We start from the raw sequence: 143,081 nt of genomic DNA on the forward strand, positions 1-143,081 counted from the left end.
CATCCGTTTGTATCAGTTGGAGAGATGCTGCTCAGCAGTTTTCGAGACGTCGGCCGCAACACCTCATACCATGGTTACTCTTCTCATCCCATGAAGATACACAAAATGAAGAAGTTAGTTTTTTCAGTCTCACTGAAAATATGATTCACAAGGTAAGAATACCTCAGATTTCCAATATGAAATTGTGTCGCGGTTCTACAGAAGGATGGTTGTTCATGTTTTCTGATACATTGGATGGCCATTGTTTACTCTTAAATCCATTCACAAAATCCAGAATTCAACTTCCACCTTTCATTCTTGAACCCCCAAAATCTGTTCTTAAGGTGATCTTGTCTTCCAATCCTAAAACCAGTAAAGATTGGATGGTTGTTGCTTACATAGCATCAAAGGAGCTATTCTTTTACAAATCAGGAGACAGTTCATGGTCAACTGGACCACCAAAGAGCAGAACTAGTACTGCTTTTTCATTTGATGATGGAGATATCATATTATCTGGTGGTGGAGAAGTTTATACACTTGGTCTGTTAAAGACAGTTAGGATTTTTGATATGAATACTCAAAAACATATCTTTATGGGTGGAGGTGTATCACCACAATATGACCTTTATCATAATGACGACGACGAAATCGATCGTGGTGATGGTTATATATGCTACCTAGTTGAATCAAATGGAGAACTGTTCTTGGTTGCAAGGTTCTTGAAGAATTTGGGGAAGAATTCTTCAAGAACCTTCAAATTTCTGTTATATAAGTTGATAGAGAATGACAATGAAAAGCTAAGGAGGGACTATGTGTGGGTCAGACAATCAAGTTTGGGAGATGATCGAGCACTGTTTCTTAGCACAATTGGTTCCAAATTAGTCTCAACTATTGAGAGTCCTGGAGTACAAAGTAATTCTATTTACTTCATAAATGATTTATATCCTCAAACTGGTATGCCTTGTGATTTAGGTATTTACCATGTTGAGAATGACCATATTGTACCTTTTATTCCTTTTGACTCCTATTCTTTCAAGTTCCCTTCGGTTTGGGTCACACCCTCAATTTGAGAACTTGAAGTTAAAGTTTCAGTATTATGTTTTTGTTCTCTTTTAATAAAAGTTAACTTGTTGAGTTGCATGCAGGTTTGTTTGTTTGTTTGTATTTTTTTTCTCCTTCTTGTAAGGGTAATTCTGTCAGGTCACAGTGTAGTTTTAACGTTGTTAGTCATGAACTGATGGTCAGATTCCCTCTCACACGTCCTAATCTCAAGAGTAATCGAGAAGTAGATGAAATGGAGGAAGAAGAAAAAAGAAACGTTTAAATTGGAAGGTTACAAAAGAAGATGGGAAGGTGGGGTTTTGGAATGAGATGCAGAAAATCAAATAGAAAAAAAAAAAAAAAAGAATGGAAAAGGAAGTGGGTCGATGGGTTCAAAGGTGTGAAAAGAAACGAAAGAAAAGGGGTAGGAAGAGATGAAGAGATGAAGATGATGCAGCAACAATAGGCTGGATTCCTCTCCGGCTCTGAGAAATCCACTACTCCTTTGTCTCAGAGTCTATTTTCCTTCTCTCCTCCTCTCTCTCCCTTTCTCACTCTCATTCTCTTTGGAATCCTCCTTTTTCTCTGAGTCTTTTTGCTCTCTGTTTCCTTTTTTTCCCTTAGTCTTGTTGCTCTCTGTTTTTTCACTCTGATTTTTTTCTTTTCCCTCTGAGCCCACCTTATTCTGTTTTCCCTTTTTGCCTTTTAATCCCCTCCCCTCTTTTCTATCTCTCTTTTCGTTTTGCCCTTTTCTCTCTTTTCGATTTTGAATTCTCTCTCCTGGTTTTTGGAATGACGGCTGCCCCCCCCCCCCCCCTCCCCCCCCCCCCTCCCCCTCAATGACTCATCCACTCTTGTTTAATCCCCCCATCCACTTTAGGGTTTAGGTTTTTTTTTCTATTTTGCCCTCTCGGTTTAATCCCCCCATCCACTTTAGGGTTTAGGTGTTTTTTCTATTTTGCCCTCTCAAATAATATCTCATTATTTTTTAGGGTATTAGGTAATTTACCCTTTTGCCCTTTTTTCATTTTAGGTCTAGGCTTCTTTTGTTAAAATTATCTTTCCCATTTTAACCTTGGATGGAATCTTCTTTTAAATTTTTTTTCCTGTTTTACCTTCCCATCTTTTAGGTTTAGGAAAAAAAGAAAAATTTTCTTTTATATTTTCCTTTTTTTGCCCCTGCTAGGTTAAACCCTCAAAGATGTTTGGGCTTGACCCAGTAGACTTTCATGGGCTGAGACCTGGGCAGTCTATTTTATATTATTATTATTATTACTATTTATTTATTTTTTTTTTTGGTGTCCGAGACAGGGATTGTCGGTACTCCGTGTATCGTCATCGCCAGGGAGGGTGACAAAAATCAGGTGTCTACAAAGAGCCTTCAATTTCTCAACAAACAAGCAACACTAACCGTAATGGCACAGCTTGGCAATGGTATGTTAAATGTTGTGGCGTTACAAGGACTCTTTACGAGTAATGCCCCAATGGATATGGCTATTATAGCTCATTTGGCATCTAGTCTGGAATCATGAATTTTCGTTTTTATTTCAAGGGAGGAAAACAGTTGTACTGACTCCCTTGTCAGGAGGGTCCAGTTCTTGATATGTGAAACTGTTTGGCACACTTCCTTTCCATGGTTTAATGAAGCTTGTAATTCAGAATCCATGTGTACTACATATTCTAATCAATAAAGCTTTGTTTACAAAAATAAATAAATAAATAAATAAATAAAAGCTTTGACTGAGATGTAGACCCAAAAATGGATCCATATGTTTTGTGCATCTTTTAATCTTACAAGTTTTTGCAAGCAAATAGTCTTTTGACTTATCACATATAGATGTTATTATTCATAGAGAAGAGTGCAATACATCAAGTGCAATGGAGTATATATAATCAAGGACTCTAAATAGGATGTTCTATATTTTCCTTGTTAAATCATTAGACATGACAGACAACATCTCACCACAGGCTCTTACTTGGTAATTTGGATGTCAATATGATCTTAAATTTATCCGGCAACAATAATACTAAATCGAAGGACTTCTTCTTGAAGATGAAGTAGAAGTAGTAGTCATACAAAGTTCCTATAGAAGGTCTTGTGCACAAGGTTTAAAGTATTGGTATCGAGTATCGTATCGGTTAGGTGATTTTAAGAGATGTATCATATCATATCGGAGATACGTATCGAACACTACAATTACGCATAGAAATGATCAAGATACACATGGAAATATACTTTTGGAACAAAAAACAATATAAATAAGCAATATATAACAAGTGTCATGCATAAACATTAAAATGGAGAATAATATATAACTAAACAAATGCATTAAATTGAGATTATTATAAAAGATTAGGTTTCTTACATGTTGTAATCATCTATAGCCATGAAGAGTATTGGATGATGCAAAGGATGATGTTATAGCACTCCTTGATTCTTTTTTGAATCCAAAAGTGTGAAAAACCAAGATTAAATGCAAGATTTTAGACTCTTGGTTGAGAGTTTTCCTTCATTTTTTCGTTAGAATAGGAGCTGTATCGAATCTGTGAATGAAAATAGATTTCTTTTTTCAAAAAAAAAAAAAAAACGCTGTTTGAATAAAAAATGAAAATGACTTTTTTATGGAATGTATCGATACATGTATTGATACGTATTAAACCACCCACGAAACCCTTTACTTGGATGTATCGATGGTATCGATATGTATCAGTCGTATCATATTGTATCGGCTGATACATTTCGATACAATCTGAGACAGTTCATTTAAAAAAAAAAAGAAGAGACGTATCGGTATGTATCGTATCGGCCAATACAATACGATACACACTGATACTTTAAACCTATGCATTCCTTTTTTTCATCTTCCATCAGACACAATCTTCGTAGAGAGGGTGAATTATAAATTTTGGATCCCTAAGGCCCAAATTTTTATGTGGGTTTATTCCAATGTTTTGAAAAACAACTTTCACTTTGGTATGGTCCAGGGAGTAGCCAGTACATGTATTGATACGTATTAAACCACCCACGAAACCCTTTACTTGGATGTATCGATGGTATCGATATGTATCAGTCGTATCATATTGTATCGGCTGATACATTTCGATACAATCTGAGATAGTTCATTTAAAAAAAAAAAAGAAGAGACGTATCGGTATGTATCGTATCGGCCAATACAATACGATACACACTGATACTTTAAACCTGTGCATTCCTTTTTTTCATCTTCCATCAGACACAATCTTCGTAGAGAGGGTGAGTTATAAATTTTGGATCCCTAAGGCCCAAATTTTTATGTGGGTTTATGCCAATGTTTTGAAAAACAATTTTCACTTTGGTATGGTCCAGGGAGCAGCCAGGCATCTTGGACGCCAACATGAGTATCTGAAGAAGATATCGGCTAACCAGGTATGCACAATCTGCATGATCTCGATGATCACACTTTCCAATCTCAGCACCTTCTTTTCCTCGAGTTACCAATGTGGAACTTTCCTATTCTAGAGTCTACCACCACTGGAGTTTCAAAATCACTTTTGTACCCTTAAGTACTAAATCTGTTAGTTTTGGAAGGAAATGACAATTTTGCGCTTTCTTATTTCTTCATTAGCAGCGTTCAAGAGGATGGGAACCCGAGTGCAGAGAAGAAGAAAATAAATATCAACGGAGAGATACATTGATCTTGGTTTCTTATTTCATTTTTCCCTAATACATGCCATGAACAGTTTGTGAATCTTGTAAACACCGTGTTCAATACCGAGGTTTCTTTTGTACTTGAAAGGAAAAAGTAGAAGAGAAATTATGAAGACACAATAGAACATAGAAGGACAAAACATGGGCTTCAATGAGACAACCGATAGATCAAAGAACCCAAATTAGGGGTGAAACAGGGTTGGGTTGGGCCAGGTTTTTTAAAACCCTAGCCCAACCTCGAGTCCTCTTAGCAACCCAAGCCCAACCCGACCCTAGGTTGGGCTGAGAAATCTCAGCCCAGGCCCAACCTTGCCGGGTTGAGCCCAACCTAGCCCAGCATTGATTGACCTTGATCGGGCCGGGTTGGGCCTAGTTGGCCCTGATTGACCCTTTTGCTAGTGCCTGGTTGTCCTTGACTTGCCCTGCCTTTTTGCCATTTACGACGTCCTATGCATTTAAAAATGAGACACATGTGATTGTGACATTGTGTATTGGTTTGTTTCATACTCAATTGACTATTAGACTTTCATTTGAGTTAAAAAACTTAGCCCAAAAATTATAAATATTTTAGTTTAATAGATAATTAGCCTTTTTACGTAAACCAATAGATAATTAGATACTAACAAAAATTGTAAAATGTAAACAATAAATTGTAAAGCATCACCCAACACAAGGCTAGGCCGAGCATAAGTGCAACGTAACTAGACTCAATCACTCAAAACGAGAATAACGTCTCTCTCTAAACAAAGTAATCATTTATGAAGATTTTCTCATTTATTATCTACCATAATTCCATATTTAAAATTCTAAATAAGGTAAATATATATTAATTAACCCGAAAATGACAGTAAAACAAAACTCTACAAACTGCTGGGGATTGAGCTCCTCTCCAGGGAGCCCAGTATGCCCAGAGAGCATCCAGCCGTTGGGCTGTGCTGTACACATATGTGTGCGGCACAGCCCAACCCTTGGATGCCCCCTGGGCACTGAGCTCCCTGGAGAGGAGCTGGATCCAACAGCTGGAATAAACAATCTCATGTGGTGCATTTGTTTTTTGTTGTTCAAAAGGTTTTACGAATTCCCATTTCATTTCCAAATTGAGAAACAATCTACGAAGGACGAGATTGATGGTCATGAATTTTACATGGAAATGCTCCTAAAGCTCTAAATCCAATGGTCCAAAATCTTTCCATTTAAACTGGTTCACTTCTCTCTTGAAAAAAAAAAACGTTGAAAGGCTTCTATATGAATATATATAAGAGAAGATCCCAGGTTCCAGAGACAACCAAAAACAATCTCATTTTTATTCAGACACTCAAGAGGAGAAGAAAGAATGAGATGTATAGACGACCATGGTCGACTCTTCCAGACTATATAATTGAAATGATCTATAATCGTCTAGATTTCATAGAGAAATTCACATTTGCATCCGTTTGTATCAGTTGGAGAGATGCTGCTCAGCAGTTTTCGAGACGTAGGCCGCAACACCTCATACCATGGTTACTCTTCTCATCCGATGAAGACACACAAAATGAAGAAGTTAGTTTTTTCAGTCTCACTGAAAATATGATTCACAAGGTAAGAATACCTCAGATTTCCAATATGAAATTGTGTCGCGGTTCTACAGAAGGATGGTTGTTCATGTTTTCTGATACATTGGATGGCCATTGTTTACTCTTAAATCCATTCACAAAATCCAGAATTCAACTTCCACCTTTCATTCTTGAACCCTCAAAATCTGTTCTTAAGGTGATCTTGTCTTCCAATCCTAAAACCAGTAAAGATTGGATGGTTGTTGCTTACATAGCATCAAAGGAGCTATTCTTTTACAAATCTGGAGACAGTTCATGGTCCACTGGACCACCAAAGAGCAGAACTAGTACTGCTTTTTCATTTGATGATGGAGATATCATATTATCTGGTGGTGGAGAAGTTTATACACTTGGTCTGTTAAAGACAGTTAGGATTTTTGATATGAATACTCAAAAACATATCTTTGTGGGTGGAGGTGTATCACCACAATATGACCTTTATCATAATGACGAAGATGAAATCGATCGTGGTGATGGTTATATAAGCTACCTAGTTGAATCAAATGGAGAACTGTTCTTGGTTGCAAGGTTCTTGAAGAATTTGGGGAAGAATTCTTCAAGAACCTTCAAATTTCTGTTATACAAGTTGAAAGAGAATGACAATGAAAAGCTAAGGAGGGATTATGTGTGGGTCAGACAATCAAGTTTGGGAGATGATCGAGCACTGTTTCTTAGCACAATTGGTTCCAAATTAGTCTCAACTAATGAGAGCCCTGGAGTACAAAGTAATTCTATTTACTTCATAAATGATTTACATCCTCAAACTGGTAAGTCTTGTGATATAGGTATTTACCATGTTGAGGATGACCATATTGTAACTTTTATTCCTTTTGACTCCTATTCTTTCAAGTTCCCTTCGGTTTGGGTCACACCCTCAATTTGAGAACTTGAAGTTAAAGTTTCAGTATTATGTTTTTGTTCTCTCTTAATAAAATTTAACTTGTTGGGTTGCATGCAGGTTTGTTTTTTTTTCCTTCTTGTAAGGGTAATTCTGTCAGTTAATAGCATATTTTTAACGTTGTTAGTCATGAACTGATTTTTTTTGGGTAAAATTAGTCATGAACTGATGGAATGGGTGTATTTGTTAACGTTTGTAAACCTCAGGGGGGTACGTAGAATTATCCGAATTTGGGGGGTAAAATTATACTTTTGTTAAACCTCAGGGATGGTATGTGTAAATTACTCCAAAAAAAAAATAGAGCGAAGACAAATCATCGATAGATGTTTGATTTTTTTTTTTAAGTGTGGCCAGTAGTATTGGAAATGTATATGATTAATCAGAGCAAGACCATTGTTAAAATGAGCTGCATGTGACTTCATGAATGCTCTTTAAACACGCAAGTGTTAGAGAAATGGTAGGCTCTTTCGTAATAAAATAAGAACAAGGCTAGTTATTGTCAAGGAGATCAAAGCTGATGTGGTTGATAGATGTTGCTCAATCTTCTTCAAAGGCAAGAAATGTCCTTGGAATTTCAAATTGATGGAAAAAAGGGGGGGGGTCTCTATGCTTCTCTTGGATACTATGAGTTTGGAGTGTTAGTGTTGTTTTTATGAGCTGGGTAGTGGGTGGTTTTTTTTTTTTTTTTTTTTTTGGGAGGGGGGGGGGGGAGTGGGTGGGGTGCGCTTTCCAGTTGTTTCTGGAGTTCGTCCTCCCTTCCCTTTCATCTATATTTTGTTGGCTATATTCTATACCCTTTATATGTTCTAATAGAAGTCTACTTGAATAAGGAATGAGGCTGTGGTGGGCCCCACTGGATAGAGCCCATCTAACCTTAAAACCCTAGTATTCCTATAAATGCTAGCTGGATGCAGCAACCTGCATTATTCCAAACTTGATATACAGGGTGTAGTGCTTTAAGCAACCTTGTGCTTAAACCTAAAACCCTAACATATTTTATCTTTTTTTGTTCCTCTCAATGGGGGATCTTGCCTATTCAAAAAAACAAAAAATGCAAGCATTAGTAGAACAGTTCTCTTGTTTTTTTTAGTTAATAAAAACTTTATTAGAGAGAGGAAAAACAAGGGAGAAGGAATATACAACAAACACAAACGCTAGGTTCACAAGCTACATCTTAATGAACAAATCTCACAAGATGAGCAATCAAGCCAAAAAAAAAAAAAAAAAAAAATTCATGTGAGAAGAATTCTAGATTTAGTTTTACAGAATTTCTTTTCGTGCTAATTTTAATAGTCCCCCTATGTCTCATTATCTTAATCAGACTAATTTATCATTTCTATGTCCTTTCCTTTGGGTTCCCTCTCTACATTTATGTTATCATTGCAAAATAGCTAGCTTTAAAATCCTTTAACTGCAAAAGTATAAGCTTTTGAAAAGTATTGAGTGATCTTAGCTGCATTAAATGACCGAAACTCTATTCAAATAGTTACACATTTAAATGCTCAAGGAACAGCTAGCGGTTACACCACCATATTCTCTGCTACAATGGTTAATGCTCATTAATCTTCACAGTTGACCAGTGGTTACATGCCTTCAGTTTCATCAGTTTCAGAATCTCCTAGTGGAAATAAATTACCACAATTTCATCAATCCCTACAAGTAAGGAGTGGATACACTTCCGTTACAGGTGACAATCAATTTCCTAGTGGCAATGAGCTTCTTCAATTGGTTATAAATCATAAGAGCCTTCAATTTCTCAACAAGCAAGTAACACTAACCGTAATGGCACAACTTGCCAATGGTATGTTAAATGTTGTGGCGTTACAAGGACTCTTTATGAGTAATGCCCCAACGGATATGGCTGTCACAGCTCATTTGGCATCTAGTCTGGAATCATGAATTTTCATTTTTATTTCAAGGGAGGAAAACAGCTGTACTGACTCCCTTGTCAGGAGGGTCCAGTTCTTGATATGTGGAACTGTTTGGCACACTTCCTTTCCATGGTTTCATGAAGCTTGGAATTCATAATCCATGTGTACTACACATAGGGGTGTAAATGAATAGCCAAAATCCGTTTCCGTATCCGTGTTCGTGTCTGTTTACTATCCGAATCCGTCCGAAAGCTAAACAGATGCGGATATGGATAGGCTGTAGCTATCCGAAAAGCTATATTTACATGTAAACGGATAAAATATCAGATCCGTATTCGTTTAGCACTATCCGAATCTGTCCAATATCTAATCGGATGCGGATGCGGATATAGCACTATCCGAGCCGAATCCGATCCGTTTACAGCCCTAACTACACATTCTAATCAGTAAAGCTTGTTTACAAATAAATAAATAAAATAAAAGCTTTGATTGAGATGTAGACCCAAACATGGATCCATCCACATGTTTTGTCCATTCTCTTTTAATCTTACAAGTCTTTGCAAGCAAATAGTCTTTTGACTTATCACATATAGATGATATTATTCATAGAGAAGAGTGCAATACATCAAGTGCAATGGAGTATATATAATCAAGGACTCTATATAGGATGTTCTATATTTTCCTTGTTAAGTCATTAGACATGACAGACAACATCTCACCACAGGCTCTTACTTGGTGATTTGGATGTTAATATGATCTTAAATTTATCCGGCAACAATAATACTAAATCGAAAGACTTCTTCTTGAAGATGAAGTAGAAGTAGTAGTCATACAAAGTTCCTATAGAAGGTCTTGTGCACAAGGTTTAGAGTATTGGTATCTGTCATGTGATTTTAAGAGACGCATTGTATCATATCGGAGATACGTATCGAACACTATAAATACGCATAGAAATTGTCAAGATACACATGAAAATACACTTTTGAACAAAAAAATAATATAAATAAACAATATATAACAAGTGTCATGCATAAACACTAAAATGGAGAATAATGAATAACTAAACAAATGGATTAACTTGAGATTGTTATAAAAGATTAGGTTTCTTACATGTTGTAATCATCTATAGCCATGAAGGGTATTGGATGATGCAAAGGATGATGTTGTAGCACTCCTTGATTCTTTTTCGAGTCCAAAAGTGTGAAAAACCAAGATTAAATGCAAGATTTTAGATTCTTGGTAGAGAGTTTTCCTTCATTTTTTCGTTGGAATAGGAGTTGTATCGAGTTTGAGAGTGAAAATAGATTTAAAAAAAAAAAAAAACTTTTTGAAAAAAAAATTGAAAATGACTTTTTTTTTTTATGGAATGTATTGATACGTATAAACCACCCACAAAACCCTTCACTTGGACGTATTGATGGTATCGATGTATCGGTCGTATCATATTGTATCGGCCCGTATCGACCGATACATTTCGATAAAATCCGTGATAGTTCATTAAAAAAAAAAAAAGAGACGTATTGGCCTATACGATGCGACACACACCGATACTTTACACCATGCTTGTGCATTCCTTTTTTTCGTCTTCCATCAGACACAATCTTAGTAGAGAGGGTGAGTTATAAATTTTGGATCCCTAAGGCCCAAATTTTTATGTGAGTTTATGCCAATGTTTTGAAAAACAATTTTCACTTTGGTATGGTCCATTGAGCAGCCAGGCATATTGGACGCCAACATGAGTATCTGAAGAAGATATCGGCTAGCCAAGTGTGCACGATCTTGCATGATCTCGATGATCACACTTTCCAATCTCAGCACCTTCCTATCCTCGAGTTACCAATGTGGAACTTTCCTATTTTGGAGTCTACCACCACTGGAGTTTCAAAATTACTTTTGTACTCTTAAGTACTAAATCTGTTAGTTTTGGAAGGAAATGACAATTTTTCCCTTTCTTATTTCTTCATTAGCAGCGTTCAAGAGGATGGGAACTAGAGTGCAGAGAAGAAAATAAATATCAACGGAGAGATACATTGATCTTGGTTTCTTATTTCATTTTCCCCTAATACATGCCATGAACAGTATGTGAATCTTGTAAACACCTTGTTCAATACCGAGGTTTCATTTGTACTTGAAAGGAAAAAGTAGAAGAGAAATTATGAAGACACAACAGAACATAGAAGGACAAAACGTGGGTGTCCACGAGACAACCGATAAATCAAAGAACCCAAATTAGGGGTGAAACAAGGTTGGGTTGGGCCAGATTTTTTAAACCCCTAGCCCAACCTTGAGTCCTCTTAGCTCAACCCAAGCCCAACCCGGCCCTAGGTCGGGTTGAGATATCTCAGCCCAGCCCTAACCTTCCCGGGCTAAGTCCAACCTAGCCCGACACTGATTGACCTTGATCGGGCCGGGTTGGGCCTAGTTGGCTCTAGTTGGCCCTGATTGACCCTGATTTTTGCTAGTGCCTGGTTTTCCTTGACTTGCCCTGCTTTTTTGCCATTTACGTTGTCCTATATATGCATTAAAAAATGAGACACATGTGATTGGGTATTGGTTTGTTTCATTGGTAGACTTTTCTTTGGTTAATAAACTTAGCCCAATATTAAAATTGTAAATATTTTAGTTCGATAGATAATAAGCCTTTTTTCGTAAACCAATAGATAATAGATACTAAACAAAAATTGTAAAATGTAAACAATAAATTGTAAAGTATAACCCAACACAAGGCTGGGCAGAGCTGGGCTTAGCCCGAGGCCTCAACCCTGGCCCAGCCCGACGACCATGACCCAGGGCTTGAAAATTTCAACCCTAACTTGCCCATAGGGTTGAAAAATCCAGCCTAGGCCCTGTTCAGGCTCAGGGCCGGCCAAGGCAGGCTGGGGCCGACAGGGCCAAACTTACACCCCTAACCCAAATCTCATCTAGACTCACAAAAATCTCAAAGAATACATAGTTTTGAGGAAATCGAAGTCCAAAAGCAAAGCCAAACTAACAGAATTGGAATCCTTTGAAACAAAGTAGAGCTTCTTTTTTTATCATCTCTTCCCAGTTCCCACAATAAGCCAATAATCATACATTTAACAGATACTGTAAAAAATCATCAGTATGACTGCAAAGTGCAAATAGCTAGAAAATCAATCGTATTGACCCCTTCTGGTTGCAGTTGCCATCCTTGTTCACTAACTAGGGTACCGTACAGTAGTTGTTGTCTTTCTTTGGGTTTCTCTGGTTTAATGGAGAAGATGAGTTTACAGCACCTAAAATCGACCATGTGTCAAAGCAACGGTGATGAGAATTTCAAAGGTTTTTCAGGGATGAGCTTTCTCTCTCTCTCTCTCTCCATCATCGTCTCCTCTTCCACCCTATTTTGGCATTTAGGGTTCTCCTATATAGTGAGGGAGCGTAAGAGTTCGGGAATTTCTTTCCCTTTTGAGACGATGGTGTTTCAAATGTAAAAACACCTTCATTAAAGGTATTATGGGCGTTTATTTAATATTTGGGCCTCACTTAACTGTTCTCAGCTAACGGCATGGGTATGTTTGTAAGAATCTTTCAAAATATAGTGGAAGTTTATGAAATAGATGAAACTCAGGGGTGGTAGACGTATTTTTTCCTATTATATATTATTCAAATTCACACATATATTATATGACTCTACAACGTTCTTTTTCCCAAATAAATTTTTTTTTTGGTGAATAAACAATGAATTACCAAAGCCCGAGAGGGGCGAGGAGAAGAGAAAAAAGGGGGGGGGGATATACAAAGGGAGGAGAGGGGGATGGGGAAGCGAACCAGCTAACGGGTTCTCAAAATAGTGGTATCTAAACCCCAGGACACAACAATATGCATGTTCCTTGGGGAATTTGGAAGGGCTTTCATAGGCAATACACCAAGTTTGGAGGAGACGTCAAAAAAGATGGCTTTCCAAATCAAGTCGAACGAATGAGAATTGAAGATCCTTCTCCCAAGGTTCTTTTCCATCCAAATGTGATACAGGGCCGCACCAAACACAAGCTTGCCAATAGTGTCGCATAAAGTTTGCCTAGAAAAAGTCATGTCCAGCCAAAGCCACTCTCTAGCAAAGGGGAGGGGTCTCCTTCTGCGAAGCCATATAAAAGAACGGGCTTAATTAAACCTTGAAAGCAAAATGAAACTCTACAAATTAAAATGAACTAATATTTCAAATGACCACAATACTTGATAAATTAAACCAAACTAGTGGTAATGTTTTTGTTCTTCACACAAATTTCCTTTCCTTTTTCACGTCGTATTGTCTAGGTTGAAAAGGGTCTACTAGTTTCCATTCATTTCCCCCAGCTGAGAAACAATCTATGAAGGACTAGTACAGGTACAAACAAGGCTTGCAATTTGGTGTCTTGTCTTTAAATGGAAATGTTCTCAAAGCTCTTAATCCAATTGTTCAAAATCTCATGCTTCCTACCACACTATATCCTAGAATCTTTTTCTAACCATGCTTAGAGAGAGTAAGATCAGCAGGTCATGGAGTGAGCCTAGACGGGATGGCAACCACATCGAAGGTGCCTGGTGGTTAAGAGGGGGCCGGTTAGCCTGCTCTTGATACCATGTTGAGATTACAGATTTGGATTCATTAATATTCACTTCATCATATTACAATGTATGTAAACATATATAGAGGGATGATTGGAGAACCTAAAGAATGGCAATTTGGATCCTCTACTGCCGAGCTGCCCGGCAGGACCATGCTGCCCAGACACGGTGAGGTGTGCAATGACAACCTTACCCCTGCCTGAACACCTTGTCCGAGTAGGAGTAAAGCGGTCATTGCACGCCTCACCGTGACTGGGCAGCATGCTCCTGCCGGACAGCTCGGCAGTAGAGGATCAAAGAATGGAAACTCAATCTTTACAAAAGGAAACTAAAGATTGCTTGAGGCCAGCCATATCACATATGCAAAATGTGATATGCCGCCAGCCAAGACCAACTCACAAGATATTAATTACCACCTGAAAGTTTAATGAAACGCTACAAATTGGAATGAATAGGATTTCAAATGACTTTGACCCAAAAAAAACAAAAACAAAAAAAAGATTTCAAATATTGAGAACACCTGATAAGCCAAAGAAAGGTACAAACGAGGCTTGTCACATGGAAATGCTCCCAAAACTCTTAATCCAATGGTTCAAAACTATACCCTAAAATCTTTCCATTTTTTACTTACATAAAAAAGAAGGGGAGGGGAGGTGATAGAGACGAGTAAATTAAATCTCATTTTTAACAGTCAAGAAGGGAAAAAAATGGAGACTAAATCTGCTGCAAGCCTTCCTGATGGTGATGCTGAAACAAAGAAGAACGAGAACGAAATGTATAGACCATGGTCTAATCTTCCAGACCTTCTGATTCATATGATCTATGATCGGCTAGATCTCAAAGAGAAAATCAGATTTGCATCTGTCTGTGTTAATTGGGGAAGTGCTGCTCCAAAATTCCCAATAGGTAGTCCTCAGAAGCTCATTCCATGGTTACTGTTCCCTCATGATTCACTTACTGAAACAGTTAGTTTTTTTAACTTACCAGAAAATATGATTTATCATGTAAGAATACCTAAAGTGAATATGCATCTGTGTAGAGGTTCTTCAGAAGGATGGTTGTTTTTGTTTGCTGATGTAAGAGATGATCAATGTTTCCTATTAAATCCATTCACCAAAAACCTAATTCGACTTCCGCCTCTTGGAACAAAACCGCGACGATCTGTTCTTAAGATGATCTTGTCTTCTAATCCTGATACCAGTGAAGATTGGAAGGTTATTGTTCAGTTAACATCAAGTGGGCTACTCTTTTGCGAATCCGGAGACATGTCATGGTCTATTGGGTTGCCACAGAATAGAAGTGATTTTGATTATGAGAACATCATATTTTGTGATGGGAAAGTTTATGGGTATGGCCTCTCAACTCCTTCACTTTGGGTTTTTGATTTGAAAACTCAACAACAAACCTTCAAGTCTTGCAGAAAACCAAATCATCTTTCTCATAACCTAATCTCTTACCTTGTTGAATCAAATGGAGAAATCTTTTTGGTTGCAAGGTTCTTGAAGAATTGTGATCAATCTGAAGAAGCTGCCAATTACCATTATAGAACCTTTAAATTTGAGCTATACAAGTTGATGAAAGAGAATGATGGGTATGGGTATGAGAATGGGCGGGTCAGGCAATATGAGTATGGATGGGTCAGGCAATCAAATTTGGGAGCTGATCAAGCATTGTTTCTTAGCAAAACTGGTTCCAAATTTGTCTCAACTATTGAGAACCCAAGAGTACACAGTAATTCTATCTACTTTACAAATGATTTACATCCTCGAACAGCTAAGGTTTGTGACACTGGTGTCTGCCATGTTGAGGATGGACAGATAGAACCATTTCTTCCATTCAACTCGATTTCTGTCAAGTTTCCTTCAGCTTGGGTAATTCCCTCAGTTTGAGAACCTGAGGTTAGAGTTTCACTGTATATGCTTTTTTGCTCTCTTTTAATAAAAATTATAAGACTTATTTATATGATGGATCTTCTTAGTATTTGCATGCTAATATGTTTCATGTGTTTTATGATAGCTAGTGTGTGATGTAGAAGAGACATCGGATGAGTTCTTGAGCGAGTTGGACCAGTAGAAGTCCACCCGGATTGGTCGGAGGTATAAAGCGATATGGGGTGAATTATATACCAAATCGAAGATTTCGGAGGTACTAAGCGATAGTTGGTCATTTTCGTGCTTTTCGAAGGTTAAACTGTCCGCCGAAGTTTTGAAATTTGAAATTTGAAATTTTGTTTTCTTCATCTGTAAGCAAGCTAGCCTCCCTCCATAAGTGCTTCGAATTTTCATTTGTAACCAGTTTACATCTTGAATAGAAGAAGTTTCCGATTTTTCCTCTATTTGTGGATTCAAGGTTTGTTGGCGTTAGAACGAGTCTAACCCCCCATTTCCTACTTCATCAGTGTGTCGTCTCTTGCTTTTTTATTTATTTATTTATTTTTTGGAGGAGGGGGGTTGAATAACAATTATATTCAACAATGCGCAAGGAAAAGAGGTCCCTTACAAGAAAAGCCGGGGAAAGCTGAAAAAAATAAGAAGAAAAGAAAGAAACTATTAAGCCAAAAACCAACCACCCTTAACTGGGAGAAGCAACGGACTCAATGAGCCGAGTAGGTAAAACCCCCAAAAGCAACAAGGAACCTATTGTGGGGAATATCAATACAAGATATTTGGTAAGCTTGCACCTTACCCCTAACCTCAAATGAAATGGAACCTATTGTGAGGAGTCATCTCTTGCTATTTACTTAGCCTTTTGGCTTAAGGATACTTCTATTTACATGGAGTATAGAAGGGCTTCAGAATTTCTAAGCCTTTTGGCTTAAGGATACTTCTATTTACATGGAGTATAGAAGGGCTTCAGCATTTCTTCATGTAATCTTCCATCACCTATTTTTGAGTACTCCTTTACTGTTCAGATTTGTTAGGACATGATTAGTTTGTGCTCCTCTTTTCAATCCTTGAATGGCAACATAATGGAAGTAGCTCCTTGGGTAGCTAAAACTTTTGGGGGATGTGGTAACATTAGTGATGTTGGGAAGCTAGTGTTTTGCCCACTGTGTATCACATTTGGAGGGAGCGCAATAATAGATTGCTGCGGAATAATACAAGATTGAGGACGGCCATTGTTAGTGGCATCAAATTCAAATCTGAAATTTCACCCAAGTGCAGCTCCATCATGTACAAAGGGAATCTTTCATCACTCAACACCATGCTTAAGGCTAATCTATATTGCGTCCCCTTGGTCCAACAGTCAGAATGGACATATCATCTATCCACGAGGTAGAATAGATGCATTGTGACATTTAGAAAAATAACAAACCTTTGTGACAATAATAATTGACCTTATTTGAACATTGTAAAATCCTTATCAAGTATCAACCATCCTTAATCAGACCCACAACACCGAGAGCCATAGAGTGCTTCACTAGGCAATTCTAACCTGAAAAGTTTATCATAGGAGAGACTGAAAAATCCTTTATTATTATTATTATTTATTTTTATTTATTTATATAAATAGGTTGAAAAATCCATTATGATGATATGAAAGCATCAGCCATGGGAGTTGTTTTTGAGGTGGTAGCTAATGATGTAGCAATAATTGTCGTTGTATATCTTTCTTGACAGCAATGACAATCGATTGCCAAGACCTGCAGACTGCACTAAAGCGATGGAAAGGTCCAGAGGTGCGACAGTCTTTTTGCGTCAGGCTGTGTGTGGGCTCAGGTACACGCCCACACACAGCACCGGTTAACGTTCTTTGTCCCATAAAAAATAAAAAAAAAGGTACAAGGTTCTATTGTTTTCAAGAAGATTTAATTCCTGGATGTTAATATTGATATGCCACATTTATTAGAAAGTGAGAATTTGGTTTCTTCACATACCTGTTGGTCCTTCCATTAATAAATCGAGTGGGAATGAAATCTAACAATTAAAGTCATCCAAATAATAAATTCACCTAAAAAAAGCATTCAAAAATCTAACAATATTCATTGATTCATTGCTTGTATACATTGAAGCCGTCTTGCAAGAAATTATCAATATAGGGACTAAGAAAGGGAAAGGGAGAAGTGAAAGAGAGACAACCAGCATTTTCATGCTTTTTGTTCTAACATTACAAACTAAAACATAATTGTTTGAAATATACTAAAACCTAAGCTCCTGTCCACCTCAGTTGCTGCAATTTTTGTCACAGAAAAAGCTATCTTATGCTCTTACTTAGTAATCACATTTTGCTGGAATTCGATTTTGCAGCCATTCTTCTCTACATCTGTTTCACTTGGTTCTCTCTGAATTCTCCGTTTTCTATAGATGCAGTACAGCACAAGTTGGAAAAAACCAAGGGGACAACCCAAGAGATTTGGAATCTGCATTTATACATTTTTTTAAGCTTTTTCTTATAAAACTTAGAAGCTCAATAGCTTATTAGAAGAAAATCATGGCTTACCGCAATGAAAGGGTCATGGCCCAATAGTCCATATGGCCCCCAGAATGAACTGTTGAGAAATGAGAATAAGGACAAGTAGAATGGCATGAATTCCACACTCTTTGTCTGTATCACTTTCTTCTGCAAATATTAGTTGCAGTTTTGGGTTATTGTCTAGACATAACAAATACTATTGACGTAATCCCACATTGACGTAACCAATTGGTTTTAAGATGGAAGCTGAGTAGGTACGTTAAGCCTCAGTCGGTGATGGGTCTTGTTCCACCAACGAAGAAAGAGCCCACAAGAAGGCTTGCACGGAAGGGGGAGTATTGAGGTAATATATCCCACATCGGCTATTGGTGATTCGATTATCAAATCAAGTTACTGAAGAACATAAAAAGTGAGATGAAATGAACAGCGAGAGTACCAACCACAACTACCAATGGAGAACTATACATCCCTACAGCGACAACAAGCCCGATACATCCGACGAATAACTTCCGGTGATGGTGATTATGCAATGCAAATGTCGAGACTAATGCCGTAATAGAGATCACCACAATCACAGCCACCACCATCAAAATAACCTTTCTCTGCAATTTAAATATGATTATTAACATTCTGTTTAATTTTGATACTAGAGGTACATATTTGTTTAAGTGAGAGAGTTAAGAGTAGCTTGCCTTAGTCCTTGATGAAGCAAACAAAATATAAATGAGAACAAAGGAGGACTCAAAAAGTACCCCTGTACCACAAATAGTGACTACCGTGATATTTTCCCACTTATTGCTTACAACAGGTAACCCATACCAGCAATACAGTAGAGCTGTCAATTGAGTAACAACATAAGGAACACAGGAAAATTCCTCAGTGCTTCTCTTCCTTATAACCCTTTTAAAAGTTAATCTGTATGAGAAGAGAACAGCAAAAGAAGACAACACAAATTAATATATATACATATAAGTTACTGGATCAAATGGATCAATTAAGTGAAGAAGCTAGATAGTTACATTGGTACTATATAAAGAAGCACAGAAGTGACATTCCCTGCAAGACACAGAATACACATTTTTCATGCATTAGTTCAGTCTTTTTTTCACAGATTTAAGAAAATAACAAACAAAAAGGTACCTGCTATTCCGAATGTCAATCGTAGTTTATCTTCCATTTTTTCATTCTCATATTCTCATGGCACCTTGAAGGGGTATAAATAGGAAAAGGATCTTATGCAGCCGTGGCGGGAGCTGCACCTGTGCAGCACCGCTAAACGACAGCAAAAACAGGGGTAAGGTGATCATTTCACAAGTGGGTCTCACCTGGGCCCACATGTGAAATGACCACCTCCTCCTGTATTTGGGGTGGTTTTTCGAGCTGCACAGTGCAGCTCCCGCCACAGCTGCATAAGATCCAAGTCTGTATAAATAGGGCATGAGAGAGAGAGAGAGAGAGAGCATGCAAGCTGCTACCACAAGACAGAAGAGAATCCAATATTTATGTTCTTTGCTGAGGTGATGTCAAAGTAGTTCAACAAAGCATGCCCTAACAGTGATTAAGATTCTTTTATAAAGATTAAAAGTATCCCATTTTTTTTTTTTTTTTCTCTTTTCTGGGGAAAATCGGTTGTCTGCCCTTATAAAAAATAAGGTAAATTATACGTCACCTCCTGGTTTTTAAACGAAACTTAGATCACCCCTTGGTTTTTGAAAACACTCAAATCACCCCCTGGTTTAGACCCCAATATGACAAATTAGTCCCTATTGTTAGTTTTATGCTGTTAAGTGATGGTGTCAACCAGTTAAATAAATTTAAACTACCCTTGACCAATGTTGGAGATGAAGGAAGGGTAGTATTGTAAATTTAATTCTAATGTTTTAGTATAAGGGTAAATTAGTCCTTTCACCCCAATAACTAACAACAGACTAACACCGTTACTGTAGAGGGGGTGATTTGAGTTTTTTCAAAAACCAGGGGGTGATCTGTGATTCGATTGAAAACCAAGGGGTGACGTGTAATTTACCCTAAAAAATATATCCAGGTTTAACCAGGCATTGCTGGTCGTTTGCCATTTTTTACTGTTTTATTTGCAAGTAAACAACAAAAACCATTTAAAACACCCCCCCAAAATAAAAAGGAATGGTGTTTTAAACGCATTTTTGCTATCAATAATTCCAATTATTATATAAATAGTTGGAATAAATTGATGACATAAAAAGGAAATAGAACAAAAAAAATATTATATGAATAGAGGGACAAATTAAATCATATAACCCATCCCTAGTGTCTGCATTTTCCTCCTTGTGCATTATTCTACAATGTGGCCAATTTATGTGTGCTTTGTAAGTCGGAATATGTACCCACTTGTCATAAAATTTGGGGTCATATTTGATGGACTATCTAGTAGACATTAGGATCATATAATGAGTCCACAAAGAAATTATTCCTCAAGAAAAGTGGTTTTAAGATTTTATATTTATAGAATAATGTAAATGCTTGAAATGAGAGGTTAAGGGATTGAAAGTTGAGATATGACCAATCTAGACCCCCTAGCTCTATCTGACAGAATAACTCAATGTCAATGTGGTAGAAAAACTATGGCATGTGGATAGATTCTATGTAAATAAGCCATGGAGTGATCTTTTCTCTTTATATCGGTGGGCGTAGGCCTCGCTCAAACATAGTGGGGGGTGAAATGACCACCTCACCCCTTATAAAGGCAGAAATCTCATCCTTGAGATGCCAGCATGCATATTCTCATTGGCTCTCGCGCATGCATGGCCCCTGTGCTCCCCACAAAGTATGCTCCAATTTATATAGAAAAAGAAAAATGTGAACAACTTACCCACTAGCTAGGGTGTTTCTATTTATTAAAGAAGGGGTGTGTGGGTTTAGTCCCACATCGAGTGTGTGAGTGTGGTGTGTGTTGTGTATATCCGCCATTCCACGGTCCTAAAAGTCGGTTAACCTTTTGAGATTGGTGTGTGGTTTGTGTGATTACACTTTCATCAAAAAAAATTTGTTTCCTCAATTCATTGATTCTCCAATGGGAATACATATAACATTTATTTATTTATTTTGGTAAAACACTGATTTATTCAAAGGAAGAGCGATTACAAGCCAAGGCCTCATCTCGACACAGTTGAGAGAGCCAAGGAGTGGAGTTAGGCCAACAAGTCCTACACCGAATGGACTAGCCTTTCTCATCTATAACAATTATAATAGATGAGAGAGCTGACCAGAATATAAAGAGAGAAAGTTTATAATACAAAGTTTCCACGTAGGAAGGATTCCAGAAATCTGAGAGAGAGAGAGAGTGTGTATTGTCCATTACACCTCCTCAAGGTGGAGAATTGGAAACCCAAATTTTCAACTTGTCCTTTAGAAACTGAAAGCGGGCCGTTCCAAGTGCTTTAGTAAATGTGTCAGCCAACTAGTCCTTAGTTGAAATAAATTGAACATAAAACTGTTTCTTGACCACACGATCACGAACAAAGTGTAAATCAATGAATTGAAGAAACAAATTATACTTTAATACTATACCATTATCATAATGAAGATATGATATAGAACATAAAGAAGAACAGATAACCGAAACTAATAGAGTTGAATTTGCTTATTTCATTACGTTTGACTGGTGGATGTAAAGGCCAAATTTGAATAATAATGTTTTTTTTCCTTGAAAACAAACAGAAGTGACCAATGTAAAGGAAAGCTTTGGCCTTCAAGATCTCAAAATGCAGAAGTGGATTCTTCTTTTTTCTGTCTTAAATTTAATGGGTTCTCATTCGATTATTAGAAAGTTGGGTATCCACTTGCAGCATTCTTCTTCTGTTGGCTATCGTTCATCTTTTTGGGTATCCACTTGCAACATTCTTCTCTTGGCTATTGTTTCATCTTCTCTCGCTTCCATCAATCAATAAAAGTTTTTTATTTTATTTTTTATTCTGTATAGAGTAATTTAAGAATGAAAAGATCAACTAATTAATATCTAAGGTATCATATCGTCCTTGTATGCAAAGCATTTGCCTAATTGTGAGAAGCACTAACTTTTGTTTAAGATATCAGATTCCAACTTAAAGATTTTACTTCATTAACGTTTTGGGATTGGTGTGTACGTGGTTTGTGTGATTCAATTCGGCTTTCCTCCAGCCGTGGCTCGGGAGCTGGAGGATCCAGCCCAACCAAAAGAGGGGTGTTTGGGTCATTTCACAGGTGGGCCAACCTGTGAAATGACCCAAACACCCCTCTTTTGGCTAGGCTGGATCCTCTAGATCCCACCAAGGCTAGAGAGCCAGCACAAAAGTTAACCAAGATTATGGACCGAGTTTCCCTCCACCCACGGTGAATGGGATTCCATTCACCAAGGGATGGGAGAGGTGGGAATGGATATCGGGAAGGTATTTTGGAACATACTAAAACCGTAGGAGGGTTTGTGAACCCTAGGATGATGGGTGAACCATCCTTATGGGTGGAGGAAACCTATCCTTAAGATTATTATGTTTGGGAAAAAGATTGCAACACTTTCCTTATACAGATTTCATGGTGGGACTCACACTAACATTTGTCTCTCCTATTCTGATCATGTGGGTCCCATATAAATGATACCATTTTACAATTCCTCATTGATTGTAGTATGCAAATTCCTTCTTACGCTACCCTTGTAGGAAATCCTCTTCCTGTTTGCTTTTAGGTAAAATTTGCGGTGCGAGTAAAGTGATAAGAAAAAAATCAAAACTTTCTAATTAGGGTTAAGTTACTTACGACTATGGCCATCCTAATAGACTTGTCAGGACAACCCAAATTTCAATCACATGGCAAATCACATGGGTTTCAAATTTTATGGACAAGTAAACCTCAAGGTTCCTGGCCTAAGTGACAAGTTTCATCCCAGAAAAGGTTTACGAAGTGGCAAAATAAAGCAATTAAAATCTATGGATGACAAGAGGGTGCATGTGCATACACAGACACGACTGAAAAATATAAAGATGCATGTCAATACATAGAAGGGTACTTGATTCAGGTCTTGAAATTTGATATGTGGCTAATCCAATCCTATATTTATCTGTAAGACTATCAATATCCATATCGTCCTACCATGTGGCTAAAAATTGATGAGCTCCCTGATAAGCATTTTAGGTTGATGAACTTTTTCTTTCTAATAGTTTTCAACAATGCAAGGGTTTTAAGGATTGAGATTGAATCGGCTGGATCACTTGCTCCAGCCAATACTAGTTGGTTCCAACCAATACATATCATAATTGATCAGCGATCAAGCTGGGTGGTCCTTGACTAAGTCCTTCGGATAGCATTGAGAGTGTATCGTGCAAAAGAAGGGAATATTATCGACTATTTGTAAATAGGGGCAGAGAAGTACAGCCATTGATGCAGTTCTTTTTTTTTTCCCCCCCGGTAGTAGTTATACAGTTACTTCACCCCGCATGGTGAAGGAAAACTTTCCCTATAAATGTTTTATTCACATGTTCCACCATTCCTATAGGCATACCATCAAATGCAAGTACACAATTGTCTTTAGTTCAGACCTGGGTTTTAGTAATCTGTATCGATCTCTGATGATACTGATCCGGATCGGTCTAGATCGATTAGGTTTACCAAAGTTTTCTTCAAAAGATTAGATTTTTATTTTTACATTTTAACCCATGTCTGTACCAATCGGTCAAGAATCAGTTTCGATCTCCACTAATCGATACGAATCGACCGATCTTCGATACCAATTCCTCAAACCATGCTTCAGAATGTTCATCTACACCAATCACCTAACGGATACAGCTCAAAACTAAGACTCTTTCCAACTTTCCAGAGGCTATACTGAAATTTGTTTCTTTGTAGGGACAAGAAGAAAGGATAAGAAGAAACTAAATAAGTATAGTTCTGTCAATGGGTCATGTTGATTCGAATGGAGATGATAGGATAGTAGTGTAAAATATGCAAATTCACCATAAGATTAAGGGTAAATTACAGATCACCCCTTCGTTTTGAAACGAAACTCAGATCACCCTTGATTTTTGAAAAAACTCAAATCACTCCTAATCAGACCCCAATATGACAAATTAATCCATAATGTTAGTTTGATGCTGTTAAGTAATGATGTCACCCAGTTAAACAAATTTAAATCCCTAAACTACTTTTTAGCAGTGTTGTTTTACGATTTTACCCTTGCAACTAAAAACCCCAAATTCAGCCACTTCCTTCCTCAAACCTGCAACTTAATCTCAAGCTTTGTCTTTGAACCAGAAGCTCCGCCAGTTCGATGGCTTGTTCAATGGCTCCTTAGGATTCTTAGGCTTTAGTCCCTGCAAATATGGTGTTTAGGGTTAGGGTTTCTTATGTGAAAAAGGGTTTCGACAATCGAAGGTTGTGCTGAATGGGTTTATCTCTGATTCATTGATTCTTTTAATTTTGATGGGATTTTCATTTGGGTCCTGCCATCGTGCTTGATTATATATATGTTCTGGGTCTTGCACTGAGAAAGCAAGGCCCATTTCCGGCCGGCCTGCAACTTCCTCAACGTCAACGAACTCGCTGCTTTGTGGGAGTAGAAGCTCGGCCGCACTCTCCCTCGAGAGACCGTCACTGAAGACAACCTCCTCGCCGCCGCCGCAGGTGGTTTTTTCTTCCTTCTTCCAAACATCACCTGCTAGATTTCCAATTTCTTACTTTTTATTTTTATTTTTATTTTTTTTGTTTTAATTTGGAACAGAGAATATCATCCTGCGCAGCGTGATGGCGGCTCTCACCCACGACATATTCATCAAGGGATGTCAGATCAATTTCTCTATTGATGGAATCAAGGACCTCGAAACCAATTCTCTCGAGCACGACGGAGACGGCGATAACAAAATTGCCGAAGGCGACGGCGACGACAAGCTCTTCCCCATGAGTCTCTTCTCCGGGCCCACCATTTCCGGCCAGACCCCACAGTCCCCTACCTGAAACACAAACGCTCCAAGACCTCCATTAGAGAGGTGGGTATCATGGGGCGCCGATCTGCTTTTTGGTTTTCCACTATTGCTTTTGGGGAGCTTGGACTGAGAGAGTATGTGATTACTGATAAGAGTTACTGGTAGTTGTGATCTAAGTTTTATTTGATAGTTTGAAGGGATAGGTCTGTATGAGTACATGCCTTAAAAGGGTTTGAATATGAGGTTTTGCCATCCCTTTCCGCTCCATGGCCGATTGCTTCGATGACTTCGACGGTGAGATTGGCAGGAGAATCGCTTCGTAGACCACCGTCGTCGATCTTGTCAGGTTCGCTTGCAGAGCTCTGGTAGAGAACGGAGATGATGGGTTTGGTAGGTAGGGTTTCGGCGGATATAAGGACCTTCAAACGCTTGGCGGGTTGGAAGAACTCCGTTAGGGCTTTGCAAGAAGCCATTTCCAAGTTCAGAGAATGAGAGAGGGAGAAGGAAAGGGGTGGATGGGGTATTTTAGGTCGAAGACGAGGAAGGGTAGTATTGCAAGTTTTTTTTTTTTATAGTTTAGTATTGCAAGTTAATTCTAGTATTGCAAGTTAATTCTAATGTTTTAATACAAGGGTAAAACAGTCTTTTCACATCAATAACTAATAGCAGACTAACATCATTACTCCAGAGGAAGACATTTGAATTTTTTCAAAAACCAAGGGGTGATCTGAGTTTCGATTGAAAATCAAAGGGTGATCTGTAATTTACCTTAAGATTAAAGAGCCATATTTAACAATGACTACTGTTGAAATGGTTATCTAAATTTCGCATTCGAAATAAGGGCCTCTGTTTTTAGGGAAGCTTATTTGGTAGGGGGCATATGAAATTAGGGAAGCTTATTTGGTAGGGGGCATATGAAATCTTGTCAGGCAGAGGAAACTTTATATTATTTGAGTAAGCTTGTGAAGTAATGTCCAAGATGACCACTGATGATAACAAATACATGGTAAGTTCAAAGCCAAAACTCAAAAGCAGCAGTGATGCATCTGGAAATATTCAGACAAGCTCATCTAGTGCACATTAGGTACTGAAGGTGCTAAATCTATCATTTATGCTTCACAATTTCTTTCATTCTTTCACTTAGATTTAATCCAAAAACAGCAGGACAAAATACAAGGGGAAAAATAAAGACTATGATAAGGAAAACAGAAGAAAAGGGGGGAAAGGGGGTAGGAAGATGGAGATCTGCTTAATCAGTTTCTAGCTACATGTGAACTTCAAACTCAAAATAGATAACTGGGACATAGAATGTCACAATTTTTTGAAGAATATGTGATTCCATCAAAGTGCAATCAGGATAAACTGCCACAACTTTGTTTTAAAATGCAATTCTATATACATCAACGATAAGGAGCTGCTCCAAGAAGCGGCTCCATACTAGCCAAATGATGCTTAAGGAACTTGTACACTGATTCTGTTGTCACAGCTGCTATTCGAACAACAAAGCCTATCCCCTGCATAGACGAATAAACACTCACCAGCACAAAAAGTTATAGAACATGTTTTTAAGTAATTTTCATGTACTTGGTTACTTGGTTTGACCTGAAGATAAGCTATACTAATTACTATTGTGATGGATTGGAATATATTTTCAAAACCATGAAAAGGATCAAGCAACTTCAAAAGAATTGAATTAGAAGTGATGTAGAAGATGAAAATCTAATCCATAGTTCTCTAGAGTGCCGATTACTGTACTTTTTTTCAACCCTTCTCCTAGTAATCAAAAACAAAATTCTACCTTCCATATAGTAGTCAGAATAGAATGAACATCTGGATTAAAAATAACTACTTATACAAAAGATAGTTCATCGAATCAATCATAGTTAATATACTTGGCTAGAGTGGAAGACGGAAAGAGATTATCCAACAAGGCAAAGGGCAGAAAGGCTTCAAACGAATTTAAACAGAAGTTGTATGTGATGAGAGCAGTATCTGATGTCATTTTAATTGCATTGCACCTAGATTTTCAAATGTTGGAAGTTGATATGATTCTATGATTAAGTACAAGGTCTACATATTAACATTCGTCATCCCTTGGAAGCAGAACTTTTTGGGATTGCACAAGGGTTTAATTTTGCTGAGGAGATGGGGCAGAAGGTGAAAGAAGTTTGGTGCTCCAATGATGCGTTGCCTGGACTTCTTCCAACTCCAACTCAATCTTCATGGCCTTGGGAACTTCTAACCAGTTTTTTGCAGATGTTTGACGAATCTAGAGAGATCCTATATTAAAGGTGTCAAAACCAAACCGAAACCTAACCGAACCAAATAAATTTGGTTTGGATTCGGTTCTAATATATGAGCATTTAATTCGGTTCGGTTTGGTTTCAGTTTCACTTAAAAAACCATCGGTTTGAACCGAATACCACACTTAAATCCAAAACCCTATAACTTACCACACTTAAATCCAAAACCCTATAACTTTTTTTATGGTGTTGCCTTTCTTTTTACAACTAAAATTTTGATGTGTTTCTCTTACTTTATTGATGGGTAAGCTAAAAGATAAGATTTGAAAGTGGAGAACTCACTAGAGATTCTTATTTATTTATTAATATTTCTGGTTCCTTTAAGGTTTTGTGAGCATTTTATTTATACAAATGGAGTTTCTTGAGAACACAGCAAGGCAACAACAATTGGCAGCCTAGCAGAATGGAACTGTATTGGAGAGTCGAATTGGGGAACCGAATTAGACCCGTATTGAAAAATCGAATTAGAACCGTAACCGAACCGAACCGAACCGAGCAAGTTCGGATTCGGTTTCCACTTCTAGAACCAAGTCGGTTCGGTTTTGATTCACACCATCAAGACATGAAACCGAACCGAATGACCAAACCGATTGACACCCTTATCCTATATAAACCTCTCCAAAATGAACTGATGCAATCAATGCTATTTTTTTGGGCCGAAAAGGCCATGATAACTAAAACCCCAATTATGTATAAACTATGTAAAAATTTGCCATCTTAATATATCTTTCTTTTTTTCACCAAAAAAAAAAGTACAAGGTCTACAAAAGAAGAGTTTAGCTTGGATTGGCAGATTGTTCAAAAGAATTTATAAACTTCAAGACAGAATCACACTATGTTTCTCACATGATTACAGGGAATAAAATTCGGCAGCTTATGTCATTGCTGAGCTATCCTGTTAAGCATCGAATTTTTTTTTTTTTTTTTTCTTTTTTCATATCTTTAACTTCATGTCTACATGCATTCTTGAAGACAAGTTAGGTTTAGGTTCTCTTGGATTCAAATGCTCTTGTACTATTTGTTTTTTTAGAGATTATTAGTGAGCTGTGTGATCACCTATTTCAGGTTAGGGGTAAAGCTGGAAGTCCCACCCCAACCCCCAAGTGTGAAGTATCTGCTTACTAATTTTCTTGATGGATTAGTAAATTTTTTAGGGCTACCTAGGGTCATGTGGTTCCGGAGTTAAAGAAAAACATTAACTATGATAATAATGAATTAGTAATAAGCCTTGAGAAAGAGAGTCTGAAGAGGGGGAAAAAAGGCTACCTTTGGACCAAAGGTACTGCAAGAAGCAATAAATGCTGGTTTTGATGGAGCCATATCAGAATTCACTTTCATATAGTGCCGTGAGGTAGAGGAAGGGACTGTAAAGCTCTCAGACATCATTCTCTTCACGTCATCTTGTATTTCATTTTGAATAGGCTTCACCTTGGGACTAAATCAACAGAAACATGGGAATACATTTACCTACCTTCTTCATTCATTTCATCATCTTAATGTGAAAAACAAAAAAGAAAGAAAAGAGGAAAATCATTGTGGATTAAGCTAGTTTCACATACGAGAATATTTGGTGGAGAAAGCTTACTATGCGCAGTGAAATACCTACCCCAAGAATATGATCATTGCAACAACTTGGTAATCCTGCATTCGTTCAGCGATGCTGGTAATACTTCCTGCCTCTAGCAATACCTGTTTCATGAGATGATCTCTTTTAAGAACTTCAAAATATGAAACTTCAATTTAAAAACCTGGAAGAACGAGGCTGTTAAACAGGAAAAGATGCTCCAAAAAACTACTGTTAATAGATACTAATATTTCTCTTAGCAAAGACAACACCAGATTGTTGCCATGTGTGTGCTCATGATAGAGAGAGAGAGAGAGAGAGTCATATGTAGACCCCAATAGCTATGCTAAGAGTCTCATAATCATGTTATAAAAGTGAGGTCATGGACTCAACTCTGGTTTAAACTTCAGTGGGTTGAAAATGGAAGGGCGGATAACAGAAAGCTATAAAATGCACCCAAAAAAAAGTGAAGGAATGGCATTTTTTGTTGTACTTCTGCTTCAAAGTCTAAATCATAATGGTTTCTGTCAAAAGCAAAAAGTGAGGGACAATAATCCTGCAAGTAGTTTCTCAAGTTTCGGTTTAATAATAAAAAGTCCTCCAAGGATATGAACGTTAAGCTATCGTTATCTCCAGGATGAATATGTGATTTCTATTTTCTACTGATAATTATTGGCAGCAGTGGAAACAACTAAGAGATGTATGACTTGGTTTACAGGCACAAGGTGTAGGAAAAACCAGGGTCATGAAAGAAAATCAGTTAACATTTAACATGTGTTGTTTCTCCAACTTAATAAAATACTGCATAAATTTATATTTCTAATACTTGTTTTAAGCTGGACTGAAGCGTGCAAGTTAGAGATCATATCCGTTCTTACGGAGGATTTCAGATCATAGCATGGCTTTGAAAAATGCATCAATAACATCTTGATGGAACTATTTGTATACACTATTATATTTGGTTCTACAATATACAGGCTAGAACTTCATCTGAAGCTCTAGAGTTGGCAAAGATAAACATGAGACTGTTTGCACAGCCCAGGCATACGGAGTATTTTTCTTTCATCGGTAATAGCTCAGTGGAAGTTCTTGACATTCTCAAGTTGGTAGGTACCAATAATGTATGGGGGAAAGAAAACACAGCTGTGGTTGTATGCTTCTACTTGCTGCTTTATTTGGAAGGAAAGGAACCAAATACAAAATGTTAGTAGTGGTGACAGAGAGTATGAATCACTCAAGATCCGTAACCAGAATGGCTTATGTGATACCAGAAATTTATTGTCAAACATCAGTTCCAATGGTCATTCTCAAAGGGGGGTGGACCAGTTTCATATTATTACTAATCATAAACTCTAAAGTCGATGAAATAAAACATCGTGAAATACCACCAACAGACCATGGAAGTTGTCTGTAAATGGTCAGATTCTTATAAGTAATAACGTCAGCTAACAAACAGTTGGGCGACCATTTTTTGTGGTGGTGCCAACTGAGAATGAGAAAGTTGCCAAACCATGGATGGAGTTACACATGATAAAATAAGAAACGTTCTTGCAGCAAGGAGATCCTTCGCAGGACCAGGTGCCATGAACAGAATGGAATATATTTCTATAAGGGGTTGTGGAATAAGTGAAGCACATGCAAAGGTTACAAGTGATCGCGTTTTCAGGCGCAAAAAGAATCATGGATCTTCTACAGAGTCAAGACATTTAAGAGTGTCTCTATTCTGATAGATGAAATGAAACTCACAGAAGGTTTTATGAATGTAAATTGAGTATATTTCCAGAAGAATAAATGTAGAAGTAAACTCCTTGGCAGCTTGAAGCTTGGGATGTATAGAACTAGTAAGATCTGGTTTTAAGGAATGTCCCAGTTGATTAAGTAGTGTTTGTCAATAAGCTTGGAGTAATTGAGCCAAATCCAAGTCTGTGGTCCTTGAAGTTTGCATGAAACTGTTTGAATTTTGATTAAACTATTAAAGTTATACTCGATCCAAAAAAGAAAAAATAAAACAAGAAAGAAACATATGAACTTAAATGTTGACATGATTAATGAGAATTTGAGAAATATTTAGGCAAATCCCTATAAGTACAATTGAGGGCATTACCGAATCCAGAAATAAAGGCTCATCTTTTTCCAAGAAGATTTGATTGGTGCTCTTGTAGAGTCCAAAATCCCATTTTTCACCTCTTTCATGACGCCCACTGGTAATCCAATCAACAATGACCAAGCTAGAATCTGAAGCTACTCTGAAGACTTGCTTCTGGGAGTACCTTGCTGTAGAAAAGCATGTTACAGGGTCGGGAATGACTGCCAAAAGAGCATCGCTTCCAATTCTCACCTACTGCATGGCATAAATTTGCCACTGTTACTAGAGCCATTTATCGCAGAGACAATACTAAAAACATTCCCGATCACACATAAATCTACCAGCAATGCACTAATGTGGCCTTGCCTATACCACTGATAACAAATTAAATTACAGGGGTTGTAATATGATTGTAATATTAGAACTTTAAACAGACAGATTGAATACTATACAATTGGTTTCAGGAATTGTTTTACCTCCAAAAATTGTTCGCAGCACTTTGATCCCACTGATTTGTACACCTGGTATGATCAAAGTAAAAGCTAATAACTGAAACCAAAATAAAATCAAAAAACAAGAAATCTAGAAAAATGAAACTAGAAAACCAACTTAGCAGTCAATAATACAGGAAATAGGGAACAGAGAAGCTTAAGAATGAACCTTTGTGGAAGCCTGAGTTGTTAAAGCTGCAGTACAACCGTCTCCAATGGTCAATGTACATGAAATAGAATCTCCCTACACCCAGTAAAAAAAAAAAGACAAATTTAATACAAAAATACAACCATTGGGAAGTGCCTCATACACATCATATCATATCATGTACAAGGAATTACAGAGATCGATAAATTAGAGAGAAAGAGAGACATACAGAGACTATGCCCCCACCATAAGTAAGGCTGTAAACCCAAACAGCATCAGTTTTTGAGCAACCCGCCTGGAATTCATCAAACCAGAGGAGTATGAGATGGGTTCAGAATCTTCTTTCGATTAGCTGAGTATACAATCAGAAAATTTGGGGAAGATCCAATTGCTGCAAATCAAAAGCAACATCAAAGAGGTGGAAATCGATCTAACCTTGCTGGGTACGATGAATTTGAGTGGATACTTTGAGAAGCATCGTGTGACTGTTGATTTGCCTCTGACTTTCTCCACTACCAGAATACCCGTCTCCATGCCTACACAAGGCACGAACTCGTTCCCTCCCCTCTCTTTGCAAAGCGAGAGCTTGAATCTCCAATACACGAAACGAAACTGGTCTGAGAGTGATCTCCTGAGTCGTAAGTATCAAAACTTCACTAAAAATTGCCCAAAAATAAATAAATAAAAAACTCAACCACTCAAGGTTATCTACATGTTGGGCTTCCGTTTATTAGCCCAAGCCCAGGCCCAGAATTAGGCTCAGCCCAACAACAAACAGCAAACAACAATAACAACTGACACAGGCTTATCCCAACTTAATGGGATCGATTACATGGATCCAAACAAACATAATAAAAAAACATAGATATATTCAAAAAAATGGAAGAAAAGATTGGAGAAGAGGGATGGAGAAAGAGATGAGAAAAACCAAAGAAAATGACAAAGGAAAGATTGCAAATAAATAGACAGATGAAAGCTTGTAAGAGGTATGAGGCACAGCCCATACAATTGAAGCCATTTTCTCGCCAAAAGGAGAACCGATACCACTTCTCACCTGTTTCTAGGTTTTGTTCTTTGCACAGCGAATCTCTGAGTCTGTGATGAAGGCTTGAAGAGTGAAGTCTGAAGTCATGTCTCGAGTTGTGGCAAAAAACTAAAGGAGAAAAGAATAAAAAATCCTCTCACAAAAGGAGAATTTGAGAAGCCATTGAAGGCGCTTCTCTCTATTTTGTTTACAACTTCGTTTAGTGGATTCAAGGCCTTCGAAGAGCAGGGCTTTTGAGTTTCAACGGCTGCCCATTCTGGGTTTTCTTCTCTTAAGCAGCTAAACCCAATTGTTGGGGGGAGAAGTATTTGTTTCCCCTAATTTCTTCGGTCCGCAGATCATTGTTGACTGAGGAAACTATTCTAATTTGCCCTAGACTATGATAGATTCTACCAGTAATTCAAGGACTTTTAAAATGTGAAAAGTGCAATCTCAAGAAGAAGAAAAAAAAATCAAATTGCTTCTTTCGGAGAGCGTATTTATTGAAGTTATTACAACTTGTCAAATCCAAAATGGATGAGACTTACAACTTGATGATAATGGATGTCTTTTGAAGCAAGCCAAAAGACATATTGCAAGATAAAAATCTACATTACACTACTCCTAAAATATAAAGAAAATAAAAGATAATAGATAAAGACTTGTCGTGTTGATATGTTGGATCCCTTCTTTTGTTTTGAATTTCTCTTTTTATAGGCATCCTTGGCTATTCAGGTAATCTTTGAATTTCTCTTTTTATAGGCATCATTGGCTATATTTTGATCTATTTCTCTATTGACTGAAATAGATCGAAAATAAGGAGTAAACAATACCCCTCACAATCCCGTTTGAACGGGGTCACATGAGGTCGAATGGGATTGTGGACATGCTTTTATCAGTCTTATGTTCGATCTATTGATCGAAATAGGGTGTAAATAATGCCCCTCACAATTTCTTTGAACGGGGACCACATGAGTTCAAATGGAATTGTGGACATGCTCTTGATCGATCTTAAATTACAGTTAATATTACAGCTAACACTCTCATCTTTGAGACGTTACAAAATTGGTAGGTAAAGTATAACGTGCATGTAATAAACACTCTCTGACAAGTTTACTTTAAAAAAAAAAACTTACTGACAAACCAGATTTTGAGGGGAAAAATCTTTCTACTACCCAGGTTGCAGAAACATTCTTGCTATCCAAGCTTGAAGCCAAGGAAATAGAATAATTCACTTCCCCTTTGATTTATAAATAATTAAATACCTTCCTAAATTTTAGTATTTTCCAAAATACTATTTTAGATTTCAGAATAAATACACAAGGATGCCATCTGACATGGCATGAATGTTCCTTCCAAATTTTTTTTCTCTCAAAATTTGGTTTATTAGATTTTTCCTAAAAATCCAGCTTGTCAGATCAGATTTTTTTTATATTTTTGGAAATCCACCTTGTAAGATCAGGTTTTTTTATATTTTTGGAAATCCAGCTTGTCAGATCAGATTTTTTTTATATTTTTGGAAATCCAGCTTGTCAGTTCAGTTTTTTTTTTTATATATTTTAGGAAATCCAACTTGTTAGATTTTTTCCCCTAAAATCCAGCTTCAGTTTTTTTTTCAATATTTTTGGTAAATTTGTCAAAGAATGTTCATCAGATTTTTTCCCCTAAAAATCCAGCTTGTCAGATTTTTTTTCTTCCCAATCTTCATTACATGCCAGGTACCTCAAACTCCTTATAAAAAACCCTCTTCTTGACTTCAAGCCCAGTGAAGTGTGGTAGCTCTTGGTAAGCCATGATGAGAAGGTTTAGTTGGTGTATCTTCTTGACCATGTTGGTCCTTTTTGCATCTGGTAACTCTCTCTCTCTCTCTCTCTCTCTCTCTCTCTCTCTCTCTCTCTCTCTCTCTCATATTCATGTATTAATAGCTGATGAAATGGTGTGACTGATTTTGCAGAAGAGATGGGAGTGCAGGTTGAAGCAGGGACGTGTATCGCTTTGAACCTTGGGTTCAAGGGCCAGTGCTTTGACAGCAATCTCTGTGCTGAGGCGTGCAAGAACGTGGGATTTCAAGCCGGCTTTTGTCAAGTACTCGACAAGGACCGACATGCATGTTTTTGCCAGAAACCCTGTTGATTGCTCAAACAGTGTTTGTAAAAAGCCCTGAAAGTTAATAAAATGCTATAGCATTGTAGTTTAGTTAAAACTGATTAAAGCTTGAATTTTTCACAACTTACGTTTTGCTCGTGTGTGTTAGTCATCAAAAGGAGAACATCATTATGGAATATAATTTGGATCAAAGCCTAGGCTGCATGATGGCCTTTGGGCTGAATTGATTCAAGGAAAAAGAATGCAATGGCTTTGAGCGATGCCAAAAAGAAAGTACTTATGACCAAGAAATTTCTAATAAGAATTTTATCGAACATACTATAGGCAGAAAATCCAGTATGATTACATATGAATAAAAACTTGGAATATATGCAGATGTGCACCGCTGTATTTTTAAGTGTTGAGCAATGATCCCAGGAGGCTCAAGTTTCTGGTTTATCATCTTTATCACTCCAGTCCTCCTCCATGCGCATAGGATCTGATTCGGCGGGCTCATCCGGCTCTAATGAGACATATTTGGTCCATAGCAACCCACCATAAATCCCTATGGATCGATTGGGTGAGATAAAGGTACCTCAAAAAGAATACCATCTGGTCTAGAGATGTAAATGGATATTCAAAAATCTGAATTCGATTTGCATTCGTATTTGTTTAGGGTATCTGTATCTGTGTAAGGATATCCGAAAAAGTATTCGAATAGTTTGGGAAAAAATTATCTGATTTAAATAGCTAATCAATTAATAATAAAAAATTAAATAACTAATGATTTTGATGATTTTTGAAGATTCAACAAATTCTAAAAAATGAGAAAATGAGAATCATGAGACTACAACAACTAAGAGACATGGATTGAGAAGATATTTTATCTCTCCCATGGAGGAAGATTTGGAAAATTTAGTAATCAATTCACATAGAATGGAAAATTCAAGCCTTGGGAGGCAAAACTTGGAGTCAACCACCAAATAGGCCTCTAAGGACTGAGGTTAACGTGTTAGCAGTAAAGTCGACTATGAGTAATTCAAGGAGAAACTAGATTGACCAAATAAACTTAAGGTCAACCATCAAAGCTCCAACAACTTGAAAACTTATTGTTTTCTAGCTATCATGTGTGGACAAAAATTGGCTGCTGCCGGTGTTGTAAATGTGTTCCTGCTGCCTTAATTGTAGGCGTCGATTTGGAATCCAGAAAGGTATTTTGGAAAATACTAAAACCTAAGGGTATTTATGAACCTAAAGGGAAAAGAGATTATTCCAAATTTGCGTCTACAATTGGGGGTAGCAATAGCATGGCTGCAATCCGGGTTGCAGCCATCATGTCTCGAGTTTTGCTCAGGTTTTCATACGAGAACCATTTTGGTATGCCTAAGGGCTCACACATGAAGTCCACTCATTCTCTTGAATTCTATTTGTGCACGAGTTTTAAATGGCAAAAAATTGTAAATGAACGGTCAAATAAAACGGTCAAAAAAATAGAAAATGATAAAGAAAACGAAAAACATAGGGTACGGGTTTTAAATGTTTATATTTAAAAGAAGAAAAAAAAAAAAAAGAAATAAAATGGCACTATACTGGTAGTAATTGAGAAATTTTTACTTGAAATACATGCTTCAATTTCAGTGTCCGTACATTGACCTTGAATTGAAGATGATATCATGAAAATATAAATCTTTGAATCATCTTTTCCTTGATGACGGGAGAGAGATATGGTCGAATTTCTTTCGTGTACGGTTCCCTGACCGGTGTTGTTCCCTAGTTCCTCTCACAAGAGGACGGTAGACCCCACCTGGGCAAATTGTTCGATCAGTGCCCCAGGTGGGATCCATCATCCTCTTGTGAGAGGAACTAGAAAACCGCACCGATCAGGAAACTGTAGACGATAATTGTCCGACATGGTCATGGTCTCTGTACCAGGTATACATGGGTGATGCCCATTAGGACTAGCACAGGACGACAGGCGTGAGCTCGTAGGAATCCCATAGCTGGCTCTCAAAATCCGGCTTCAGTGCTCGGACGTTACACGTTACCTACCAAGTCTGCTACATGTCTCAAAGTAGAAAGAACTCGAACAACACTTGTAATTGTTGAATCGTTGTAGGTCTGAGGTTTCACGTGTCACCTCATACCTTAACTCCTTATAAATAAAAAACCCTCTTCTCGTCTCCATCTTCAGTCTTTAATTCCTCTTACAGAGAAGCAAGATTCCTTAAGTGGTAGCCATGATGAGAGGGTTTAGTTGGTGCATCTTCTTGACCATGTTGGTCCTTCTTGCATCCGGTAACTCTCTCTCTCTCTCTCTCTCGGATCCAGATCTTCTACGGTGTAGTTGTCCATAGTGGTCTATGCGGTGTAGACTAGACTGCGTGCGTAATGATTGCTTGATTTTTGTTCGGATAAGGTGTTTGGATAGGGATAAAACGGTCTTTGTGTACATGATTCAGTCTGCACCGCTCAGGCCATTATGGGCAGCGCGCCGTAGGAGATCTGAATTGCTCTTTCTCTTTCTCTCATTCATATGCATTGATAGCTGATGATGATGATGATGAAGTGAATATGTGTGTGGTTTTGCAGTGGAGATGAGGGTACAAGTTGAAGCAAGGACGTGTGACACTCTGAGCCATAGTTTCAAGGGACTGTGCTACGACAGCAACCTCTGTGCTCTAACGTGTAAGAACGAGGGACACCATACCGGCGGCCATTGCCGAGGATTCCGACGTCGATGTTTCTGCCAGAAACGCTGTTGATTGCTCGATCAAATAATGCATGCACTGTTTCAGAAACTTGGTAGCTTCTACTTCGGTTATAAGAAACCCTAAAAGTTAATAAAATTCTGTAATGAAGTAAGTTAGAGCAGTTAGAGCTAGTATTAATGCTGTTTAAATTGTTCTAATATGGTTTTTATTCTCCGCTTTAATTACTGTGTTCAGATCTTAGCTCAATCAGGGTGGTTTATGAAAAAACAATGGAAGTTGAAAAATCCAACTATTGCTGTGAATCTCGCCCTTTTATGAGTATCTTTGAAATATTCTGGTGCTCTGGATGGTTGGATCTGAAATATTCTGTTGCTCTAGACGATTAGGTTTGACAATTCTTCCGTGTTCTTCAATGAATATCTCTGAAATATTCTGATACAATTCAGAATCGGATTGGATAAAGTTAAATTGTTGACGGATGCACTTTCGGGAATTCAGAGATGGCTGGTGCAGGTAGTATTTCACCTATAGAGTTTTCTGGGGCCGTTTGTTTCCGGGATAAGAGAGGATGAGAATGTTAATAGAATAGGGAAAATTATCTCCTCAAATTCCCTGCCCGATTCATTTTCTAAATTTCCTCTAATGGGGGCAGGAATGACTACCTTACCCCTGCCCTAACGTACTGTTCGGATAGAGTTCACCTCCTATTTGACGGATAGAGTTCACCTCCTATTTGAGGAAATGGACGGGCAGGGAATTGAATCATTATCACCTCCAATTCTCTGTTCGTTTCAATTCCCTCCAATTTCTCACATAGGAGTAGAAATGATCACCGTATCCCACCTTGGGCAGTGTGTTCGGGCAAAGGGTAGGGTGGTCATTTTTGCTCCAATGTGAGGAATTGGAGGGAATTGGAGCAGGCAGGGAATTGGTGGTGATAAAAATTCACAGGGAATTGCAGAGGATAAAGATCTGAGGCGTACCAATGGACATTTTTTTTAAGACCTTAAACACCCCTACAGGTGTATGCGAGTAGGCCTCCAAGATACAATAGTTTTGTTGGTTTACCATAATAATGGTGCATTCTGCAACTACAAACCCCTTCGAGAATTTTGGAATTGTATTCAAGCTATACTTGTATTCAATGTAAGCGAAAAAAACTCTATAGCAATTCTTTAATAAATGGGAATCATAATAGTATAAGAGAGAGAGAGTGAGAGAGTAGCACAAAATTATGTATTTCATTTGAAGGTACCCACTACCTCTATTTATAGTGGTGGATGCATCCCTTCAAGGCATCCTATGAAATGAGTGTGTTCATTGATTTCGATGGATAGGATTACAAGATTTTAATCTAAATATTTATATGTAAGTGTCCCTGGAAGATACCACATGGTGTGCATGGGTGTGTCTCTTGGTTCCAATAGATTGGATTAAAAGAATTTAATTCAAGTGTTATGAATGCACTTATACGAATGAATACGTTTCTTTAAAGAGACATGTCATGTGTCCATTACGTAAAACTTTGTTAACTAATTAAATCCAAAAAGGATTAATACGTGACTACATCAAAAAAACTGGCCAACTTTGAACTAAAGAATGACCTAAGACTGGGTCAACTTTGAATCGATCAATTTTGAACCAAAATAAATATACCATATCGCACTACCACAACTTGGCTTGACGTGTGCACATATGCCTCTATCATTTCTCCTTACATTTCTAATGCATTGTCCAAAAACTCATGAAAACAAAATACGAAGTCTCAAGGGAGGTAAACCGAAAAGCGAAAAATAACAAGACTCGATTTTGTGAAACTACATACTATTAAATTACATTTAATACAACATTTTTCGTGACAATAAGTAACTGAGTCCCATCAATTTAGTAGGAATTTGGATGGGTTAGGGATGAGATTTACAAGTACTATGTCAGCCGACAGAATATTTAATTTTGTTTGTTGGACTTTTGTAAATTCACCACCTGAGGTTAATCAAAGAAGGTTGGGGTGGGTTTCAACATTTTTCCACCGCAATTCTCTCACCCACCCAAGTCTCCATCAAACAAATGACCACTTAGGGTCGGTGTTTTCTGTGTGTGGCCTCTATAGGTGCAAGGGCAATTAGAGTACACCCATTGGCATCATGGGAGGTGGAATTTTTATCTTTCATGGGAATGGGGTGGTCATTTTGTCCCTTCTATGTCTAGGTGTTGGTGGTGTTCAATGAAAACGAATCCTAAAATGATGCAGAAAAAAATAGCGTTTATATATATATATATATCACCAACGTAGGTTACATGAAATCTGGTGCAACGGTGAGGATAAAACCCATTTTTTGCAATCCCCGAAGGTTCCTTTGCCGTGGCACTTGGTACCTCAACCTTTGAAGATCACTGATATGTTACATGGCTGTAGTATCATTGTGAACCAAGACCCTTCAATATCTATCCCCTCAAGTTTCTTTTCACACTTTGCTTCATCCAGGAGGCATTCTTTTGTGTACAAAAACACTTTGTTCTTTTAGCCTACTTGTTTCAATGAAATTTTCTCATTATATAAAAAAATGTAGGTTACAAATGACTTGTAACCTATTTTGCCATGCCCTCTTATGCCCCTTCTCAATCGAGATCCTCTACTTTCGCCTGCCCCTACTGTTGTGTGCGCCCCCCACACAAGCAAGGTGAAAAATACCACCTTACCCTTGCTTGAGCGCCTTGCCCGAGTGGAGGTAAGGCAGTATTTTTCGCCTTGCTTGTGTGTGGGGTGCATGGCAGTACCGGGCAGGCGGAAGTAGAGGATCCGGATCCTACCCCTTCTACTAATGCTATTATCAGTTAACGTGAACACAAACATGTAGTTTTATTGTGTACTCTGTTGAACGCATTTGTTGAAGTCTTTACAACTTGCCAAATCCGAACTAATGAGGCTTATAATTTGGTATTTATACTATCACTACTCTACGGCCAAATTGCTTGCTTATCAGAAACAAATTTGTTGAAGTCTTCACAACTCTGCCACCACGAACTATTGAAGCTTACAACTTGATGATAATGAATGTCTTTTGAAACAATATAAAAGAAATATTGCTGGATAAAATCTATATTACACTACTCCTAAAAAAAAAATTAAGAGATAAAAAATAAAAACTATTTGTGTTGATTTGTTAGGTGTCTTCCTTTGTTTTAAATTTTTTCTTTTATAGACATTCTTGGCAGTTCTGGTGGTTTCTGTAGTTACCAAGTGGTTTTACAACTACCCACTTCTTTGAAAATTGTTTATAATCACCTTGTTGATCGTTCGTCGGTCACTAACCATTATCGGTGTTAGAATCGTATAATATAATGGCTAAAGTTATGTGATTTGAATGGAATGGGTTACTTTCCATTGATATAGAGATGTCAATATATACAAGAGATTACATGGGTCAATCACCCAAAAATAATTCCTAAGATCGAGTTATAGATAAGAGAGAATCAATTATCTCAATTATCCTAGTCACTAGATTAGTATAGAATCAATTATCGTAGTCACTAGATTAGTATGAAAACTCATATGGTAATACTCCCCCTCAAGTTGGAGCGTGTAGGTCACAAATGCCCAACTTGGAAGTAAGACCTTTGAACTGCTCCCTGCCAAGGGCTATGGTAAATAGGTCTGCAATTTGGTCAGAGCTTGGAATCTTGGCCGGTCTAAGGAAGCCCTATTGGAGTTTGTCGCGAATAACATGGCAATCAATCTCGATATGCTTTGTGTGTTCATGAAACACGGGATTCGAGGCTATGTGTATTGCGATGGAATAGGTAATTTAATGTCAATGCCCAAATCATGCAGAAGATAGGATATCCAGATGAGTTCACATGTTGCAACCGCCATGGCCCTATATTCGGCCTCTGCAGAAGAATGAGAAACAGTGGTTTGTTTCTTAGTCACTGCAATTTGTCAGTCTCTGACCGCTTTTGGTCATTGACCGTTTTCTGACCGTCATTGAGCGTTTTCTGACCGTTTTCAGTCATTATTGTTTTTCCATCACTGACCGTTTTCAGTCATTATTGTTTTTCCATCACTGACTAACATGTCACTCTTGACTAGATTTCAGTCTATTTCTCTATTGACCGAAAATAAGGTGAAAACAGAAACCCACTTTCCCGAGGAGAGGAAACTTCACATAAACCCATAACTGGCCCTCAAAATTCGGCTTCACTGGTTGGCTGTTACAGTTTACCTAGCCAGTCGCTCGGAGTGACAGAACTCGAACAACACTTGTCATGAATGCATCATTGTAGGCCTAAGGTTTCACGTGTTACATGATTACCCCAAGCTCCTTATAAATAACAACCCTCTTCTCATCTCCATCTTCAATCTTCAATTCCTCTCACAAAGAAATTGAGGTTCCTCAAGTGGTTGCCATGATGGGAAGGTTTAGTTGGTGTATCGTCTTCACCATGTTGGTCTTTCTTGCATCAGGTATCACTCACTCACTCTCTCTCTCTCTCTCTCTCTCTCTCTCTCTCATACATATGCATTGATAGCTGATGATGAAGTGGGTGTGTGTGTGTGGTTTTGCAGAGGAGATGAGGGTGCATGTTGAAGCAAGGGTGTGTGAAACTCTGAGCGAACAGTTCAAGGGCCTGTGCTATAGCGGAAACCTCTGTTCTCTAACTTGCAAGAACGAGGGATACGATACCGGCCATTGCCGAGGATTCAAATTTAAATGTTACTGCGAGACACCCTGTTGATTGATTGTTCAAATAATGGGAATGTACTGTTTCAGAAACTTGACCGCTCCTAGTTTGGCTATAAGAAAAGCCCTAGAAGCTAATAAAATTCTATATTGAATAAGAAAGGTGGAGCGATTAAAAGCTAGCATTGCTGTTTAAAATTATTCTAGTATGGTTTTGTTTCCATGTAATTTTGAGTGTTTTTTATTCTTCGCTTTACAATGTTCAGAGAAGTTTATGGGAAAAACAATGGAAGTTGATACTATACAACCAGGCCTGTGAATGTTGATACTAATCAAAAGCCTGGTTTTCGATTTCCAAACCCACAGTCGCCCTTCTATGAATATTTCTGAACCATTGGATCTGAAATATTCTGGTGCTCTAGACGATTGGGTTTGCCAATCCTTTAGTGTTCTTCTATGAATATCTCTGAAATATTCTGATTCAATTCAGAATCAGATTGGATAACCTGTTAAATTGTTGACTGGTGCTCTTTCGAGAATTCAGAGAGGGCTGGTGCATGTAGTATTTTCATAGACAATTTCCAAGGGTTGTTTTACCTATAAAGTTTTAACCCGGATAAAAAAAAAAGGTGTGGAAAACTTTTGAGGGTCGGTCCACATGTTGTGGGTTCGACTGACAAGAAAATGAAATGAAATGAAATAATGGAATATGCATTTTGTAGTGGGATGAGATTTAGTAATTTGGATTGTTTACAGTGTAGCTGTTCGTCCTATTTGTGTTGTGCAGACACAGAGCTGCGAGCAAAGACCACCTTACCCTGCCTGAGCGCCTTGCCCTGATGGGGTTAAGGCTGACTTTGCGCATGACCCTATGTCTGCATAGCACAGGTAGGACGGGCAGCTGCGCCGTAGACAATCTGGATCCGAGATTTAGTTGGAGAGAGAGGAAATGGACATGAGATGGAATTCCATGGGAAAAAAAGGAAATAGGAAGAAGAGAGAGAGAGAGAGAGACTCTAAAGTAACTTTTTCATGAATATTATCAAAGTCCAACCGATTTGGTAGGACTGTGAAAATGTATGGGGTGAGAAAAAGAGGGGTGTCATCTCACCATACAAGAATAAATGCATTTAATGAGTTTGTTTAGAAGTTTCCCATCCTATCAAACCAAACAGTCACATTTATGGTAGTTTGTGGGAAACAAATACAAGTTTTCTGATTTGGCTCCTGTCTTGCGCAGTGGCGGGAGCTAGAGCGTCCAGCCTAACTAAACGACAGCAAAAACAGGGGTGCATTGGTCATTTCATAAGTGGGTCCCACCTAGGCCCCACATGTGAAATGACCACCCCACCCCCTGTTTTTAGGTGGTTTCCATGGGCTGGACGCTCCAGCTCCCACCACTGCAGGACAAGAGCCAAATCCCAAGTTTTCCACCCTTTTTTACCTTTTTCACTTTTCTCAATCAAACAAACAGGGTTGAATGTTGTGGGATTGAGTCCCACAGTGTAGTGGATGGGAGAACAGGGGTGAGATTTTTATTATTTTTTTTTTTTCGGATGGGTTTCTTACTTTTCCCCAAATTGGTGAGATTTTGAATAGGATAGGGGTGAAATTTCCATGTCAGCAGACACAACATTTAATATTGTTCCTTAAACTTTTGTAAGTTCGCCACCAACCAAACAAGGTTGGAGTGGGATTTTGAAGTGTCACATCAGTTCCTTTCTATCCCAATTCTTCCACACCACCTAAGTTCCTGTTAAACAAACGGCCCCTTGGGGTCGGTGTTCTCTGTGGGTGGCCTCTATGTGTGCAAGGGGCAATTAGAGCACACCAATTGGCATCGTGAGAGGCGGCATTTCCACCTTTCATGGGAATGGGGTAGTCATTTTGTCCCTTCTGTGTTTGGGACAATTTTGCTGCTACACTCATAGCATGAATGTTTTTGCTACCCGGTTGGCAACCAAGGAAATGGATCTTATAGGTTATTTTAGAAAATACAAAAACCAAGGGTGGTATTTATGAACCCAAAGGAAAGGGGAAGTGAATTATTCCATCTCATTTTGCTGCCAATAGGGTAGCAAGAGTGTGGCAGCAAAAAAAATTCCCTGTATCTAGGTGTACGTGAGCAATGCTTATTGAAAATGAATCCTAAAACGATGCAGAAAAGAATGGTGTTTTTATATATATAACCAATATATATAGGAATTCTAAAACGATGCAGAAAAAAATGGTGTTCTTATATATATATATATATATATATATATATATATATGGAAAAAGTGGGAGTGTGGCCTATGCCAGCACTCCCTTGAGTCTATCTCTCTCCTTCTCATGTGAAAAGACATCTCTACCCCCTTGTTTTAAGAAGGAGAGAGATAGACGTCATGGGAGTGCTGGTGTAGGCCACACTCCCGTACAGAAAACTACTTCCCATATATATATTACGTTTTTTTTTTTTTTTTTTGGGTCGACCCATATATATATTACCAACATAGGTTACAAATGACATTGAACCTATTTTGCCATGCCCTCCTATGCCCCTTCTAGTAATGCTATTATCGGTCAATATGAGCACAAACATGTACTTTTACTGATTTGCATTAAAAGATTAAAAAAATTTGAAAAGCTTTCAAGTATCGGTCGGTATGAATACAAACATCTACTTTTACTGATTTGCATTAAAAGAATAGAAAAAATTTGAAAAGCTTTCAATTATCATTGATGGAAGGGTATAATAGACATTTCATTTAATGGCCCAACCTTCCTATTTTTCCTCCCCAACTCTTAGCTTACAGGCTTTGGCTGTGGCTCCCCCTTTCCTCCAAAGTCCCATCCCCCTACTCCCTTAAACACTAAACCCTAGACCCTAAAATCCTAAACCCTAACCGTATTGAGATAATATCTCTACCAGGTATACATGGGTAATGCTAGTTAGAATGAGAATGGTTCAGATTTTCGTATTAGAACCACTCTCATAGATAGCGCACATATGGAATCTACTCATTCTCTTGGACTCCATATGTGCACTATCTGGCATACAAGAATGATTTTGGTACGAGAACTTGATCCAACCTCCAGTTAAAATAGCATAAGGACGACAAGCCTAACTTCATAGAAAACCCACTATGTCAAAAAGGAAAAAAGCCAAATAAATTTTGTTGATTCCAGGTTGCAGGAATGTTCCTACTACCTAGGCTTCTAGTCAAATAAATAGAATAATTCACTTCCCCAACGTGGTAGCAGCAAAATATGGTCCGAGACCTATAGGACCCTGATCCTCTACTGTCGAGCTGTCCGGTAGGATCTTTCTGTCAAGACACAGCAAGGTGGTAAAGGACCACCTTGAATTGCCCCTACTCGGATAAGGAGCTCGGGTAGAGATAAGAAGGTCATTCTCCGCCTTGCTACGTCTTGACAGTAGGATCCTGCCGGGTAGCTCCACAGTAGAGGATCCAAACTGGACACCCATAACTGACCCCTCAAAATCCGGCCTAACTGGTCGACTGTTACAGTTTATCTACCCGCGCGCTAGCCTGCCACATGGTCAGAGGGAAAGAATTCGAACAACACTTGTCATGAATGCCTTTTCGTAGGACTGAGTTTTCATGTGTTACATGGTACCCTAAACTCCTCATAAATAAAAACCCTCTTCTCATCTCCAACTTCAATCTTCAATTCCTCTCATAGAGAAGTGAGGTTCCTCAAGTGGTTGCCATGATGGGAAAGTTTAGTTGGTGTTTCTTCTTGACCATGTTGGTCTTTCTTGCATCAGGTATCTCTCTCTCTCTCTCTCTCTCTCTCTCTCTCTCTCTCTCTCTCTCTCATACATTGATAGCTGATGATGAAGTGGGTGGGTGTGTGTCGTTTTGCAGAGGAGATGAGGGTGCATATTGAAGCAAGGATGTGTGATACTCCGAGCTTAGAGTTCAAGGGCCTGTGCTATGAGAAAAACCTCTGTTCTCTAACGTGCAAGAACGAGGGATACGATACCGGCCATTGCGTAGGATTCAAACTTAAATGTTACTGCGTGAAACCCTGTTGAATGATTGTTCAAATAATGGGAATGTACTGTTTCAGAAACTTGATGGCTCCTAGTTTGGTTATAAGAAAAGCCCTAGAACTTAATAAAAATCTGTAGTGAATAAGAAAGGTGGAGCAATTAAAAGCTAGCATTGCCGTTTAAATTATTCTAATATGGTTTTGTATCCGTGTAATTTTTCAGTTTTTTTTTTTTTTTTTAAATTTCGCCGCTTTACAATGTTGAGATCTTGCATTCAGCTCTCTTCCGGACGTGGCGGGAGTTGCAGGGATCTTTATCCTCTCAGGTTACTAGTCCAGTACAGTTCGTACGGTTCCTCTCATAGGGGATGGAAATGATCAAATTACACCTTGCCCGAACACACTGCCTGGGTGGGATCCACCCCCCCTCTTATTGGAGGCACTAGAGAACTGTACTGGACAGAGAACCTAAGGAGATATTTTTCCAAGTTGGAGGATCCAGCCCAGCAAAAATAGGAGTTTCATTTCACACCCCCCCATCCTATGAAATCAATTAGGATCATCTACTGTCGAGCTGCCCGGCAAGACTATGTTGCCTAGACACGGCAAGGCATGCAATGACCGCCTTACCCCTGCCCAAGCGCCTTGCCCAAGTGTGGGTAAGGTGGTCATTGCACGCCTCACCATGTCTGGGCAACACGATCCTACCAAGCAGCTCGATAGCTAAAAACATCATGATCAAGCATACAACAACAAACTCTTAATTTATTTAAAACCATCAGAGAGATCGAGAGAGAGGAAATAATATGTAGGTCACACAATCGTCGGGGAGATCAGCCGGAGCTTTTGCTCAAGTAATATAAGTTTCTCTATTTATCAAATATGTGAATGATAAAAGAAGTTGAGAATGAGTAGGAATACCTAAAGTAATTGGAGAGATATTATTTTGGGGAACTTCCTTTTTGTTTGATTTGGGAATTGAGTATGAATAAGGAATAAGGAAAGTTGTTACGTACTCCTATTCTCTGTTTTAACAGTAATGAATAGAGGGGGAGAAGGAAATAAGTAATCCTCTAGATTGAAGAATTTAGTCTCCTCCCCGCCAACAACATCTCCATCCGATCTCTCCGACGATTGTGTGACCTACATTTTCAAGTTCCTACACTCCTCTGACCTAGAAAGCTGCTCTCTCATCTGTCGCCATTGGCTCTGAGTCGAGGGTCAAAACCAACATGGCCTTCTCCTCTCCTCCTTAAAATTCTAATTGGGTTATTTTTCTTCCCTAAAAAATATAAAAGCCATAAAGAAAGGGTTCCATGGACGGAGGTCCAAGGGCGGAGGTGCAGGATCGAAAAGGAGGAGGAGAAGGAGAAGAAGGAGAATGAGAAGGAGAAAGAGAAGAAGAAGAAATGCAAATGGGGTCGCATGAAGAAGAAGATGAGCGGGGTGGAGTATTGGAAAAATAAGATGTTGGGGAAGTAGTGGATGGTGTTGCAGCAAGAGGAAGAAGAAGAAGAATACAAAAAAAGGAGGGTCAATCTTCTAATTAAATGAGAAATGATACTCCTACCTTTTGATTTTTAAACTTAAGAGCACATGCTCATTAAAATCCCCGCAAAAATGATGAAAAGTGATTTTTGGCCAAAATACATAAATGGGTTAGAATCTATTTTTGGTTTTTGGTATTTGGTATTTTTTTCAATCTTTTTTAAATAAAAATTAGCTCCATAAACGATACCAAATGCAATCAAAAACGTTTTCTAAAGCAAAAATCAAAAATAAAAATTATATAGTTCTTATTTTATTTTTTGATTTAAAAAACGTTTTTGATTACGTTTGATATCATTTATGGAGTCTGTTTCTATTTAAAAAAAAATGAAAAAAACCGAAAACCAAAAACCAAAAACAGTGTAGAACCATTTATGATTTTTGCGAGAAAACTCTTTTTCGCAATTTGTGCGCTGAAGTTAAGATGTTTAAAATGCACGTGTGAATTGCTCCTTACAACCGGTCTCTTGTGAGGGTATATTTGTAAATTACCTAAAGAAAACAAAACCCTCCTCTCTCAGTCTCTCTCGTCCATAATCTCTCATCTCTATTTCTTATTTTAATGCAACTCCACCCACCCCCTCATCTTCTTCTTCCTGCAATCTACCAAAGCAGAGGCGGAGAAGATGAGAGGAGGATGAGATTGTGGTAGTTGTTGTTGTTTGGAAGAGAAAGCGAATTTGGATGTTGGTGGTGGTCTTCATCAGATGGTGCCGGAAGATTGAGATCTAACTGAAACCCATTTCTTGGCTTATGGATTTCTTCATTGTTGTCCCGTAATTCAAAGGAGGCTGGCATTATCGTGGTACCTGAATTGTTAATGGTAGTTGGTACGGCAGCCCTTCTATGCCGTCTCATGTGACCCCCCAATGCTTGGCCAAATGAGAACTCAGAGCCACATATAGAGCACTCATGGACCTTTGATTCATTATTACTGTACATAGCCCTGCTGTTGCTTCTGCTATGGTTGGGCATTTGATGGAGAGAGAAGGAACACGGGCTATTGGTATTGAATTGAGAAGTTTGTCAAACAAGTATTTAAATCACAAGTAAGAAAGAAATAGAATAAGCATACCCATCAGCATTGGAGACGGCGCCAATCTCTACACGGGTCTATCTCATCTGAAATTCAATATAAGATTAAGTATTTGAAGACGAGAAGTAATAGAACAGAGAAGGAAGGAAGTCGAGGAGACACAATAGCTTAAAAGAATAAAGGTGAAAATCTTTTTTATGTTTTGGGAAGGAAGATGGGTAAAGGTGGTATCTCTCCACCCACCTACTTCAAAAAACCTATTATGTACATAGGTGTGCCAAACATATTTCATTGTCTATAAAAAATTGATTTTCACAAATGATTTTTGTTAAATAGACAAAAATCAAAAATAAAAAGCATACCAAAGAGAGCTTCAGTTATGAGTCTTGTTCTCTTAAGTGGGCTTTTGTTTTTGTTTTAGTGGGCTTCAGCTTTAGTATCACATCTTTTTTATCTTTCCAAGTACGGGAAAATCATCAAAGTCTCACAAATAAAATCGCCACGTTGACCACGGCCACCCCCCCACCCCCCCTTGTTGAGTGTAAGCATTTGGAAAAGGGAGCATGATTTATTGTTGGGAACTCCCATATGCTTGTAGACAGGATTCAAGAGTTCATAATTGGTCATCGCTGATTTCCATTTGATTATGTTCTGGATCAGCTAGAATTTTTTTTTGGGTACGATGATCAGTTAGAATTGAATTGAATAGTTTACAAAAACTTTAAAATTGGTCACAATTCACCTTGGATTGAATTTTAAGAATTATGGATTTAATTAATTATTTATTTTGATTAATTGATGAAAATCAAATTACATGGATCGGTTCTGACACACTCTTTAGTTTTAGGGATATGTTGACCATCCAATCCATTGTAGTTTAGAGTTTAGGGTCCGGATAGTATTATATATACTATGTTTTTTGTCTCTGCAACCCCATTCTATTCTTCTCCACTATAGCACAACACGTTTATCAAACACTTTTTGGGATGTTTTTCCGTTGCTTAGAACAGAAATACGTAAAAAACACGTTTCTTGGAGTGTTATCAAATGGGCTCTTAGAAACCTGAGGGATTTTTACAGGAAAAGAAAAATAGAAACCTAAGGGATCTATCTAGGTGTAATTTACTTATTTAAATAAAAAAAGAAAATAAAAAAAACCAACGACTTTCAACCAAAGCCCATATAAATAAATACAAAATGGGCCACTTTCATCCAACACAGCCCATAACTTCTTATCATCGATTTAGTGCACGGTATTGGATCCGATATAAGCCATCCTAAAAACTGATACGATACGTATCAGCATAGAGACAATTTTACCTCTAGTTTTCTCCAAAATTGGGTTTTTGGACAGTTTTATCCCTAATCCGTACCATTCTACCGATACAATATCGACCAGGTATTGAAATCGATGGCCAGCCATATCAACCAATCCATACAATATCGGTTCCAGCCCGGCCACCCAAAACATCAAACGCTCGGCAGCCAAGTCAGGTTCCGGCTGGCATGGCCCAATGTGCAGACATGGTACAAGATCAACTTAAGATATGTTGAATGGTCATCACTAGTCAAGATTGGACTAGGGCTCAATCTTAATAAGGGAATGGGCTGAACCACCTTGGTGGGTTTTTAGGCGAGCCCGGTGAAGAACCAGTTTGAACTTGTATTTTAGGCCGACGTTGGCACTTGTAAGTTCATTGGGTCAGCTTCTCTATTATCCGTTGATGTTAGGGATGTAAACAGATTGGATTCGGCTCGAATAGTGCTATATCCGCATCCGCATCCGATTAGCTTTCGGATGGATTCGGATAGTGCTAAACGGATTCGGACACAGATACGGATCGGATATTTTATCCATTTACATGTAAATATAGCTCTTCGGATAGCTATAGTCTATCTGTATCCGTATCCGTTTAACTTTCTGACGGATTCGGATAGTGCTAAACGGATACGAACACGAATTCGAAAACGGATTTCGGCTATTTATTTACATCCCTAGTTGATTGAGTGGTGCCCAGTCTAAGCCTGTAAACGGATCGGATTCGGCTCGAATACAGATCGGATGCAATCGGATTCGGATATTTTCTGATTGAATACGGATACCTCTAAACGGATTCGGGTGGATTCGGATGCAGATCGAATTCGGATTTTCGGCCATCCGTTTACACCTCTACCTTGTGTAACCCGAATCTTCCTCCCCCTAGTGAATACAATTCACTCTCAATCCATAGTTTTAGATCATGATTCTCTTTTCCTCATATTCTAGAACCTGTTGAATCTTCAAAAATCCCAAAGATCGTTATTTACTTAATTTTTTATAATTAAGTATTCGAATTCGGATTTTTATCGGAGTATTCGGATTTTTGTCCGAATTTCTCTAAACGAATACGGATGCTCCTAAACGGATATGGATGCAAATCGAATTCGGATTTTCAATTACCCATTTACAGTCCTACAGTGCCCACTGCCCACGGACTTCTCATGGATAGCGCCTCTTTTTCTTTCAAATTTGCTCTATTTGCTCTATTTGCTCTGTAAAAAGCATGAATCCTTATTTTTCTAACAAATTTAATTCTTCATGAGTTGAGACCAGAAGACTAGGGAAAGCCAATTGCTAGCTATAGCAAGGCCGTGCGTATGCAGGCACTAAACTGAAATCAGGTAACCTTGGCATCCTTTAGCTACCTCACAACTAGCTGCGATCGCAACTCTGTCTCCATTTTGCAAGTGCTCATATAGGGGCTGAGGCGAGAGTAGGTTTCAGCTCATAAAATTATAATGTTGTATCATCTGAAAGGGTGCGAGATTCGAAGGGTGAGTTTTTTTGGTGCTGAAAGGATGCCAAGTTAACTGAGTTCAGAAAAAAGATGCCAAGGTTAACTGAGTTTAGTTTTCTGAACTCAGATGACACAACATTAAAATTTTCTAATTAAGAGCTTGGAACGACTCCTCGTCTCAGCCCCTATATGAAGACTTGCAAAAACGAGGCAGAGTTGCGATGGCAACTAGTTGTGAAGTAGCTAAGGGATGCCAAGGTTAACTGAGTTCAGTTTGATGCCCGAAGATCGGAGTGCCCCCTTTCGTCATTGGGTTGAAGCATTTGATAATACCTGCTTGAAAAAGGTTTACTTGGCGCATGTTTGTCGTTGACGAAGATTTGGACGTTCGCCCGTTTGCTTCCCGAATTTGAAGAATCTCGTGATCTGTAAAGGTTTCAGTACCAGCGGCTGCCGTAGCAATTGTAGGTATGTGGTTTTCAAATTTTGTTTTGATTCGTCTAATTTTCTAACAAATTCTATATTTCTCTTCTTTTTCATTCTGTTACTTTGTTTTTTGTTTTGGGTTTATATGGTTTTCAACTGGGTACTTTGTTTTTTGTTTTGATTCCTTGAGTTTATTCCAGACAATAGCTGTAAACATACTTTGATTTTTATTAATATTCTTTTTGAACTTTTTAGTGGTTAGTTTTTAGTTGGTTTAATTCATTTCATTTCTGCAGAATCAATATACACTATTATCCATGACTGCGTTTGTAGCTGCTTTAAATTAAGAATAATTTAATTTAACTTGTTAAAATACTAACAATGCATTCTAGTTGAAGGGTCCATCTTGCTGAAGCAGCAGCATAGAATTTTGAGGTGTTAAAGAAGAAGAAACAAAGAAAATGCTTTCCTTCCTGTCATTGTTCTCTCATTGGGTAGGAAAAAGAGTCTCCATTGATGTAATTAATGCAATTTGAAAGTTAATATACATGATAAATTAGTATAAAATCAGTGTAACCCTTTAATCTATGGTTTAATGATTCTCGTGTGCGTCGGGTACGTGGGTTTAGTCCAAGTGTGGGGATTTAAAGTTCCGGATGTGTGGGTGTGGTATGTGTTGTGTATATCAGCTATTTCATAGTCCTAAAAATCTGTTAATCTCTTAGGATTGATGTGTGATTTTCAGAACAATTTCTATTAAGAAAAAAAAAAGTTTTTTACAAATGCCTCCTTAAAAATACTTATTTATTCAAATACACCTTTACAATTTTTTAAATTACAAACTCTCTCTATTTTCAAAACACTGTAACACTTTGATCCAATCCGTTAGTTAAAAGTTAATTTTAAAAAATCTAATGACCAAAATACCCTTATGATAAAAACCAACCAAAATTAAGAAATAAAGTGATCAAATTACTCCCTTCCTCCCCAAATCGTTTAGGGTTTGAAACTAAAATTCGAAAATTCTAGATCTATCCAAAAAAAAAACCATCTTGTGCAATCTCAAAGAGATCATTATTGAAAATTTTATTACTGGAACTCTTATAGAAAAAATTAACACAACATACGTACATGAGAAAAACCCCCCACAAACAAAAATATGAAAGACCATAAACAAAGGTTCTCCTCAATCATGAAACAATCGAATAAAAAATCCGAATGAAAATTAAAATAAATTCCTGATAACCAATTGATTCTTAGCTTTTAACATACCCGAACACAATCGAAATTGAATATTTTGAATTTTAATCCTCAGCAATGAAATAGGTTCGAAGTAAAGGAGAAAGGATCTTTAGAAAACTGAGAGATTTTATGAGGGAAAAGCGGGAAACTGAATGTTTCAAATTTTGTAATATAATAAAAAAAAAACAGTAGCAGACAAATTAAATCGGGGAAGATGAGCTTTTATGCTCCGTGATTTATTTGTTTTCTATATAAATTTTGTAGAACCAAGCGCTCCTCACGATTTAGTGAATTGGGGACCAATTTGAGAAATTTACCCCAATTCAATAAATTTATAGTGATCAAGTTCAGCTTTCGTCCTACTGTAGAAGGGTTAGCTGGGAATTGTTTTTCTATCACTAGATTACTTAAAATGATTCATTAATGGGTTTTCCCTCTTCGGTAGTCTGCATCATGAGCTGATTTTGATTTCTTAAAGATCTGTAAATGGGTTATCTTTTCCGTGGATTGCATTATGTTGCTGATGCATTTTGATTTCTCAGTGATCTTTAATCTTTTTCATTTTACCCATTTCCACTCACACACAGACACTGCTTGGTTGAGGTAGTAGTAACAGCATCAATGGTGTTGGTAGTGTGTGTATTGAAAGAGTCTGCTAGACTTCTATAACGATTGAACGTCCACTGTTTTTCATGATTTTACAACAAAAAGAAAAAGGAAAGAGGGTCGGTGAGGTTGAACTATTGAAGACGAGAAGTTCTATAAAATCCCAACTAAAAAAAACCCAACGGTACCCAAGTTGGGCATACCAGATCCCCTGGATCTTCATGTCCTTGGGAGTCTTTGCAAAAGATGGTTTTTTTGGATAGAGTTTAGGGTTTTTTCGACATTTTCATGGGGGCATTTGTAGAAAACCCCAAAAAAAAAAAAAAAAAAATCATTATAGAAACAGAAACAACTAATATACTCTGCACCGAAAACTACAAGAACTGATTAACTCTCTGATCAAAGGTCGTTACAGAGTATAATCTGAGCAATTTAACAAGCTTTCTCACAGAAGCACCGACGCCGGAATCCTTTGCAGTGACCGCCGGAGAAACCCTCAGTCCTACACACATTACCACAATTGTTGTGACTGAAGCATATGCCCCTGAATCGATGGCTCTTCGAGTCACACAACTTCTTCCCTTCAACATGCACCACCTTCTCCTCTGCAACCCCCAGAAAGGAAACAAAAAACAAGAGACTTTAAAGTTGCTTCTTTAGATTACATGTAAAAATGAGGAAAGAGAGTTTACCTGATACAAAGAAAACAAACATGACAAAGAGAAAGCACCAGAAACACTTATACGCCATGGCCACTTTCTGTAACGAACTCACAGCTTCAGAAAATCAAACTTTTTTTTTTTTTCTCCCTGTGAGAGAACTGAGAAGGGTTTGAGTAGTATTTTTATAATAAGTTTTTGGAACTCAAAACTACGTGTTGCAGTAAAGTTAACAAGTGTTGAGGACTAAGGAGGACAAAAGGTGGTGACTAGTATAGTATAGCAAGCAAGCACTTTCACCCATTTGAGCCACGTAACAGAGTAATTCAACAAAGTTACCAAAAAAAAAAAAAAACAGAGTAATTCAACAACGTGTACGCCATGCACGTACTAATATGTAATGCATAATAGTGATATAATCCATAACCAAGGTCATTTATATTGTTTAGAAACGTCATGTCTATTAAGATTGAGACTTATAAAGTGAGGAAAATTCTCTAAGGTCTAGCTTCATTTCAAAAAATTGAATCTCATTAGGAGCTATATGGATCAAACTTGTTTTGTCGAATTGTGATCTGTTTAGTATGAATTAATTTATAGGCATGTTAAGTCCATTTATAGGCATATTAAGTCCACTTATAGCCCATTTAGTATGAACCCCCCTTTGTAGAACTGTACTTGACCCACCATTTATGAATAGGAACATGTCTAACTTATGAGGACCCATTACTTAAATGAGCCTGGTCACTGCCTGCACTTTGATTCTTATGCACTAGGTACACCCGATCAGGTGTGGGATCCTAAAGTAGGGGTATCGATTAGAGCCCGTATCACGTCCTTGTACGAGGACCTTGGAAAGAATCCTTGGACATACGAATGAATACTAATACACCACCACCCCAACCCTTTTCTTCCTCCTAATGTCGTCTCACACTTTGCAACCTCACCTTGCCCCTTGTTCTTCATCCCAACCCACTGTTAGAAAAACAACGCAGCAGAAGAATGGCGATTTTGCATAAGAAAACAAAAAGAGAGAGAGAGAGAGAAATCACATACACACACTCAAGATAAGATTTTACATGGTTCACCCCCCAAGAAGGAAGCTACATCCACGGTGAGTGACAGTATGAATCCACTATTTTAGTGAAGAGTAACCTCACACATCTCTCAAAGAGATAGCTACCATATATAGGAAAACCCTAACCTAGAAACTACAAAATTGCCCCTAGAGACCCACTTGGTCTGGTTCGAGATTTGAACCAAAATAGGACGAAATACATATCAAATTGAAGATCTCAATACATGTTCCGAAGGGGAAACGACCCGTCGAAGGAACACCACAACACTTTCTGGACTAAGATCAGGTTTCACCAATAACACCCACAGCTCGTCTTCTTCTTCTTCTCCTCCCATGCCCCCGCCCAATGACTGTTTTTTGGAGAACACGTGGCATCTAACCAGCATCCAAGGACTATTGTCAAGGTCCTCATACAAGGACGTGATCCGGGCTCTATCGATTAAGGGTGTCAAACGGTGCGGTTTACATTTTGATAAGTTGAAATCAAAACCGAACCGGATAGGAATTAGCCAAAATCAGAATAGTTTTGCATATGGTCCGGTTTTTACTGGTTTCTATTCGGTTTTCGTTATTTGATTCACAACCGGTTTACATGCGTTTGTGTGGTGTCGGTTTTGGGAAATAGGAATGAAAACAACCTCGGTTTTCAAGGCCTTATATTCCTGTGTTTCCCCATTCTCTCTCGATCTCCGTCACTCATCATATTTCTCATTCCTATGTGATAAAAAAAAAATTCTCATCTTCTTATGTCCTTTTTATTTCCTATTCTTTGTTTTTTCATTTTTTTTCTTCTCCACTCACATGATAAACAAACTATTTCTTCTATTAGAAGGTAGGGTTTTGTTAATCCATTCTAACACCATCCAACATTTTCAATTCATACTTGACCAATATATTAAATAGTTAACCCATGACGTTTTACTTATTTTATGTTTCAAGTATGATGCAATAATTATGTTTATTACATTAATTATTATGTTATTAATTAATCCTTCTTTTTTTTCTTTTTTTTTTGTAAGGATTAATCCAATTGATGTATGAGCTAGTATTTGAGTAAGAGGTACCGATTTCTATTCAGTTTAGAACCGCGATTTTGAGGTGCAAATCAAAACCAAACCGGAAAGAGAACCTATAAAATCAAAACCGGATCATTTTTCTGTAGTGTGGTTCGATTCAATCGTAAAGAGTTGGTTCTGATTCCGATATTTGGTTACGGTTCCATTTTGAGATCCTTACTATCGATTAGGCCCAACCGATTGACACCCCTACATATAGACATACTAAATTGGCAAATATTCTTTTTTATTAGGACTGGTCAGCCTCGTGGTTTAAGAAGAGGTTCAATCTTGAACCGGAGTTGACAAATCGGACCGGAACCAACTGTTAATATTCGGGATCGATTATTAATTTGGTTGGTTCTGGACTTCTGGTCCTCACTCCTCAGTGATATATATTGCTAAAATGTTGTCTCAAGGTTTTGGCTCTCTTTCTGAACCTTTTTAAGTGTAGTATTTCAAGATTAGTGCTTTCGAGGCAAACGATTAACCGCTTCTTGGGTTGTCTGTTACGGCCGTTATACATTTCTCCGATGAGCTTTTAGTTTTAAGTCCCCCACAAGCATTTGGCGAGTTGAGACAGTCACTGATAGGGAAAGAAAGAGAGAGAGAGAGAGGTTTGATTTGGGAGGTAAAGAAACAGAGTTGCGATGCAGAAGGAGAAACCTTGCGAAGAGGGTTCAGACCCAACGACGCTCCGGCTCGGGAGCAACTCCACCGTCTCTTGCATTAACCGAGAAAATGTGACCTTCACCGAAGTTTGCTCATCTTGCGGCTCCAAGAAGCGAAGTTGCCAAGTTACAGAAGAAGAGCCAACAAAGAAGATCAACTTGGTAGATTCCCCTAATCCTACCTCCCCCACTACATCCAATGTCGCTGTGAAATCCACCACCGTCTCTCCTCTGCTACAGAAACCCTCCGATAACAACTTTGGCTTTCACTGGCCCCCTTCTTTCCGCCAATCTGAATGTTTCTGCCGCCTTAACAACCAAGAAGCAATGAAGACGACGGGGAACAACCCACCACAGCAGCAGCAGTTACTTGATCTTTGTCGCATGGGTTCGTTTTCTGTTTCCTCCCCAGACATTTTAAAGAATCCACTAGAATTCATCAAGCCTGCAACAACCCCTCCCCTTTTCCTCCTTGATTCGGTTGCTGCTCCAGTCTTACCGAAGATTTCACCGAAGAGCAACGACACCACTACGACTGTGACGAAGTATCCTCTCTCTCCACCGCCCTCCGGTGAACCCATCGGTGCTATCGGTTGTTCTTCGCCAAAAACAGAGTCGACCCGTGAAGATATTCATCCCGAGGCTTCGACGATGTTGGTATGTGCTAGGGTCCTTTGGTCCAAGGAAGAGGAAACAGAGGTCAAGATTTCTTGTGATACCTGCAAGAAGAAGTTTGGGGTGGTTGTTCCCAATGGAAGAGAGGAAAGGCAATCGACTGTGCAATTCCAGTGCAACTGTCGGAGGTCGAAGTTCTGCAAAATTATCTTTTCTCATTGATGATGAATCTGCAACACAAATCAAAAGGTGTTGTATTTCAACAGCTACATTAGAGTTCTCAGCAATTGGAAATTTTGATGCCTCTTCCACACAGGGACTTCTCTTGGCCTAAAATGTTTAGATGTTATTCTGATTCTTAAACACAATTGTATAGTAAATAAAAGGCATGATCAATGGAAATCTTGATGAATGATCGAGTTAAATGAATAGATTCTACTGTTCTTTCGGTTTCCTTTATTACTGTTATTGGGTAGGGGAGGGGAAGATCAAAGGTGTTAAGAGCATCTGAAAAATTACTTCTGTCCATAGAAATTTAATGCTATTTGAAAGGATTTGGCTTCTAGAGACTTGGTTCTTCCTTCACATAGGAGATTTAGTTACAGAACATAGAAGTTCATAGCAACAAAGATAAACCATGAATTCAGAAAGATCATACTCTCTTGCAATGTGGTAGATGTAGAAGAAAGATGCAGGTGGATTAATTTTATATGAAAACAAAACTCAACTATTGTGATGTTCAATATTCCCTGATATGACATTGGTCACATTACTAAGCTTATGCAGTAAAATAGTATTAAGATGGAACTGCTAGGAAAGTTGCAAATTAATTCCTTAACATTTTAAGAAAAAGGATTTAAAAATGTCCACACAAGTTCATATGCCCAAGGAACCAGATTATTAGATACTGAAACTATAAATCTACAAATTTTGCATTTCTTAGTTGTCCCCTGAATGTTCTGTTTTGTCTACCTCTTGATCTTTACAGGGTAATTCATAAGGCAATATTATCTCAATACTGAATTAGATGGAATTTGGTTGGAGGGATGCAAATAATTTCTTGTTCCATTTCTAGAAAAATGTTCTAACTTGATGCCCTCAAAAACTCTTATGTCCACAGAATAAGATTAACTGAAAACTGAAATCATCCACAACTTTGAAGGGTGATTTCTAAGACATGATCTCAAACCAAGTTGAGCACCAATGAATCACTTTCCAGCTAAGACCTTCAAAATATATACTTTCCTTTTGCCCGCTTACCTCTTCCCAGGAGGCAACTAATAGAAAGGGGTTAAACATGTCAAAGAATCTATTTATCATCCATTAAATGGTCTAAGAATAGGTTAGGACTAATGAGTACCTGGCCAATAGACTAAATAGTTGCCTTAGCTCTTTCTCTGTAGCGACACAAACAAACAAAACAGGGCCAAAAAAAAAAAAAAACAAACTGATTTAATGTGGTTCACACACCAATGTGATGTGCTATGTACACGGGCAAAGCTGAAGATGATTGCTATGTAATAGAAAAAGATTATGGTGGAGATCACTCAAGAGCACCAAAACTGCAGCAATAACTCTCACCCAGAAACCCTAACTCGAAAATCCTCAAACCTCACTTGTTTCATTTTCTAATACAACAAGACATGAAAAGCATATAAATACTCCTCCAAGCGGGTCAATCCATGGGGTCAGGTTGTACCATAGCCCTCCACTACCATCACAGACCTCATGGGGAAAAAAATTTCATTTGGGTCGCCATAAAAAATATCAAAATGGGTACAAGAATTTGAGACACACATAACAATTTAATTTGTTGAACTCCTACCCTGCTCATTTTTTTTCGCCACTTGCCCATCCTTCTTGGCATGACAAAGTTGCAAAATAAGAGCATGTCCATCCAAACCAGTTCCCTGTAAATCCCCGCACACATTTGTTACCGTTTCTACACATCAAATTCAATAAAAACCAAAAACAATTGAAAAAACCTTCCCATTTTCGATCAGGTGCTTCTTTATCCTGTTCATACTCTGGTTCTTCCTTTCTCCGCTTAGAATTGATTAGAAACTGATTATGGGGTTTTTATATGTGGCTAGTTAAGCTTTTTCACTATTTATACACTATTGAGCCAAACAAATTCATGTTAAATTTGCTATTGAATCCACGGGTTATATATTTCATAGATTTTATCTTTCGGACGAGGGAGAGAATGCCACTAGTCGAGTGAATCTTGCACTCGGACACACGAGCACGTAAAATTACCACCCCTCTTGTAATCTAAAACCACATCCATATTGGCAAGTGTGCTTTGGAAACAAGATAATCTGTTTGATTGCTTGCAGAAGGCAAATTTTTGCCCAAAAGTTGACGTGTGTTCATAGATTTCCCACTTTTTTATACTAAGTATTGCTGGTATTGGATACAACCATAGATTAGGCCTCCATATTGCTTTCCTAACCATTGCTAATAATAAATGGGGAGATGGTTCTCTCAGTAAGTGACATAAGGAGCACACCAATGAAGAGCGGTAAAACTGTACCATATATACGGGGAGAGAGGTCATTTTCATGTGGCCATGAGCCATGAAACCAAGCAGCATTCTTACACTCTGATCATTAGAATAGTCAATTTATTTTTTGATCCTAGACCTTAATCTAAGTGGTAACTCCTTATTTCTTCTTTCCCAAGAGGAAGATATACCAGCAAGGGTTGGGAAATCAGTACCCTCACAGTATTCAAATGGATATTGATGTATATCAAACCACTAAGAGTTAGATATTCCCAATAAGCAACTTTTAAGCGCACATTCAACAGCAGCCACAGCTCTTTGGGTGCAACACATGATGTCATGAGTAATCTACCAAAAAAAGATATGATGTCATGTGTACCAGCTGAGTCTGAGGGGGGAATTAAAGAAAGAGAGATAATCGACTATGCCAACGTAGAAGATGATTATAAGCTAAAATACATATGCTGAATTGCTCTCTTATATTGAAGAAATTGCATTATTTAGGTAATAAATAGTTATTCAATTGAACCCTCCAAACTACGTTCTCTACTAAATCTATGGTCCATCATTCTCTTCTGACAGACAGGCCTTACTAAAAGCTCATCAGCAGCAGCAATCCTAACCGGTCCTGACCTATGTGGCTCAAACAACTCATTCAATTCTGGGCAGCCACCAATGCCATGTGCTCAATCAAGTCCAACACCCGGTTACTGCATAAATCCAAGTGATAACTTTCATTTAGAATGTGCGCGCACAAGAGAGAGAGAGACAGAGACAGAGAGACAGAGAGACAGAGAGAGCACATACCTGTAACCCCACTCATTGTCATACCATGAAACAAGTTTCATGAATGAAGCACTCAGTCCAATTCCAGCTTTTGCATCAAATATGCTCGACCTGGAAGAAGAAAGCCCAACAAAATAAAGAAACCACAAAGGCAAACTACAAGACCCAATACATGGACTCAGCTTTATTCACCCAAAATTGGCCCTAAGTAGTATTGTTATTAGAAACTACATCTTCATCTGTGTATGATCATTGCAGAGAGATTATCCTACCTGGAGTCACCAACAAAATCATTAGAAACTACATCTTCATCTGTGTATCCAAGAATGCCTTTTAATGTTCCCTCTGATGCCCACCTGCAGTTACATGTGATGTTAGTTGTTAATGTGCAAGAAAAGTTTTAGATGGGGACTAGACATTAGCCAAAATATGGAGAAGGTATGAAACAGTCAAGGACAATACGGAAAGTTTTAGAAACAAACAGAGACAGAAAAGTTTACTATATTCAGAGACACGTGAAAGTAACATAAGGTTCACATACTTTATTGCTGCTTTTACGTCTTCATATGATGCACTCTTTTCAAGTCGACAAGTCAAGTCCACAACTGAAACATTTGGTGTTGGGACACGGAAGGCCATCCCAGTGAGTTTGCCATTGAGTTCTGGAAGAACTTTTCCAACAGCCTACAATTCCAAAAACAAAACCAGATCTTTCATACTTCCAAAGAAGACAAGGATTATTCTTTACTTTCTTTTTCCCTGGGTGTCAAGGAGTAACCATCATACCTTTGCTGCACCAGTGGAACTAGGGATGATATTCTGCGCAGCGCCACGGCCACCTCGCCAGTCCTTCATCGAAGGCCCATCTACAGTCTTCTGTGTTGCTGAACATGAAAAAAACACACTATATTACCACATTGCATCTACACTTCCACCCATGTGGAAAGGAATTTTGTGTGTGTGCACAAAGATATAGAGTTGGGAGCAGATCCTCCTTGTGTGTCTTTGGGTGTGGTTTGTGTTTCCTCTTTTTTTTTCTCTTCCTTTCTTTTTTGTTGGAGAGAGAGAGAGAGAGAGATAGACCTGTAGTTGCATGCACAGTTGTCATAAGAGCTTCAAGAATACCAAACTGCTCATGGACAACCTACAAGAATTTATGCCAGTAAATAATAGTAGAGAACCACTAACATAATGGAACACAGTCTGGGCACCATTCAAGGCAATAGAACCGCTTTTAAAAGTTTTATGTATGGTAATGCATGTGAAGTAGCAAGAACAGAACATTCACTATCAAATGAACTTTACTTGAAAGAACCAGATAAATGAAGTCAGACCTTGGCAAGAGGAGCAAGACAATTGGTAGTACAGCTAGCATTAGAAACAATGTTCATACTAGGCTTGTAAGTCTTCTCATTTACTCCAACAACGAACATAGGTGCATCAGCTGATGGAGCTGATATGACCACTTTCTTGGCTCCACCCTACATAACCAGAGAAATAAAATTGGTCAGCTAAAGGCTATGGTGTAAAGCACTGACCAGAAACAGCTGAATCTAAATCAAATGAGAACGAACCTTCAAATGAAATGCTGCCTTTTCCATTGTTGTGAAAACGCCAGACGACTCAACAACGTAATCGGCCCTGTAATCACCCCAGGGGATCTCTGATGGATCCCTGTAGATAGAAATGTTAACAAATCACAGCACTGATCCCCTTATAATTACATAAAGTAAGCCTAATATACATAGTATTATTTAATGTAATTCAAATTGTTGTCTGTGTTGCCTTGCTAAAAGAGAGCGGGGAAACCTGCAAGCAGATTAACAGCATGTCATTAAATAGAGGAGACCAATAACATTACCTTTTGCTGGTAACTTTAATCTGCTTCCCATTAATTTCCAAAGTAGAGTCATCTACAACCTTAATGGTTCCCTTGAACACACCATGTGTTGAATCATACTTGAACATGTAAGCCTGGAGAAAAGGAAGAAAGGCTGGTCATTGCAACTCATCACAAAAATACAAGGACCCTAGCAGCTAGTAAAGGTAAAAAACTATAACTAAAACATCTATTAAAAGGAAACCTCAAATGATAATCCAAAATTGTACAAAAGAGCGTCCGAGTGCATGAGGCTCCCACTACTGCATGGTCAGGGAGGGGGAAATGTACGCAGCCTTACCCCTGTTTCACAGAGAGGCTGTCTCCATGTTTCGAACCTGCAACCTGTTGGTTGCAATAGCGCAACTTAACCGTTGCGCCGAGGCTCGCCTTGGGTACATAGGCACACTTGGGCATGTAGGCATCACACAGGCACTTAAGCACTAAGGCACCACAAATAGGAACTTGGGCACATAGGCACAATTGGGATTTTTGCACCTGGGCGCGTAGGCACACGGGATTTTTGCACTTGGGCACATAAGCACATGGGATTTTTACATATTTCCCTAATGGAAAAGTCAACCAATGTGCAGACTATTCCAATGACATTCATCCATCTGTTTCTGTATTCATGATTTAACTAAGGTAATGCAAAGCAATTTAAATATAAGATAAATTGAGCTCAGACTTTAAGAATTTAAGTGTTGTAATATCTTTTTCACTACCAGGCCCAAACCTTGGTAAAGGAGGGAAGATTAGGGTTGGCAGCCAGCAATAACATAGATCCTAGAAATAGGAAATGTAAGCTTATAACTTAACAGATACTATAGCGAAATAGGAAAAGAAAGCTCATAACTTAATAGATACTATGGCTTCAATAGAAGGGAAAGGCAAAAGAGAATTCATATAGCCAAAACCAATCAGTTGGGATAACACTTAGTTGAGTTTAGTGTCTTGCAGGGATTAAAAACGAGGCAACATGAAACAAAGAGACTGAATTACAACAACCAAGCTCTAGGATCTGTTTTCATTCTTTGAAACCCCCCCCCCCCTTTTTATTTTTGAGAATCAACAATCAGAATTTAGAAGAGAAAACAAGCCATAGAACATTTATCAAACATGGAGAATTTCAAAAGCTAGGTTCTTCGTTTTCTTAATATACCCACAAATAATGGAAAAAGAATAATTCCTTAAGAGACTTAGACCTTCCTTTCTCTAAACGGTATAGATCAAGACCAGATTTTTTCCTGGAGTGGAAGACAGCATAAGACTTGCAACCGCAAAGTAATTACAAAATCCTCCAGAGGAAGGGGTTACAGCACTAAAGCAGAAGCATTCAAGAATCGAATTAATTAATTAAAAATACATAAATCATCAAGTATCATCATTGAAAATAGTGATTAATTTGAAAAACTAAGCAGTGTAATCACCAAAAGGACAGAAAGAAAATGACAAACAAAATTTCCTCACCATGTACTTTGCATCGATAAAGGGATCATTGAGAGCTACCACCTCAATATCATCCCTAGTTGTTGCTATACGCAAGACCAGCCTCCCAATGCGACCAAAACCTGCACAAATGATGAATATTTAATCCCTTGAAAAGCTTAAGAAATGCTCCATATTTTTTTTGGGTGAATAAATATGTATTGCCATACCCCAAGGGGGGGGGGCAGGGAAAAGAGAGAAAGGAAAATACAAGGGAAGAGGGGGGAGGGGAGAAACAAGCCGACCTACGCAGAGGTGGCAATAAAAAGGGAGGTCAGATCAAGACCCCAAAAAACTGCAATGTGCCTATTTCTAGGGGTGTCTCTGATAGCACGAAGAGGGATATGGCTGAGCTTGGAAGAGACCTCAAAGGAGATGGCTTTCCAAATCAGATCGAAGGATCGAGAGTTGGAAGTCCATCTCCTTATGTTACGCTCCATCCAAATGTGGTGGACAGCAGCGCCAAAGATTAGCTTGCCAATGATGTCGCAGATCGAGGTCCCTGAAAAGGACTTAGCCACCCAGGGCCATTCTCTGTCAAAAGGGAGGGGTCTTCTGCTACGGTGCCAAATGGATGAGAGGGCTTTTTTCCAGATGGTTGAGGTGAAAGGGCAGTCAAAGAAGAGGTGGGGGATGTCTTCGAGACCGTTCCAACAAAGGGAGCAGGTGGGGGAAACATGAATGTGACGGTGAATAAGGAAGGCTTGGGTTGGTAGGCAAAGGCGGAGGGCTCTCCAGGTGGTGAGGCTATGGCGGGGAATGTGGCCTTTGAACCAGACAAGGTTGTGCCAAGGGATAATGGGGGCGGAGTGGCGAATGAAGTTCCAAGCAGAGAAGGAGGTGAAGTGGCCATTGGGAGAGGCCAACCACAAAGGTTTGTCATCAGCATGGGGGGGGGGGAGGGGGAAAGGGGGGGGAGAGCAAGCCAAATCCGATCGACAATAGAGGGATTGAGAAGAGGGGGGGGGGGACACCAGGAAGCAGAGGAAATGAGAGTGGACAGGGGGGCATTTTTTGGGAAACCAGAGGACTAAATGCTCCATATTCATATTTCAAAGAACTACAAAATAACCAAATCTTAAGCCAACCTCTTTTCTCTTCTTTCCTTGTTTTCCCCCCCCCCCCCCCCTCTTTTCTCTTCTTTCCTTGTTTTCCCTCCCCCCCCCCCCTCCCTCCCTTTTTCTGGGCTGAGTTGGGATAGCCACCAACCCACCATAAGTCACTTTTTCAGCATGCAAATAATATGCTTTAATACAGTATTCGAACACTCTTGCTATTTTACATTTGTACATATGGATGTGTAATGCTGCTTGCCATGAGAACAAGTTCTACAATGAATATCTATTAAAGATCAGAAATTACAAAGAAAACCAAGATGCACCTTAAGTACATCCATTAACACCGTTTTGATAAACACTTCACTACATGGCTGTTTATCCAGGTGCTTCTGTAACTGTGAGGATTCAAGTATGGGAATGTCCTGAAAAGCACAACTGTCATCACTCGAAAACATAGACTAGTTTCGGTGATCTTTCAAACTCAGACAACTCCTCTTCGAAAAGGAAAGTTCTGGTAGTGTATTACATTGGTAAGAATAATAGGGTGCAGCTTTCAGTAGGCTTCAATATTCTATTCTGAAATAAAGAACTGCAATCTCCTTCAATGGCACAATGCTCTGTTTTTTCCAGTACCATAACCAAAGAGCAAAGCGGAATATCCAGTTAAACTTAATAGATAAATAGGAGTTTAAAATAATATTATCTTCGTTAAAGAATCAGAAAATCCAACTGATTTAAGCAACCAGGCCCAGAAAAGTCCTACCTATCTTCACAACTGTCGAACCCTCATAAAAATTAGTGCAAACAATTCAACTAAGGTTAGACTCAGTTGTTATCTTTCGATGGATTTTGCACCATTCAGCAGAGACTATGCCACTGCCTCTTATCTGAATGCCAAAAAAAAAAAGGGAATAAAACCATGACAATTGTATTCTTGTCCAGAACTAACCAAAATGCATGTTGTAAATCAGACATACAAAACATCATTTTGTAATGACAGGCACCATACTCTCCAAGATCGTGCAAGCATTAAACAACCATAGAGATCTTGGATGTCAGTTACCACGAGCATGGGCCAATTGTTCAGAATCCTTGACTGATTGATGCAAGCGGCCTAAAGCAAGCAGACAAAATCAGAACTGGATCCCCCATAACTGGAATAATTTGGAGGATCTCACTTGTTCAGTTCTCTACATGTGAAGGGGAAAAAAAAAAGTTCTCTACATGTGAAAGCTCTGTGGACCATTTTAGATTTGAGAATTAGAACAGAACCCAGGTTTTTCTCCTCTAGACTTCATTCTTTAGAGACTTGGATGCTATGGTTTTTTTTCTCGCATTTTGGGAGGACTTTTCATAACTGGTCAAAAAAGGTTTTGAAATCAAGACACCCACCCTTATTGCAAAAGCACAAAGGCTTCCATACCTTCCCCCCTCTCCCTCCCCCCCCCCCCCCTTTTTTTTTACTTCCAATGCCAGATTGCATTATATAAACAACTTATAAGGAACATAATTATTTTTTTTATAAGTATTATAATCACATAATTTTGAAATACAATCACCAAACTTACAAAAAACAGGGGCTAAAATTTTTCCATCTACTTTAAACAACAAACAAGATCATATAAACAAAAGGCTTCAGAAAGCATACCGTTGATTCCAACCTTTGTCTTGCCACTGCTTGGTGATTCTAAACCCACAAAAAAAGTGTAGAAAGAAAAGAAAATTAAAGCCTAAAACTTTCACAAGCCAAAGAGAACATTGCCTATAGAAATACAGAACTACTCTTACTACGAATTGTGGGAGGCATTTCCGTAGCTGTGGCTCTAATCGGCTGAATACTTCTGGCACTGCATTTCCTGTACCATTCAAAGTAGGAGATGAGCTTTTAGCCCCAAACTAAAACAGTTTGCTGAATAAGACATAAAGAAACAAAATGATGAATTCCTTAACTGTAAAGAAGATGATCCACAAGAAACATTGGTACCAAACAAGCTAGTCCGAAGACTGGCTGAATCCAGACTGTGATTCACGCTAACGCGAGATACCTGAGAAAGAAAAAAATCCCAAACAAAACATTGGGAAAGAAAAAAACAGATCAGAATAAAAGTAGACAAAGATCATTAACCTATTCATCCAAATCTTACTTTTCTCGTTCAGAAGAACGGATGAATCTAAAGCGACTCTTAAGTGCAAAAATATAGTAAAGTGGTACAGAGCAACCATATTTTTTCCAAGTATTTACAATAAAATTAAAATAAAGGAGGAATAAATCTAAATCTAAACGGCAACTTAATCGTAATAAATTACAGAAAGTCAAAAATTGAAACTTTGCAAGAAAGATGAACCACAGCACAAAAACGACCAAAAAAACACAGCTGAAACAACACAGCCAGAAACATCCAAAAGATCAAAGCTACTAATGATGACCTTGAAGAGTTCGGGGCCACGAACTGCAGAATCAAAGTGAGAAACCTCACACCGAGATCCTCCGATCATAGGAGCGGCAGAACTGATGATCGTTGAGAAAGCCATCGCCGATACCGGTTTGTCGAACAAATGAAGTTCGCAAAAAAAAAACCCCTAATTAGCGACGCAACCAAGAAGAAGAGATGGTGAAAGCTAAATAAATGGAGAAAAAAGGTGTCTTCTTGAGTGTAAGCGGAGATTCTTAAGCCCTTGAGAAATGAGAAGAGAGATCCAACCAGAAGGGTAGGTTGGTAGCTTGCTTCTCTCTATTTCTCTCGTACAGGAGTTTGGCGTTATGTGATGAACTGGCAATTGATGACAAGACTTTAGATTGCCACGTAGGATAGAAACAGACATTAAAAAACTATATTTCGCTTTGTCAGGAGACACATCATTATAGGGCTCCTTCCGGAACTGGACTAAGTGCTTGGTTTCAACGCAGATGTTCTCTCGTGATTAGGTGATTTTTGATGGTGAGGGGTTTCACGTTTTGTTGGGGGGAGACATAACGACACGTGTTTTTGGAAAAGGACCTACTCCTTCTCTTTGTGCCCGAAGTTATGACAACGATGTAAAATCACGTATATTAATAGTGTAGAACATAAGTTCTGGTACGTTAGATTTGGAGAGCATCGTGTTTAGTCGATATTGAGGGAGCTATGAGATACCTAAGTAACGAATATGAATTCTATAAAGTTTGTTTTGGATGCATTGCATTGGATCATTTTGGCGTTGCGTGTTGGGAAGTGATGGGGTAGGGGAATATATGCTTTAGTTCTTTTTGGTGAAAAATATATGCTTTAGTTGATGTACATGTGAGGAGTTCAATCATTAATAAGTTTCAAAATATATTGGAAAACGAAATGGGCTTTCCTTAAATTAGGTTTGGCCTGGGCTTTAGTTTCTTGGCCCTTTCACATAAAACCAAGGCCAGCTGACTTGGTGTTTTACCCGTCTCTGTCTCCTCTACAAATTCGGATATATATGACCTCTACCGAGTGGGGTCCATCATGGCTTATTTGAAAAAACCAAGGGCACCCACCCTGTTGGTAAGGATGCAAAAAGGCAGATCAATTCGATTGAACCAAAACCAATTGGACCGAATTGAAACTGACCAACTTCTTTATCTATGATACACTATATAAATACAGGGAGAAAGTTCTCGGTCCGGGAGTGTGGCCCATGCCAGCACTCCCGTGAGTCTATCTCTCTCCTCCCCATTTGAAAAGACATCTCTGCCCCCTTGTTTTGAGGAAGAGAGAGATAGATACATGGGAGTGTTGGGGTAGGCCACACTCCCGGACTCCCGGACAGAAAACTACTTCCCGTAAATAAATTATAAACATATACACACATCACTCACACTCTTTATTTTTTAATCCACCAATACCACCCGCATTCTTTATTTTTTAATTCATCCACACCACTCACACTTTTTATGGGTCTATCTTTTCTTGATTTAATATAACATGGTGAACAATATTTTTTAAGAATGATTAGTGTTGATGATGTTTCATTTTCTCTCTATTTTTAGTACATATAGGGACACAAATGGCAAAGTACAGGAGCAGCCAGGGTCAATCAAGGTCAACTTTGCCCTAAAATGGCAAGGGGCTACATGTCAATCGGGGTCAACCGGTTCAACTGACCCAATTAGGGTTAGGACTAGGTGGTTGCGTTAAGCTCCAAAAGGCTCGCTTGGGTGAGATATCCACCCAACCTAGGGCCGTCTAGGTCCGAGTAGAGTTAAGAGTACTTAGGGTTGGGTTGGGGTTTTAAAAAACCCGACCCAGCCTGACCTAGGGCTAGTCTAGGCCTGAGTTGAGTTAAGAGAATTTGGGGTTAGGTTGGGTTTTAAAAAACCCGGACCAACCCGGCCTATTGACACCCCTCCGCATAGGGGAGCATACGAACAAGGAGGGGGGCATACATACAAGCAGGGGGGACCGGGGCAAAGGAGTTATTTCTTGTGAGGAAGAGAGAGAGAGATAGAGAAAGAGGGTGCTAGTACATTTTCAATAGGTGGCTCAAGAAACAACCACTCATAGCTCCCCTTTGGTATAATAAAGAGGATCCAGCTCCTCTCCAGCGCACTTGTGCGCAGCACGGCGTGCAACGCACATCATGCGACTGGGGAGTTCCGATCCGCACGGTAGCACACATCCCTGTGCACTGGCGTGTGGATAGAGGCCTCCCCAGGCGCATGATGTGTGTTGCACACCGTGCCACGCGGGAGAGGAGCTCAATCCTAATAAAGAGGATGGTGGTATGGAGGTCATTACACAAGGAGAAGACAAAGATAGACATAGGGTCCAAGGGCATATATAGGGTATGATCCTGGATAGAAAACATTGTCCCGTAAAGTTATTACAACACAACAATTGTATCTTGAAGAGAATATTGAAATAGTATCAACTCCATAGGGTATCCTTCTTCTTAAGAGTCATACTGCATAACTTATCTGAACCCGTCCAAACTTCTATTGATCTATATCGCATTTTTACATTTACTTCGAGCCCCTAAAAAAGCACTTTGGCTTCAACTAAATACTTTGGGTTGTTATTTGCTAAACTTTCTCAGCTTTCTCAACTGTATGGTTCACTGTCTAATAGATTCCCCTTTATATTTTCTATTGTAAAACAAATACAATCTAATGTAGACTATTTTAATACTATTTACATATTAAAAAAAAAAAAATCTACAGAAGTAGTTTTCTATCCAGGAGTGTGGCCTACGCCAGCACTCCCATGAGTCTATTTCTCTCCTCCTTAAAACAAGGAGGCAGAGGTGTCTTTTCATATGAGGAGGAGAGAAATAGACTCATGGGAGTGCTGGCGGAGGACCCACTCCCGAACAAAGATCTTTTTCCCAAAAATCTAATACCATTTAATAGATAGGGGACCATTTGGGTATTAAATAGATAGGGGACCATTTGGATATTAGGTGGGCTATCTTTCCAAATATTACAAAACCAAACTTTAGCACGTATCCTTGGTAGTCCATGCTTAGAATATTTACATGTGTTTTTTGTTTTTTTTCCGTTGAAGAATATTTACATGTGACACAAATGATCAAGAGAATCTTTCTCCACCAGACACTTGCCCTAGCTCAACAAGCATGGTTTGCATGCTCTGTCTCTTTAAGATCCACTTCTTGCCCCTCAAAGCCTTTTCATGAATGGATTCTTAAGTGGGGAAAATTTCAGGATCATCTAAGAAAGAGCAATGGAATTTTTTCTCTGCATTTCCTGTACCATTCAAAGTAGGAGATGAGCTTTTAGCCCCAAACTAAAACAGTTTGCTGAATAAGACATAAAGAAACAAAATGATGAATTCCTTAACTGTAAAGAAGATGATCCACAAGAAACATTGGTACCAAACAAGCTAGTCCGAAGACTGGCTGAATCCAGACTGTGATTCACGCTAACGCGAGATACCTGAGAAAGAAAAAAATCCCAAACAAAACATTGGGAAAGAAAAAAACAGATCAGAATAAAAGTAGACAAAGATCATTAACCTATTCATCCAAATCTTACTTTTCTCGTTCAGAAGAACGGATGAATCTAAAGCGACTCTTAAGTGCAAAAATATAGTAAAGTGGTACAGAGCAACCATATTTTTTCCAAGTATTTACAATAAAATTAAAATAAAGGAGGAATAAATCTAAATCTAAACGGCAACTTAATCGTAATAAATTACAGAAAGTCAAAAATTGAAACTTTGCAAGAAAGATGAACCACAGCACAAAAACGACCAAAAAAACACAGCTGAAACAACACAGCCAGAAACATCCAAAAGATCAAAGCTACTAATGATGACCTTGAAGAGTTCGGGGCCACGAACTGCAGAATCAAAGTGAGAAACCTCACACCGAGATCCTCCGATCATAGGAGCGGCAGAACTGATGATCGTTGAGAAAGCCATCGCCGATACCGGTTTGTCGAACAAATGAAGTTCGCAAAAAAAAAAAAACCCCTAATTAGCGACGCAACCAAGAAGAAGAGATGGTGAAAGCTAAATAAATGGAGAAAAAAGGTGTCTTCTTGAGTGTAAGCGGAGATTCTTAAGCCCTTGAGAAATGAGAAGAGAGATCCAACCAGAAGGGTAGGTTGGTAGCTTGCTTCTCTCTATTTCTCTCGTACAGGAGTTTGGCGTTATGTGATGAACTGGCAATTGATGACAAGACTTTAGATTGCCACGTAGGATAGAAACAGACATTAAAAAACTATATTTCGCTTTGTCAGGAGACACATCATTATAGGGCTCCTTCCGGAACTGGACTAAGTGCTTGGTTTCAACGCAGATGTTCTCTCGTGATTAGGTGATTTTTGATGGTGAGGGGTTTCACGTTTTGTTGGGGGGAGACATAACGACACGTGTTTTTGGAAAAGGACCTACTCCTTCTCTTTGTGCCCGAAGTTATGACAACGATGTAAAATCACGTATATTAATAGTGTAGAACATAAGTTCTGGTACGTTAGATTTGGAGAGCATCGTGTTTAGTCGATATTGAGGGAGCTATGAGATACCTAAGTAACGAATATGAATTCTATAAAGTTTGTTTTGGATGCATTGCATTGGATCATTTTGGCGTTGCGTGTTGGGAAGTGATGGGGTAGGGGAATATATGCTTTAGTTCTTTTTGGTGAAAAATATATGCTTTAGTTGATGTACATGTGAGGAGTTCAATCATTAATAAGTTTCAAAATATATTGGAAAACGAAATGGGCTTTCCTTAAATTAGGTTTGGCCTGGGCTTTAGTTTCTTGGCCCTTTCACATAAAACCAAGGCCAGCTGACTTGGTGTTTTACCCGTCTCTGTCTCCTCTACAAATTCGGATATATATGACCTCTACCGAGTGGGGTCCATCATGGCTTATTTGAAAAAACCAAGGGCACCCACCCTGTTGGTAAGGATGCAAAAAGGCAGATCAATTCGATTGAACCAAAACCAATTGGACCGAATTGAAACTGACCAACTTCTTTATCTATGATACACTATATAAATACAGGGAGAAAGTTCTCGGTCCGGGAGTGTGGCCCATGCCAGCACTCCCGTGAGTCTATCTCTCTCCTCCCCATTTGAAAAGACATCTCTGCCCCCTTGTTTTGAGGAAGAGAGAGATAGATACATGGGAGTGTTGGGGTAGGCCACACTCCCGGACTCCCGGACAGAAAACTACTTCCCGTAAATAAATTATAAACATATACACACATCACTCACACTCTTTATTTTTTAATCCACCAATACCACCCGCATTCTTTATTTTTTAATTCATCCACACCACTCACACTTTTTATGGGTCTATCTTTTCTTGATTTAATATAACATGGTGAACAATATTTTTTAAGAATGATTAGTGTTGATGATGTTTCATTTTCTCTCTATTTTTAGTACATATAGGGACACAAATGGCAAAGTACAGGAGCAGCCAGGGTCAATCAAGGTCAACTTTGCCCTAAAATGGCAAGGGGCTACATGTCAATCAGGGTCAACCCGGTTCAACCCAGCCCAATTAGGGTTAGGACTAGGCTGGGTTGCGTTAAGCTCCAAAAGGCTCGCTTGGGCTGAGATATCCCAGCCCAACCTAGGGCCGGTCTAGGTCCGAGTAGAGTTAAGAGTACTTAGGGTTGGGTTGGGGTTTTAAAAAACCCGACCCAGCCTGACCTAGGGCTAGTCTAGGCCTGAGTTGAGTTAAGAGAATTTGGGGTTAGGTTGGGTTTTAAAAAACCGGGACCAACCCGGCCTATTGACACCCCTCCGCATAGGGGAGCATACGAACAAGGAGGGGGGCATACATACAAGCAGGGGGGACCGGGGCAAAGGAGTTATTTCTTGTGAGGAAGAGAGAGAGAGATAGAGAAAGAGGGTGCTAGTACATTTTCAATAGGTGGCTCAAGAAACAACCACTCATAGCTCCCCTTTGGTATAATAAAGAGGATCCAGCTCCTCTCCAGCGCACTTGTGCAGAAGACGGCGTGCAACGCACATCATGCGGCCCGGGAGTTCCGATCCGCACGGTAGCACACATCCCTGTGCACTGGCGTGTGGATAGAGGCCTCCCCAGGCGCATGATGTGTGTTGCACACCGTGCCACGCGGGAGAGGAGCTCAATCCTAATAAAGAGGATGGTGGTATGGAGGTCATTACACAAGGAGAAGACAAAGATAGACATAGGGTCCAAGGGCATATATAGGGTATGATCCTGGATAGAAAACATTGTCCCGTAAAGTTATTACAACACAACAATTGTATCTTGAAGAGAATATTGAAATAGTATCAACTCCATAGGGTATCCTTCTTCTTAAGAGTCATACTGCATAACTTATCTGAACCCGTCCAAACTTCTATTGATCTATATCGCATTTTTACATTTACTTCGAGCCCCTAAAAAAGCACTTTGGCTTCAACTAAATACTTTGGGTTGTTATTTGCTAAACTTTCTCAGCTTTCTCAACTGTATGGTTCACTGTCTAATAGATTCCCCTTTATATTTTCTATTGTAAAACAAATACAATCTAATGTAGACTATTTTAATACTATTTACATATTAAAAAAAAAAAATCTAGAAGTAGTTTTATCCAGGGAGTGTGGCTCTACGCCAAGACTCCATGAGTATTTCTCTCCTCCTTAAAACAAGGAGGCGAGAGGTGTCTTTTCATATGAGGAGGAGAGAAATAGACTCATGGGAGTGCTGGCGTAGGACCCACTCCCGAACAAAGATCTTTTTCCCAAAAATCTAATACCATTTAATAGATAGGGGACCATTTGGGTATTAAATAGATAGGGGACCATTTGGATATTAGGTGGGCTATCTTTCCAAATATTACAAAACCAAACTTTAGCACGTATCCTTGGTAGTCCATGCTTAGAATATTTACATGTGTTTTTTGTTTTTTTTCCGTTGAAGAATATTTACATGTGACACAAATGATCAAGAGAATCTTTCTCCACCAGACACTTGCCCTAGCTCAACAAGCATGGTTTGCATGCTCTGTCTCTTTAAGATCCACTTCTTGCCCCTCAAAGCCTTTTCATGAATGGATTCTTAAGTGGGGAAAATTTCAGGATCATCTAAGAAAGAGCAATGGAATTTTTTCTCGGCCCATGCTACTATTGTTTGGGAGATTTGGAAGTATTGGATCCGGCTCCTCTCCAGCGCACTTGTGCACCAGACGGTATCCAGCACACATCGTGTGGCTGGGGAGCTCCGATCCACACCGCTGCATACATCCTAGTGCAGTGGCATGTGGATCGAGTCCTCCCTAGCCGGACGATGTGCGCTAGACATCATCCCACGCGGGAGATGAGCTCAATCCATAGTTGAATGTTAGAGTGTCTCGAGTAACCCTACCGCCATTTAGATCTTGGATCTCTATGGTTGATCGTTATGGGGAGTAGACTTTGTCCCTTATTCAAGGATGTCTGATTCGCAATCAAATTTGGGCAGTCAGAGGAACCAGTAGAGACTTCTATCCTCTTCTCCGATGCAACTTTATCTGATTCGTTGCCAGCTATGAGTATTAGATACTTTGCAATGGATTTAGTTCATGATAATGAATACCGATATGGATATGTATTGATCATATCAGGTTGTATCGACTTGGTATATCGAAATATCAATTTTTTTTTTTCATAAAAAGAGATTATATATGTACTAGATTGGCTGATCTGTATCCATCAAGCATGGTATCGGTCACAACCGATCTGATATCAATTTCTAAACCATGCATGCTTGTAAATTAATTTTAGAAAAGGGAGATTATATTGTTTATGGTTTCTATGTAATTTTGTTGGTGACTGTTGGGTAATAATTTTTACCACATGGCATATCAATTAGGAGGCGCCCCAACTTTTGTGGATCTAGAAACTCAAAACTACTTGCTCACTTTCAAATTTTTTAAAAAATAATTAAAAATAAATAAATAACTGCATGAAATGCAATGAATTTGCAAGGAACAGCTCAAGAAACTGAGGTTCGATGGATCCAACAAGGACTCAATAGAAAAAAGATGCTTTGGAATTGACCCCTAACCAATTTAGTCTTTTCCTATCCATCCAATTGTGAAAATTATTACACTATCCTTCCACATGGCACAATTAGATGATCTATACTAGGGGTGTCAATGGGCCGGTTCGGGCCAGTTTTGGTTCGGGCTTTTCGGTTTCGGTGTGACTTTTATAGAAATCGAAATCAAACCATTAAGAAATGTTCGGTTTCGGTGCGGTTTGGCTTCGTGTCGGTTTCGATTTATGATAACGGGTTGATATCGGTTTGGATTCGGTTTGATACCGGTTTTATATGACTAGTAAGGTCCGGTTAGTGCTAATTTTTCTTCTCTTTCTCTTTTAAGTACATAAAATATTTCAAATACAATGCATTTTTGTATCCTATGTCATATGGCCTATGGATACAATTGGTTGGGTAATCACTAACAAAGGATATGAGATAAAGTGAGAAACTATCACAACACATTTAGGGGGCAATGGGGCATTAGGCATTTATTGATTTACTTATTTATCGGGTTAGGTCGGTTCGGTTTGGGTTCGGGCTACCGGTGCACCGTCAGCCCAAACCAAACCAAACCGTTTGCCTCTCTGGATCCACAAACCGAACCCGAACCATTAAGAGTTCGATCCAATGTGGTCCGGGCTGGTTCGGGCCGGTTTCATCGGTTCGGATTGGGTATTGACACCCCTAATCTATACAAACAACCTTTCTATGCAGATCATACAAAGAACTTTTTGCCTTTCGTTTATATTGGAATGCCAACATATTTTCTCGCCTCCAACCTTTTCCATATTGTGGACTCAACATATTCGTTTTCACATTCACCATTTGGATAAGCTTTCTTGAACAGTCTAACATTCTAACTACCGACTGGATTATTTGTAATTTGAGGATTAGGCGATTAACCATGTGTCAAATTTCAGACATAGATTCAATCAAATAGACAAATACTCTCCCATGTATGTTCATGCATCTTTGAATAATTTTTACTTATCCATGTATGTTAATACACCCTCCTATAATCCATACATATTTATTTTACCATTTTGACAAAATTTGTTTGAATTGAAACTTAATATCTGATCTACCATGTGAAAGATATTTAGGTCAAACAAACCGTGAAGAAGACCTTTGTCACTTTGTACATGAACTGTTTTTTTAATTTCACTTAGAACCTAATCCCATGTAGTATTTAGTCTGCTAAATAATTACTATCTCTTCAGGTTCTTAAAAGGACAAAGTACATTAAGCACTATAAAGTGCAATTCAGATTGTCTACGGTGCAGCTGCCCATAGTGGCATGTGCAACGTAGACTGAGCTGCACACCCAATGACCATCTTACCCCCACTTGGGCAAGAAGTTTGGATAAGGGTAAGATGGTCTTTGCATGCGCGACTTAATCTACTCCGCTGATGCCGCTAAGGGCAGCACACCATAGAAGATATGGATCCTATAAAGTGAGCCTTTACTAATTACGTATAAAGCATTCTCGCAACGTCAACATCAAACCAAATGTGTGTTAGATATAAGAGAGAGAGACAGACGGGTAGCCAAGTAGGTAATGTCACGTGTTGAGAACAAAAGAGAACAATTACTTGGATCTTTAAAATATACCCTTTAGATGCGCCAGCCAAGAGATAAGGAAAAAGCATCTTAAGAATATTCCCAATAAGGCTTATTTAATTTTCACTTTCACGTCAGAGAATGGATATCAGAATCTACTATATGAGTTGTATGGTAGGATGATGTAGATATTTTGGATGTTGTCATGGTTTTAGTGTACGGTATCAGAACAGGTATCGATAACTTGTAAAATTGATATGATACTAATATGATATTGGTCTAGATCAATCATATCAGACAAAATTATCCATGAATCTCCTTAAAAAATGAGTTTTTTGACCATTTACTCCTTGCCTGTACCGTGCTATTGATACAGTATTGAAATGGTATCAATATCAGTGACCAACAAAACCGGTATATATCGTTAATATCGAGTGATACGATACCGATACTTAGAACCATGGATGTTGTGTGTATGTGTCATGGATTTAAATAGAATTGATATCGGTCCTGCTTGATACCAATATTGATATCGATATGGGTCGGCTGATACATTGTATTGGACAAATTTCTGTTATTTTTTTAACCATTTTTCCTTAAGTACAGAATATTACGATGATAATGTATCAGTCAAGTATTGGTATCGGTATCGGAAACTAACAATATCGATACCTTGAACCATGTGTTGTATAGATAGTTTATGCTTTGGATTTTAATAAAAGAAAAAACTGCAAAACAAAGGATTTAAAAAATTCAATATAAAGAAATCCCAAACAATAACATCTAAACAGGAGGTGTCAATCGGTCAGGCTTAATTGGTCCCCCCTATTTTAGAATCCCGCACCATGATTGACCTGTTTAAAGAATCGATCCTCCTCATAGGCTAGGCATGTTCCTATTTATAAATGGTCGGTCAGGTATCGGTCTATAATAGGGCTTGTATTAGACATATTAGAAACGGGCTCATACTAAATGGGCTACAATTGGACTATGCAAGTTTCATCCATGTAGCTTCTAATGAGATACAATTCTTTGAGATAAAACAATAACTTACTTGAGAGAATGTTCTTGGACAACCATGTGTTCAATTATCAATTCTATGTTTTTATTCGGTCCATAGTCCTTTATATATAGTTTATGTACTACGAAAAGATAAATTAAGTAAGGAGATTAAGAAAGAGTATATTTGAGATAAAATAGAGAATTTAAAGTGTAATTGTGGTAAAACAAATGATTCATAAACATGCTTAAAAGTGTTTGGCTCGATTGGGTACCCATTGATCCATCCCCTTATACTGTGAACAACATGTTTAACTAATGTGAATTTTGAGCTTTCACTGGTCCGGACAAGTTACTCGTACCAGTGCAGGCTTACAATTGACACCCCCTTTTATCACACTTTTAAAAGTAGTTTTGCCCCTTGAAGATAATACATTTTCCCCCATGGGTCATGGGCTTATTTGCACAAAAAAGAAAAAGGGATGTTCCATACTTTGCTGTCTATGCAGTATCTTTATCCTCTCAATTACAGTGCTTGTACTTGACGTCAAGTACATCTAACAGAGGAGGCAGAAATGACTATCCTACCCCCCTGCCTGAACACACTGCCCGAGGTGGGGTCCACCTCCCTCTATTAGATGTACTTGACGTCAATTACGGACAGTGTAATTGAGAGGATAAAAATTCGTATTGAAGTGCCATCCGGTTCATTCTCTGCCTAGCTAACAGATCTCTCTGGGTGTGTGTGTGTGGTTTTTGAACTCTTCACTCACTTGAGGTGTCTATAACATTGCATCATCTCAAAATTTGATCTTCCACTACTCTGTCATTGAAGCTGAGGGAGTATGTCTCGCATTTGTGTCAAGAATTAACCTATATATGTTGCATTGTCTCAGAGAGTTATTTTCTCATAAGAGAGAAGTTGTTGGCGGCCATGGCTCCAAAAAAAAAAAAATGTTTTATGCTTCCCTCTTTAGTGCCAATGCAAAGCACCTCCAACAATTCACCAAAAAAAAAAAACATTTGATCACCGAACTCGTAGAAGTAGTAATCGATCTCTACTCAACACTTTGATGGATCAAGAACGCAACATAATCCTCCCTCAAACAATAGCAACACCCAACACTGAGAGAGAGAGAGAGAGAGAGAGAGTATGATTTTGGGAGAGCTTTAGTTCTCTTAAAATCAATATGTGTGATTAACGTGGTTACTTTTTCTCTCTTATTAAGGCTATTAAATAGTCAAATAAAATTCTTTATCTTCTTTGGATTCATGTGCCAAGTGGTGCGATGTTATTGAGTCATACACCAAAGCAACTTAATTGCAGTCTTACTTAAAAGTTAATTAAACTTAGGGCCCGTTTGATACTATTATGTTCTGGTGTTTCTGTGCTATATGTGTTCTCATCACACAAAAATCACCCAAAAAACAATTTGATAAACTTGTTTTGTTTCTTGTGTTTCTATTACTATAAATCAAAATGGGTAAATTATACATCACCCCCTGATTTTCAAACGAAACTTAGATCACCCCTTGATTTTTGAAAAAACTCAAATCACCCCCTTTACAGTAACGGTGTTAGTCTGCTATTAGTTATTAGTGTGAAAGGACTATTTTACCCTTGTACTAAAACATTAGAATTAAATTTACAATACTGCCCTTCAAAAATCTATGTTTGGATGTTATAGTTTAGAGATTTAAATTTATTTAATTGGCTGACATCATCACTTAACAACATAAAACTAACGGTAGGGACTAATTTGTCATATTGGGTCTAAACCAGGGGGTGATTTGAGTTTTTTCAAAAACCAAGGGGTGATCTGAGTTTTGTTTGAAAACCATGGGGTGACGTGTAATTTACCCAATCAAAATTTATAACGGTAGGGTTTCTATTACTATAAATCAAAATGGGTAAATTACACATCATCCCCTGATTTTCAAACGAAACTTAGATCACCCCTTGGTTTTTGAAAAAACTCAAATCACCCCCTCTACAGTAACGGTGTTAGTCTGCTATTAGTTATTGGTGTGAAATGACTATTTTACCCTTGTACTAAAACATTAGAATTAAATTTATAATACTGCCCTTCAAAATCTATGTTTGGATGTCATAGTTTAGGGATTTAAATTTATTTAACTGGCTGACATCATCACTTAACAACATAAAACTAACGGTAGGGACTAATTTGTCATATTGGGTCTAAACCAAGGGGTGATTTGAGTTTTTTCAAAAACCAAGGGGTGATTTGAGTTTTGTTTGAAAACCATGGGGTGACGTGTAATTTACCCAATCAAAATTTATAACAATTTATGCCAACAAAAACATTTTTGTAGAAACAACAAATACATGTTTTTACCATATTGTTACCAATTGTAAGAAACTGTTGCCCGATAAAAAAAGGAAAATCAAAAGAAAAACGCCCATCTCTCGACTCACCTCAAGCTAGGGATGTAAATGGATAGCCAAAAATCCGTATCTGATCTGTGTCTGAATCCGGAATTTTGATTTTTGAATAATATCCGAATCCATCCGAAAGATAATTGAATTCGGATAGTTCCATTTCGGATCGGATAATATCCGGTTATTTTTTCGATTATGAATATGATTGTTTTAATATATTAATAAAAACATATAGTATACTACTATATTATCCATATTATAAAATTTATAAACACTTTTAAAAAAGATATTTTGGTAATAAACAAAGGGTAAAGCTGTTTGTAACTAGACCGATAAACAATCTGTTGTACCTGGACTTATTTGTCCATCCCAGATCACCTGCCAACTTTTTAAGGCAAGGTAATTTTCGTAATTTCCCCCCATTTCGTCTCCTCCTCCCAATCGCCCCTTTCTTCATCTAGGTATCGAACTCGGTATCGGTCATTGCCAAAACCTTTTCGGATCGATATGAATCGATCAGGCTCGGTCAAAACACCCCCAAAATTATATTTTTATGGATCCGTTCATGTATCAGCCAAAGTTGGTGGGATCTTCGGATCGGATCAGTCGATATTATCCGGATCAGATTGGTCAATGTCGGTTGGTATCAGTCAATATCGATCAAGATAATATAAAAAAGGGAAGCAGTTCTCTGTACAGGAGTGTGGCCTACGCCAGCACTCCCATGTGTCTATCTCTCTCCTCCTTAAAACAAGGGGGTAGAAGTGTCTTTTCACATGGGGAGGAGAGAGATAGACTCATGGGAGTGCTGGCGTAGGCCACACTCCCGGACAGAAAACACTTTCCCTATAAAAAATTAAAAAAAAAACCTAAAAACTTTGAAAAAATAAAAAAATATTCAATCGGATCGAATCGATCGATCCAGTCAAACCTTGTTGTATCAGTCTAATTTTGGGATCGGCCTCAATCGATACCGATCTGGCCAATATCGACCGATCCGTTTCGAGATTCAGAACCATATCACTACCACTCCCTGCGCTCAGCCGTGCCCCCATTCCCCGCAACACCCCTTCCCAGCCCCCGTCTTACAGTTTATCAGAGGCAGCAACCCCGGATCATTATCACCTCCAATTCTGACACCCACCAATTTCCCTCCAATCCCTCATATGGGAGCTTAAATGACCACTTACCCACTGCTTCGATACACTTACCAAGGCAATGGGTAAATGATCATTTCACTCCCATGTGAGGGATTGGAGGGAATTGGAGGGTGTCAGAATTGGACGAGACAAAAATTCCAGCAACCCCACCGTTTCTATCTCCACACCATTTTAGCTAAAAACCAAATCTTTATAGCCCTGAAAAAGAAACTGCTAGGCTTTAGGTACCCGCTCAAACTCCTCACAAACCAAAAATATTTGTTCTGAAAATCAAGAGTAGCAGAGTCTGATTCAATGCTCACAAACTATGAAGAATGAACTTTCACAAAATCTCATGTAAGAATCCGAAAGTCTTTGTTTTGAAAATCAAACGTTTGTATTCGGTGCTTTCTCTTTTACTTCTATTTTTTATTTTATCAATTGAATCACAGCTGAGCTGTGGTGGTGACGGATGAGGAAGCACCGAATACAAAGGTCGTTTTGATAAGCTTCGATGAAGTGATTAATGCAATTGATTAGGAGGAGAGAGAGAGAGAGAGAGTCCTGATGAGGCATTAGTATAAACGTTGGAGTACATTGGAGTAGAACAGGCGGACACCACCGCCGCCGCCACTTCCATCACCATGATCGAGAAGATGCAGAGTGGAATTGCAAGCTCAAATGGGGAGAGTGACGAGTAGGATTTCTGTAATTAATTTTGAGATTCCGATTTGATTTCCTCATCATTTCGAAAATTCATGGTGATATACAAGGACCCGTAAAACCCTAAGCATCATTTGTAGCACTTTGCAATGGATTGTGGACCGAAAATAACAGTTGAAGTCTGGAACCAGAGGCAGTTGTTGGTACCGCAGAAGAACACAGAGGGTTCGATTCGGGAAATCCAGAGGTAGAAAGGAAGGAAGGGGGGCGAGGGAGTCGGAGATGGCGGTGAGGTGAGCTGTCGGACCCGGGGAAGAGGGAGATGGAGAGGGAGAGGTTGTCCCAAATTTAAAATTACAATGTTAGGCTTCCTAATTTAATGCCACATCATCATATGATGAGCAAAAATGTCCGAAAATCTGTTTGTAACCCACACACCCATAAACAAGTATGCCTAATCTAACCCAAAGCCCCAAACCCAAAGTCCCAAACCCAAAGCGACTCATCTTCTTCTCCATTTCTGCTCTGAAACATAGTTCCGCCGCTCTCTCCACTCTCCAAGCGTGTCACTGTGTCGCTCTTCTCCAGTTCTCTGTAGGTATGTCTCCCTCTCTTTTTCTTTTCCTCTTTCCCTCCCCCATCTCGTAATAATCTGATCTCGTGGGATTTTGCAGAGACAACTTCGTTGGTGGGTCGCTGACCGTTGGACGCCGGTGTTAGAATATATTCAAAGCCCATTGTGTCGCTCTTCTCTGTAGGTATGTCTCCCTCTCTTTGATGTAAAACATCCCCATATCTCTCTATCTCTCTCTCTCCACTCCCTACGAGTTCTTCAGGCTCAAATCAAAGGCTATATGTCGAGTAGCAGACCAAGTATTTCTCACCAAATTCATATGGATTTTAGGCAATGTCGAACATAAAAATGGAAGTTTGAGAACCGTGGTCCATGAAATAGCATTGCAATAATTGCAAAGAGAAAGAAATCAACTTAGGGCGCTTGCCGAAATAATAGGAGCAAATCAGGGTAACTTCAGGGTAGCTATAGTCTCTGTATTCTTCAGCTTGAAACTATGGGATTTAGGGTATGCTGATTGTTTATTGAATATTATACTGTTGGCCCAATGTCTCCATAATCTTTTCATGCAGCCCAAACTGCATAACCAATAAAAAGATGGAAAAGAATAGAAAAAGAAAAATCTCAATTGGAAGCTTGCCAAAAGAAATCAACAACCAGTTCAATAGGTTAAGATAAGTGGGGATCAATGAAATTGGGTGGATAACTTGAGAATCGCTGGATTGAAGCAGCTGGAATCAGTCACAGCCGTGTAGGAATCCAACCTATAAAGGAAGGAGGAATTTCTCGTGCCAGTTTTCCATGTATTTGAAGATAGATGATCCAAACCCATATCATATGTTTTTTTTCAGCTGACAAGGTCTGCTTGCCTGCTTTAAAACTTGGTGTTTCTCCAACTATCTTTTGTTATTTTCTCCAATTGGGATAAGGTCGTTTGTTGTTGTATTATAAACCTCTCTATGTATATTTCCAAGGAGAGATGCTGAGTAAAGAAAAAAGAGTTCCAATCAGGCAGCTGATAACCAATTACACAATTCAGGAAATAGCAGCAGTATAGTCATTCAAACTCATCTATAGTACAAGGCACATCTAACTTCTAGTTTCAGTCCTGTTCAGATCCCCCTCAGTCTTTCACAAAGCTGTAGTGCGGTAGAATTGGCGGCATTAAGAAAAGAAATATTAAAAAAGACAGCAATAAGAACTTCTCATATGAGAACTAAACAACCCAACCCAAACCCTCTCCACCCGACCCCAAAAAATAAAAAATAAAAGAAAAGAAAGACATTTCGCTGAAAATATATTAAAACTTATCATATAAGAGTGTTTGCTGGACCAAATTCACCTTTCTAAGAAGTGACATATGAGGTGGCAAGAGATAAGGGAATTAGGTGGTTCAACACCTCACCAAATATAACAAGTTTTAGTTCAATAATCTTCTGCCGTCTTTCAATCCAAAAACTTCAGTTGCCATGTTCAATGGTAGAAAATTAACATATATGGCAGAGGGTATCAGAATTAATAGTCAAAAGCCTCTACTGGCAGAGTATGAGGCATCCTCATATTGGGTGCAAGTGAAGAATAATTTAAAATTCACAAGTCAAATTTAATTGTGCACTAGTTCAAGGAAATGAGAGTAAGCTGAAAAAGTTTGTGCTCGAACATTCACAGAAATAGATTTTCAGTGGAGAATTTCATCAAACACCTCCTAATCGCTATTCAAGAATCAATAAAAACATTACACATTGAAGATACGACAACTATATGTAAAATAAAAATGAAAATATTATGGGGAAAACATCAATTTTGCTCCAAACTAAAGATAACCCAGTCTACCATTGGAAATAGCATTAGTTCATTCATTATCTTTATCTTGATCCTCATACCACTTTATTGCAACCGAATAGAATGAATGTCGCTTGTGGGTTTCTAAGATCAAGAGAGACACGGAATAACAGACAAGTACAAAACCAATCTGCAGAAAATGGCGAAGAGCTTACAAACTAGAACAAAAAACAAGTACGTGAAACGGCACCATTGGATTTTCATAGGCAAAATGAACAGAAAATAACAAGAGAGAAACTCACAATCACAAGTAGAAAATTGTTGGAATCACGCCGTGGCTTCCCGTGGCTCAGGACAAGAAGAAAGGCAAAGTTGAATACTTGAATAGGGTCTATTGGTCGAAGCCCTGAAGCTGGAAATGACAACAGGGAAAGAGGGGACTCAGAACCATCAGAATATGGATTTGGCACCTCTCCAACGACCTGACCAACCTCCCTAGTTCCTCCCTCCAACCAGACACAAGCAGGGGTGGACCCCACCCGGGCAGGGGTAGCCGGGTAGAGCGGTTAGATCACCCAAATGATTCCACGCAAATTTGCAAACACAAAACCGACCCAGGATTACACATAGCCCAGGTTCGAAATGGATTGAGGTTAGCTTGCCCTGAACCTTTTTTATAGCATCTCAGAATGCGTTATCGAATTACGCAGTTACGCCTAAGCAACATACCTGTTGACATATATTGGGCACAAAGGGAAGAGGAGAATCTTGAGATTCCCTCCTCTTATGTGTCTCTCCTATTTTGGTTAAGATTATTAGTTGTTCTCCTACTTTAGTTAGGATTGTCTAGTCCTAGTTGAAATTTAAGTTTTCTAGTTCTATTGTAATTAGGAGTTTATTTTATCTTTCAGATTGTAACTAGGATTTCTAATTAAGTTTGGAATTCCTCCCTTTGATTGTAACTTCTCGATATTAATAAAGGCATGGTGAGGGAGGCAGTCAAGCTCAATCTCTCTTGATTGCTCTCCTGTCTTTTCCCTCTTCCTCTCTTCTATCTTCTCTCTCGGTTTTGGTTTTGGTATTGGTTTTCTTTATTTGGTTCTGTTACATACTTACATGGTATCAGAGCAGAGTACCTCCAAACAAAACAAAGTAGGTAAAACTAAGGTCTTAAGAAAAAACGAGGGATGGGAAATGACAAATGGAAGATCGAAAATACAAGAAAGATGAAAGTAAGAGGAAAGAGGCACAGCACAAGAAGTCAGGAAAATCTCAGCTAAATGGGGTCTGCTACATGGATCCTTGCCCTCCAGTAGGTTCTATCCGAGGTCATACTTGCTACAAAGCCTAGACTATGCATGTCCTTCCTCACAACTTCTCCTATGGTCATTTTAGGCCTGCCCCTAGCTCTTTTAGCTCCTTCAATCGGGATCACATCACTGCTCCTTACTGGGGCATCCCTAGGCCTCTGTTGGACATGACCATACCACCTCAAACAACTCCCTCGGAGTTTGTCATTGATCAGTTTGTCATTGATCGAGGCATCTCCCAAATCCACTCTAATATGCATATTCCTTAGAGAGGTTTATAATACGTGTATTAGATATTTAAAATGACAAGAACAACTTCTACAGGTCACATTGATGATAGAAGAGCCTAGGTTTTGCAGTGATGTCAGATCCTTTAATATGAAGGCCTGAAAAAATGTGTTTGGTTTGTGGAATCATAGGATATGAGAGAGAAAATTGCACCACTAGAAGGGAAGGTAAAAAAATCGCGGTAGACATAAGAAAGTGGAGGGGCCTGGATTTATAGGCTCTGACAATGCCGGCAACCAAGAATTTGATCTTTGATGGATTTACAAAGCTGGAAACATATATGAGTCAGAATGTTGACAGACAAAACTTAAAAAGGATCTAAATGGAACCTCAGTAGTGCTAAGAACTCAGATGAGAACTAGGCGTTTAGGGATCCAAGATTCAAGAATGGGTTCGGTGTTCACTAGTTGATTGAATAGAACTGACTGTTATATACTTGTTCGTCAACTGATTAAGTGTACTAGTTTGCGTATGCTTTGACTTAAGGTGGTTACTTGATATTGAGGTCCCTGTCCTATATGTTGTTCATCTTTAATCTTTATTATAAGAATTAAATATTTTGGATATGTTTTTGACTTGGGGTGGCAACTTAATATTATTTCCTTGTTTCAATAATTTTTTTTTAATTTATTTTTATAGTGGCCATTTGCTTGTCATTTATCTTTTTTTTAATATACATGCATATGGCAAGAATATGGAGGCCTCAGGGGAATTTTTGTGTGTGTGTGTGTAAGTTTTATTGGGAGAAAGAAGAAGAAAAGGGATAAATTGCCCCAGATAAAAAGCAAGCTAAAAAACCGTAAAGTGCAAAATAGGGCCCAGTGAAAAGGCCTCAGTCTCTAATAATAGAGAGACTGTTTGGAGCAAAAAAAACTGCATGTTTTCCTTCTAATACTTCTCATTTTCTTGCTTGATAGAACTCCTTAATAATCTCCTGAACTAATGTGAACGTTATTCGGTCTCCCACCTGGAAACACATTCTGCCTTCTGGAGTGGATGCTTGAAGCCTCCTTAAATAAGTTCTTTTAAAAAAAAAAAAAAAAAAATCTATACAATACCTAGTCATCGATTAGTCAATTACTATACAAGGTAAAATAACTAGTGACCAAGTAGCTAGCTTAACCGGTTGAGACATTATTTTTTTCTTTATTTAACTAGCTTTAGTTTAGTATCACCAACAATCTTTTATTGTTTCCCCTCTCTAAATCTTTGTTATATAACTGTGCAATTAAATACACTCGACTTTAATTCAGGTTTCTTTTGTAAACATGGAATTTATTCTACTTGTTTGACCCAACCCACTTTCTGTTTAGCATAATGCTTTGAGTGTAAATATGCTTCATAACTCGAGATGCCTTTTGGTTCTTTTAGTCCATTCTGACTCTCATATTTTCTATTTCAAATAATATAATAAGTTTTGTTTCTGAATTCTGAAAACCTTAAGAAGATTTTCTTCTTCATTGGTTACAGAATTGATTGATTGGATCAAATCTGCAGAAGAAGTACTCTAGTGAACTGAAACACAGTTCTTAAAAGGAAAAAAAGAATGGCGTTCAGATCAAAGGAGTTCTTTAAGAAAATAATTCGGAAGGTCGGGGAGGAGAACTTGGCACCAGGAGTGAAGGAATCACTGAAGAAATGTCTTCCAGATAGCAAGATTGTGATGGGGAGAGCCAAGAGAGGTATTTATGCTGGTCGTCACATCCAGTTTGGCAACCAGGTCAGCGAAGATGGAGGCAACAAGTTAGTTTTTGCTCTACTTTTACTTTTCCTGGTTTCAATCATATGGAGTTTGAAATATGAATGCTGAAAATTCCATTTGTTTCTTAGTCGACTTCTGTATGATATGTATTTTTTTCGAGGTTTCAAATCCCAGTTGAATTTACAATTGCTTTCCAATTGACTAGCAGGATCAGATTGATCCACAAGGATCTTTTGTCTTTCCCTTATAATATTGGTATGTTATTAACTCCTGAATTAACTCATCTGACATTCTGACTTGGGATCCTCTGTGCCACAATTTATCAAAGCTCTGTCCGTTTGCCTTTGTTGGCAGTCTATTTATGGATGGAATGTATGTTCTGTTATATATGACTAGGCATTAATTATGCTGGGTGGACATTCAATCTACATAATAATGGCAGAAGTCATCCGGGGAAAGATTATATCTTTTTTTTTAATATTTATTGAGGGGAAAGCCGGGTGGTAGGGGGATGGGAAGGAAGACGGGATTCAAATGTAGGCCTCAGTGATGACAGTGTAGGGTTTACAGATAACCTTCATAAGGGGATGTTTTTTTTTTAATGTTCCATGACTGTTTGTTTAGCAGGTCCTTTTTTGGCCCGTGGAGGGATGATGTGGCCAACCCAGATTGTAATCAGATAACAGAGAAGGGCTTATTTGCCAAAGTTGTGGAGCCATTGGGCTTAAATTGTACTTGAGTGACACGGCAAGCATGTGTAGCCCTTTTTGGCCACTGTCTGAGCTACCTCATTTATAGTTTTGATTGCCATTTAACTTTATAAGCTACACAACTGATGTAGGAATATCTTCTTCATTAATCAGCAAAGTAAGGTAGTAGTGGCAATTTTTAGATTGAGAAAGGGTGTGTCTTTGTATATAATTGGTGAAAATTGATTTTTTTGACTGGTTTCAGTAGTCAAATCTGTAATTCCAACCTATTGAAAGCCAAAGTTTATGTTTTTTTTTGGTTATTTTATTGAGTGTTGGTTAATTGAAGTGGTTAATTATTCAGTTAAGTTTAAACAGTCATTAAACTTCTGCATTTTTTCTGATAAAGTCAGGTTCCAGTATGTAATTGTACTTAAAATTTTGCTTGTGATGTTGGTGACAGGACAAGGCGGAACTGGAAGCCAAATGTACAAGAGAAGCGACTCTTCAGTTACATACTTGATCGACACATTCGTGTCAAGGTCACCACACATGCACTCCGCTGCATTGACAAGGCAGGTGGAATTGACGAGTACCTCCTGAAGACACCCTATCAGAAGATGGACACAGAGATGGGGTTGTTCTGGAAGGCCAAAATTGAGAAGATGTATGAAGAGCTTGGGGGGATGGATGTGGTATTCTTCTCACCTGAGGATGAAGCCAAGTTTGAGCAGGGCTTCAAAGACCTGAAACTGGCTGAGAGGGCACATCGTAGGGAGGCTAGAAGGAAGAATTACACATCATCAGGTAAACAGAAGCAGATTGAGGAAGGCAAATCAGATGCTTCAGAGGATGGGACCAGGTTTGCATCAGATGAAGAAGGAACAATTGATCATACACTGGAGCAAAGGGTTGCAAATACTTGATGGTGGTCACTATCCCAATGAGTGTTTGGTGGTCAATTGTGGTTGTGTGTTACTGGCTTTTACACTTGGAGACAGTTCTTAACCTATTCAATTTTGTTTGGTGTTTCACTGTCAGGCTAAATAAAGTTCAAGAAGCCAAGCTTTATTTTTCTGTTTCTGCTTTGTTGCTTGCTTGTACCTTTTAATATTTCTCTCAGGCTAAATTCAGGACAAGAAGCCAAGCTTTATTTTCTGTTCTGCTTTGTTGCCTGCTTGTACTGAGTATCTAAAACTGTTGGAAGTATGATTGATCAATTTGGTCTAATGTGGGATGGATTTATTTGACCACTTACATGTTGGATAGGTGCCAACTCGCCATGCATGAGAGTTAGAACTATAGAGCCTTCGTGAGGTAAAGCAGATAAGAGTTATTGGCAATCTTTATTTAGGGTTTTGTATACGTATTTATACAATGGTTCAAAACAACCATTAAATATCAAGATTGGGCAATCTTGAGATGGGAAGCTTAAGTAACCATCAAGGGAAATAGAAAGACTGTATAACCCAAAGTAAATTTATGGTTAAATAAGATTAAAGCAGCACAACCCCCTACTCCATTTGATGGTTAAAAGCAGCCATGAAATATCAGGATAAGGAAAGAGAAGGGTTGATAAGAAGGAATCTCATGGAGATTGAGGATTGATTCAAGATTTCTAATTAGCAACCCAACAATTATTAAGGATAATCAGTAAGGGATTGGGTGCTTGCTTGCCAAGACAACATTGATCACGAGCACTTCATATGAAACCAAGCCACATAGTAATGTCATTGTTAGCAAACAAGATGTCAAGAGAGTGTTACTAGAGCAGCGTGTCTCGATCTCTATTTGTTAAGAACCTGAATTTCAAAACATCTGAGAGTCTGAGAAAGCATTTTAGTAAAAAATATGGATGGAAGGAAGGAAAGAATAGGAGTATGATCAGGAAAAAGAAGCACCTGATCGAAAATGGGAAGACGTTTTCAATTGGTTTTGGTTTTATTGAGTTTGATTCCGTAGAAACAGCAAAAAATGTGTGCAGGGATTTACAGGGAACTGTTTTGGATGGACATGCTCTTATTCTGCAACGTTGTCATGCCAAGAAGAGTGGGCAAGTGGCGAAAAAGTAGATAAGGATAGGAGTTCAACAAAATTAATTGTGATCGAACTGTTGCTTTTGAGGCTACAGAGAAAGAACTAAGGCAACTATTTAGTCCATTTGTCCAGGTACTCATTAGTTCTAACCTGTTCTTGGACCATTTTATGGATGACAAATAGATGCTAACATGTCTAACCCCATTTCTGTTAGTTGCCTTCTGGGAAGAGGTAAGTGGGCACTCGGTAACTTGAAGCTCTTAGTTGGAAAGTTAATTCATTGATGCACAACTTAGTTTGAGATCATATCTTACAAATCACCTTTTAAAGATCGAGATACAGGCACATACAGAATGAATAACCGCAGGTGGGGGGGGGGGGGGCAACTAATTCTATGGAAAGTTGTGGATGATTCAGTTTCCCGTTATCTTTTTCCGTGACATAAGAACTTTTGTGGACATCTAGTTAGATCCTCTTTTTAGAAATGGATCAAGAAATTATTTGCAACCCTCCAACCAATTCCATCTAATTCAGTATTGAGAAAATATTGTCTTATGAATTGCCCAGCAAAGATCAAGAGACAAACACAATAGAACATCCAGGGGACAACTAAGAAATGCAAAAGTTGTGGATAGTTTCAGTATCCAATAAACTGGTTCCTTGGGTGTATGAACTTCTGAGGACATTTAGATCAATCTTCTTCAAATGTTTAAGGAATTATTTGAAACTTTCCTTCCAGTTCCATTTAATACTATTTTACTGCCATTAACTTAGTAATGCGACCAATGTCATATCAGGGGATGTTGAACATCACAAAAGTTGAGTTTTGTCTTCATCGCAACTTACTATAAAATTAATCCACCTGCATCTTTCTTCCATATCTACCACATTGCAAGAGAGTGATCTTTCGATGAAAGACCAAGTTCATAGACCCTTGGGAGGGGGGGGGGGGGGGTTCAGTTATTCCCATGTCTCACTAAGACAATATTAGTTACAAGTATGTGTGATAGTTTTCTTTTTTCTAGTAATTCAGTGGCATTATCATTTTTTGTTCACAAAGTTGATTTTGTTTTGAAACTGAATGGTTTTTAGTCACACTTTAGCCAAGCAGGAAGTTTCTTGTACTTCTAAAATGCAATGTGAGGATTGAGATCATTTGGTATTTTATTTTCTGCCTGACAATGTACATGAGACACATTGTCCGGAAGCCAAATCCTTCCAAATAACATAAATCTCTATATGAAGAACCAAGCCTCTAGAAGCCAAATCCTTTCAAATAACATAAATTTATATGTATATATGCTCTTAATGCCTTTCCTCCCCTCCCCAGTAATAGTAATAAAAGAAACAGAAAGAACAACAACAACAACTCAGCCTTATTACAACTAAATGGGGTCGGCTACATGGAAAAACCAGTAGAAAACAAAAAATTAGTAATAAGAAGTAGAAGAAGGAGATCACAGCAAAGACAAAGTAATAAAAGAAACAGAAAGAACAGTAGAATTTATTCATTTGACTCGATCATTCATCAAGTTTTCCTCTGATCATGCCTTCTATTTACAATACAATTGTGTTTAGAGTCAAAATAACATCTAAACATTTTAGGCCAAGAAAAGTCCCACTGGGAGAAGCCATCAAAATTGCTAATTAGAAACACAAAGGAGAGCAGGAGACCAAGGGTATGCTGAGGACTCTAATGTGAGCAGTCGAAGTACAACATTTTTTGGCATTCACAGTTGAATTTGACATTAACGGATACAAAAAAAGATTTATAGGTTTTAATGGTTGCAGATTCACCATCAATAAAAAATGACAAATTCGCACCCACAGATGCACTTGAAATGTAAACTGTTTAGGCTTTCCTGATCTCCTCCCTTGGAAACAACCACCGCAGTCTTCTTCTTGCAGTCATTATTACAAACAGCCTCGACCTCTGCTTCCTCTTCCTTGGACCAAAGGACTCTCGCACACTTCGATCTCTTCAAAGCCTCGGGATGAATGGCTTCACGCGTCGGCTCTGTTTTTGCCGCAGAACAACCGATAGCACCGATGGTTTCACCAGAGGGAGATCGAGAGAGAGGATGCTTCGTATCAGTCGTAATGGTTTCGTTGCTCTTTGGAGCCGCAATCGCAACCGAATCAAGAAGGAAAAGAGGAGGGGTTGTTGCAGGCTTGATGAATTCTGATGGATTCTTTATAATGTCAGGGGAGGAATCAGAGAACGAACCCATGCGATAAAGATCAAGTAGCTGCTGCTGTGGTGGGTTGTTCCCCGTCGTCTTTATTGCTTCTTGGGTGTTTGCGCCGCAGGAACATTCAGATTGGCGGAAAGGAGGGGGCCACTGAAAGGAAAAGTTGTTATCGGAGGGTTTCAGAGGAGATACAGTGGTGGGTTTCACGGGGACATTGGATGTAGTGAGGGAGGTAGGATTAGGAGGATCGACCAAGTTGATCTTCTTTCTTGGCTCTTCTTCTGTAACTTGGCATAATCGCTTCATGGAGCCGCAAGACAAACAACCGAGAGTGAATATGGCCTTTTCTTTGTTAATGCAAGCGACGGAGAAGTTGCTCCCGAGCCGGAGCGAGGTGAGATCTGAACCCTCTTCGCAAGATCTCTCCTTCTGCATCTCTGCAACTCTGTTTCTTTACCTCCCAAATCGAACCTCTCTCTCTCTCGCTTTCTCTCAGTGACTCTCTCAAGTGTTCATGCGCTCATAAAAAGCTCAGGAGAGAAATGTATAACGGCCGTAACAGACAACCCATGAAGCGGTTAATCGTTTGCCTCGAAAACAATAATCTTGGTGGCTTCTTGAGAAGGGAATCCCTTCACCTATGGTGAAGGAAGAGAGAATCTCTTCAACCATGATCATAGATAGGGTCAAATTCTTAAAACGGGTACCCATGACCCATCTCAGTCTCCCAATCTCCTCTCCACTGAACAAATCGGGTACGATATATATGACCTTTACCGGGTAAGGGTCCATCATGGCATTTGGAAAAAATCAAGGAAGTACCCACACGTTTGGTATTTGGTTAGGGTGCCAAAAATCAGACTAATCCGGTTAAATCGACCAAAACCAATCGGACCGAATTGATACTCACTGAACAAATCTTTTTTTTTCGGTTTTGATTTTGATTTTTAGAATTGAAATCGATTGGACCAGCTGATAAAACTGAACCAACTATTCGGACCAACTCATAAAAAACAGACAAATAGTAATTGGCCCACCGACTATTCTATTGGGATTCACCTTCCTTCCCAGGATCTTCAACCAAGAATCAGACTACTCCACCGACTATTCTATAAATAGGGAGATAAAACATAAGGTACAACACATTCAATCTTAAATAGAAATTCTCCCAAGTTATTGCTCGTTTAACATCTCTGTTGTTGCTTTGAGTTTTGACTTAAGCATTGGAGAGTTTCCATATGAGACCACTCCAGCCCTCTTTGTTATCTACTTTCTGGTCTATTGTGTGCTAATCTCCCCGCCATGACAGATTTCAGCGACGACAACATGTATTCTCAAAATAGATTATGAATCTAAAACATATTTTGAAATGTGATTCTTCTCTATTTTCTCACTTCAGAATATGTTCTAAACCCAGAATCTATTCCAAGAATATATACCAAACACACCCTAAATATGAAAATTCCAACTATTTTGACATCCAAAGAAAAGGAAGAAAAAAAATTCCTACTACCACTCAATATATAGGGAAACATTTAAGTCGACTATCTTTTCAATTGCAAAATCAAACTTAATCATGTATCCTTTTTTGTTCCATGCTTAGAATATTTACATGTGTTATATACTGAATCGAACCACACTATTGGTCTATAGAATCTTTTGAATAAAACGATCAACGAAACTAAGTTTGTCTTCAAAACAAGCAAGTTTGATAAGGGAATCTCGGGCAGTGCAGTGGTTTTGTAAACAACATATTATCCTTACTTTAATGCTCATCTTAAGTATTAAAGTAAGAGCCATGTGGATACCAAGGGGAATGTGCAGAATTCTAAAAGCAGCGAAAATGATGACCCACAGCTTCAGGAGTTTCTTCAAACATGGATTATTTCAAGAGAATAATCAAGAGACAATGGTCGGATTCAAAAAGTGATGATGATTCACCCATTGAAAAAACAAAAAATGATCAGGATAGTGAGGAGCTAGCAATGTGATGCCAATCAAAATGAAGTCCCAAAAGATAAGGTTTAAGAAAAAGGAGGCCTCTTCTGAAACCTCTGATGGTGAAGGAGACCTGTCATCAGGACTGAAAGATGCTAGAGAAGAAGTTCTAGAGACTGATCGTTTCTTTGTTCGCAATCTTCCATTCAGTGCAACTGAGGATGATCTGGCAGAGCTCTTCAGAAAATTTGGTAATGTCTCAGAGTCAATCTAGTATAGTTGATAAAAGACACCAAGCGAGTCTAAAGGAATTGCTTACATACTTTATACACTTCCAGAATCTGCTCTTAGGGCCTTGGAAGGATTAGACAATTCTATTTTCCAAGGCAGACTGCTGCATACATTATGCCGGAAAAACAACAAAATCCTTCTGAGAAGCAAGAGTCTAGTGCCGCTGCTGGTCAAGCTTCAAAAACTTTTGAGCAACAGAGGAAGGAACAAAGGAAAGCATCTGAAGCTAGTGGAGATACACAAGCATGGAATAGCTCATGCACCCTGATGCGATGATCTTGCTGTACGTATTGCTTTGGGAGAAACCCAAGTGATTGCAAAGACCAAAAATGCTCTGAATAATGCTGGAGTAAATATTGCGGCATTGGAGGAATTAGATTCTGGAAAAACTGTTGGCACTAGAAGAAGCAACCATGTTCTATTAGTGAAGAATTTACCATATGGTTCTTCTGAAGTAGATCTTGCTAAGATGTTCTGGGAGCGAGGATAAAAAATTATCCTCGCCCTCTCCCCACCAAACAAATTCTTAGTTTGAGTGCAACATCAGAGACAAGTCACATAGTAATGTCATTGTTGGTGAACAAGATGTCAAGAGAGTGTAACTAGAGCAGTGCATCTGATAGAGTTCAGTCTTGATCTCTATTTGGGAAGAACCTGAATTTCAAAACATTGGATGAGAGTTTGAGAAAGCACTTAAGTGGAAATATGGATGGGAGGAAAGAACCAGAGTATGATCAGGATAAAGAAGCACCTGATAAAAAAGGGGAAGACTCTTTCAATGGGTTTCGGTTTTATTGAGTTTGATTCTGTAGAAATGGCAACAAATGTGTGCAGGGATTTACAGGGAACTGTTTTGGAACGGACATGCTCTTATTTTGCAACTTTGTCATGCCAAGAAGGATGGGTAAGTGGTGAAAAAGTAGAGAAGGATAGGAGTTCAACAAAATTAATTGTGAGAACTGTTGCTTTTGAGGCTGCAGTGAAAGAACTAAGGCAACTACATAGTCTATTTGGGTAGGTACTTATCAGTTTGAACCTGTTCTGAGACCATTTAATGGATGATAAATAGATGATTTAACATGTTTACCCCCTTTCTGTTAGTTACCTTCTGGGAATGAGGTAAGCAATAACTTGAAGGTCTTAATTGGAAAGTTATTCATTGATGCAAAACTTAGTTTGAGATCATGTGTTACAAATCACCCTTTAAAGATCAAAAGACAGGCACAGATAGAATAACCACGGGGTTGGCAACTAATTCTATGCAAAGTTGTGGATGATTCCAGTTTCCAGTTATCTTGTTCCATGGACATAAGAGCCTTTGAGGACATCAAAATAGATAATTTTTTCTAGAAATGGAACAAGAAATTATGTGCAACCCTCCAACAACCATTTCCATCTAATTCAGTATTGAAATAATATTGTCTTACGAATTACCCCGTAAAAACCAAGAGGCAGACACAATAGAGCATCCAGGGGACAACTAAGAAATGCGAAAGTTGTGGATATATAGTTTCAGTATCCAATAATCTGGTTCCTTGGGTGTATGAACTTGTGAGCACATATAGATCCTCCTCCTTAAAATGCTAAGGAATTATTTGCAACCTACCAGTTCCATCTAATACTATTTTACTGCCTATAGCTGGGACCAATACCATATCAGGAGATGTTTAATAAAGTTGAGTTTGGTCTTCATCACAACTTACTATAAAATTAATCCACCTGCATCTTTCTTCACAGACCCTTGTGGGGGTTTTATTCCCATATTTCATTAAAACTATAGTAGTCCCAAGTATGTGTGATAGTTTTCTTTTTCTAGTAATTCAGTGGCATCAGAATTCTTGTACAGAAAGTTGGTTTTGTCTTGAAACTGAGTGATTTTTAGTCACTTTAGCCAAGGAGAAAGTTTCTTGTGTACTTCTAAAATGCAATGTGTGGATTGAGATCATTTGGCATTTTATTTTCTGCCTGACAATGTACATGAGACACATTCTCTGGATTCAATATTCTGAGACTCCTCTTCCATGCAGCCTTTTATTTGAACTGGGTCTTTGTAATTGAGGATCTTTCTGAATTCATGATTGATGTCTGTTGCTGCCAACTTTTATGTTCTTTAATTAAATCTCCTATGTGAAGAACCAAGCCTCTAGAAGCCAAATCCTTTCAAATAACATAAATTTCTATGTACTGAAGTAATTTTTTAGATTCTCTTAATACCTTTCCTCCCCTCCCCCAACCCACCTCCCCAAAAAAAATTAATAATAATAAAAGAAACAGAAAGAAAAGTAAAGAATTTGGCATGGGTCTTTATTCATTTGAATCGATCATTCATCAAGTTTTCCTTTGATCATGGCCTTCTATATACTATACAATTGTCTTTTGAGTCAGAATAACATCCAAACATCCTAGACCAAGATAAAGGCAAAGTTGAAAGAGCCATTTACAACATTTTTTGGTAGCATTCACAGCGGAATTTTGAAATTAATGGATACAAGAAGAAAGATTGGGGCCCCAAAAGGATAATGTTTGGTTGGTTGCAGATTCATCATCAATGAAAAATGACAAATTCGCAGAACCTACCACAGATGCACTTGAATTGCAAATTCTTTGGGCTTTCCTGATCTCCTCCCTTGCTTAGAACCACCACAGTCTTCTTGTTGCAGTCATTATTACAAGCAGCCTCGACCTCTGCTTCCTCTTCCTTTGACCAAAGAACCCTCGCACACTTCGACCTCTTGGAAGCCTCGCGAGGAATATCTTCACGCGTCGGCTCTGTTTTTGCCGAAGAACCACCGATAGCACCGATGGTTTCACCGGAGGGCGATGGAGAGAGAGTATGCTTGGTCACAGTCGTAATGGTTTCGTTGCTCTTCGGTGAAATCGTCGACGAGATTGGAGTCGCAACCGAATCAAGAAGAAAAAGGGGACGGGTTGTTGCAGGTTTGATGAATTCTTGGGGACTTTTAAGAATGTCAGGGGAGGTATCAGAAAACGAACCCATGCGATCAAGATCAAGTACCTGCTGCAGTGGTTGATTGTTCCCCGTTGTCTTGATTGCTTCTGGGGAATTAGGGCCGCAGGGAGATTCGGATTGGCGAAAAGGAGTGGGCCAGTGAAAGGCAAAGTTGTTGTCGGAGAGTTTCAGGGGAGAAACGGTGGTGGGTTTCACCGCAACATTGGATATGGGGGAGGTAGGATTAGGAGGATTGACCAAGTTGATCTTCTTTCTTGGATTTTCTTCTGTAACTTGGCATCTGCGCTTCTTGGAGCCGCAAGACGAGCAACCATCGGTGAAGGTCACCTTTTTCCTATTAATGCAAGCGACGGTGGAATTGCTCCCGAGCCGGAGCGATGTGAGCTCTGAACCATCGCAAGATATCTCCTTCTGCATCTCTGCAACTCTGTTTCTTCACCTTCCAAATCTCACTCCTCTCTCTCTCTCTCTCTCTCTGAGTCTCAGTGGAGTGGACTCTCAACTGTTCACGTGCTTATAAAAGCTTAGCCGCTAGGAAAGAAATGTATAACGGCCGTAACAGACAAACCATGAAAGCATTTATTCGTTTGCCGCGACTCTTTGATTCTTGAAGTACGAGTTCAGCACTGAATGGGTTTTGGGTTGAGAAAATGGGTCAATCCGAAACGAAATAACTATAAGGGAGGTTTGGTCTTGGTTTCGGTCCAATTTGGGTTCCATTTTATTTCGGTTTTCTTTTATTGGATTGTTATCGGTTTGATATCAGGTTTGGTCCGATTTAAGTTCGGTTTGCGATGTAAATATATTAAGGGTGTCAACTAATCGGTTTGGTCAGTTTCAATTGAGCCTAATCGGCACCCCTACTTTAAGATCCTACACCATGATCGACCTATTTAAGTTATCGATTCTCAAAGGCTAGACATAGTCCCATTTTATAAACGGTTGGTTGGATACCGACCTTTAACTAGACTAAATGGGCTACTGAACCATTAATCTCTAAACAAGCTTTGAACAAACTTTAAGCGGGCTATTAATTTTTTATTTTTTTTTGGTAAAAAGAACAATTCATTAAAGGGAAATTTATGCATACCACCCCTGAGGTTTGACGAAAGGATATTTTCACCCCCCAGGTTTGGAAAATTCTGCATACCTCCCTGAGGTTTGCAAACGGTAATAGATAGGTCCATTCCGTCAGTTCATGCCTAACACTGTTAAAAAATAGACTTAAACTGACAGAATTGCCCTTACAAGAAAAAAAAAAAAACACCTGCAACTCATCTTCCCCAATCGATTTTGGGGAAGATGAGTTGCAGGTTTCAAAACCCTTTCAACCCTGATTCTTCAGCTCATCTTCTTCTTCTTCCTAGTTCTCACGCTCCTTTTCTAAGCCCTAACCCAGAGCCAAGCGGGAAATAATTTCCCAATTCCAATCGATTCTCAGCAGAATTTGTGTAAATATAACAGTTGAAAAATTGCTGAAATTCAAGTACACCAACATCGCCCTCCCAAAGTACAGAACTCACTGTACATTCATGGCAAAAATAGAAAAACAAGGGATCCACCCTTATTTATGGGTTCATTGTTGCTCCAAAAAAAAATTGTTGCTCCGACAAGGAGCTGTCGAGTCAAGATAACTCAAGAGAGGCATAACACCTTTTTCCCTTTCTCTGGAAGAATAAGAACTTTCTGGTTTCTTTTATTTTCTCTTGTTTGTCCTTGCGAGAGTGTAAGGAGATTCAAAGAACCGATTAACCAAGGTGAGATCCAGAAAAGTAACAGAGATTGTAGCCACATTACAGATAGATGAAAAATCGCATCCCATTTACACTAAATTAAGAAAATGAAAGTGCAGAATATAAGTACAAATGAAACTAACCGATCCCAGTAGTCGTGTGGATACTCCGTCCGATAAGGAACAGAAAGGGCACGAAAACCGCAAAGAAGAGGAGAATTACGACAGGTACACTACACCAACCGCTTCTGTTCTTCTGGAGGCCAGCACCAGAGTATCCCCGTTTCAAAGCCATGGTTACTTGGTCAGATCAAAACCACCTTTTCCGGCCAAGAAGGGTTTAAAAAAAAGTAATTGTCTTTCGAAGAAAAATTTAAAAGGAGAAAGAAAGTGAATGAACGGTGAATTGAAGTACAAATCTCTGCCTAATCCAACCTCAGATGCTTAGAATCGATGACCGTCATATCCAGAAGAGAGAAAAGGATAAAAGAATGTAAAAAATGAGGGATACAACATGAAGACGCCAAGCCAAAATGATAGTAAGTTCAACCGTTCAAGAACAAGAGTTCCAGTAGCGATAAGTGAAGAACTGCTAAGGAAACGAAGCAATGTATGAACACAGACTCATAAAGTGTTGAATGTCTCTGTATGAGTCTCAGACTCTCAAGCTCACACACAGAGGGAGAAGACGACATCAATAGGTTTTGTTTGTTTAAAAGGCGATAAAATGTAAGGAAACGTAAACTTGAATCTTGTCGGTGCGTAGTTCTGAACTTTCGATGTAGTTCTCACACTCCATGTGCTTCTGGTTTGGATATTGTTTAAGAAAAACCCAAAACCTGCAACTCATCTTCCTCAATTCGATTTTTTTTTTTTTTTTCCTTTGTAAGGTTAGTTTTGTCGATTCATTTCTTATTTGTTTTTGGATTCTTCTTAGAAGGGCAATTCCGTTAGTTTAAATTTACTGTTTAACAGTGTTAGTCATAAACTGACGGAATGGACCTATCTATTACCGTTTGCAAACCTCAGGGGTACACAGAATTTTCCAAACCTATGGGGTGAAAATATCCTTTCGTCAAACCTCAGGGGTGGTATGTATAAATTTACCTTAATTAGATGCTTCAATTTTCAAAGACCTGCATTACCAATATAATAGTTCAGAGCTTAATGGTGCACAAATTGAATACTTGACTAATGCAAAATGGCTTGCTGATGATAAAGGTTTAGATAAGTGTCTTGGAACTTACAAAGAGTTGTGTAATATATATGGATTAATTTTGGATGTTACAATTGTTTTGAACATTAGAATTTAAAAGCAGGTATTCAAGTAAAAATTCCTTAATTTATATGAGCATAGTGTCCTTTTTTTGTTTTATTTTTTGAAGTATATACGTTCAAAATCCATATCGTTCATTTTCTGTTTTTTTTATCGTTCTCTGTTTTTTTATACCGTTTTATTTGACTGTTCACTTGTAAATTTTTACTGTTTAAAACTCATACCATCAATTTCCCTTTTTTTGCCGTTCCCATTTTCACTAACTATGATCATGATCACTGTTAGTAAAAACGCGTTTAAAATTCCGTTTTAAACACATCCCCGTTTTTTACCATTTTAAACACGTTTTGTCGCATGTTATCCAAACATACAGTAAAAAACGATAAACAACAAGCATTCCCGTTTTAAACACGTTTATGTTTTTTAAGTGTTTTTAAGACCTTGGACTTACCTGACCATATCTTTCTTCCCCGAACTCTGATTGACCATTTAAAACCCGTACCGTCCCTCTAATTTTTGCTCTTCTTGATTGTGGAAGATAAGGGCACATATGGAACGTGCTAGTCCAATATTTACAAAATGGGCCGTTTGTGGGCTCAACTTAGCCCACTGTCTCGGCCATGTATACATAGTCGTAGAAGATTAGATTCGAATCCATCGGTGAACAGGTGGGGAACACCAGAGTCGCAGAAGTACGTTAGTAGTCCCCTTACTTAGAACCTACGTCATGGCAACATCTCTGTCATGGACTCATGGCCTACTCGTGAACACCATATCACCTTTTCTCTCATTTCAGGTATGAAAGAGTTGGGACTCCAGTTCCTATCTCTACCAAAACATTTTCAAAAATTTAAATTACAATAATAAACAGTTTTTCTGTCAATTCCAATTATGATTCTGCACCCGTTGCCTTTCCATCTCTTGCTGTGTTTCGTGTAAGTTCCTCAAATTCCTCTCTCCCCCCCCCCCCCCTTCCAGTTACATCGCCATTTATAAACCCTTGTTACTCTCTAAGTGTTTTGAATCCCATAGATTATACAATAGATTGAACGGATTTTTCTCAGGTTGTAATTTCGATTCAAACTATTGTTTTTCTAGTAGGTTTGAATACATTTCTCTGTTTCTTTCATGATAGTGAATTTGTTGAATGTATGATCTTACTACATAGATGGTGACTCTCTTCAAGATCTAAAGTCCTAACAATGTTTAGTTTTTCTAGCTATGAATTTGCTGTTCTTCTTTCGTTGAATGCACGCAATTCACTCAATCCATGCGCAGATATGTTTAGAGTGATAATAAATATGTTAATGCTGTTCCTTCGCCTTGCTTTGCTAATAATGTGCTTTTGAACTCTTTGGTTCATTTTCTTCATGAGGCTTTTTTATGTGCTCTTATTTCCAACCTTATGGTTGTTGTGGTTCACATAGTTGGCTTTAAGGGTGTGCCATATGATTAAGGTTTACTGATGATTGCTTTATTTTGATATTAGTATTCTAATGAAGTTCCATATTTTGAATTTGAAGGGTCACAGCAGGTACAATTAAGCAGTTAATGGATGATGATCACAATGACTCTTTTCTCAAGATGAAGACATGGACCAACTCCTTTTCTTCTTGTGGGTTGTAGTGTATAAATGCTGCAACTAAAGGGGTTGAAAATAACTACAAGAAGGTGGGAAAGAGAATAAACTTCTCTAATGGTAGAGTGGGAAGTTTGTCAGAAGTTGATGTAGGGGTATTTTCCTGGTAAAAAAACCACTATGGAATTAGAATCTTGCAATTTTTCTTTTTCCCCTCTTTACTAGTTGTCTTCCCATGGATGAAAGCCAACTGCAATTGGGTTTGTACCATTTGTCATACCAGTAAAGTAAGTATTTCTGAGAGAAGAAAAAAAGGAGATAATATTACCGTAGGTAACAATGCTTTCTTGTTTTGGTCTGATAGTTACTTGTGCTTTCACCATGTCATGAGTTCATGATCGAGTTTGGAAGAGTATGTTAGACATATCAAACTCCAGAAGACCTTTCACTACATATTGAAATTGTGAGGCTTACTTCCCAGTACATGGTCTAGAAGTAGAAATGCATGGGCTATGCCAGTCACAATGATGAACATATACTTATCTTTCAATCTTCTTTACCAAAATAAAAACTATGTCAAGGAGGATCAATTTTAACCTGATCTGTTTCATCCATTAGGTTGAGTTGACTGCAATGCATTGAAAGCAACCTGGCAATGATCTCAACTGATTTCTGTGAGCAATTGTGCTTTTGAAAGCCATAAACAAATAGTTATAACTGATCCTAGTTAGAACAAATGACGTAAACTAGACCTGTTCATTAATCAAAACACAAGGATTAAGAATGTACCAGAATTTAACCATAACGCTAACAATTATGGATTACCTTTGTTAACTTGTGCTAAAGGGTTATAAATAGAATTCAAACCCATAACTGAAATCCCTCTAATCTAGATGCACCCAATGACCTGACAAGCTCTTCAATCTAGTCCCTATCTAACTGAGTTGCAACTATTTTGCGGTTCTGCTCAATATTTAACATCTGGCCCTCCCTTTCATTTTCTCCCAAATACTTAGTTCCTGCATTTCTTTGAGAAAACCATTACTGCAATCCCCTGATTTGTCTAAATGAGTTCTATTGATGTTTCAGAAATACTGTTATGGAAGTGGAGTATTGAATCATCCAAAAAACTAACTTTCCATGCATTTAACTGAATGAGGCTATTATTTTCCCCATGACCACACGTCTTTTTTTCTTTTCCTTTATGATGATTATTATCCTTTAACAACCAACCTCACCATTGTACTCTTGTCCAATTCAATAATTTTGTGGTAGCAGTTATTTGATTATACTGCTTTGATACATCATGAAACTTCAGAGAGCACCATCCTTCCGGCTCCTAGTGGGAGGCAAGGGGTCTGGGATGATCAAATTAAAAGCTTCTACTACACCTTATTTTTAATTATCTACTTTGGTAACTTCTGCAGTATTTGCTTGTATCACAGACATGACTGTATTCTTCATGCTTGGAAAATTAAAACTGCTCTTCTTTTTATTTCTAGATTCCAAAAGGAACAGCCTGTGATCTTACCAGGATGGCTTCTAGCTTCAAGTATTGGAATGAATGTGTTGATCCACTGGACATGGAGGCAATGTGGATGGATTCTTTTGTGAGAAAAGAATGGGATGATGCTGGAGAGAGAAAGGGACAAAAAGTTCACCTCTCACGGGATCCTGATGGGCAGCCATTTCTTACCCAAACTGAGATGAAGGTGAAAGCATATTCTTAACTCATTACATTTTACCTATACTGCAAACTAATCTGGCTTCTCAAATCATGTTATTACGTTTTACCCATAACATTTTATTGCACATATATGGCTTCTCAAAACTTATTTTTTCACCTGATTTGATAGGGTATTTACAAACAATATGATATGCAATTGCACTTCCCATATATGCCTTTTAAAAAAGTGGCTCTTGATTTTGTGAATTTGTTCATAATACTGATTGTCATTGATCCTTTGGAAGTTTCAATAGGTTTTGAAATTCTGAATCTTTTCTTTCAGATTTATTTATTAGTAGTCTTTGTCTTGTATCCTTTCCCCATCTTTGCCTGCTTCTTTTTCTGACATTTTATTTTTGCCTGTATTTTCACTTGGTGTCCCTTCAGACCGTGGCTGAGATTGTTGTCCGTAGGCACTTCCTATCGCAAGTTGATCCGGTATCTTTTAGAGTTTTTATTATTCAATTTTATTAATTTATAGCATTCTTTAACTTTGTCTATTTCCTGGCCTCATAATGTAAGATTTCAAGTCTGTTGTTTGTTTTGATTTTTAATTAGTACACATTTTGTTTTCAACATCGCTAAGTGACCATGTTGTCTTGTCATTTTTAACTTTTTTGAGTTTCTTCTTGGAAAAATTTACTGCTGCTGACTATGGTTATATGTTAACCACTATAAAATTTAACATGTGGATCTTCAAAAAAAAAACTCATCTACTGTACCATTTTCAGAACTTTATAACGTACTGCAATATGTTTATAGAAACAGGAAAACCATTTCTAGAACATATGTTGATCTTTGGTCTTCCTTTTTTACTGTTAACTTCATTATAACACATTATCAGTAAAATCCATGCATTGGTTAATTTAGGGTTGTTCTTTACTTTTACAAACTTTCTTACGATCTTTGCACTGCATGGTTAATAAACATCCTCTCAAATTCCTAGATGACTATTATTTAATTTTAACACAATTCTTCATGAGCTTTTAAGTGAAGGCTGGTTCTTCGGAACCATCCTTGAGCAAAGCTTGGCATGATTCCCAAAGTGAAGGTTATGGGTAGGGATGCGATGAACTTTGGGAAGTTGGTTAGCTAGATAGTGTGTAAGGCTAGTTTTGAAGCTTAATGAACCAAGTCACCGACCAACAGGCAACAGAAATACAAATAGATAGTGAAATAGCACAAGAAAGAACAGACAACACAGTTTGTAACATTAACACATGAGGTTTGGCTGAAACCTACAGGCAGAAGCAAAGATATTAATCTTTCACAAAGCAAAGAATAAGATCTGAAAGAGAAAACCCAATCTTCTTTTATTTTAAAAAAAAGGGACCTGAAAGAGGAGCATTTCTTTTGTTGTTGAAAACATCATTGCCTTTTTATCACTATTTTTCTCACCAACAGAGGTTTGCTACCACCATTAGCAGCAGCCTAGCCCAAAAGTGGTCTCAAATAAACTTATAAGATCCATCAAATTCCTTCTCGCCACATATGATAACCAAAATTAGTCATCCTCCTAAGGAAAGAGTTCCTTAATCTATAGGTATGGGAACAAGCAGGCTGGACTGAGTTTGGTTCAGCACGGTCTGCAAGTTTCAGGGGTTGGGCTAAGTTTTGGCTAACCTGTGATAGTTATGATGTAAAGTATGTTGCATTAATATGGGATGGGGCTTTTAGGGCTTACGTCTAGATAAGCTTGGCCCATCTAAGTTATATATTCACATATCTATATATATGTTAAAGACACACACCTCAACTAAGCCAATTGCAACTATTTGGAATTGGCTACGTGAATCTTGCTCTACAATTCCATTATATCTAAAGGCCATTTCTATGTTAACTTGCTAGTAATCGTGTCTTTGTTCACCAGTTCAACCTTTAGGCTTCCTGTTATCTTTTTTCCTCTAATTTTCACCAAACCACTTCTTATTGCTGTTGCATTCGATTGTCTTCATTGAAAATGGCCAAACCATGTCAAACAACTTTCCATTTGTCACCTATTGTATTTTCCAAGTTTCCTCATATGAATTCCTTTATGATTGCGCCCTTCCCAATCTTGCCACTCATCTATCTCAACATCCTCTCAAACAATATGTCACTACTATTAGATTGCTGAATTACTATTTGTAATAATTCATATTTTTTTTTTTATATTACATATGAATTTATTCATTAGACTTGGTCTCACTTTCTTGGTTGCAGTTGTATGATATCATTCTAATGCACGCCATCATTACTCAGCATAAGATCCATTATTGGGTTTCTTCTTGGTTCTCGGTACTAGATACTGTGAATGCAAACCACACAGTGATATAAAATATTTCATGGTGGTTTCAAGGGAAGTAATACGTAATTCACTAAAAACAGATGTGAAACGCAATTGTCCTGTTTCAGAATGTTCCATTTCAATATGCATTTTATTTCTGTTTTAGAATCAAACCATGTCTATTTTGAATCATAGTGCATTCTGTTATGGGAATGCTTTTCTTGTGCTAATTAAGCATTTACAGATAATCCATGTAGTTGGGTTAAGGGCTTCATGGATTTGAATTGCTGGCATTTATAAAGCTTAGTTAAGCTAAAATTGTTTGTATTTTGCTATTAAGTTTTCCAAGTTTGCCATCTTTCCCCTCTGGTGCAGGACATGATTTGTGCTATTGCTGAACTTCAAAGTGATAGACAACTCCTCACAACACGGTATAACAAAAAAACTAAGGAAACTGCGTTTGGGATCATGCAGTTGTCACCAAAAACTGCAGAGTGGCTGATCAGGTATTATATAGATGATCAAAACCTAATTAGAGAGTTATTTACTTCTTATGAAATTGTTGCAATCCTATTTGGTTAATTATATTATGCTGAAACTGGGACTTCCTTGCAGAGAGATGGGTTATCGGCAATATGAAATAGAAGGGGACTCGACACTTCTGTATAGGCCTTTCATAAGTGTATATTTCGGTGCAGCATACTTAAAGTGGTTATCACGTTATGATGAAAAGTATGTTCATTTTTTTGGTGTATCTTGCTGGACCCAGATATTCTTTCATTGCTAGCTCTAGATTTTGTAGCATGCTGTTTCCTCTTACAGTTATGTCCATCTGTCCATTTTATTCTTTCTGGTGGTGAATTATTTACTCTGGGACGATATCTTCAGGGAAAGAAATGAAGAATTTGTAGTTAGGGCTTATAAAGGTGGAACGAAAAAGGCAAAACACAAGTCAACGTTGGATTACTGGCGATGGTACCTTTCAGCCAAACAAAGTCTCCCATCTAGGAGGTTATTTCAGCATCATGTACTCAATATGCATTTAATTTTTTTCCTGCATTTGAGTTTTCTTTTTAATCTTCTTAGTTTTTTAATCTGCATGTATTTTTTATTAGCCGAACCTTTAATCTGAAGGTTAAGCATTGTTTACCCTCATTTCTAGCTGCAGCTATCCCGTCATGTGAGTGGGTATCCTTAATATGCCCTCTCATTATTTTCACATGACATTACTTATCTTATTATTGGGGCCCAGATTGGGTAAAGAATGGTGCATGACATGAGCTGTAGATGGTTATGACTTATATGTAAGATGTTGTGGAATGGGTTGTACCACAGAGTTACATGATCATAAGGGGCTACGTACTGTTTTCAATAAGTAACTATTTTTAAGTTGAATCTAAATGCATATACTAAAATTTGCTGACATTTTCTGATTATTGTGCAGAGGGACATATAATGCTTCAATGCCTGATGCTTATACTCCTGCTCTGCTTGTTTCGGAAGAGAAAGGTATCATTTCTCCTACTCAGCATATCTGGCAGGAAACGATGACATATAAATGATTTCTATGCTAGGTCTTTTTTTTTTTTTTCCCCCCATTGGAAAGGGCAAGAGAAATTTTTGATAGGATAAAAATTTCGTATGAAATCCTTTGTAATATTTGATGAGTTTGTTGAGAATAATGTTGCTGAAGTGTCCAACCCAAAAGCTTAAGCTATTAGGAAGAGGTGCCCAATTGGTATATGAAGGCATTCAAGGTCCTGGAGTTTTCCAATGTGGGCTTATTCCCAAAAATTATTACTTGTCTTACACTGATTTGTCGCTCAAAGGCATTCTCTGACTTTTTTTTTTCTCTATTTCTTGTAACAACAGGTGATGAATGGACATATTGGGATTCAAGAGCTTCTCCTGAGAACATGGAAGAGATGTGGACCAACCCTGATGTTCTCAAAGAATGGACCAACTCTAATGAGAAAAGAGGAAAAGTGCGCTTCTCGCATGATGCAGAGAATAGACCATACCTTTCCCGAACAGAAGTAAAGGTGACATTAGATGGTAGTGGAACATATCTATATCTTAGGTTTGAAGTATTGTTATAGGTGGGAATATTAGTAATGTTGGGATTATTTGTAAACCAAACTTGAGAGACATCATGGATATTTAGGATTTGTGTGAATACACCGAGACATTTAAGATAACCATGCAAAACTGTCAGGAAACACAGACAAATTGTATAAATGCATGGAAACGCCTTTCATAAATCATATTTAACTAGAAGTAAGGGATAACTAACACAAGCCATACTTAGCATATATATGTGCTTATCAATCAATTCGTGGCATGGAAGCAGATATTAGCACTCAATGATTAACAGTAATCTGGTTCCATAATCCATATAGATCTATGATCATACACCTATTTTCTCAAATGTCAAACAAAAACAAGCAAAATGAGTTTAGATTTTAGTAAGGGTGAAACAACTTTGAAAAACATGGAAAAGCACGTTGATTCTGTTTATGCCTAGTGCAGTTTAGTAAACAAATAATGATGTTTTATTCATTTTTAATGAAAGAATATAATAAAATAACAATAGAATTGAAAATCAAGGGTGGGGGGGTAAAATTTGAAATACCAATAAGTTTTTGAGCATTCTCAGTTTACATTGGTAGCATGGTTTTCGAAATGCCTGATATTAGTATTGAGTTGGATTTGTGAGTTGGTTTTGAAGACAATCCTGAGGTGGCACACTGACAGTAAATAAAAGAAATATTGTGGTACCTGTATGGGTACAAAATCTGTTGTTTTTATTATTATTATTATTATTATTATAAATCTAAATCACTCGATCTGGATCTTGGAGTGCTTTTACATCAGTTTTTTTAATCCAATTCTAATTGGTTTTGGAAACTGAAAAAAAAAAAAACTACAAATATCCAAAGTCCAAGCAGATGACCTTATTCCTCTTAAAAGGGAGGATGTAATCTTGATTTTCAGTAACATGCCTTTTGTAAGTTGATTCTTGACATATGAACAGCAGCAGTGTGCAAATACTTGGAGCACTTTGATGTAACATGACCTAGTGGATTTTGGCCTTCTAAAATTTTTCTTTTCCATTTATCTAAATTTTGTTTAGGATATGATTACTGGGTAGTTTCTTCGTACCATGTCAAGGGTGAGGGTTATGGCAATTCATTTCCTTTTGTGAAAATTCATAGTTGTGATAACAACTTGAGTAATACCAGGCTTCCTTTTGCAGGCAGTAGCTGAAATCATTCTTTCCAAACACTTCAGTACAAGAAAAGTGAAACCTGTAAGTTTTTTGTTATTTTTTTAATATGTTCTTGGATGCCCATCCAAAGGTTGTTAGTGGGACTACGTAGTAATTGCATTTTAGTATACACCGTCACCTCTATGCTTAGAAGGTAACATGAACAGCTATTATTTCTTTCAGTTTGGCTTTTTGTGCTCCTCCAAAGCTTTTCTTGAAGGTGCCAGCTGGGCCCGTAAACGGATCGGATTCGGCTCGGAGACGGATCGGATGTAATCGGATTCGGATATTTCCTAGTCGAATACGGATACCTCTAAACGGATTCGGATGCGGATTGAATTCGGATTTTCGGCCATCCGTTTACACCTCTGCCTTGTGTAACTCGAACCTTCCTCCCCCTAGTGGATACAATTCACTCTCAATCCATAGTTTTAGATCATGATTCTCTTTTCCTCATATTCTAGAACCCGTTGAATCTTCAAAAACCCCAAAGATCGTTATTTACTTTATTTTTTATAATTAAGTATTCGGATTCGGATTTTTATCGGAGTATTCAGATTTTTTTCCGGATATCTCTAAACGAATACGGATGCCCCTAAACGGATACGGATGCGGATCGAATTTGGATTTTCGGTTATCCATTTACAGCCCTTACTGCCAGCCCACTATGCTGGTAAAATCAACTGTTGCTGATAAACCGTGATCAAATCCCACTAGTAGCAGGTCCCTTCTTCAAGTAGTAGTAGCACTACCCCTCCCCTCCAACTCACCAACTCACCTCCTCATGGAGTCGATTCCTTCAATTAACCTTGGCTTTCGTTTCCTGACTGCCTGACAATTCAGTCTCATTTTAGCTGCTTTGTCCCAAGGGACTCAAACCTATTATCAGCCCCGTTGGACTATTCCCTTATAAGTTCAAATCTGCTTCTGCTATATTTTTTGAGGTCTTATCAGAAATCCTTTTCTGTTCTGTTTTTTCATGGGGATATTCTTATCTGAGATTCATATTCTGTTTATCCTACTTTTGTTATTTGAGAGGGTAACCCGCCAATTAACAGTGGAGCCAAGTCCCTAATTCAAATTTAGGGTTATAAGACTTTTAGTTTCTGCATTAAGAATTCCCAATGACTCTCAGATAAATCTCATTCCAAGTACTATAGCCTGGCCAACCAACTTTGTTTTTCCTCTCTTTGTTTGGTACGTTTGACAGTATAATACACACACACATACACAGAACCCTCTTGGCTAATCCAATTTACTCATGGTTCTCAAATTCCATTGAACAATCCACTTACCGTCCTTCAATGAAAGGATCCATTGAACTTATTTTTGGTGATGCAATTACAAAAACAATAAGAGTGAATGATCTAGAAGTTTAAGTCCGTTTAGGAATTTAGGAAACTTGAAAGAGTTTCAGTGAACTAGGAAGCCAGTCCTTATGATCTCAGATATCTTAAGAGAGATGACCCATGACCATTTGTAACAAACCAGTGCAGAGAAAAGTCCGAACCGCAGGACCTACATGTGGTCTTCATTACTCTTTTATGGAAAGTTGTTAACTGTACTACCATTATTTAGGGGAGAAATTGGATATTTCTTAGCATCCCATTAAATGTTCTTCTGAAACCATGTTGGCTACATAAACATTTGAGGATTATGTTTTGTGGAAAGTTGCAGTGAAATTATAATTGAATTTTTTCTGTAATCCCTAGTGTAAAGTGATCTTCTGCAGAAATTCAGGTTGAACTTGATAACTCTGGGGATTATCTTTTCCTTTCCCAAGAAGTTTCTTATCTCACCTCTTTTTTTTTTTCCTTTTTTTTCTTTTTTGCATTCTTACAAGTTCTTTTGCTGAAGCTTGGTTGGTTCTTTCTGAACTTTATCCTTTGCTCAGACAGTTCTAGCTGCCCTTGCGGAGGTCTGTAGCATGCGCTTTGTGACTGGCGTGGGATCCTGTACTGGAATTATGGGAATTGATTATCCGAAGGCACAATGGCTGTACAAGTATTTCCATGATGTTATATTGGAACTGTTTACATTACAAATGGGATATCCATCTAAACTTGAAATCTTCATGAACTAAATACTTTTTTGAATTTTTCTTAACCAACATATTTTCAAGAGTTTATGGAGCACTATGTTGTATTTTATGTCCGCTGAAATGCTTTTGTCCTTCATCTCATTCCAAGGGATATCGGTTACAAGGCGTACCAAATCCAGTCTGTTGAGGATCTTTTCAATCCCTTTGCATCCATGTATGTTGGTGCAGCTTACATGGCTTGGCTATCACAATATGAGGGGAGGTTTGTGTTTCGAACGTCCAAACAAAATTGAATATGCTTGTATAGTTGAGTTGAAGTTTCTAATTATTCAATTTTGGTGGCTGTAAATCAGGGAAAGAACTCCACAGTTTATAGTTCAAGCTTATCTTGGAGGACCAGAGAATGTTAATCTTCAAGGGACAGGACCACTTTGGAGTAAATTTGAGGAAGCTTTGAGCCAATATCCAGACTCAAAGAAGTATGAATTCTCTCATAACAAGTTGATGATTACTGTCACTATTGCTTTGTCTAATTATCTGTTCCTTTCCTCTGCTAATTAACAAGTTGCAAGTTGTTCCTTGCTTTCTTTAATTTACTGTTTCATCAATTCAACTGTAGGGATAAAGGAACCTGCTCCATTTTATAGTCAACATATACTCTGTTACTATGGAAGCATCAAAGACCACCAGCCACCTGACTACCATCATTTCATACAAGATTTGCACAGCAATATCCTATTGAACTGCATTTAAGTTTTTTTTGGTAAAACTGCATTTAAGTTTGACCAATTAAAAAAGGTGAAGACAGTAGATTGAGTGGATACAGATGAGAGGTTAAAGTTTTTGTGTAAAGTCCATAGAACTGTGAATTATTTTGTTTGAACATAAAGCCTGTTTATATTTCCTGTGATGTTTACTTGTGTACACTTTTAGTACACCCTGCTTTGCTATCAAATTGCCTTTTGAACACTTCCAAGTACCCTCTGCTGCTATCACAGCACAGGAATCAAGTCCACAGTAATGTAGCTAACCTTGTTGTCGTTTATGCTCCATTAAGAATCTAACAAAGCCATCGAAACAATGTTCATTCTCATCCCTGTTCCCAAGCACCACCCTTGCCTCCTTCGCTTTGCTCCTCAATGGTTCTCCCTCTTTCTCCACCATCACCAATCTCACCGTGTCAGCTACCGAGTCCCTCGTGAACGATCCATCTCGCTCATCTCTTGGTATCTCCAACCCAATCTTCTTCTCCTCCAAAAGCCTAGCATTCAACCCTTGATCATGCATCACCGGCAGTAGAATCAGAGCTCGCCCCAAACTCAGAGCCTCAATGACCGAGTTCCAACCACAATGAGTCAAGATCCCTCCTATAGCCGAGTGACCCAATATCCTAACCTGAGGAGCCCAGCCTTTAAAAACCAACCCACGATCCCGAGTCCGGTCCTCGAACCCATCTGGAAGCATACCCATATCGTTCCCGTCCTTGGTTGAACCGGGCAGTTCTCGAAGAACCCAAAAGAAGGGCAACCCGGATAACTCCAACCCAAGAGCCAACTCGTTCACCTGGTCTTGACTCAGCTTTGCCTCGGTTCCTAGTGCAACATAAACCACAGACTTGGTTCTATGCTTGTCTAGCCATGCATTTACCTCAGCCCAATCCTTTTCGTCTGCTCCGTCTTCTACAGAGGGAGGAAGAAAACCAACGGGAATAACCGGTTTTTGCCAAAACTCGGTTAGAAGTTTAAACCACTCGGGCTCGAATTCAACCCGGCTTCGCACAAGAACTATCTCGCAATCTCTCAGTGCAATACCGAAACGGTACGAATCCGAAAAGCCCGAAATGTTTTCAGGCAGTGCGTGTTTCACCTCATGAAGCCGAAAAACTATATTGGAAGGGAAAGGTACCCAAGAAGGAGCGACAGTGAAGTCCTCGGCCGTTGACCATGTAGCTTCGTTGCTCAGCACCACCGATGGTGGACCGATGAAGGCAAGAAAAGCGGCGGTGAAGAGGCCGAAGAAGGCACATGGCACGCCAAGCCTCGTTGCGATTGTGGGTAGCCAGTGAGAGGCGTAGTCGTAGATGATCCAATCTGGGGTTGATCTTTCAAGGAAAGCAGCGATTGGGGCTTCAAGCCCATCGAAAGCCATCTTTAGATGTTGGGATTTATTGGTGTGGATGTCCATGGAAGACTCTGCGTTCTCAGGGAGGCCATGGACGTGTGGCAGTGGAAGCTCGATTAGGGTTATGAGAGGAGATAGATTTGGGGATAAGTTGGAGAGTCTTTTTATGTTTCTTGGGGTGGAGATGAGGGTGATTCGGTGGCCTTTGAGAGCTAAGCACTTTGAAAGCTCTAGAAAAGGGATGAGGTGACCCATGGCTAGCCATGGAAGCATAGTTATGTGAAGAACGGTATTGTTGTTATCCATTGATGGTCGAGCTTGTACTTCTTTCAGATTTGACATATTTGAGATTTTGGGAGAGAAATAAATTTTAACAAGAACAGCTAAATAAATGCATTTTTATATTTTTATAAAGGGCCACACCAATTGATGTTGTGAAATTCTACCAAAAAAAAAGAAGTTGATATTGTGATACGCGTCAACGATATATATTAATCCCAAATGAATACGGACATGGACATGGATATGGATCGAATATTTTATCTGTTTATATGTAAATATAGTTTTTCGGATAGCTATAGCCTATTCGTATCCGTATCTGTTTAACTTTCGGATGGATTCAGAAAGTACTACATAGATACGGACACGAATATGAAATGGATTTCAACTATTCATTTACATCCCTAGTCATTCTCCAAGCATGAATCGTGTTCTTGTACAAGTACCGTCCAAGGCACTGCAGGGCCACTCACATGAAATCCACTGTGGGACTCATAGTAGAAGTGGATTTCATATGAGTGACTTTGGAGGATCTAGATCCTCTACTGTCGAGCTGCCCGGTAGGACCGTGCTACCAAGACATAGTAAGGTGGGAATGATTGCCTTACCCCTGCCCGAGGAGCAGGGGTAAGGTGATCATTCCTTGCCTCGATGTGTCTTGGCAGCACGGTCCTGCCGGGCAGCTCGGCAGTAAAGGATCCACCAGCGACTTTGGAGGGCCTTGGACGGTACTTGTACAAGGACACGAGGCAGCCTCTGTCCGTTGTGTGTCAAATGAATTTTAGGAAAATATTCTCTTTGAGGGGGCTATGGCCAGATACAATGGGGGGGGGGGGGGGGGCAAAATGATCGCCCCTGCTCCCATGAAAGGTGGAAATCCTGCCCTAAGATGTCAGTGTGTATGTTCTCATTGGTTGTCATGCACACATGGCCCCTGTGCTCCCGCATAGAGAATTGCTCCCTATTAATTTTATGGGAGACCGATGGAGTATTTAGGATATGACACCTTCTTTTAATTTTCTCTTGTTTTATCAAAACTTTCTTCAATATAAGGATATAAAAGGACTTTATTTTTTAAATCATTTATAAACAATATATTATGGGCTAAATTTTCCTCCACCCAATTTTACCAAAAAATATATATATATATATATTTCCCTTCACCCATAGGAGACGGTTCACCCACCATCCTAGGGTTCACAAACCCCCCTCCTAGGGTTTTTGTATGTTTCAAAATAGCCTCCCGATACCCTTTCCTTCCCTATCCCGTCCTGCGGTGTGGGATCTCGGTCCATATATTATTGTCACATTTTTCAAGAATACATATGAAATAACGCTACAACCTTCATTAGAAAAAAAAAAATTAAAGTTACAAATTATTGAACAAGAACAATTCTATTTCATCATCCTTACTTACATTTTAATAAATTGGAAGGAAAAATTTTCACGACACATCAAGGCTCTCGTCGCCTATATGCTAGCGTCTCCCTGTCTATCTTTCCTCCCTACCCTTGTAATGGGAGGAAAGAGAGACACAGAAGGCATTAGCATATGCTACTCAAATAGCAATAAAATCCTCTGCAGTGCACTGATCTAGCGGTGCATTGCGGTGTGGTCTTGCAAACTCAACACATGGACACGGCGACATCCAACGGTGCAAGCTCGATTGCACTTCTTCGTCTTTTTTTTCTTCTCAAGATTGACACCATTAGATGTCGCTGCGTCCACGTGTTGAGCTCGCAAAGCCGCACTGCAGTGCACCTTTTTTTTCCACACAATTAGACAACGTACTTTATCGCTACATATAAACTAAAATAAATTATGGACTGAGTTTTCCTACACCGTCGGTGTGGAGGCATCTACCCCCATCAGTGCATTGAATTCAATTGCATTAAGAAGGGATACCTTTGACGATTTTGTCGATATGGAAGGAGAGTGTTGTGATGACCGAAGAATCCATCATTAAACAGATTTCTCTACCTCACCGGTAAGGTTATTAAATTAGAATCGGAACCAAAATCGACCTTTTGAAACGGGATCATTAAAAATCAGTTTGGTTCAGTTTATTTTAGGCTAAAAATCGTTATTTTGAATCGATTCAAATGAATTATAACCTGTATAAATCGAATACAAACCGAACTTAAACCATACGACACCATAGACCTGTTTGTTTGATGGAAAATAGTGGAATGGAAATAAAATGATGGGATAATCACAGAGTTTTCCATTAAATACCTGAAAAGCTAAGTGTTAATGTAAACCCATTTTCTCTTCCTATTTTCATATTACATGTAGTTAGTAGGGACGGTCAAGGAGAAGTGGATTGATTTTTCCATATATGTTACTAGATTATATGATAGAAGTTTTTGATTCAATGGTAATTTTCCCCACAAAACAAGGATATGCAAAATAGAATAAGGGGAAAGTTTTTATACATGGTTGTGTAAACCATGTATGTGAGAGAGTGGGAGTTTCAAGGCATTAATTAATGGATGGGAATTTATGACTTTTCCAATTTTTTGTGAGAGACCCTCTCACATACACGGCTTACACAGCCGTGTATGAACACTTTTCCCATAGAATAAATAGAATTAAAAGATACAAAGATAAAACCGGATGTGTACTTATATTACAAACCGCATGTAAATCGGATAACGAAATCGAATAGAAATCGTATAAAACTGGATTGCAAGTAAGACGATTCTGATTTTGACTGATTATTATCTGATGCAATTTTGATTTCTACCTTGCAAAATATACATCGAATGGAAATCACACCATATAATCAAAAGCGGATTGTTTGCACCCCTAGGCCCTAGGTGAGATGTGTTAGCTTTTTTAGTTAAATTTAATTAGAGAAAAAGATTCCCACGTGGGAATCATTTCCTACACCGTTTCTCATCTGACCATGGTACAGTTTGACAATGTTATATTTTTAATGTTTCTTTGCCAGTAACGTTATCAGAACACAAATGAAACAAAAAAACCGTTTGATAAATCCGTTTTGTTTCACTTGTTTTTTATAACAAAATTCAAAATTTATAACAATTTATGCTTAAAATAATGTTTTTGACATAACAACTATTTGTTGTTATTACCACTGGTCCAAAATCCAAAAGTGTTACCCGTGTTTTAAAGAAAGGGAGCCGAAGAAAGGTCTCCTTTCCCTCAACTCTCGCGCGACCCTTCCCTAAACCTCTCCGCTCTCAACCTCCATAGGGAAATACGGGGAAGGAGACAAAGAACCTGCAACTCGTCGTCGCCAGTGCTGATTTCTCCAACCTCAAGCTCTCAAGTTCCAGCGTTGATTTCTCCAACCTCAAGCTCGCCCGCTCGAGGTCTCCTACCGCCTGCAACTCGTCGTCGCCATCTAGGGTTAGTTCTATTGCTTTGTTCTGCTTCTTCTTCTTCTTCTTTTTTTCACTGCACAATCCCTAATCTCTGCATCTTCGAAATCCCTTAAATGGTAGGAGACCTGGCAGTCATGGACTCATGGCGGCACTAATAAGCCTAAAACAACCTCTGCTTTCATCGGTTTGGACCTCCCATTTCCATTTTTATTCACGCCCGAAACCTTCCACGGTGAAACTCAGATTTCGAAGCTCTGCTACGAAGATGGCGATGGTTGGGTCTGAGAGGGTTTTTCATCCCAAATCATCGATTCTCATTTGCACGTCTGGGCTTACCCTGAAGAGGTGAAAATACCCAAATTTGAAGAAACCCCAGCTCTGCTTAATTTTATTTGTCTCGTTCTTGTTTTCACCATTTTTGTTTCTCTTTCTGGGTAGGCTGCTGACAAATACCCTTATTTCCCAGGCCAAGAACCGTCATTACCAGGAAGCGTTGATTTCTTGCTTAATGTGCGTGCGGCTCTCTCTTATAAGCATTTCCTCGTCTTATTTTTATTGGCGTTTGTTTCCTTGTCTGATTTTCTTCCCCCCACTTTAAACTGTCTGGTATCTGAAGATGCAGAATAAATTCCATTGCTTCAAGTAATGAAGTTTGTGTTCCAAATTCTAATTTACAAAATAATTTCAAATTTGTTTGGTTTTGGAAATACACTTTGAGTTGTTTTCCATTTTCAGTTCTGGTGAACTGAGTTGGAGATCAATTTAGTGGATTCACCTGTGATTGTCTTCCAGTACATGAACTCTTAAATGAGGTCATTGAGTCTGCTTCTGATTGCTTCTACTTCTACCAACTCATTTTTGAGATCATTGTGATTTGTCCTTGCAACAGCTCTTCTTTTTTGGTCATATCTGTATTATAGAGTGACAATTGCATTTACTGAGTGTATAACATAAATTTTGGATTTTGTCCATTCTCTGTCACTGACAAGGTTTAATTCAATTTAATTTTAGTCCTCGATTTTTGGGGTCTTTAAAGATACGATTTTCAACATCTGCTATATCATAGAAATTCATTAAGAGATGTGAATTGATTTTGTCCTTGTTTGCACACTAGGGATAGCTAATTCACTTTCATTGTACAAAATGTGTGGTGGTTACTTTAAACTAGAGGAAATTAGATTTGCTGCACATCCTTGACTCGACTCTTTTGGTTCATTATTATTTTGGATAGTTATAAAAGAATTATGCAGTAGGATATTGCAAGTTGGATAATTCTATATCTTCTATATTGAGATACCATTAATTTCATTATCCATTTGATTTCATTAATGTTACATGTAATCTTGGTAAATCTGGAGGAATGTACTTAGGACCAAGGGTTGAGGTCAGTAAACTCTAAACCCACTCCTTCCTTCCTTCTGCCAGGCTAGCAAGTGGCCACTCAGAAGCCCCCTCATGATTATGCCCAACAGCTCTATGGAAAGTATAGAGAGTCCTTTGAAGAGTACATTACTATAAAGGTGAGGAAGTTGTGGTTCTTTCTAATACTAATTATCAATAATTCACTATGTGACAGATTGCTGTACATGAGAATTTGGTTGTACCTTTTTGTAGAGTTTGTACCTATTAAATGCCAGAGCCTTTGTACTGTATGACTCTTTGCTCAGCTTGTGTTAACTGTCACTTAATTGTGTGCATCAACCTTGTTCTCTCCTTGGTTAAAGTTTCTTCCTCCAAATTGTTTGTATGGATCTGTAGTTGTTGTTGTTCAAATTATCTGTTGTTTCCAAAATGGCAATCACTTGCTTTCTTTTATCCACTAGAAGGTAATGTTGTTAGTTTTTACTTTAAGGCTGTCTAGGACAGGCTTTGTCCATTTTCCACCACTGCTTGTATAGGTTTATAAAAAGAATTTGGTCAATGTTTGTGGCTTGATGAAACCTGCCATTTGCACTTGGGACTGGATTGTGTCACTGTGATTCACAAAGCATTGGGACCTCCTCCACCCACTTTGAGAAATGAGAACCATATTTTGGTGTTGTTGAGGCTGAAGAAGGTTTCTGCTGGAAGGTTTGCTGTCAATTCCTGTTATGATTTTGGTGTTGCATCTTTAGTTTCACTAACTACATGTTCATCTTTTGCAAAGCCTATTACAAAAAGTTGAGGATTTTGATATGGAACTTGTTTCATTCTATCCTTTGCAAAAGACTCTACAATCTTTGCTCTTTCTTTGGACTGCTGAACACCTAAGCTCTCCCCATTCAAAGTTTCAAAAAAGACTCACCACAAGCTTCTCCACATCTGATCACCATCTCTTCTCTTTTTTCTTCTCCCTCTGTTCTTTTTCCACTGTCAATATTTCTATCTGTTATCCATATGTTGAGTCATCATGGTGGATCACTGGATTACATACATAATGTTGAGTCATGATATGAATTTGCTACAACACAGCTAATTAATTTGGATAAGTGTTGATGAAATTCTGTTGCTTCCATTGGATTACCATTTGTGATCTATTAATGTTTGCTTTGTCATATTTTTTTCTTTTCTTTTCTTTTATTTGTTTATTCTGACTTTGTTTGACATGTAGAATGAAATGGTTGATTGTGTTTAGTATTATCATTGAAGCATGGTTTGTGGCATGGTCTCATGGTTATTTGTAAATTTCAAACTTTACTTGTTGGGTCTTTAGCTCAAATTGGTAGAGCACTTGGAACATGAAGATGTCTCAACCATGTTCCAAGGGGATGGTGGTTCGAATCCACCAAGACCTTTTTTTAAATATTTTTATTAAAAATAATTTATCATGTCCTACCATCCATGACTTTATATGTATTTTAGTAAAAATGGTAATTTTGTAATTTATATTAATCAATACAAAACTGTTACAGAAATAGGTTTTATCAAACACCTTTCAGTATTAATAGTGTTCTGGATACGTTTTTAGAACAGGTTTATCAAACATCTTTCAGGGAGCAAGTAACGTTATTTTGGTAACAATAACACCAAAATACGTTTTTAGTCAAAAACAAAACAGAAACGCTACTAACGTTGTCAAACGGTGCCTATGTGTGTTTTGCATTGACAGTCTCTTTCCTTCTGTAACCATGTGGGTTGTCTATTGACAAAAACCATTCCATGTATCAAGATCAGTTTGGCATGGTTTTTCCAATGGCTGCTTGGAAAACCTGTCTTTTAATTAAGGGAAAAGGCTAGGCACGTTACTAAGGTGTCTAGCATGTGTCATCCCTCTCCTCAAAGTCTCCTCCTTCGGAAGACCCTTTTGCCTTCTAGTGGTCCAGCCCTATGATTGGGGGATGCCACTAGCTTACTGAGAGTTTACGATATGCCCAACCCAAATTGGGCTCCTCTATAGCATGGCACAGTGTGCAATATATATCCAACGACTGTGTTGCCACAATGTGCACGCCAACACAAATCCTGATGTCGCATCGTGACAACACAATTGTTGGATGTGCGCTGCACACTGAGGAGCCAAATTCCCCCAATCCTCTCCCTTTTGATTAAATATCTTCTCATGTATTAGAAAGCACCCTCATACAGTGTGTGCCATGGTTTTAGTGCACGGTATTGGTCATCTTCAAAACCGATACGATATCGACACAAATATCTATATGTATCGATCGTATCAGACAAAACACCCCTTGATTTCTCTAAAAATGTGTTTTATTGACTATTTTATCCCTTGTCCATACCGTTCCACCTATATGATATCAACCAAGTATCGATATCGATCACCTTCAAAACCGTGCAGTATCAACTGTATCAGGCGATTTGATACTGATACCTCAAACCATGGTATGTGCACCATTATGGCGGCACACCCAATCCACTCCATTTTCTTAAAATATATTTTTTTTGATTGGCCTTGTCCATGGTTCTAAGTATCGGTATCGTATCATCCAATATGGGTGATACATATCGGTTTTGCTAATAGTCGATATCAATACCGTGCAGATATCATATCGGTAGCATGATACGGACAAAAGATACAATGGTAAAAAAACTTATTTTTTAAGGAAATTTAGGGGCATTTGTGTCCGATACAGCCTATCTAGGCCAATAGCATATCGATATTTTGGATCACCGATACCCGTTCCGATACCGTGCACTAAAACCATGGCCTTGTCACAGATTGAAACTATTTCAACCTCCGTAAAAACCGGACCAAACTCACAAATTAACACCCTTACCTTATCCTCGATGCACTTAAAATATCGGGAAATTTTACAAGTTAAAGCTCGCTTCCTTCCAAATTTAAAACATAAAATTTAAAAAATAAAGATATTCACAGAATCTGATGAGGATAATATCCGTTGCGTACGTTGCACGCTTGGGAGTTTTCCTTTTCCTACGGTGAATGGGAATGTATCGTTCTACCAAAAAACCAAGAATGGGAATATATCGAGATCCGAGAGCGAGAGGAAATCCTATATAAGGATTTGTGAGCCATAATATAATACGGTGAACACCGCGTGGAGAAGAAAAATTGTCTCTGTGAACCTGTTCATCTTTCCGGATTTTTTTTGCGAAGAGGAGATCGGAAACAGGAGATCGTGAATCGGCTTTCTCCATCAATCTGTTCGCCTTTTCTTTGCACAGAAGATTTTTTTTGCTTAGAGGAGATCGGCTCAGGAGATAGTTAATCGATTTGGCTAGATCTCGGCGTGGATGAGCTTTGTATCTTGGGATTCTATGTCGTATGCAAACTCTGATCAACCCTAGAAGCTTTTCGAAGAGAGTTTTTCTGGTTGTTTACTTTTTCCCACCGGCGATTTTCGTTCGATCTGTTCGCCGGAGTCAATATCGACGTGTTGCTGCGGTTTCTGTCTCCGAGAAGTATTGGACGTCATTGTACTTTTTTGCTTCAATCGTTGTTGAAAAATTGAAGGAAAAAAAAAAGAAAAAAGATCAGAAGAAAATATTGATGTCAATACTTGTACTTGTAATTGTCTCTCAAAATTTGAATGAAATATTCTTTTCTCTGTGCGATTTCTTCTTCTGAGTATATAGAATTGACAACAGGAATTTAGAGAAACTATCAAACGAAGAAATATTAATAGAATCAAATATGGCTAGTGTGTATTACAAGTTTAAGAGTGAAAGAGATTATTCTTGGATTCCCATATTAGGGAATTTCATAGCTGTTGCGGATTTAAAGTCTGCAATATTTGAATCCAATCGTTTGGCATGGAGGAATTCTGTTCTCATTCTCGAAAATCCCAACGATAACGAAGGTTTGCGCTCTCTTTTTGCTAAAATCTGTTGATTAATTTATACATTTGATCTTCTAGAATTTATGTTATCATCGAATTAATGTGTTCTCTGGGTTCGAGATTTTGAATATTGTAATCCATGTACTATGGTTCGATCCGGTCACTTACGCCTGCAGAATCTGAGTAATTAGTATGACTAACCAGGAGAAATCTAAGAATATTAATGGTTACCCAACTTTACGGTTTGGTGGGTCACATCTGGAAACAGAGCTGTCAATGGTATACGACAGACGTTTTTAGATTATGGGTTGCATTGGAACGTTTCATATGCTAGATTGGTTGATTTGTAGGGCTTGTATTTCAGGTGGTTGCCATTTGATTTCATGTATTGGATGATCTCCAGATGGAGTTTTTGTAGATGTTGCTTAATCGTTAACCTATTCTGTTTTATTTCTCAGAGTATCTTGATGAAACCATGTTGATACCGAAATATACCTCTGTAATAGTTCGTCGGGTTCCTAGAAAGCTTAGAATGCTGCCGATTGTTGAAAAAGCGTACGACCTCTGGCCTTCACTAGTTATCTTTCATTATCTCTATTTTTTGTTTTGGTGAACTAATTCGTATGGAAGGGTTGCTTTTAGATTGTTAAAGATAGCTCTATTAATGTCACCTTTGTCATTGTTCAGTCGTAGAAATAGTAGCAGTATAAGGCCTTAACAACAGCCTGGACACATCTCTGTGTGTGTGTGTGTGTATTTGTTTATTTCTACTTTTGCCTCTGAGAGAAAGATGGTTGGTCATCTGTCCTAACAGAGAGATGGTTTCTTTGTATTTTACGTTGCAGGGATAGGGTGGTGGCTTCGCAGGCCAATAGTAGCTTTGATGCGGCACAGTCATCCATTATGAAATTTGTAAGCATTTCTTGCTGTAGTTGGCCAATGCATGGTTTTGACTGTTGAATTATATAATAATTGCTTGATTGGACATTACAGTCTGAGGAACTGGATTTGGATGATTTTGGTGATGATGTGTATGCCATTCCAAAAGTATTGCCAGTTTGTTACAGCAACCCTGTGGTGGATGCTCCCTCTCCAAGTGAAACTGATGAGCATAGCAGGATTAAGGCATTAGTTAATACTCCAGCATTGAACTGGCAGAGGTGAGATGTTCTCCCCACCCATGTGTTACATTGGATGATCATATGATAATCAACTTTCTCTTAACATATTGTAAACTGTCTTCTATTTTTCCTAATGGCTAATATTTGAAATTCTAAATTGGATTTGTAGGCAAACTCAAAAGGGTTTCTGCTCTGGTAGAGGTTATGGAAGTGGCACTGGTACAAGAATGATGCTGGGTTATGGTAACTCTCCCATCTCCCATCTATTTCTGTTTAGTCAATAATGTTTGTCAGTGTTTTGTGTAAGTATGAAGTCTGAGTTTTATGACCTGTTTATCGTAGGCCGGGCTGGGCAGGATCAGATGACGCCTCCACAGGGCTACGTATGTCATAGATGCAAAATATCTGGTATGCGGATATTTTTTATGGTTCATCTTTTTGCCTCCATATAAATTTATGGGTTATTTGTGCCATACAGGTTATTCATTATTTGCCCTTCACTATGCAGGACATTTTATACAACATTGCCCTACGAATGGTGATCCGAACTATGACTTTAAAAGAGTGAAACCCACAGCTCGTCCGCTTCCGGTTTTGAATGAGTAAGCTAATATGTTTTACCTGATGAATCTTGTTCCTTAGCTTTTCTTGGCTGTTTATAACTTAACTCATAGGCATGGAGATTGACTTAAAGTCTTGTAAAACAGGGCTGCTTTTGAGAAGGAAATTGAAGGGTTGCGTTCCACCCAATCCGTCACCAATCTTCCACCAGAACTTCACTGTCCTATGTGCAAGGAAGTAATGGTAGATGCTATGCTAACAAGCAAGTGCTGTTTTACGAGCTTTTGTGACAGATGTAAGTGTTTTGCTATTTGTGATTAGCTGCCTTATGCTTCTCTTTCTATTGTACTGTCAACAGCCTCATTATTGACTGCAAGTGGTATATTAATACCTTAATTTCCTAAGCTACCGAGAGCATACGGATAATAAACCTTCACTTTTAGAAAAATAGGTAAAATAAATATTAAAAGTGGAATTAAGAAAAGATGCCTACTAAAAAAAAGTTAAAACTTAAATTTTGAAGGAAAATAAAGATAACCTGTCTATATTAATTGGATTCATTTATTTTATCCTACTAAATGATGGACCTTGAGTTTTCTGATCACATTAATTGAGTGTCCTTTAGTAATTTAAGTTTCAAATATGCTTGATGGTTGTTTTCTTTTGTCGTGGAAACATGTTTCTGTAGGGGACATATATCTATAGCTGGGGTTTGGCCACCTTTTTTTTCAGATCTGTCTCTAGTGATTTCGTCAATAGACTTCTGTATATGACTTATGATAAAAATTTGGTTCATAAATTTTTAACAGAAAAAAAATCTGGGTTTAAGCCTTAACTCTCATTTCAATTTCCACCAATTGGTTCTGACCAAAGAAAGTGCACCGAGGGCTTGATTGACAGCTATTTTAGTCATTTTCTTTCTTACATTGATAATTCATTTCCCGTTGTTTTTCTCTTCCTACCTTAGTTCACTTGCTTTCTCCCCAACCAAAGCCAGCTAAAATAAGAGTTAAAAAGAAAAAATGGAAAATTTTTAGAGAGATCTGGGATAATGTCATTACAAACTAATGCCCACTTGTTTATCATACTAATAGTTAATTATCTCTGATGTTAATGTTATTTGTTTCTTTCGTTGTTACCCTTACTTTCATATTTTATCTTTCATTTGCCATTTTCCTTTTTTCATTTCTCATCTCTTTTCCCATCCCTCTTTTCCCCACCTCTTTATTCCCCTTTTTGTGTAGACCTCAGTTCTCCCTACTTTGTTTTGTTTGGATCCATATAGCCAACCCCATTAAGTTGGGGTAAGGCTGAGTTTTTTGTTGTTGTTGTATTCATTGTTACCCTTTCTGCCATTAACATTTGCTGATATAGTTGAATGCTGCAAACTTTGATATGGAATTTCAAACAGGTATCAGGAACCATATTATTTCAAACTCAGTGTGCTTTTGTGGGGCCACAAATATGCTTGCAGATGATCTTGTACCTAATGTGACCCTTAGGGAAACCATCAACAGGCTCTTAGAAAATTCTGGTAGCATGAAAATCCAAGGTTTGTTTTGTATTGATTTGCAATCCGCTTGGTTTAATTGTCTTAAAGAAAATGATAATATGAACCTGCTTGCTTTATTCAGGTACCAACTCTGCCTGTTATGATCAGTCCAAAGTTCTCTCTCCCACTATTTCTTTTGCATCAAGTGGAGATAAGATATCATTACCAAAGAAGGATGGAACTTTATATATAAAGGAGACAACAAATGAGAAAAAGGATATCACCAATGCCCAACAATCATCTTTGGAGGAAGGGACTGGTGGTGAATTAGTGACTCTGAACAAGAACAACATGCTGAAGGAGCTGGCTTCCAATGAGCCAGGTGAGTCAATCCATCCTGCCAACTTCTAGTATGTTGTGTTACTTTTTTGTAACTTAGGGCCTGACCAGTTGGCCACTAGAGTGTAGTACTCTTTTGGAGCCTTGAAAGAAATTTTTGGTAGTATGTACTATGTAACATAGTTGTCACACCTTGCGTCCAGGCCCCCTTTAGCGCCTTGGGTTGCCTAGACACTGTGACAACTGTGGTATGTAAGAGGAATTTATGAGGTTTTGTGTATGAGTACTACAGACTATAACATTACTGTAAAAAGATTATGTATTTACTAGCCTTTTTTTACCCTTGATTTCAGGAAAGGAGAAAAAGAAAACCTGCTTGCCAGTAAATGGTTAGTTTATTTCCCCTGTTTATTGTGTTTTGCCGAATTCAATCATGGTGTGTGTGTGTGTGCGTGTGTTCTAATATTATTTTATGATGTTTTATATGTTGTAGATGGGGACAATCAGTGGAGTACCCCTCCAGATCTTGTACCTGGAGACTGTATGATGCCTCTTTGCTCTTCAGCTTATCCACATGGGGCGAACATACCACTTGGAATGGATGGATATATGGCTTATTATTCTGGTGTTACGTCCCACTGGGGTTATGCTGCTGCCTACTTTAATGTTCCTGTTGGAGGACCTATATCTCAAGGCACTTTTGTTGGACATTCAGATTCGTTGTCACATCAAAGGTATGTATTGAAGAGCATCTTGTTGTTTATGGAACTGCATAATTAAGGTGATTAATTTTTAATTGCAATACTTAATTGTATTTTGGCTAGACCACTTTTTACATTTGTTTGCAATGATGGTACTCTGTTTCATTTAAGGTCATCAATAAGACTGCATATTTATTAAAAGGAGAACTTCTAAATCTGCTACATCTGCAGGGATCTAACAGAGAGAGTTTGGATCTCAAACCCAATATCTCCCATCATGACAAAAGATGAGTCTGAGGCCAAGAGATCTGAGCCGAGGAGGAAGCATAAGACAAATCATCGTGGAAAAAGGTAATATTACATTCTTCGTGTGTCTTTTCTCATTATCAATGGGTTATTTTGTTCATTCCACTTTAATGTGGTATGTACAAAATCTGCAACATGTTTCAGCGCATGTTATTTTTTACTGCTAAGATCTTCTACTGATTGCATGCTTTTTTTGTGTTGGAATAATGAATATTCAACAAAGATATAATTCATTATTGATTTCTTCTTCTTTTATTTATTTTTTTTCCACTTGCTACTTGCTGCAGAAGATGTTCCAGCAGACAACACTATGATCAAGTGAACAACAGTGTTGATGTTTCTTCAGTGAGATCCAAACTTGTGTCTTTTTATTTGCTAAATTTCTTTCTATTTTCATTTCTTTTTTGCTTTGGGCTCTGTTATCTTTCATGGTTTTAGAACTGTAGCACGGTAGCACCATCATCACTGAAACGAACAGTTTTTCCCCAGTTGTGATTTTATAATTTGGACTTTACCAATTAAATTATGACAGTGAATAAACAAAATCATGTGGAGAACTTATGGTCATCAATCAAAATTATCTTGTTATTGCACTAGTTTGCCTTTATTGTTTTGGTTTGAATTGTTATTTGTTCACTTCTATTTCTGTGGTTCTTGCTTAAGCAAAGTGTTTGACTTGGTCTGGCATTCTGCATCTTAACTGCTTCTCTCATGATATTATTTTCCGGGTCAGTAACTGTAACCCTAACTTGGGGACATATGACATTCATTAGCTACTAAAAGTAAATTTTTACATTCCTGCAACCTGAGATTTTCTTCTTGGGCTTTGATCAGAATTACTAGCTCTGGTCTTAAGGACTTAATTTATGCTTTTGTTTTTCTCACTATGAACAAAAAACTACCTTATTCTACTGTTCTGATGGTTTACATTATTCTTTTGCTATAATTTGTCGAGGTTCCTACCTGGTCATTGCGTGATTTATCTATTGGATTGCTTAACTAGAGAGTCAATGTTTGGTCGCCTATCAATTAATTTAGTCCCATTCGTCAGTCAACAAATGTGGAGACCCACCAACTAGTTGATGTACTCTGTCAATTGATGAAAAATATTCTTTTCTCAGGTGGAAGTGCTTTCGGTGTTTGAAAGTTCTTCTCCCATGATTTTGACCAATATTTATTTTTCAGCAAAGTTGCTTCTCAAGAATTAATTCGCTATGTGATTGCAATAGTGGGTCATTGCGACATTCCGTGAAGTGTTTGTTATTCACTTTTTACACGTATTTCGAAGCTGAAGGTATTGGTTCAAGTGACAAAAATCGCAAGCAACAGCAGAAGTCAGAGAAACTAGTGCCAATATCTTGACGATTTGTCCTAAATAATGTGCTAGTTTTATATCATTGTTTTCTTGTATGTAATTAATTCACACATGCATTCTTTCATAGTTAGTTCTTTTTTACTTGGGATGTAAAGTTCACAAAGTATCACCGTCCATTCTCTGGATGTGATTGACAATATGTGGAATTGTTTAAACATTTAAAATTCTAAATTAGCTGCATCTGTAAGCAGTCTAATATATTCCACATGAAGGAGTTCTTGTAATTCAGTTGACTTTGAGCCCCTTATAACTACCATCACTATATGTAAGGTAATTTGAATGACAACCAATTATGCCTTGCTACTGTGGAATATCCTGGTTTTCTTTTGAAATGCCCAGGGTTTGGACTACCTAACCTAGTAGTAGTCAACTGAACTAGGAAAAGGCTGTGGCTTGGGCTCTTTCACGAAAAGAGTAGAGTCCTGCTTTTGGCATTGGCCTTGGCCTTTCTTTGCTGCAACTGGAAATCTGTTTTGCCTAGCTTGTGGCTGTTGATTAAGCAATCTGAAAACAGATGTGATTAAACAGTTGGAGGAAAAGATAAAGATGGTTCAAATGTTATGGCATCAAGACAGTAATAATTACGTGGTTTGTTACTCATATCTTTGGGTGAAAGAATTTGAGCAGAACTGAAAGACTTGTGTGTGATACAAGATTATTATTATGGAGTATCGATGGAGCTGTGTTGAGTAGTTAAACTCCTTAAGATTATTAATGTAGTGCACTTACTTGGATGTGGCACTTGGTCCCGCATATTATGACTTGAAATTTGGTTGATTTGAGCTGTTTTAAACCCTTAATTCCTAGTGTCAAAAATATGTTACGCTTGTTTGCTTTCAGGTTCCAATCAGTGCGATATGTTTACCTCTTATTCAACTGGTATATCATTTATTTAGCAGTTATATTAATATTAGCTTTAGAGATACTGATCTCCTTGCTTTTTATTGAGAAAGATTTTGTTTTCTCTTGCTTACTATTTGAGTTGTTTCATTGTCTCAGTTTGTGGTTGCAGAACATGCACGCCACAATGACCAGTTCCACCAAGCTGAGAAGTCTAGTACGGAGCAATCGGTGCAAAAGGTAGAAGTAGTCCAGCTCCATGAAAGGCTCTACCAGTATCAAAATCAAGACCATCAACATAACAAGGCTGCAGCAGACAGGAAACGGAAGGGTAGTGAGCTCTCAAGTACAAACTTCACTGATCAGGATATCAGCAAGAAGAGTCCCAGAGAGGCTGGTAATTCCAACAATAAGAAACAGCTACTGTGTTCGACGGAAACATCTGTCTCTTGTGGCCAGAGAGAACGCAGAAGCACCCTTGATCGCGACGGGAATGATGAAGATGAAGATGATGATGATCAAAATTTCAAAAGGCAACCCTCCTGGTATCGATCATCGCTGACATTTCAAGAGCGAGCAATCCCAGTATGAATCAACAGTGCCACCAGTTTTTGGGAAGAACACTTATGCCTACTTGAGGACCGACATTTTAACAGGAAGACTTGATGTGCATAGATAAGTGGTTTGGCTTGAGGTGGGAGGGGTGGGGGTGTGAATTGCTCCTTTGTCTGTATAGCATGGGGACAAAGTAGATGCCTGTAAATAAGATACATGTGTTATTTGTTTTTCGAACTTCTTTGTATGGATATATTTTTTTTATGACAATGAAAGATCCATTGGTTTCTTCACTTCCTACCATTTTTATTTTTATAACATGGTACTACCCTTTTCCATTGTTTTTTTTTAAGGCATTCTTTTATTTACTTTTTATTTTTCTGTTATTTTGACCTGCTGATTTGTGTTGATCCTGATCAGAATCAGCCGAGATTTCTAATTCCTATTCCGGCGGATCCGGATGGAAACAAGGGCCGGTTATGGATCTACACACTGATTTCAGTGTCGATCCAGATCCAGATCGGAATCAGTCTGGACCAATCCAGATCCTGATTTTGTGTTATTTTGTGTTTTTGTACCTTGGATCTGATATTGAAGCTACATCATGATTCAGATGGGCCTACTAAATGTCAACCTTTGGGAGTACATGTTACATAGGACACTATAGGCACCGAATTAGTAAAGACCTCAAATTTCAGTCTCAAGCAAGTAAAGCAAGCTTTGGAAATACTCCAAAATGATACAGATATGGGATGTGTCATTAATTCCATTATCATGGGAATAGCACGTTTGTATGTGAAACTTTTGATCACATTTAACACTCTTCTCTTTACTCATTTGAGGCTGAAATTTGACCAATAAGACTTGAAACTGCTGTCTATATATCTATCAATTATTTCACAAGAACAGTAGTGATGGACAATAAATTACTGAGATTTTTGCCTATATTTTTCTTTCCCCCTCTAAGAACCAAATGCTGGTTAAAATATTCAACATTGAAAATTTCATGTATTTTTGGAATAGATTTTAGGTCTAAAATGCATTTTGAAACTCTATTTTTCTTTAGGTTTAACCTTAATGGTTAAGGGCTTAGATACATGCTGCTCTCTAACAATTTTTAACAATTGAGGAGCACCGTAGTAGTTAATAAGGGGGAGGGTTTCCTACAAGTAGTGTAAAAAGGAAACTGCATGTTACACCAGTGAGGGGTTAAAAAATGGTATCATTCATATGGGATCCACATGAAATCCACATGGTCAGAATAATTGAGAGATTGTCAGTATGGGCGCCACTGTTTATTATGCGAGAAGAGTATAAAAAAATCTGTACAAGAGCAGTGTAACAATCGTTTTCCCATAATTTCATGGGTAAAACTTTTTAAAAGGGACAACTGTCTTGATAAGTTTATCAAAGCAACCAAAATATTAGCCATGTGGTAGATAAGATGAAACCCAAAGTTTGTGGATAGGTAGACCCCAAGTTCTTCTATTCACATGTAAAATTTCAGCTCAAATAGAGCATGCCAATTGGCAAAATAGAACTTTCAAAATTTGGGCCTACGAGGGAACAGTGAAGATTGTAGTATTGTAGGTAGGGGTGTCAACGGGCCGGTTTCGGTTCGGGCTTTTCGGTTTCGGTGTGACTTTTATAGAAACCGAAACCAAACCATTAAGAAATATTGGGTGTCGGTGCGGTTTGGTTTTGTGTCGGTTTCGGTTTATGATAACGGGTTGATATCGGTTTGGATTCGGTTTGGTACCGATTTTATATAACTAGTAAGGTCCGGTTAGTGCTAATTTTTCTTCTCTTTCTCTTTTAAGAATATAAAATATGTCAAATACAATGCATCTTTGTATCCTATGTCCTATGGCCTATGGATACAATTGGTTGGGTAATCACTAACAAATGATATGAGATAAAGTGAGAAACTATCACAACACATTTAGGGGCAATGGAGCATTAGGCATTTTTGATTTACTCATTTATCGGGTTAGGTCGGTTCGGTTTGGGTTCGGGCCTAACGGTTCGGGCTACCGGTGCACCGTCGGGCTAGTCCAAACCAAACCAAACCAAACCAAACCGTTTGCCTTTTTGGATCCACAAACCGAACCGAACCATTAAGAGTTCGGTCCGGGCTGGTTCGGGCCGGTTTCATCGGTTTGGGTTGGGTATTGACACCCCTAATTGTAGGTGTGCATGGACGGACTTGAGGATGCATGCCAATATATAGAGGTTAGTGACATACATGTAATTTTATAATCCCCCACACATATTAGAAACACTTTTAACCCATCCACATATGCTCAATTTTAACCCACACACATATTAGAACATTTAATCCATCCACATGCTCAATTTTACCCCCTCCCCACACAATTCCGGCTCTTCTCCAAGGAGCCCAGTGCCCAGGGGGCATCCAATGGCTGGGCTGTGCTGCACACATCCCGGGGCATGCCAATCAACTGTCGGGATGTGTGAGGCACAGTCCAGCCATTGGATGCCCCTGGGCTCTCCTTGAGCGGTGGGCGCTCTCAAAAGAAGCTCGATACCATACACACATTAGAAACACTTTTAACCCATTCACACACTTACTTTACAAACACTTTTAACCCATCCACATATGTTCAATTTTAACCCACACACTTGAAAAACACTGTTAAACCCCCCCCCCCCCCCCCACACACACTTTTAACCTATCCACATATGCACAACTTCACACACACACACACGCTTTTAACCCATGTAGTATGCTCAATTTAAACCCCCCCTCCCACACACACACTTTTAATCCATGTAAGTATGTTCAATTTTTAAACACACCCCCCCAACCCTAGATTATTTGAGTTTCAGCGAGAATCAGAAGTAATTTTGAATGATTTGCATTATGTGGTTCGGGTAGTTACCATTTCTGTTTTCCATTTGATGAATCATTGTTCACTTATAAACATAAAATTTTGATGTGCAATGTCATAATATATAAAACAAAATCTTCAAGAAATGGCTACCAAACTATTTAATGAAGAACAACAAATTCAATATATTTTTGGGTTTTTTATAATTACCACCCCAAAAACTTTAATATTTATTATTACCCTCCCAAAAACTTTCAAACAACTGTTACCCCCATGTTGCAAACTAATTACTAAATGGTCCCCACCGTTACAGACCCGTAACGGTGGGGGTTAGTAGTGCTACAAAACCGTTGTCATGGATTTTTTAGGACAAAAATACCCTTGATCAAAAGTGAAATAAAGCTGTGGATTTTATCCCTTCCGGCAACGGCTGCAGGCTTGCAGCGGCGAGTTTGACGAGTCTCCACTCTCCATCTAAAGGTATTGGATTGCAGCATGTCTTCTCCCTTCTCAATTGATTGGAAGGCTCATTCACAGACTTGTGGTACAAAGGAGTACAAATGTGATTGTGGAACCATCTTCTCCAGGGTTGCTATTTTTTCTTTTTCTGGATCGATCCATTAACTTGGGTTTTTTATGATTCTTATTGAATGGGTAGTTCAGATTTTTATAGTAACAGAGCTTGATCAAAGAGGGTATCTCATGTTCATATTAACATTAATGGAGATTTGTGAAATGGCCGACAAAGTAATGAATCTCTTTTACATCCCTTTTGATTTTTTTTTTTCTTCTACTTCGTTGAAGACCTATTGTACTACACAACCCACAGTCCGCATGTAGATATTCCTCTGCTCCCACGCTTCTAAAGGGAAGGAGAAATGAACAAGCCATGATAGAATAAAAGAGCAAACCTGATTATCGATTCTCAAAGATCCAGGTTGCAGATCTCGTGATTCTCGTCTGCAATTACTACGTTACTTCCGAAATAAAACAGATCTGCTTGTGAAGATCGATCATCAAGGGTTTACACTAGATCTAAACCTTCAATCCTCTACCATATTTGAAGTTTTATTTAGAACAATAGGGCATTGCGAGTCACAGTGACTGAAAATCAAATTTGGGATTTGGGAGTTGGGAGAATGGAGTCACGGGGACTGAAAATCAGGTTTGGGATTTGGGCGTTGGGAGAGTGGAGAAGAAGAGTCACGGAGAATGAAGAAAATTGTGTGAAAAGGTTTCACTGAAACCCTATTTAGCCATATATGCCCTTTTTACCCATTATTTATTATTTATTTATTACCTGTGGATTTGATCCCTTCTGGCAACGGATGCAGGCTTGCAAAGGCATTTAGGGTTCGAGCTTGGTTTGGGAGAAGAGGAGGGCTGAGACGAAGTTCTTCTTCTTCTTCCGATTTGCTGTAATAGGTGAGGTGGAGAGGATAAAGTGAAGAGGGCTAAGACGAAGCTGAAAATCAAAGGGTTTATTTCACTTTTGACCAAGGGTATTTTTGTTCTAAAAAATCCGTGACAACGGTTTTGTATTACTACTAACCCCCACCGTTATAGGTCTGTAACGATGGGATCCATTTAGTAATTAGTTTGCAACATGGGGGTAACAATTGTTTGAAAGTTTTGTGGGGGAGGGTAATAGTAAATAATAAAGTTTTTGGGGGTGATAATTAAAAAATCCTATATTTTTTAAGGAGAAAAGAACACTATTTGGTCGCATGTGGTACATGACTCCTACGCCTAAAAACATGGCCATCCGAAATGACCACCGCATACCCATGAAAAGGCAAAAATTCCCTAAGGCATGACAGTCATTTCATGCATCCTTGTCTCTAGCCAAAGGAGCAGCCAAGTAACGTTCTATTTCCCTATTTTTAAATAAGAAAAATGATGTTTCAATTATGGAAAATAGTTGTAATTGTGGGAGATTGAGATCTCCAATGGATAATTACAAACGTGATTATATAGGAGTTGATAGTTGTTCCGTAAAACTATAAATGTTTGAAGATTACGTGAAAACAATTGTGAGTGTTTGATTGCTACCTGAAAATGATTGATCGATTATGAAATTTCATGGACAAAGTTTTGAATCTATCATGTCAGATCTCTCTCTCTCATTTGTATCTTCAATTAACCCAATCTTGTGTGCAAAAATAGTTGAAAAGATCCAATCACCGTGTTGGTTGTTGCCTACTAGGGTCAACATCCGTCACTGTCTTGCAGCCTCACTCCCGTCAATACCATCTCCCACTACAACCATGGCTATCTCCCAGGCCCAGCACAAGAAAAAATCTAGCAGCGGACAAATCATCTCTCTTTCTCTCTCTTTTTGCCGTGAAAGAGTAGTGGGTAGGTGGACCAAAAGGAAAGAGGAACAAGAAAGCTCAAAGTAAAACTACAGGAAGGCAGAGACATTATAAACATCTTAATAATCAGATACAGAAAACAACAGGAACGAGTGCAGATTCAATTCCAGAAGGTGAGCTTGAAATTAAAAAAATACTAAGTGCAAGAGAAGTCAATTCCTTCTTTACCTTATTTCATTATTTTATTGTTATTTAATATTCATACTTCAGAGGAATGTTGAACAATAATACAATGAGAAATATTGTGCAGGTGAGCAGAGAAGACAAAACAAGTATTAACATCATCTTTTCTTCAGCCCACACTCCACAGGGGGTGGGGTGGGGAAACCAGTTCAGGTGACAAATCCCATGTCATTTCACATTTTGTCGATGACTTCAGGTGCCTTGGGAGATGTTTTCCAAGCTCTGTTACTCCTTTGACTCGTTCAAATTTTGCGTATATTTGGTGATTCCATCAATCTTTTAACTCGTCCTATTCTTCTCCTTTTATTGCAAACTGAAGTATCTGTCTTGTCTGTCAGTGGTTTTACACAAATGGGTATCACAGAAAGTTCATGGTTCTTTGTCTCTGTTATGTTTCATTGCTTCTCTCTCAAAACCCTTCTTTCTGATGGAGCTAGCATCATCTCTGTTGGTGATTCTATTTCTGGAGACCAGACCATTATCTCTGAACCAGATGGGAACTTCGAATTAGGCTTTTTCGCAACAGGTAGTAAATCTCAGAACTACTACATTGGCATATGGTATAGAAAGATCTCAGAAAGGACAATTGTTTGGGAGGCAAACAGAGATAAACCCATCTCTGATAAGTCTTCTTCACAACTGACACTCCAAGAGGATGGTAATCTAGTTCTCCTAGACTCATCCAAAACACGTATTTGGTCTACGAATTTGACCTCCATAACCTTGAATTCTACAGAGGCAGTGCTTCTTGACTCTGGAAATCTGGTTTTGAGACACAAACTAAACTCCTCTGCTTTCATTTGGCAGAGTTTTGATCACCAAACTAATACTTGGTTACCGGGTGGGAAGCTTGGGCTGAATAAACTCACCAATACTTCACAGATGCTTACTTCATGGAAGAATTCAGAGGATCCTGGTATGGGGATCTTCTCTTGTGAGCTGGACCCCACTGGAAGCAGTCAGTATTTCCTATTGTGGAATAGGTCTCAAAGGTACTGGACTAGTGGGTCTTGGAATGGGCATATCTTCAGCCTAGTTCCTGAGATGGAGGGCAATACTTACTTTTACTACTCTTATGTTTCAAACCAGAACGAGAGCTATTTCACTTATAATGTATATAATACTTCTATGATCACTAGATTTGTGATGGATGTGACAGGGCAGGTCAAGCAACTTTTATGGCTGGACGGTGTTGGCTGGAATTTATTTTGGTCTCAGCCAAGACAGATATGCGAGGTTTATGCTCTCTGTGGGGCTTTCAGTACCTGCAATCAACAAGATTTGCCCCTCTGTGTATGTTTGCAAGGTTTTAGTCCACGCTCAACAACAAATTATTATAATCTGAGCGATTGGTCTGGTGGTTGTGTGAGGAGAACCCCTTTGCTTTGCGGAAACAATATTTCTGCAAATGGGGAGAAAGATGGATTCTTACCAATACCCAATGTTAAATTGCCCGTGAATCCACAATCTTTGGCAGTTGAGAGTGCCCAAGCATGCAAATTGGCTTGCCTGAACAGCTGTTCTTGCACTGCTTATGTGTATGATGGTGGGTGTTCAGTATGGGAGGGGGACCTCTTGAATCTGCAACTACTCTCACAAAGTGACAGTGGCGGAGGAAATCTATATCTCAAACTTGCTGCTTCCGAGCTTTCAAATTATAGAGGTAAAAAGAAGGGATCATTTACTGGTGCTATTGTTGGTGTTACTTCAGGGGTTGTACTGCTGTTGGGATCAGTTTTGGTGCTATTCTTGTGGTGGCGAAGAAGGAATGTATTCGGAAATTTGAATCAAATTGGGGATTCTTTGGTTCAAATTTCATATAGAGACTTACAAATTGCAACCAAGAACTTCTCCGAACTGGTAGGAAGAGGAGGATTTGGCTGTGTCTTTAAAGGGACATTGCCTGGTTTGACTGTTGTAGCTGTGAAGAAACTTCAAGGCCTTAGTCAAGGAGAGAAGCAGTTCCGATCTGAAGTAAGCACGATTGGGACAATTCAGCACATTAACCTCGTTCGCCTCCGTGGGTTCTGCTGTCAAGGTACTAAAAGGTTGCTGGTCTATGATTTTATGCCAAAGGGTTCTTTAGATTCTCATCTATTTCATGACAGAAAGGACATTGAGATTTTAGATTGGAAAACAAGATACCAAATTGCTCTTGGAACAGCAAGAGGACTAGCTTATCTACATGAGAAGTGCAGAGACTGCATCATACATTGTGACGTCAAGCCAGAGAACATACTTTTAGATGCTGAATTCTGTCCCAAGGTGGCAGACTTTGGCATGGCAAAGCTTGTTGGCAGGGAATTCAGTCGGGTGTTGACAAGCATGAGAGGGACCATTGGATACCTTGCACCAGAGTGGATTTCGGGTGTGGCAATCACAGCCAAAGCTGATGTTTACAGCTATGGTATGATGCTCTTCGAGCTTATATCAGGGAGGAGAAACTCCGATCAATGTGGGGATGGGAAAGTTAGGTACTTTCCTACTTGGGCAGCAAGAAAAATCAATGAAAATGGAGAAATCATTAGCCTCTTGGACTGCAGGTTAGAAGGTTATGCTGATCATGCGGAACTCACTAAAGCTTGTAAAGTTGCTTGTTGGTGCATCCAAGATGATGAAGCTCATAGGCCATCAATGGGGCTAGTGGTTCAGATGCTTGAAGGGGTAATGGATGTTAACCCACCTCCGTTCCCCAGAACTCTCCAAACTTTTGAGGATATCGAGGAAGATTTCAATGAGTCTTCATCAAATTGGGGTTCGCAAGCATTTACTTCCCAGGGCAAGAGCACTACGTCGTCAGCAATATCCATGACGTGAATAAGCTGAAACTGAGAGGGAGTTCTTAAGCAGTTCACACAATGGAGTGAGAGCATGGTATATTCCGCACGTCAACTAAGCCTCTAGCTGTAGTTTCAAATCTCTTCTTGTATTCTATTCGCAACTTGTTTCTATGTTCGGTTATGTTGTTAGCTACAAATGGTTTATAGTAATAAGAGTTATAAACATTAGTTAGTGTTGCACTGTTGTGTCAATCATCCCATTGCTTTTCATTTATTCTTTTGGGGCCTTTTTCCCAATATGTAGAAAAAATTCTTTCCTCTTCTTGAAATGTTACTAGATATCTCATTAATAGATTGACTAGCTAGAGTTGTACTATGTATGGTGCAATCGTGCTTAACGCCATACACCACCTTAGAATAGAATAAATCCACTCAGACTCATTTCAGTTGAAAGATTTGATAGCTTGTTTCCTGTGGAAGCCTGCTGCCCTGGTAACACCACTAAGAGTGCGTTTGGTAACGTTTAGAACAACGTTCTGAACAATTCTTTTGTTTAAAAAGAACAAAAAAACATGAAAAAGTGTTTGGCTTTACGGTTCATTTTTTCGTTCTTTTAGAACGAACCGGAGGTTTTCATCACCAAAAGAACGTTCTTTACAGACCGTCTCGGAGACGGTCTGTAAAGAACAAGAACGACAATTACATCGCGATAACGTGAAATCCCGTGATTTCGAGAAAAGAAGCCAACAGCCTCCTTGGGGGAAGAGAAGGGAATAGAAGGAACAGAGGAAGAGAAGGTACATGCAACTACGGTCAAGGTAACCATGATCTCATCTCTCTCTCGCTTCCTCTCTCTGTCTCTCTCTCTCCCTCTCTCAATCTCTCTGTCTGGCTCTCTCTCTCTCTCTCTCTCTCTCTCTCTCTGTGTGTCTAGGTCGTCCCTGTTGTGCGAAATCAGTGGTTGATGGGGGGTTTTTGTGTGTCATTGTGTCTCAGGAATTGGATCACCAACCCTATACTTGGAAGGATTCAGCCGAAAAGGTATAGGATTTTAGGAATTTTTTTGGTGTGATTTGGGAATTTTGTATGATCTATAATTTTAGGGATTTTTTTGGTATGATTTGAGATTATGGAATATGAATTTTGAAGCCGTGCGCTTGTCTGCCATGTGAATTTAGGAGGAGATTGCACCGAAGCTTCGTTGATTATTATGAGAATCAAACATTATCTCCTATTGCACAGTTACAGTGATTCTTAACCAACCACTTTACTGTCCACACGTCTTTCTTCTTACACGTATTCCCATCTTCCTTCCTTCCTTCTTTTCTCTCTTCTCAGTCTTTCTCTGCTTCTTTATTTCTTCACATCTTCGGAGTTTTTTTTTTTTTCCCCTCTTTCCATTCTTTTGGGTTTTCTCAGCCTTATATGAATCTTTTGAGACTCAACCAGTTTCATAGCTCAAAGAGTTGTCAAAACCCACTTCTCTATCTGTTCTGCTTTACTCGAAGTCTCTTTTTTCCCCTTTCTGCAGAGTTTCTCGGGAACCTCTGTGTGTGTTTGAAAGATTATTGAAAATAGTCTATCTGGGTAGCTCCAAGAACTCTTCTACAGATTTTAAGAGTTGAGAAATAGAAGAAAAAATTATCAAAAAAAAAAAAAAGAAGACTAAAAGGAAGAGGATGAAAATCCAATGTGATGTGTGTGAGAAGGCACCGACAACTTTGACATTGAAGTTCATGAAGCAAACAAGCTTGCAAGCGAACATCAGAGGCTTCTTCTTCAGTGCCTCTCCAACAAGCTCCCTAAATGTGATAACTGCCAAGTAAATATTGCTTTACCTCCATATTTTTTATTTTCTCTAATTTTCCTCACCATTTTTTTTGTTTCCATGTATTGTTTGATTTGGTTAATTTGATATTTTTTTCTCCCTTCTTTTGATTAACTTGCTTTGGGTATTGAAGTGAATATTCTGAAGATGGTGTTAGGCAACTAGGAACTACTTTCTAATCGTTTGAAGTGTTTTTTATACCACTTTTATTCACTAAATGATAGAGATCAGAATGCTTCAAGGTACTCTGTATCAGAGCTGTAAGGCAGAAAATGACAACTTTAGTAGTTCATTAGCTTAGGATCTATAGAGTTTCTGATAGATGGAGATGTTGGTTGTATTTACATTATTCTGTGAGTAGTTTATGATGTAATTGGTATTAAAAAAAAAAAAAAAAGGAAGGGGGAAAAAAAGAGAGAGAGAGAGGGAAGAATGAATCGGGATTAGATATCAGAACTATATATGGTAAAAGGAATAACAAATAATGAGCCAACGAAGCACAGTTTGCTATGTTATTAAAGCTTCCATAATCTAGAGCAGAAGATAAAAGACAAAAGAGGGGGGAGTCTTGTTAGAACTGAAAATTGTGGGTCATCCATGAGTCCATTTATGGGCCCAAAAAGGGCTGGGCATTCAATGGAGCCTGTTAAAGATACATACATGGGAGGGTAGTCTTAGCTAAGTAATTTGGGATTTAATTGTTATATTGTTTCTCTTTCCTATTATAGTTATATTTCAGTTTCCTATTGTAATTAGGTTCTAGGCTTAGCTAGGTAAGAGGTGTTAGAGTCCTATTTCCTTTGTAACTCTTATTTGGCTTTCTAAATATAAAAACATGAAGGCTGGTATGATATACACACCATCTATCATCCAACTCTCTTCCCATCTTCTCTTCTCAGTGATTGTACAGTGATTGTACAACTCAGCATAGATAAACAAGATTGAAATTCAAGCAAGAACTATTGGAAACAAACAGTCGTATGGACAGTTTTGCTGTCTATATGCAGGAGCTAAAGCAGGCCAACGGATTTGAACCTGAATGTAGGAAATAATATTCTGACCTATAGAATCAATGAGAAGAACAGTGCACTACAGGGGGCTGCAGAAATCAATTCTAGTTGCAGGAAACAATAAAAGGAAATTTGTAGGTGGGATGGGCTTCGTTTGGTTACTTTGGTATACTGTAGGTACATCGTAGCATATAATTTATGGTTGAGTGTTGGTGTTTCACCTGATGGTATATTCTGCATGATGGAAAAACAGGTCTAAAGTTGAATGAAATCTATATAAAAGTGGTGTTACTGTCTGGTTAGGAAACAGTATGTTGATAAACAAAGTCCTTATCAACTTCCTTTTCTCTTTATGACTACAAAAAACACCATGCAAGTTTTGGTCAAGGCAACCCTAAGGAAAGTTCAAATTCCAATCCAATAGGCAGAATCGCATATGGACACAACCAGCAAAGTAAACTGGTGATATCTCCCAAACAAGAAATCTGATCAGATTCCTATACTATTTACTTCAGATCTGTCCATCAGATTTGAGCCAAAATTTGGGAAACCATTCTTCTCCATATAATTGACCTTCGACCAGCTTTTGGACCATATCTGAAACTTTGATTTGCTGTTATTAAATTTATTTTTAAATCTGGTTTCCAAATCTGTCACTGTGAAAACCATCCAAGAGAATTTGAAACAGGTCAGATTTTAATTAGATATTGATCATGAGATGTGATCTTCAGCCCAGAAGGACTTGATTGGATGATATTGATCTGGGTATGACAGGGGAGAATGGTTCAAACTTGAACTTTTGATTTCTAATCTGGGTACCCTAGGGGGGACTATCATATGATTGCCCTTTAAATTATAAGTTGATTAAACTTTCATATCCATACCTTTTATTCCTTTACTTTTTCCACTCACATAGGAGAAAGGGGATTGGGGAAGACAAAGAAATTACTGAGAAGGGAAGCAATGAATGGCAGGTAAGAGCAGGGCCCATCTATGTTATCGCTTAGGACCAATTTCAAAAGGTTCTGGCATTGGCACCACCATTTTTCTGTTTGTACTAATTGCCTTTTCTTTGAAAAACAAAAATTTCTTTACTTCTCATGTCCAAAATAGCCAAGTGCTTCAGTTAGTTAAGATCATTCAGTCTATGGAATCTCCTAGTTTTCTAGAATCCAAAAGAATGGAGAATATAATTTGGTTTAATCTGTTGTGTTAATTCATTGACAACTTGATGGGCCTTTAGTTCAAATTGGTAGAGCACTTGGAACATGAGCATGTTCCAAGGGGATGATGGTTTGAGTCCACCAAGGCTCTCTTTATTCAACTGTTCATAGCATAGTTAGTTATGCCACTAATCCACTCAAGAACCTA

The 143,081-nt window shown here is 38.4% G+C and overlaps 9 protein-coding genes, 4 long non-coding RNA genes and 1 pseudogene across 28 annotated transcripts; 10 read left to right on the forward strand and 4 right to left on the reverse strand.

The window, feature by feature from the left end:
• The first annotated feature begins 14,345 nt into the window (after positions 1-14,345).
• On the forward strand, positions 14,346-15,711 carry LOC122639230 (putative F-box protein At4g22170). Its single transcript, XM_043832051.1, has 2 exons — positions 14,346-15,509; positions 15,655-15,711. Exons 1-2 carry the CDS (start codon positions 14,346-14,348, stop codon positions 15,709-15,711), a joined length of 1,221 nt encoding a protein of 406 aa, XP_043687986.1.
• A 2,134-nt stretch (positions 15,712-17,845) lies between these two features.
• On the reverse strand, positions 17,846-18,687 carry LOC122639231 (bidirectional sugar transporter SWEET3b-like). The gene is made up of 3 exons (XM_043832052.1): positions 18,492-18,687; positions 18,079-18,198; positions 17,846-17,998 (listed from the first exon to the last, which is right to left on the reverse strand). Exons 1-3 carry the CDS (start codon positions 18,678-18,680, stop codon positions 17,846-17,848), a joined length of 462 nt encoding a protein of 153 aa, XP_043687987.1. The 5' UTR covers positions 18,681-18,687.
• A 5,285-nt stretch (positions 18,688-23,972) lies between these two features.
• Positions 23,973-25,989, forward strand: LOC122640935. The gene is made up of 3 exons (XR_006329784.1): positions 23,973-24,025; positions 25,759-25,880; positions 25,913-25,989. It is a non-coding gene; the product is annotated as an uncharacterized LOC122640935 (long non-coding RNA).
• Positions 24,552-24,859, forward strand: LOC122640936. Its single transcript, XR_006329785.1, has 2 exons — positions 24,552-24,678; positions 24,776-24,859. It is a non-coding gene; the product is annotated as an uncharacterized LOC122640936 (long non-coding RNA).
• A 261-nt stretch (positions 25,990-26,250) lies between the features above and the next one.
• LOC122640931 (urease accessory protein D) lies at positions 26,251-36,992 on the reverse strand. 6 transcript variants are annotated; one of them, XM_043834226.1, is made up of 9 exons: positions 36,979-36,992; positions 32,005-32,105; positions 31,799-31,864; positions 31,591-31,665; positions 31,407-31,451; positions 30,949-31,182; positions 28,887-28,969; positions 28,547-28,715; positions 26,314-26,491 (listed from the first exon to the last, which is right to left on the reverse strand). In XM_043834226.1, the coding sequence occupies exons 2-9, from the start codon at positions 32,101-32,103 to the stop codon at positions 26,378-26,380; spliced, it is 885 nt and encodes a 294-aa protein (XP_043690161.1). In that variant the 5' UTR covers positions 32,104-32,105; positions 36,979-36,992; the 3' UTR covers positions 26,314-26,377. The 6 variants fall into 6 exon arrangements, with proteins under 6 accessions (XP_043690166.1, XP_043690161.1, XP_043690162.1 ...); XM_043834227.1 differs by lacking the exon at positions 36,979-36,992 and adding an exon at positions 34,449-34,466; XM_043834225.1 differs by lacking the exon at positions 36,979-36,992 and having other exon boundaries at positions 32,005-32,178.
• On the forward strand, positions 36,834-37,476 carry LOC122640934. The gene is made up of 2 exons (XR_006329783.1): positions 36,834-36,973; positions 37,268-37,476. It is a non-coding gene; the product is annotated as an uncharacterized LOC122640934 (long non-coding RNA).
• A 4,228-nt stretch (positions 37,477-41,704) lies between these two features.
• On the forward strand, positions 41,705-42,017 carry LOC122640933. Its single transcript, XR_006329782.1, has 2 exons — positions 41,705-41,854; positions 41,957-42,017. It is a non-coding gene; the product is annotated as an uncharacterized LOC122640933 (long non-coding RNA).
• Positions 42,018-60,734: 18,717 nt separating this feature from the next.
• Positions 60,735-71,961, reverse strand: LOC122640592 (glyceraldehyde-3-phosphate dehydrogenase GAPCP1, chloroplastic-like). 2 transcript variants are annotated; one of them, XM_043833813.1, is made up of 14 exons: positions 71,785-71,961; positions 71,308-71,402; positions 67,289-67,356; positions 67,149-67,187; positions 64,425-64,525; positions 62,937-63,049; positions 62,650-62,749; positions 62,410-62,556; positions 62,159-62,219; positions 61,862-61,959; positions 61,617-61,759; positions 61,348-61,431; positions 61,097-61,186; positions 60,735-60,999 (listed from the first exon to the last, which is right to left on the reverse strand). In XM_043833813.1, exons 1-14 carry the CDS (start codon positions 71,887-71,889, stop codon positions 60,945-60,947), a joined length of 1,299 nt encoding a protein of 432 aa, XP_043689748.1. In that variant the 5' UTR covers positions 71,890-71,961; the 3' UTR covers positions 60,735-60,944. The 2 variants fall into 2 exon arrangements, with proteins under 2 accessions (XP_043689748.1, XP_043689747.1); XM_043833812.1 differs by lacking the exons at positions 71,308-71,402; positions 71,785-71,961 and adding exons at positions 67,451-67,545; positions 67,928-68,099.
• Positions 71,962-87,191: 15,230 nt separating this feature from the next.
• Positions 87,192-113,160, forward strand: LOC122640411. Of its 4 annotated transcripts, none has more exons than XM_043833591.1 (14): positions 102,420-102,460; positions 103,049-103,259; positions 104,607-104,816; positions 105,218-105,268; positions 107,472-107,602; positions 107,712-107,828; positions 107,985-108,107; positions 108,541-108,605; positions 108,969-109,138; positions 110,353-110,406; positions 112,259-112,368; positions 112,554-112,667; positions 112,759-112,884; positions 113,025-113,160. In XM_043833591.1, the coding sequence occupies exons 3-14, from the start codon at positions 104,640-104,642 to the stop codon at positions 113,050-113,052; spliced, it is 1,266 nt and encodes a 421-aa protein (XP_043689526.1). In that variant the 5' UTR covers positions 102,420-102,460; positions 103,049-103,259; positions 104,607-104,639; the 3' UTR covers positions 113,053-113,160. The 4 variants fall into 4 exon arrangements, with proteins under 4 accessions (XP_043689527.1, XP_043689526.1, XP_043689524.1 ...); XM_043833589.1 differs by having other exon boundaries at positions 102,420-102,458; positions 103,028-103,259; XM_043833590.1 differs by having other exon boundaries at positions 102,420-102,458; positions 103,028-103,259; positions 104,639-104,816.
• LOC122640412 (54S ribosomal protein L24, mitochondrial) lies at positions 88,149-90,245 on the forward strand. Its single transcript, XM_043833594.1, has 2 exons — positions 88,149-88,440; positions 89,552-90,245. Exons 1-2 carry the CDS (start codon positions 88,244-88,246, stop codon positions 90,012-90,014), a joined length of 660 nt encoding a protein of 219 aa, XP_043689529.1. The 5' UTR covers positions 88,149-88,243; the 3' UTR covers positions 90,015-90,245.
• LOC122639232 lies at positions 95,291-96,036 on the forward strand (annotated as a pseudogene).
• Positions 113,161-113,409: 249 nt separating the features above from the next.
• On the reverse strand, positions 113,410-114,870 carry LOC122639627 (UDP-glycosyltransferase 91C1). Its single transcript, XM_043832499.1, has one exon. It carries the CDS (start codon positions 114,866-114,868, stop codon positions 113,432-113,434), a length of 1,437 nt encoding a protein of 478 aa, XP_043688434.1. The 5' UTR covers positions 114,869-114,870; the 3' UTR covers positions 113,410-113,431.
• Positions 114,871-124,089: 9,219 nt separating this feature from the next.
• Positions 124,090-130,818, forward strand: LOC122639376 (E3 ubiquitin ligase PQT3-like). 7 transcript variants are annotated; one of them, XM_043832214.1, is made up of 14 exons: positions 124,095-124,304; positions 124,386-124,552; positions 124,683-124,756; positions 124,856-124,921; positions 125,022-125,115; positions 125,221-125,369; positions 126,486-126,626; positions 126,709-126,948; positions 127,259-127,294; positions 127,399-127,639; positions 127,838-127,874; positions 127,905-127,957; positions 128,200-128,272; positions 130,287-130,818. In XM_043832214.1, exons 1-14 carry the CDS (start codon positions 124,296-124,298, stop codon positions 130,716-130,718), a joined length of 1,812 nt encoding a protein of 603 aa, XP_043688149.1. In that variant the 5' UTR covers positions 124,095-124,295; the 3' UTR covers positions 130,719-130,818. The 7 variants fall into 7 exon arrangements, with proteins under 7 accessions (XP_043688152.1, XP_043688153.1, XP_043688151.1 ...); XM_043832218.1 differs by lacking the exon at positions 128,200-128,272 and having other exon boundaries at positions 124,091-124,304; positions 130,287-130,504; XM_043832212.1 differs by having other exon boundaries at positions 124,094-124,304; positions 127,838-127,957.
• A 5,556-nt stretch (positions 130,819-136,374) lies between these two features.
• On the forward strand, positions 136,375-139,112 carry LOC122639454 (G-type lectin S-receptor-like serine/threonine-protein kinase At2g19130). The gene has a single exon (XM_043832318.1). It carries the CDS (start codon positions 136,444-136,446, stop codon positions 138,907-138,909), a length of 2,466 nt encoding a protein of 821 aa, XP_043688253.1. The 5' UTR covers positions 136,375-136,443; the 3' UTR covers positions 138,910-139,112.
• Positions 139,113-143,081: the final 3,969 nt, after the last annotated feature.

This window comes from Telopea speciosissima, chromosome 9 (assembly GCF_018873765.1).
Source record: "Telopea speciosissima isolate NSW1024214 ecotype Mountain lineage chromosome 9, Tspe_v1, whole genome shotgun sequence".
NCBI classification, from domain to species: domain Eukaryota; kingdom Viridiplantae; phylum Streptophyta; class Magnoliopsida; order Proteales; family Proteaceae; genus Telopea; species Telopea speciosissima.

Bases quoted from the DNA above. Each gene is read 5' to 3' on its own strand.
- LOC122639230 (XM_043832051.1), top strand. From the start codon at position 14,346: ATGGAGACTAAATCTGCTGCAAGCCTTCCTGATGGTGATGCTGAAACA. The intron at 15,510-15,654 runs GTAATTCCCTCA...GTTTTATGATAG, and splicing joins TCAAGTTTCCTTCAGCTTGG to CTAGTGTGTGATGTAGAAGA.
- LOC122639231 (XM_043832052.1), bottom strand. From the start codon at position 18,680: ATGTTAATAATCATATTTAAATTGCAGAGAAAGGTTATTTTGATGGTG. The intron at 18,199-18,491 runs GTTGGTACTCTC...TAATATTTGCAG, and splicing joins GTTCTCCATTGGTAGTTGTG to AAGAAAGTGATACAGACAAA. The intron at 17,999-18,078 runs GTAAGCCATGAT...GTATAAATGCAG, and splicing joins GCCATGACCCTTTCATTGCG to ATTCCAAATCTCTTGGGTTG.
- LOC122640931 (XM_043834226.1), bottom strand. From the start codon at position 32,103: ATGGAGACGGGTATTCTGGTAGTGGAGAAAGTCAGAGGCAAATCAACA. The intron at 31,452-31,590 runs GTTCATTCTTAA...TGATCATACCAG, and splicing joins CAACTCAGGCTTCCACAAAG to GTGTACAAATCAGTGGGATC. The intron at 28,970-30,948 runs GTAATGCCCTCA...CTCATGAAACAG, and splicing joins AGCCTTTATTTCTGGATTCG to GTATTGCTAGAGGCAGGAAG.
- LOC122640592 (XM_043833813.1), bottom strand. From the start codon at position 71,889: ATGGCTTTCTCAACGATCATCAGTTCTGCCGCTCCTATGATCGGAGGA. The intron at 61,432-61,616 runs GTATGTGAACCT...ATGTAACTGCAG, and splicing joins GACGTAAAAGCAGCAATAAA to GTGGGCATCAGAGGGAACAT. The intron at 61,187-61,347 runs GTAGGATAATCT...TTCTTCTTCCAG, and splicing joins GATTTTGTTGGTGACTCCAG to GTCGAGCATATTTGATGCAA.
- LOC122640412 (XM_043833594.1), top strand. From the start codon at position 88,244: ATGGCGTTCAGATCAAAGGAGTTCTTTAAGAAAATAATTCGGAAGGTC. The intron at 88,441-89,551 runs GTTAGTTTTTGC...TGTTGGTGACAG, and splicing joins AGCGAAGATGGAGGCAACAA to GACAAGGCGGAACTGGAAGC.
- LOC122640411 (XM_043833592.1), top strand. From the start codon at position 104,640: ATGGCTTCTAGCTTCAAGTATTGGAATGAATGTGTTGATCCACTGGAC. The intron at 107,603-107,711 runs GTATTATATAGA...ACTTCCTTGCAG, and splicing joins ACTGCAGAGTGGCTGATCAG to AGAGATGGGTTATCGGCAAT. The intron at 112,369-112,553 runs GTATTTCCATGA...TCTCATTCCAAG, and splicing joins AAGGCACAATGGCTGTACAA to GGATATCGGTTACAAGGCGT.
- LOC122639627 (XM_043832499.1), bottom strand. From the start codon at position 114,868: ATGTCAAATCTGAAAGAAGTACAAGCTCGACCATCAATGGATAACAAC.
- LOC122639376 (XM_043832212.1), top strand. The intron at 125,116-125,220 runs GTAAGCTAATAT...CTTGTAAAACAG, and splicing joins CCGCTTCCGGTTTTGAATGA to GGCTGCTTTTGAGAAGGAAA. The intron at 126,627-126,708 runs GTTTGTTTTGTA...TGCTTTATTCAG, and splicing joins TGGTAGCATGAAAATCCAAG to GTACCAACTCTGCCTGTTAT.
- LOC122639454 (XM_043832318.1), top strand. From the start codon at position 136,444: ATGGGTATCACAGAAAGTTCATGGTTCTTTGTCTCTGTTATGTTTCAT.